Source organism: Muscardinus avellanarius (genome assembly GCF_963383645.1).
Source record: "Muscardinus avellanarius genome assembly, chromosome: 13".
Taxonomy (NCBI): Eukaryota; Metazoa; Chordata; class Mammalia; order Rodentia; family Gliridae; genus Muscardinus; species Muscardinus avellanarius.
The window spans coordinates 98,971,557-99,113,526 of record NC_137799.1 but is presented as its reverse complement, the minus strand read 5'-3'; the positions used below and the strand labels follow the sequence as shown (position 1 = coordinate 99,113,526).

At 50.7% G+C, this 141,970-nt stretch overlaps 3 protein-coding genes across 5 annotated transcripts; 2 read left to right on the top strand and 1 right to left on the bottom strand.

The window, feature by feature from the left end:
• Positions 1–32,357: 32,357 nt before the first annotated feature.
• Positions 32,358–37,514, top strand: CKS2 (CDC28 protein kinase regulatory subunit 2; the record flags this gene model as incomplete). Its single annotated transcript, XM_080708671.1, has 3 exons — positions 32,358–32,416; positions 36,362–36,489; positions 37,462–37,514. The coding sequence occupies 3 exons, from the start codon at positions 32,358–32,360 to the stop codon at positions 37,512–37,514; spliced, it is 240 nt and encodes a 79-aa protein (XP_080564797.1).
• Positions 37,515–39,521: 2,007 nt separating this feature from the next.
• Positions 39,522–69,469, top strand: SECISBP2 (SECIS binding protein 2; the record flags this gene model as incomplete). The annotated part of the gene is made up of 17 exons (XM_080709032.1): positions 39,522–39,557; positions 41,370–41,518; positions 43,450–43,699; positions 43,951–44,092; positions 45,654–45,859; positions 51,921–51,999; positions 54,098–54,303; positions 57,576–57,698; positions 59,414–59,503; positions 61,282–61,420; positions 64,023–64,189; positions 64,750–64,888; positions 66,567–66,717; positions 67,281–67,501; positions 68,470–68,624; positions 68,902–69,049; positions 69,366–69,469. 17 exons carry the CDS (start codon positions 39,522–39,524, stop codon positions 69,467–69,469), a joined length of 2,505 nt encoding a protein of 834 aa, XP_080565158.1.
• A 3,155-nt stretch (positions 69,470–72,624) lies between these two features.
• On the bottom strand, positions 72,625–112,532 carry SEMA4D (semaphorin 4D; the record flags this gene model as incomplete). Of its 3 annotated transcripts, XM_080708547.1 has the most annotated exons (18): positions 72,625–72,651; positions 73,289–73,383; positions 75,939–76,145; positions 85,544–85,753; positions 87,797–88,126; positions 89,872–89,915; positions 89,985–90,157; positions 91,880–91,995; positions 92,978–93,200; positions 94,518–94,674; positions 94,748–94,923; positions 96,843–96,985; positions 98,496–98,609; positions 99,514–99,607; positions 103,544–103,642; positions 105,530–105,592; positions 109,779–109,924; positions 112,433–112,532. In XM_080708547.1, 18 exons carry the CDS (start codon positions 112,530–112,532, stop codon positions 72,625–72,627), a joined length of 2,517 nt encoding a protein of 838 aa, XP_080564673.1. The 3 variants fall into 3 exon arrangements, with proteins under 3 accessions (XP_080564673.1, XP_080564674.1, XP_080564672.1); XM_080708548.1 differs by lacking the exon at positions 87,797–88,126; XM_080708546.1 differs by lacking the exons at positions 72,625–72,651; positions 73,289–73,383; positions 75,939–76,145; positions 85,544–85,753 and having other exon boundaries at positions 87,201–88,126.
• Positions 112,533–141,970: the final 29,438 nt, after the last annotated feature.

Below are 141,970 nucleotides of genomic sequence, written 5' to 3'. Positions count from 1 at the left end.
CACACTCTAGTTGTGACAGCGGGGTCCTGTCCAAGGTGAATTCTGAGCAAAGCAGCAGCAAAGGCCGCACATAATGCAGAGATGGCCAGTGTGCTGTGGCAAGTCTAGGTAGGACAGCTCTAACTACACAGGTAACCGGCCTTCTCAAGAATGGGAGTGTGCACATTTGGGCATGAGTCCATTAGAGCAACCTGATTATTCTGTTGTATGTTCCTAGTGTCTTTAATAAATTTGTATTATTTAATTTTGGTTTTTTGTCTTTTATCTTATTTTTATGTTTACAGGTTGGCTCATCCTAAACATCTAGGAATGGCCGGGCGTGGTGGCGCACGCTTGTAATCCCCGCGCTTGGGAGGCTGAGACAGGAGGATCGCACAGGTTCAAAGCCAGCCTCAGCTGCCTAGTGAGGCTCTCAGCGACTTAGTGAGACCCTGTTTCCAAATAAAATATAAAATGGGTCTGGGAGTATAGCCCGGAGGTAGAAAGCCTCTGGGTTCCAACCCAGTACCACCAAAAAAATAAATAAAAAATAAACATCTAGGAATGAAAACTAGCTTCTTACGACATATAATTTCTATAACACCTATGCAAATTCCTCTAAGAGCACAGCCTGAATTTTCCACGTGACACAGAAGAGGCTCTGCATTACAGCAAACTACAAAAGCAGTAAGAGCTTTTTATAAAAAACGGTCCAAACGACAAGTGAGGCAGAGAAAACGTGAGCTTCCCTGGGCCAGCCAAGCTTACAGATGGACTTCCGGAGGACACAGGAATAAAGGTCCAATTTCCCTCTCTTTTAGTATTCAGGGTAGAATCCAGGGACATTCTACCTCTGAACTCCATTCTCCATTCACAGCCCAATCTTATTTTTGTTTCCCCAGCTCTGAGGACGGAACCCAGGGGCATTCTACCTCAGAGCTACACCCCCAGCCCTAGTTTTTTATTCTTTCTTTTTAAACAGGGTCTCCATAAGCTGTGGAGGGAGGGCCTCACTAAGTAGCTGAGGTTAGCTGCAAATCAAGGATCCTCCTGTCTCAGCCTCCCAAGTACTGGGATTACAAGTGTGCACCACCACACCTGGCTCCAAAAAAGATTTCTTAAAATGCAATAGATACTGAGAGAATTTATAAGAAATTTAAGAGTGTTTTGATGAATTAGTCATTTTAGGATAAGCTCAGCAGGAAAATTAACTAGATCAGCCACATGGAATGTTTACTCGCTGTTTTGTAGTTTAGTTTTGTTTTTAACTCTAAACGTTCAAAAGATGGGTCACAATTTTTTTTTATCTCCAGATTTCTTGGTTGTGGTTTAGGCAAAATCACACAGTGGCCTAGAAAGATGTTGGACATAGGCACTCAGGTCAGGGGAGGTAGCAGCTGGAGTCTCTGAACTCCTGTATCGGGAGAACTCCAAGACTCAGTGTACTGTGCCTCGGGGGCAGAGTTCTGAGTTATGGCTGAATTCTCCTCAAACTGTGTCCTGCTGCTGTGATACCTACAAGCCTCGCAGGTGTCTACTCACGTGTTAGGGTCGCTTGTGTGCTGAGGGCCGCTATGCCCCTGATGTTCAGGAAGAACAGTCTGCAGGGCCTGGGTGCCGGGGAGACAGACTTGCTTCACTAGGGCCATAACTGCTGTGACTATACATACAAACGCTGGGAGACCCTTACTGTTCACAGCCCCGTAAGTCAGTCTCAGGCTGGATCATTTGGACTCTGTGTGAAAGTAATACTTCGCTTTGAACTCTAGGTGTTTAAAATTCCCATGTAGTCTCAGAAAGATAACCTTAGAAAACTGGAACTTCATGAGATACTCTAGTGTTGAACATGCCCTTCATACATAAAATTGGATTAAAGCAGTTCATAATGTTGAAAACAGTTTACATTGGAATCTCTAGATACAAATGTATTGCTAACTGCAGTGAAATTGAAGAAAGTTGTATAAAGGAGAATAAGAACAGATTTCTATTACTATGCATGAGTGATACTGAGAAAGTGATAAGGAAAAGATTAACTACAAGGAAAGCATCTAATCAACGTGTCTGGCAGACATTCGGCTTTGATTTTATGAAGACAGAGTAAGGGAAATTCTACTTCATTTATAATAATTCCATGCAAAACATACCAACCAATACACTATTTTTTCAAAAATCTGAAATGGGCTTGATAAATGGAAAAAGAGCTGAGTTGGAATTTGAACTCTTAATGACAGATAAGTACTCAGGACCTTTACAGGACATTAAAAATACATTTTTAAATTTTATTTTTTGGCTGGTCTGAGGATGGAACCCAGGGGCATTCGACCTCCAAGCTACACGCCCTGCCCTGTTTTTTATTCTTTATTTTGAAACAGGGTCTCACTGAGTTGCAAAAGGCCTCATTAAGTAGCTGAGGTTGGCTGCGAACTGTGATCCTCCTGTCTCAGCCTCCAAAATGCTGGGATCACAAGCGTGCGCCACCACGCCCGGCTTCAACTCTTTTTTTTTTTTTTGGTGGTACTGGGGTTCCTGAAAGCCCTTCTACCTCCAGGCTACACTCCCAGACCTATTTTTTATTTTTGGAAACAGGGTCTCTTAAGCCACTGTGGCTGGCTTCGAACCTACGCAATCCTCCTGTCTCTGCCTCCCAAGCGCGGGGATCACAAGCGTGTGCCACCATGCCCGGCTTCAACTCTTATTTTAAATTGTTCATCATACACCCATTTTCTCAAATAATAGGGATAAATAATCTAGGGATAAAATATGAGATACATCTTCATGAGGACAAACTGCATCAAAATAAAAGTCTTTAGGGACCTGGGCGTGGTGGCGAATGACTATAATCTCAGCATTTGGGAGGCTGAGATGGGAGGATCACGGTTCATGGACAACCTCAGCTACTACTTAGTGAGGCCCTTTGCAACTCTGTGAGACCCTGTTTCAAAATAAAGAATAAAAATAGAGACCCCTGGGAATAATTTCCCGAAAACTCCTCAAAGAAACAACAACAAAAAAAATAAAAAGAAAGAGAAAAAGATAGAAAAACAGAAAAAGAGGAAAAAGATAGAAATACAGGAGATAGTTACAGCCCCATGCCAAAATGGCATGGGGGGGTGGCCCGGGCCAATTCACCACCCCTCAAGATACAACAGGTGGACTGGACTTTTTATACCCATGACCATGATCTTGTTTATGTAATTCTGACATAGTGAATGCCCCTGTAAGGTACCTCCCCCAGCAAGGTGTGGCAAGGTGTCTCCTTTCATGAAGGTTGACCCTCCTCCCTCCTAGCTAGCTTATCTAATCATGTAGATCTGTCTTTAGATAAAGGCTTAGTTCTCCTCTCCTATTGACTTTGTAATTACATTTAGCTCAGTCTACCTAAGTTTCAATAGCTGTTTGCTTCCTGACCAAAGCCAAGCCTTTCTCCCTCTCCAGGTCTGCGGCCATTTTGACACAATCATTTTTTAAATATATTAATAATCAGAGCTTTCTCAAATCTTCCTAGGCCATTCCCAACACTGGTACACTTAGTGAGACCTGTTTCCAAATAAAGTATGAAGTAGGTCTGGGAGTGCAGCCTGGAGGTAGAAAGACCCCTGCGTTCCACCCCCAGTACCACAAAAATAAATAAAATCAAAAGTTATAAAAATAAATAAAACTAACAAGTTAAACTTAAAAGTCTTCAACTTAGGAAAAAGGAGATATGACAATGTCTTAATGTTATAGTGTGTCTTTATATTCATGAGTGCAGTGTTGTGTGCCGTTTTAATAAGAGTTGATAATCAATGACAGATAATTTAGTTAATAACTAAGTAAGTTTTTAATGTCATATATGGATTGGTGCTTGTAAGTTTTATTTTAAAATTGACAGGCAAGCCAGACATGGTGGTACATGCTTGTAATCCCCATGCTTGGGAGGCTGAGACAGGAGGATCGCACAGGTTCAAAGCCAGCCTCAGCTACTTAGTGAGGCTCTCAGCAACTTAGTAGTGAGACCCTGTTTCCAAATAAAATATAAAATGGGTCTGGGAGTATAGCCCGGAGGTAGAAAGCCTCTGGGTTCCACCCCCAGTGCTACCAAAAAAAAAAAAAAAATTGACCGGCAGAGAGCAGCTGCCCAGGCCTAGCCCACCTATGTCTTAGATAAGAAACCCTGGCTTATGCCTTATTTGAAGTTAGATGCTTTAGGAGTTGGTTTAAGTTTTATAAGTTTACTGTGACTAAAAATAAGATTAGTAATTGTGACAATATTATTATTATTGTATGAGATAATAATTAATAGAATTGTGATCAGTAGTATTGTGCACCAATAGTTCAATAGTATTGGGTGGTAATTATAAGCCTATAGTTATAAATTTAATAGTAGAAGTTTGTAATAGCTAATAATAAAAATAAGATAATAGGTGATTAGAAAATATTTTTAATTGTATAGAAGTTTCATAAGTTGTAAACTCAAGTGGCCAATATTAACGGGCAAATTCCTAGAAAAGCTAAAAGTGTAGAGTATCTGCCCTGACTAAGAGCATCTGCCCCTACCAGGGCTGTAAACCTAGATAAGAGACCCTCTGCCCCTACCCCTGTTATGAGAATGTAAAGCGGGAAATTTAAAAAACGTCATCAATGATGTAAAATTGACTTGCAATTTGATGTAAAACTATAAATTTGACCCCCAAACGGAGCTCTGGGCCCATGCCATTTCTGCTGTGCCAGAGGTGCTTGGGTCTAGGTTCGAACCTGTAATAAAGTGTGGCTTGACAGACTAATAAATAATTGGCTGTGGACAGTTATGCTCACTACAGCATTAAAGCATTTACTATTCACGTGAAGTGGACCCTTCTTGTATCATACCACAAAAATAACAACCTAGAGAAACTTTAAAGTAAATTTTTTTCCTTGGTGGTACTGGGGATGAAACCCTGGCTACACTTCCAGACCTATTTTATATTTTTTATTTGGAAACGGGCTCTTAAGCCAGGGAGGCTGGCTTGGAACCTGGGCAATCCTCCTGTCTCAGCCTCCCAAGCATGGGGATAACAAGCATGCGTGACCACGCCCAGCTAAAGTAAATTTTTTAAAGCCCTAAATACCAGGGCGTGGTGGTACACACTTGTAATCCCTGCATTTGGGAGCCTGAAATAGGAGGATGGCAGGTTTGGGGCCAGCCTCAGCTACTTAGTGAGGCCCTCTGCAACGTAATGAGACCCTGCGTCAAAATAAAGAATAAAAAATCAGGCTAGGGGTGTATCTCAGAGGTAGACTGTGCCTGGGTTCCATCCCCAGTACCAACAACAAAAAAATTTTTTAATGAAAAAAACCTAAATTATCACAACTCAAGTTTCTGATGCTTCTCAGGGTCCTAGAAGCCACAGGGATTTGCATTATTCATTGGGACTTCCAAACCATTACACCCCTTAAAAGAAACCAAGTGCAAAATAGACATATCTGTGCCGAGGCCCAAGTCCCTGAGCTAAGTGCCATAAACAGGACGCATCAGGAATATGTGAAAACAGATGCGAAAGCATTCCATACAAAGACCTTCACAAACCTTGGGGTGAGAAGCAGCATTTCTGCCTCTGGGCACTGGCCTTCCGCAAGGCTTCTCTCTCGAGCACACAGGGTTGCCAGCACCCTCTTGCACTAGTGATTTTAGTGAGGCCCTTCACAACTCAGTGAAACCCTGCTTCAAAAAAAGAATAAAAAATAGGGCTGGGGGTGTGGCATGGAGGTCAAATACCCCCGGATTCCATCCCCAGTGTGGGGGGGGCAGACTCTATGAGCCAGGCATGGTAGCACAGGCTTGTAATCCCAACATTTTGGAGGCTGAAACAGGAGGATCACAGTTTGTGGCCAGCATCAGCTATTACTTAATGAGGCCCTTTGCAACTCAGTGGGATCCTGTTTAAAAATAAAGAATTGCTGGGCATGGTAGCTCATGCTTGTAATCCCCACGCTTGGGAGGCTGAAACAGGAGGATCACACAGATTTGAAGGTAGCCTCAGCTACTGAGGCTCTTAGAAACTTAATGAGACCCTGTTTTCAAATAAAGTATAAAATAGGTCTGGGAGTATACCCCAAAGGTAGAAAAGCCCCTGGGCTCCACTCCCAGTACCACAGAAAAATAAAAATGAAAGGAAAAAAGAATAAGCCGGGAGTAGTGGTGCATGCTTGTAATCCCAGCATTTGGGAGGCTGGGACAGAAGGATTGTGGTTCAAGGCCAGCCTCAGCTACTTAGAGGCCCATTGCAACTCAGTGAAACCGTTTCAAAATAAAGAATAAAAAAAGGGCTGAGGTTGTAGCTTGGAAGTAGACTGCCCCAGGGTTACATCCCAAGCACCATGAATAAATAAATAATAAAAACTACTATGCCGGGCGTGGTGGCGCACACTTGTAATCCCCATGCTTGGGAGGCTGAGACAGGAGGATTAGCAACTTAGTGAGACCCTGTTTCCGAATAAAATATAAAAAAGGTCTGGGAGTATAGCCCGGAAGTAGAAAGCCTCTGGGTTCCACCCCCAGTACCACCAAAATAATAATAATAAATAATAATAATAGTAATAATAATAATAATAAAAAGTATGAAAATAGGGCTGGGGATGTACCTTGGAGGTAGAATGCCCCTGAGTTCCATCCCCAGTAACCCAAAAAGAACTATAAAAAGGAATAAAATGCAGCATGAGGAGATGGAAAGCCTATCTTCTAATAAATCATGTCGATCTATTCTATTATGCTGGGTCATGATCCAAATAATTTCCAGCAAACTTAAAGAAAACATGTCCCCTTTAATTTTAATAACAACTAAGCCCACTTTCCTCATGACAAGAACACGCAGAAGGCACAGATGTGAGTTCAAGCCCCCGTTGGCGTCTGTGACCCAGACATGGGGCCCGAGGGTGTGGGTGCGTGTGTGTGGAGGAAGGGGGCCTGAGGACGCGTGGTGAGTGGGTATGGGGGCCGGGGGATCCTGACACTGCAGCATCTTGTCTAAGGAGGGGTGGGGAGCTGGGGCAGGGAGGGTGGGCTCACAGCAGTGTGCACAGCACGGCGTGTTTCTGATTCACTTGCCCACTGGGTGTAAGTGAGTCCTGGTATGGCGCTGCGCAGAGGGGAGGGGATTTTACCAATGAACCAGAGTGATGGTCCCCATCTGCAATTTAGGGTGCACTCATGTTTCAGTGTTCCACAAAGAACTTAAGATTTGCTTGTGCTATTCTTATAAAGAACAAGCATTACAAGAATAATTCAAAGGTGTGGTGGCGCAAGCTTGTAATCCCAGCATTTGGAGGCTGAGACAGGAGGATGGCAGAGACCCCTCAGCAACTCAGTGAGACCCTGCTTCAAATTAATGTAAAAAAAAAATAGGTGGGAGCCTAGCTGGGAGGTAGAATGCCCCGGGTTCCATCCACAGCACCACAAAAAAAAAAAAAAGAATAACTCACACAACCCAATGTTCTATACACCAAATCTTAACACATTGCACATCTGCAGTGCAGAACTCTTAGTTAGCTTGACTTCCTGGAGGGCTGGGAGTGGAATGGAGGCCAACACCAGTGTGGTCAAGGCCTGAGCACTGGGCCCAAAGAGCACAGTCCCCCAGTCTTGGCTCTGAGGAAAGTGGGGCCGATATTGCAGTCTGAGCTCTCTCTTGCTAATTAGAAACCAATCTGGCTGGGCATGGCGGTGCAGGCCTGCTACAGAGGATAAGGCAGGGGAGAGCAAGCCTGAGGACGGCTTGGGCCACTAACCCACTTACTTAGCCTCAAAACAAACTTTGTAAAGGGGGCTGGGGGTGCAGCTCAGTGATTGCACACTTCCTGGGCACATGGGAGGCCCTGGGTTCTAATCCCCAGTGCTATAAAAACCCAAAACCTGGAATCCCAGGAGCTCATTAGGGCACACAAAGAAAGAAGCCAACCTACGGCCACCCACAGCCACTTTCTCTTAGTTCCTGGGTGGTGGATAACGCTGTGCCCCTCAGGACTGGTTCCTGTTCATGTCGCCGGCTCCCTAGGAGTCCAGCTGCCAAGCCTCCGCAGCCTGGGCTGGCCCCGCTCACACACTGTGACTGCCCTTGCTGAGATGGACTCCTGTGAACACTCTGGGCTATGTTTGCAGACGATGGATCGCTCAACACACATCTATAGGGATGTGACGCTGGGCCAGGTGAGGCCACCCATCAGGACAGCGAGTGCTCACACCACACGGGCATCAGTGAAGAAGGGCTTTTGTCACTAGGCCCAGCAGTATAAGCAGCACCCTCTACATGCTGTGTGTGTGTGTGTGTGTGTGTGTGTGTGTGTGTGTGTGTGTGTACTGGGGGCAGAACCCAGGGCATTCTAACTCAGAGCTGAACTCCCGTTTCTGTCTCTCTCAGTTAGGCCAGCAGGGACAGTGGCTGCCCCAGATCCTGGCAATTCCAGCTGGCTGACGCATGTAGCTGCAGGTAAACACCAGTTTCCTGATGTGTGTTACCCGGTTCTCGATACAAGTGGCACACAGTTCCAAGTACTTCAACACAAACCACTGCTTAAGAAATAACCACCTACCTGCCCGGAAAGCCCCCAACTCCCCACTCTCCCCCACCCCCAAAAAACAGACCTATAAAAAGTTCCAACCTGCCGCCTCCAGGCGCGCTTCCCTGGCCGCCTCTGGACCTCAGTGCAGAATAAAGCACCTCTGCTTTCCACTTGGCCGCTGCCCATTCCCTGCGTCATGCCTTCACACTCTTTCTTCCTTTTGTGGTATCCAAGACTAAACTCGGCAATTCTACTTCTGAGCTACATGCCCAATCTTATTTTACAGTCTTTATTTTGAAGCAGGGTCTGTCTAGGTTGCTAAGAGCCTTCCTAAATTGCTGGTGCTGTTTCAAACCTGTGACCCTCTATCTAAGCCTCCCAAGTACTAGGATTACTGACAGGAGCCACCATACCCAGCTTCTCCTGAACAGTTTTGGGGGGAAATGTCAATGTGGTCCTCAGACCTTCCCTGGAGAGAGAAATGGGAATAGAAATCACACAATATTAATATTAAACCACACCTGTTTAAGGATGTGGGAAAGAAATCCCCTGCAGACACTGGGATTTTCTGAGTAACTTGTGTCCTTCAGGCTACAATCCTAAAACTCAGAGGAAGACACTGGAGGATTACAGGTTCAAGGCCAGTGCAGTAACCCTGCAAGGCCCTGTTTCAAAAATAAAAAAGCTGGGTGTGGTGACACATGCTTGTAATCCCAGCTTTTGGGAGGCTGAGACAGGAGGATCTGGTCCAAGGCCAGCCTCAACTACTTAGTGAGGCCCTTTGCAACACAGTGAGACCCTGTTTCAAAATAAAGAATAAACCCGGCGTGGAGGCTCATGCTTGAAATCCTAGCATTTAGCAGGCTGAGACAGGAGGATCACTGTTAAAGGACAGCCTAAGCTGCTACTTAGTGAGGACCTTTGCAACTCAGTGAGATGCTGTTTCAAAATAAATAAAAGAATAGGGCAGGGGGTGTAGCTCAGAGGTAGAATACCCCTGGGTTCCAAGCCCAGCACTGGAAAAATATAATAAAATAAAATAAAGAGTATAAAATAGGGCTGAGGGTGTAGCTTTGAGGTCAAATATCCCTGGTTTCATCCCCAGTACTGCTAAAAAAAAAAAATAGCTTTGCTAAGTTACTGACAGACTCACTACTGCTGAGGCTGGTCTTGAACCTGTGGTCCTCCTATCTCAAGCTTCCAACTATCCACTACATTTCTTTATTATCATTTGTAGCCAGTAACTGACTATGATCCTTTGCAGTTTTTTGTCCTCAGTAGTGAGTCAGTACAGATTATAAATTTGAGCATGAACTTTTTTAAAAATACAGGTAAGAATCCCACCAGCGACTCCTCCATGCTCCCTGCTCTGATCCCTGTGCTCCGGCCATCGGGCAGCAAAGGCAGGCAGGGCCTGGAGGGCAGTGCCCATGGGCAGGAGCCCTCTGCAGGCATCACAGGGGAGCGGACCGCCTGCAAGGCCAAGGTCTAAGCATTTAAGACGCTTTCTCCCCACCCCTACAGCACACAGCCCTCAGTTGAGCAAAGAGTTCACTCGACTGCCAGCCTACAGCCACAGCCCAGCAAGCTGTTTTGTTAAGTGGTCATTTCAGTTCGCATCTAAAAGTGGTTCCCACAGAAACCAGTTCAAACCGGAGGGACTTCATGTTCAGGTGTTGCTGTTTTTATCAAGCTCCCACAACTCCACAACATCCCTGAGTGTACTGAATAGGTTAGAGGTCACAGTAATCTTCAGAGCAGTGACTACAGAAACCCTCCCTTCCCAAGGCTCAGCCCAAGGACACAGCCTCCAGGATGGTTTTCTTTTGGGGGGGGGCAGGGAGAACTGGGGATGGAAGCCCGCTGGAATTGGACCTCTAAACTACACCCCAGCCCTGGTTTTTCTTGTTTGTTTAGCTGAGGCTAGCCATGCCGCAAACCAAAGCTCCTCCTGTCTCAGCCTCCCAAATACTGCGATTACAAGCGTGCGCCACCAAGCCGGGCTTATTTTTTGAAACAAAGTGCAAATAAATTGCAGAATACTTCACTAAGTAGCTGAGGAGGACCGCAAACCTATGACCTTCCTGTCTCAACCTCCCAACTAATGGGATCACAGCCAGGTGCCACCATGCAAGGCTTAAACACCATTTCAAAATAAAAAATGTAAAGGGCTGGAGGAGAGCCGTGTGGTGGTGCACACTCGTAATCCCAGTGCTGGGGGGAGGGGGGAGCTGGCAGGAGGATCACAGGTTCCAGGGCAGCCTCAAAAAATAGTGAGAATCTAAGCTACTTAGCAAGACTCTATTTCAAAACAAAAACTAAAATTGAGCTCAGGTGTAGCTCGAAGGTAGAATGCCCCTGACTTCAATCTCCAGTAACACAAAAAAAAAAACTAGTAAGTAAATAGATAAATAAATAAGAAAAAAGGAGGCTCCTTCATACCTCTAAACAAGAATATATTCACCAGAAATAGTATCTTTTTTTTTTCTCTTGTTTTTTGTTACCGACTAGCTCAGTTCTTGTGGGGGGGGCAAGTCCACTCGCGACCGGGAGCCTCAGAAAGATGGGGCAAAAGGCAGGTGATGTCCTGCAGAAACCTATCTGCAGCAATTCCTTCCCCTCTATGAATTCCCTAAGTTTTTGGGTACGACGTTTGGGAAGGAATTTGAGGTGGACAAAGGCTTCTTGAACCAATGACACTTTATTACAAAAACTCCAAGAAATTTATACCCTTCACCAGTAAAGTTAATAATAAGAGAAAAGGGGGGTGAAAGCAATCACTGTGAAATAATAATGAATGACATGTAAACAAAGGTAATAAAACTAGTCCTTCAGCTGGCTGTTGATCTTCGAGAGATTAACTCCCTCTGGATTCTTTCTCAGGTTTTGCAGATAAGCAGTTCCAAACAGGCATGCCCAAGGCTTGGAGGTTTCTCGGGGAATCTTCTTTAGCTTTCCTGGAACTTTCCATCTTTTGGGCTCAGTTCATATAGCAAGTGTGGGGAGATGTGGTGATTCAGGTGGATGTGATAGAGTTTTTCCAGGTGTTGGCATCTTCTAAATCTGAAAGCTTAAGCAAACTCACAACACAGTTTGGCAGACAAAATATCGCAAACAACACCACAAAGTTCTTGGCTTTAATTGTCAGATGTATTTCCTTGACTGCTGAACACTCTTCTCTAGACAATAAGCCTATTAAAGGTCTATCCATCTTTAATAATCCATTTCCCTGTCACAAACCCTCTGCAACCTGCTTTTAACCTTCTAATTCCTTCCTTTCCCAGTTGGGACTTTCTTATGATAAGCTCTTCTTCATGCAAAAATGCTTTTCTTACTCTTACGGTATTTCCTTTCCTTCATACATATATACTTAAAACGTCTGTCCTTTATTTAGTCATATTTATTTCTAACCCTGCGGTCAGTCTCTGTCTCCAGGAATATTTACACTGGGCGTAAAAGTCACCAATCTTTTTCCTTGAGTCTATTGTATTTGGGCAACTAAGTTGTTTATCAACTAAATTGCTTTAAGGTCACACACAAGGTTTTTATCTTCTCTGTCTCTAGGCAGGACCTTAAGGGTAAACAGAGTTACCTTGAACTGAGTTAATGGCTTAACCTAGTGATTGCTGCATCTGGAATGTTTATTACAGCATCTGAGTTCTGGCCAGTTTTTTCATTACTTTTGAGCAAAGCCAAGGACGTTTTAGACAAATTATTAGAGATTTTATTTCCACGGACTCAATTTCTGATCTCACATCATCAGAGCAATTCGTGTAGAGAGTTAAAAGAATACCAAGAGAATAATAGTTATGAAGGATATCTAAAAGTGGGGGATATTTTTTGCCAGAGACGATACCTCTTTCTCGGGGCGTTCTTGCCAGATTACCTATGTGGAGTGGGGTCTCAACACATAGATGCCGAGGCAGCAGGATGTCTTGGCAGTTTTTGGTACTGGAGATTGAACCCAGAGGCATTCTACCTCTGAGCTATACCCCCAACACTATTTTTTTTTCTTTGCAGGTCGGGGGATGGAACCCAGGGGTATTTGACCTCTGAGCTACAGCCCCTGCCCTGTATTTTATTCTTTATTTTGAAACCGGGTCTCACTGAGCTGGCAAAGGGTCTCACTAAGTAGCTGAGGCTGTCAGCAAACCGCGATCCTTCCGTCTCAGCCTCCCGAATGCTGGGATTACACACGTGCGCCACCATGCCCAGCTTCTATTATATTTTTAATTCAGAAACAGGGTCTCACAGGGTCCTGAGAGTCCCACTACTTACTGAGGCCGTCCTCTAAAATGAGACCCTCTAGTCTCTTGCTCCAAGTAGTAGGATTCTAGGTACTTTGCCTCCAGGGCCAGCTGTAAGAGACAAGGTATCTGGCACTGAAGGCCACTATGAAAAAATTCCTTGTCCAATCTACGGACTGGTGTACAACAGGCCCAGTGCCCTAGAGCAGACCTCAGGGCCACAGCGGGGTCTACTAACACTCTGAGACCCACATCGATCCAACAAGTTCACACCCAAACTTACCTGAAATCCACCATGGTGTGCTGTATGTCTCAAGGAATACACTTTCCAAAGAGCAATAGGGCCAGAGGAACCTGGAAGCAGCAGCACCAAGAAGCCTCTCCCTCATGCCTGGAGGGCAGAAAGCCATGTCCTGCCCTAGGGCAGGGCTGCAGGAGCACAGGTTTTCAGACCCAAGGAAACTCAGCAGGGGCAGGTCTCCACAGCTGAGGTCAGGTCCCCAGAGGCACAGGAGGAAAAGGGAAGGTGTCTGGTGAAGTAGCAGATGCAGGGCCTGCAGAGCCCTCCTGCAGTAGCCCAGCTCCCTGCTCCCTGCAAAAAGGAAGAGGGCGTGCTCCATGGGGCTTAAATGCTTAAGGCTGCTGGGGGCGTGAGTGGAGGGCAGGGAAGGGGCTGCTCGAGCTAGCCTCCACCCTCAGAGGTGGGGCCTCAGCCCAGTGCTTCCCCCAGGCTTCTAACACTAGGAAGTGGGCCTGCTTCGTAATGGTGACATGTTAGTGTCTTTTAAGCTCCATCATCCTGACCAGCTCAGTGACCAACTAGACTTCTGCTTACCAATTACATTCTGCTTGACCTTTGGGGCAGAAGAAATACAACAATACAGAATACTCAGCACACTTCAGGTGTCTTGCATTAAAAGAAACCAAGTCAAAAGCATTACTTAAGCTTCTCAAGAGTTTCAAGAAGATTTTCTGCACCTACTATGACATTAAATGTATACCTAAGCGACCACTTGGGCTGCCTCACTCCAGGTGTTACTGCAGCCCACAGGATGGTGTCTAGCAAGGAAAGAGGTCACCTGAAGGGAACCGAGGAGCCCCACAGCTGGCCAGGATCAATACCAGGGCACCCTTTGCTGGGAGGTGAGTCTCAGCATTCTGTCCTCATCAATTCCAAAGCCTCGTCCACATCAACAGGGAAATCTGAACACCACAGAATAGTTCACAGAAGTGAAGTTGTTTTCTTTTACCAGGTTCACCAGAACTGCAGCCATTCTGCTGCCGTGTGGTATCGGCAGGACAGAGTGAGCCGGTCATTCTCATAAAGCAGGAGCAGAAAACAAGTTGACTGCAGTCTTCCCATTTTCCAGATGTAATCACAACCATCTTGGATACAACTTAACGTAAAGATTTCCTACCAACCATGAGCACAGCAATTTGCTTGGGCTTCCTAGGTAATTAGGTATAATAGTAATAATAAAGCTAGGTCCTTCAGATATTCTGGTTTACCAAGTGAAGTGGTACTCTCTTACAGTCCCAGTACTTGGGAGGCTGAGACAGGAGGATCACAGGTTTTAGCCTCAGCAATTTGGTGAGGCCATCTGCAATTTAGTGAAACTGTTTCAAAATAACAGAAGCCGGGAATGGTGGTGGAGGCTTGTAACCCCAGCATTTGGGAGGCTGAGACAGGAGGACTGCAGGTTGCAGACAGCCTGGGCTGCTTAGTGAGGTCCTTTGCAACTCAGTGAGACCCTGTTTCCAAATAAAGAATAAAAATTAGGGCTGGGGGTGTAGCATGGAGGTAGATGCCCCTGAGTTCAATCCCCAGTACCACCAAAAAAATTTTTTAATCCACCTTGATTTTTAAAATTTAATTCTTAGTAAAATAGACTTTAAACTGTGTATGAGAATAAGGATTCACTGGTCCTGAAAACAAGAAGAGGAAGCCAGATTGCTTTGGCTGATACTCTACCCCACCTCCCACCCCCAGGCCTAGAGGCCTGAAGAGAGCTAACTTAGTGGAGAACAAAGTCACTGCCTCTGACCCTGAAATAGAAGCTCCTTTGCATTCCCTCCTTTTGGAACAGGGTGTTGCTGATTGCCTAGAACCTACTCTACTCAAGTTTCAGCCCCTGGAGTAATGGTCACACCCAGCACTTTTTATCTTAAAGATCTTAGAGAATGAATAAAACTATTTCCTCACTTTTGAGTCTCCTATTTACTGTTTGCTTGTTTGTTTGTGTGGTACTGGTGATTAAACCCAAGCATTCTACCTCAAAGCTAAACCCCAGCCCTATTTTATATTTTATTTTGAAACAGGGTCTCAATAAGTTGCAAAGGGGCTCACACATTGCTGAGGCTGGCTGTGAACCTATCCTCCTGTCTCAGCCCCCCAAGTACTGGTTTACAGGCATGTGCCACCACACCTGGCTTATTCTGGTTTTAATGCATCTTTTTTTCCTGTGGGTCTGGGGATGGAAGCCAGGGGCATTTAATCTCTGAGCTACACCTCCTGCCCTACTTTTTACTCTTTAGCTTGAAACAGGGTCTCACTAAGTTGCGGAGGGCCTCACTAAGAAGCTGAGGCTGTCTGCAAACCGTGATCCTCTGGTCTCAGCCTCCCAAATGCTAGGATTAAAAGTGTATGCCACCAGGCCCAGCTTACCTTAATGATAATAAAATCGTTAATGCGTAATAACGCAAAAATATATAAATAATTTAGGATAGGGTGTGTAGCTCAGAGGTGAAATGCCACTGAGAACCATAACCACTACCACCAACAAAATTAATTAAAATGCACCTTAGCTGCCTACATCAAGAATGAAGTCCAGTTCAGCATTAAAGAGAGGCCCAGAGAGCCGTTTGCCTGGATGGCATCCCATACTTTGCCCTTTGAGAAGGTTCTCTGCCCGCTCCACCAACTGGCACTCCATTCTGCATCTCATCAATGCCCATGGCTTCGCTGCCCATGTAGCTTGGAGCGGCCCCTCCCTTAGCGAGCTCTGCCAGTGGCCACGTGTCATGGCCCTTGGGTCTGCAAACCAGCCTCCTCTTTTATCAAATTAGGGTGCCTGGGGCCAGGACCACCTGCTCTGCTCCCCTGAGAGCCACAGTGGGCAGAAATGGAGGACCTCCAGAGCTCCCGAGGAAGGGATTCACCTCAGTTTCAGGGTGGGGAGAAGCAGTGCTCTTTGACATATTTACTGTTTTCATACCACTGCTGACTCCGGAGAGCCTCCCAGACTAGGTAGCCTGTTAATTCCAATTTTCTCTGGCCTCATTGGACTGGGGAAATGGGTGTGCACAGAGGGGGGAGAAAGCAAGCCTTGAGTGGAGAAAGATGAACAATTCAAAAGGACGTGCAGAAGCCAAACCTGGTGGCGCACCATGATTCCCAGTGGCGCAGAGATCCTGTGCACATGGAAGAGCCTGAAAAGTTCTGTGTTTTGAGCTTATGGAGGACCTGGCCTGCCACTACCGCAGAGGAAGCTCTGTCAAACCAATTGCTAGCTCTAGCTGTCCAGTACCATGGCTCTGCACGTGTTGGGCTCATGGGAATCTGGGGGAAATGAGACTTGTGTGGGGAAAGATGGACAATTCAAAAGGACAAGCAGAAGCCAAGCCTGGTGGCGAACCATGATCTCTGCTCCACCAGAGATCCCGTGCAGGTGCAAGAGCCTGAGAAGGTCTGAGAGGGTTGCTGTGGACAGATGCTCCTGGTGGGCCTGGCCAACAACTACTCAGAGGCGGCACCGTAGAATCTGTCCCAAGCTCCGCTTTTCAGCACAACCGCTCTGCGTGCGTCAGTATCTTCAGTCACTACTGCCTTTGCTCTCCTGCCAGTAGGAAGTTAAAACACTACATCAGCAGCAGCCGCCACCGCCAGGTAGCTCTACCGCTTCTACTTGGAGGACAGAAGGTAGCTTATATAGCCTGACAACTCTCCTGATTGGTCCTTAGATCTAGACTCTGATTGGTCCTTAGTTCTGGGCTCTGATTGGTCCTTAGAGCTGGCCCGGATTGGCCCATTTTCAATCTCTTTTTGGAATCCCTAGTCTTGTTCTAGAGGTCAGGGGAGTTGCGACCCCAAACTGACTCCTTCTCCGGCCACCCTTCAACCTTTATCAGCAACTCCCAGATTGTACTGGTATTCCTAATTGCCCATAGGGAACAGAGGCAATGGCTGCTCCAGCTGCTTCCTTCTGAGAAGGGTCAATGAGGGGGAAGGATACCTAGGGTTCAGTAGACAGGCAGTCAGGACTCAGATTCTGGAGAGCTGGGAGACTTCTCCTGGGCCATCCCTGTGGCTCTGTCTGGCGGATTATTTATAATTTAATTGCCTCTACATGGGAAGACATAAGCCTGACGATCATGTTAAGCAAATATAAAGCACAGCTGGGCATGTGGCACACACTTGTTATCCTAGTATTTCAGAGGCTGAAACAGGAGGATTGGTGTTTGCAGACACCCTAAGCTACATAGTGAAGCCTTTTGCAACTCAGTGAGACCCTGTTTCTAAATAAAGAATAAAGAATTGGGCTGAGGGTGTGGTGCAGAAGTAGTATGCCCCTGGGGTTCATACCCAGTAGAGCAAAAATAAATAAATAAAGGAATAAATAAATGAGAATAGGGGCTGTAGCTTGGAGCAAGAATGCCACTGGGATTCATCCCCAGTCCCCAAAACAAAATTAACTGTTATGAGTATAACGGACACACATCCTAGACATATGTCCACAAGATGAAACAGCTGAGAAAACAAGATGACGGTTGAAGCAATGAGCCTACATAAGTAGTGACATCAATTTAGGATACAGAAGACCTAGCAAATGGCCAGATCGGTGGTCCTGACCCAATTGTCTAAGTGGCTGAAACTTAGCCCGGCCAGAAGGAAACATTCCTCTGGCAGCTGCTGGACAATTATTCTAAATGACAGTTGTGCTCATCGCCGTCTGACTCCCTGGACATGGAGCATCTGCACCTCGACCATCGATGATGGCTGTGACAGCGATCCTGAACCTCGATTACCCGCAGAGACCCATGTTGCCTCAGGTAACCAATGCTATCTGGCCAGTGGCTTACTTAGAGGATAGGAGTGTAATGAGCATTATAAAATAAACCAAGTATTCCTGAAAGACATTCTGTGTGACCCGTTATTCTTGCCAGTGTGTCAGTAAGACTCATAGCATTAACTAATTAATCAATTAAAATGCACTTTAGCTGCCTCTTTACACATCCAGAATGAAGTCCACTCTGGAATGAAAGCCCTGAGAGCTGTTGCCTGAATAGTATCCCGTATTTAGCCACTCTTTTGTGTGTGGTACTTGGGGTTAAACCCAGGTGCTTTTCTCGCTCCAGCCCATACTCTGAGACCTATTTCATATTTTATTTGGAAACAGAGTCTAAATTCGCTCCGCCGCTCCTTTGCCTGGCTGCTTCTTCTTGGAGGGCAGAAGGCTGGCTTATATAGCCTGACAATTCTCCTGTTTGGTTCTTGGATCTGGACTCTGATTGGTCCTTAGTTCTGGGCTCTGATTGGTCCTTACAGCTGGGCCCTGATTGGTCCATTTCAATCTCTTTTTGGAACCCCTAATCTTGTCCTAGAAGCAGGGGAGCCAGGCCCAGCCTGACTCCTGCTGCAGCAACCGTTCATTTTTTATCAGCTGCCACCAAATTGTACTGGTATTCCTAATTGTCCGTAGGTTACAGGAGCAACAGCTGCTGCAGGTGCTTCCTTCTGAGAAGGGTTGACGGGGGAAAGATAGCTAGGGTTCAGTATCTGTGAAAGACATGTGTGACCCGTCCTTCTCGCCAGTGTATCAGTAAGACCCATAGCATTAACTAATTAACCAATTAAAATTCACTTTAGCTGCCTCTTTACATCCAGAATGAAGTCCAGTGTGAAATGAAAGCCCTGAGAGCTGTTGCCTGAATGGCATCCCGTAAATTGCCCCACTTTGTCTGTGGTACTGGGGTGGAACCCAGGTGCTTTTCTACCCCCAGGCCATACTCTGAGACCTATTTCATTTTTTATTTGAAAATAGATTCTATGTTCCCCAGGGCCCTCGGCCACGCGACTCTGCCGCTCCGCCCTTCCGCCTCTCTGCCGCTCCACCGCTCAGTCCCTCGGCGCCTCAGCCCTGGGCTACTCGGCCACTCCGCCGATCCTTTGCTCAGCCCTACAGACCCTCAGCTCCACGGACCCTCGGCTGACACACCCCTCAGCCCCTTGACTGCTCTGCTGCTCAGTTGCTTTGCTGCTACTACTTGGAGGGCAGAAGGCTGCCTTATATAGCCTGACAACTCTTCTGTTTGGGCCTTAGTTCTGGACTCTGATTGGTCCTTAGAGCTGGGCTCTGATTGGTCCATAGAACGGGGCCCTGATTGGTCCATTTTCAATCTCTTTTTGGGATCCCTAGTCTTCTCCTAGTAGTCAGGGGATCCCCGGCCCAGCCTGACTCCTGCTCCACCACCGTTCATCCTTTATCAGCTGCCCCCAAATTGTACTGGTATTGCTATTTGCCCGTAGGGTCCAGGAGCAACAGCTGCTCCACATGCTTCCTTCCAAGGGTTGACGGGGGAAAGCAGCTAGGGTTCAGTATTTGTGAAAGACATTCTGTGTGAACCGTCCTTCTCGCCAGTGTATCAGTAAGACTCATAGCATTAATTAACCAACTAAAATTCACTTTAGCTGCCTCTTTAGATGCAGAATGAAGTCCAGTGTGGAATGAAAGACCTGAGAGCTGTCGCCTGAATGGCATCCCTTATTTTGCTCTGCTTTGTGCGTGATGCTTGGGGTGAAACCCAGGTGCTTTTCTACCTCCAGGCCACACTCCAAGACCTATTTCATATTTTATTTGGAAATGGATTCTATGTCCCCTCGGCTCCACAGCTCGCTGCTCTGCCGCTCTGCCCCTTGGCCGCTCCGTGCTCCGACGCTCTGCCCCTTGGCCGCTCCACGCTCCACCATTCCACAGCTTGGCCCCTCCGCTGCTCTGCTACTTCGATGCTCGGACCCACGAACCCTTGGCCGACAGAACCGTCAGCACCTTGACTGCTCAGTTGCTCTGCTGCTACTACTTGGAGGGCAGAAGGCTGGCTTATATAGCCTGACAACTCTCCTGTTTGGGCCTTAGTTCTGGATTCTGATTGGTCCTTAGAGCTGGGCCCTGATTGGCCCATTTTCAATCTCTTTTTGGAATCCCTAGTCTTTTCCTAATAGACAGGGGAGCCCCGGCCCAGCCTGACTCCTGCTGCAGCCACCCTTCATCCTTCATCAGCTGCCACCAAATTGTACTGATATTCCAATTGCCCGTAGGGTCCAGGAGCAATGGCTGCTCCAGGTGCTTCCTTCTGAGAAGGTTTGATAGGGAAAGGATAGGTAGGTTCAGTATTCGTGAAACACATTACGTGTGACCCGTCCTTCTCACCAGTGTATCAGTAATACTCATAGCATTAACTAGTTAACCAATTAAAATTCACTTTAGCTGCCTCTTTACATCTAGAATGAAGTCCATTGTGGAGTGAAAGCCTGAGAGCTGTTGCCTGAATGGCCTCCCATATTTTGCCCCGCTCTTTGTGTGGTGCTTGGGGTGGAACCCAGGTGCTTTTCTACCCACAGGCCATACTCTAAGACCTATTTCATATTTTATTTGGAAAAAGAGCCTAAGTTTGCTCCGCCGCTCCTCTGCGTGCCTACTTCTACTTGGAGGGCAGAAGGCTGGCTTATATAGCCTGACAAATCTCCTGTTTGGTCCTTGAATCTGGACTCTGATTGGTCCTTAGAGCTGGGCCCTGATTGGTCCATAGAACTGGGCCCTGATTGGTCCATTTTCAGTCTCCCTCTGGAATCCCAAGTCTTGTCCTAGTAGTCAGGGGAGCCCCAGCCCAGCCTGACTCCTACTGCAGCCACCGTTCATCCTTTATCAGCTGCCCCCAAATTGTACTGGTATTGCTATTTGCCCGTAGGGTCCAGGAGCAATGGCTGCTCCACGTGCTTCTTCTGAGAAGGGTTGACGGGGAAGGCAGCTAGGGTTCAGTATTTGTGAGACATTATGTGCCACCTGTCCTTCTCACCAGTGTATCAGTAAGACTCATAGCATTAATTAACCAATAAAATTCATGTTAGCTAGCCAGGCGTGGTGGCGCACGCTTGTAATCCCCGCGCTTGGGAGGCGGAGACAGGAGGATCGCGCAGGTTCGAAGCCAGCCGCGCTGGCGTAAGAGACCGTTTCAAAAAAATATAAAAAAATAGGTCTGGGAGTGTAGCCCAGAGGTAGAAGGGCTTCCAGGAACCCCAGTACCACAAAAAAAAAAAAAAAAAAATCATGTTAGCTGCCTCTTTACATCCAGAATTAAGTCCAGTGTGGAATGAAAGACCTAAGAGCTATTGCCTGAATGGCATCCCTTATTTTGCCCCGCTCTTTGTGTGATGCTTGGGGTGGAACCCAGGTGCTTTTCAACCTCCAGGCCACACTCCAAGACCTTTTTCATATTTTATTTGGAAATGGATTCTATGTCCCCTCGGCTCCACAGCTCGCCGCTCTGCCCCTCGGCCGCTCAGCGCTCCGCTGCTCAGCCCCTTGGGCCCTCAACCACTCCGCGCCCCACCATTCTGCCACTTGGAGGCTCGGCCCCTCTGCCGCTTCCATGCTTGAACCCACGAACCCTTGGCCGACAGAACCGTCAGCACCTTGATGGCTCTGCTGCTCAGCTGCTCTGCCGCTACTACTTAGAGGGCAGAAGGCTGGCTTATATAGCCTGACAACTCTCCTGTTTGGGCCTTAGTTCTGGATTCTGATTGGTCCTTAGAGCTGGGCCCTGATTGGCCCATTTTCAATCTCTTTTTGGAATCCCTAGTCTTTTCCTAATAGACAGGGGAGCCCCGGCCCAGCCTGACTCCTGCTGCAGCCACCCTTCATCCTTTATCAGCTGCCACCAAATTGTACTGATATTCCAATTGCCCGTAGGGTCCAGGAGCAATGGCTGCTCCACGTGCTTCCTTCTGAGAAGGTTTGACGGGGGAAGGATAGGTAGGTTCAGTATTCGTGAAACACATTACGTGTGACCCGTCCTTCTCACCAGTGTATCAGTAATACTCATAGCATTAACTAGTTAACCAATTAAAATTCACTTTAGCTGCCTCTTTACATCCAGAATGAAGTCCATTGTGGAGTGAAAGCCTGAGAGCTGTTGCCTGAATGGCCTCCCGTATTTTACCCCACTCTTTGTGTGGTGCTTGGGGTGGAACCCAGGTGCTTTTCTACCCACAGGCCATACTCTAAGACCTATTTCATATTTTATTTGGAAACAGAGCCTAATTTGCTCTGCAGCTCCTATGCGTGGATACTTCTGCTTGGAGGGCAGAAGGCTGGTTTATATAGCCTGACAACTTTCCTGTTTGGTCCTTGGATCTGGACTCTGATTGGTCCTTAGTTCTGGGCTCTGATTGGTCTTTAGAGCTGGGCCCTGATTGGTCCATTTTCAATCTTTTTGGAATCCCTAGTCTTATCCTAGTAGTCAGGGGAGCCCCAGCCCAGCCTGACTCCTGCTGCAGCCACCATTCATCCTTTATCAGCTGCCCCCAAATTGTACTGGTATTGCTAATTGCCTGTAGGGTCCAGGAGCAATGGCTGCTCCACGTGCTTCCTTCTGAGAAGGGTTGATGGGGAAGGCAGCTAGGGTTCAGTATTTGTGAGACATTATGTGCCACCTGTCCTTCTCACCAGTGTATCAGTAAGACTCATAGCATTAATTAACCAATAAAATTCACTTTAGCTGCCTCTTTACATCCAGAATGAAGTCCAGTGTGGAATGAAGACCTGAGAGCTGTTGCCTGAATGGCATCCCTTATTTTGCCCCGCTCTTTGTGTGGTGCTTCGGGTGGAACCCAGGTGCTTTTCTACCTCCAGGCCATACTCTGAGACCTATTTCATATTTTATTTGGAAACTTATTCTATGTTCCCTCAGCCCCTCGGCCTCGCCGCTCCGCCGCTCGGTCCCTCGACCCTTGGTCCCTCCACCCCCCAGCCCCTCAGCTGCTCAGCCCCATGGACCCTTGGCCGATTGACCCTTCAGCCCCTTGATTGCTCTGCTGCTCAGCTGCTCCGCCACTACTACTTGGAGGGCAGGACGCTGTCTTATGTAGCCTGACAACTCTCCTGTTTGGTCTTACATCTGGACTCTGATTAGTCCTTAGTTCTGAGTTCTGATTGAGCCTTAGAGCTGGCCTCTGATTGGTCCTAAGAACTGGGCTGTGATTAGTCCTTAGAACTGGGTCCTGATTGGTCCATTTTCAATCTCTTTTTGGAATCCCTAGTCTTGTCCTAGAAGCAGGGGAGCCCCAGCCCACCCTGATTCCTGCTGCAGCCACCTTTCATCCTTTATCAGTTGCCACCAAATTGTACTGATATTCCAATTGTCTGTAGGGTACAGGAGCAACGGCTGCTCCAGGTGCTTCCTTCTGAGAAGGGTTGACGGGAGAAGGTAGCTAGGGTTCAGTATTTGTGAAACACATTACGTGTGACCCGTCCTTCTCGCCAGTGTATCAGTAAGACTCATAGCATTAACTAATTAACCAATTAAAATTCACTTTAGCTGCCTCTTTACATCCAGAATGAAGTCCAGTGTGGAATGAAAGCCTGAGAGCTGTTGCCTGAATGGCATCCTGTATTTTGCCCTTTTTTTGTGTGTGGTACTTGGGGTGGAACCCAGGTGCTTTTCTACCTCCAGGCCATACTCTAAGACCTACTTCATATTTTATTTGGAAACAGAGTCTAAGTCCTCGGCCGCCCCACCGCTCCCCGGCTCCGCCATTCTGCTGAAATAAATAAATAAAAATATCAACACAACCCCTAACAAACTCCCCCACCTTTCAGTCCATACCTCAAAAGCCCTATATAACCAGACTGATAAAGGGTCCCAGCTGCTGCTTTCTCATCTTATGCCAGTATTGGAAAATTGCTTTGATATTAATTTCAAAACTGTAAAATTAGTCAGGTCCTGAAGACTGTGCAGGCACTCAGGCAGGGAGGGGGCAGCAGCTATTATAATGCAGAGCCCCCCTCTCTTTTTAACCCTTCCTTCTAATGCTTTACATAAACTCTTAGAGACTATTAAATCCTTTAGCCCCCAAAAGTGTATAGAGGCCATCAGTGCCTCTGTTTGCCTCCTCTCCTCTGTGACCTGGCCTGGGTATAGCAAAGGTAAAGTCTGTGGGCTGCTTCAAAGCACCCATAGTTGATGACCAACCAATGCTGCCCAATATAATAGAGGCAAAGGCCAGGTAGATCCTTGACCCCTGCACTTAGTAAGTGCACTGTCCAGAGACAAAGAGGCACCACCTGCCTAAGGAATAAGACACTAGCCCATTGCCTTGGTAACACTGATGAGACACCAATACAAAATCTATATAAAAGCTGAGGTCCCAAAAAAGGGGCCAGAGTTCCACTTTCCGGCTCTCTCCAGCATGAGTGTCAGCATGCTGCTTTTTCCTTTTCTTGTCTATTTCCTACTAATTTTGTAATAAAGATTTGTTAAAGGTACACTAAGCTGCGTATTAGTTTTAATTTTTCTATTCAACAAACTTTAGTTGAATAAGAAAAAGAGTCCTCTGCATCATTTAAACCATAACAACCTGAAACAGCATTTTAGGGTCCTGACAATAAACTCTCTTTTTAGCTGAGTATGGTGGTGCACGCTTGTAATCCCAGTACTTAGGAAGCTGAGACAGGAGGATTCAGGTTTGCAGCCAGCCTCAGCTACTTAGTGAGTCCCTTTGCAACTCAGTGAGACCCTGTTTCAAAATAAAGAATAAAAATAGGGCTGGAGGTGTTGCTCAGAGGTATAATGTCCCTGGATTAAAAAAAAAAAAGAAGAAGAAACAATGTTGGGGGTATAGCTCAGAAGTCAAATGCCACTGAGTTCAAACCCTAGTACTGCAAAAAAAAAAAAAATTGTTTTAAAGCCGGGTGTGGTGGTGCACTCTTGTAAAGCCAGCATTTGGGAAGCCGAGACTATAGAATCAAGATTTGTGCAGACAGCCTCAGCCACATAGCAAGGCCCTCCACAACTTAGTGAAACCCTGTTTCAAAATAAAGAATAAAAAATAGGCAGGGGATGTAGCTCAGAGGTCAAATGCACTGGGTTCCATCCCCAGACATGAAAAAAAAATTGTTTTGAAGTAAATGTAAAGAAGGGAAGGGTGCTAGGGGTAAAGCCCAGGGGTTAAAGGGGTTGACTGCTAAATTTAAAAAAATAAAAATAAAAATATTTAAAAATTTATTAGACAGGCGTGGTAGTGCACACTTGTAATCCCAGCATTCAGGAGAGTGACACCAGAGGATCATGGTTAACAGACAGCCTCAGATACTTAATGATGCCCTCTGTAACTTAGTGAGACCCTGTTTCAAAATAAAGAATAAAAAATATGGCAGATGTGTGCTCAGATGTCGAATGCCCCTGGGTTCCTTTCTCAGGCCTGCAAAAATGAATACAGAACGAAATAAATAAATAAAATATAAACGTATGGAAGCATGGTGGAAGATCTGGGAACAGGAAATAAAAGACCATTTGTATCTCCTCTCTGTGAGGTTGGGGAAGGTAAGCAGAAAAGTGGAAGACTGTTGAGTCCCAAAAAATCAAGGCCCTGACAAGCCCTCAAGATAGCAATTCCAATTAATAATCATAATGGTACATAAGTCATTGGGTCCCCAAAACCCAATTCTGACCAATCATAAAAGAACAGATAGAAAAACTCAGGAGCCGGGCGTGGTGGCGCACACTTGTAATCCCCACGCTTGGGAGGCTGAGACGGGAGGATCTCGCAGGTTCAAAGCCAGCCTCAGCTACTTAGTGAGGCTCTCAGCAACTTAGTGAGACCCTGTTTCCAAATAAAGTATAAAATAGGTCTGGGAGTATAGCCCAGAGGTAGAAAGCCTCTGTGTTACACCCCTTCCCCCCCCAAAAAAAATAGAAAAGAAAACCTCAGGAAGGTTTAAAAGCCCACTTCCCAAGAGGTCTCACTTTCTAAGATGAACCCCCTTGTAGGGGGAGATACCCTTGTCTTCTATCTTTTCCCAACTTAAAATTAACTTCTAGCCAGGTGTGGTGGCTCAGGCTTGTAATCTCAGCATTCAGGAAGCTGAGACAGGAAGATTGCAGATTCGCAGCCAGCCTCAGTTACTTAGTGAGGCCCTCTACAACTTAGTGAGAGGTTGTGTCAAAATAAAATAAAAAATAGGACCGTGGGTGTAGCTCAGAGGTAGAGTGCTCTTGGATTCAATCCTCAGTACTACAATAAGCAAATGAGCTTCCACCCTAATGTACCCTTTGCTAGTCCTTGGACTTCATTCATCGAGATCCACTGGACAAAAACCCTGTAAAAGGAGACACCCTCGTTTCAGTGTCTTGAAGTAAAAATAGTTTTTAGTAAATGCATGATATTTACAAAAAAGGTACTGATTTGTGTTTTCACATGTTCTAATAATTTAACTCCTGAAGAAATTATATTTTAAATGGTTTTAGGCATCATACAGTATCAGTAGTCAGCATTTGTGTGTGTGTGTGTGTGTGTGTGTGTGTGTGTGTGTGTGCGTGCGTGTGTGTGTGGTACTGAGGGTGGAACCCAGGGGATTTTCTACCTCCAGGCTCTACTCCCAGACCTATTTTATATTTTATTTGGAAACAGGGTCTCACTAAGTTGCTGAGAGCTAAGTAGCTGAGACTGGCTTTGAACCTGTGTGATCCTCTGTCTCAGCCTCTGAAACACTAAGATTACAGACCTGTGCCACCGAGCCTGGCTCCCTGTACTTAGCATTTAAAATGTCAGTCCAGCAGGGCGTGGTGGCACATGCTTCTAATCCCAATACTTGGGAGGCTGAGACAGGAGGATTGCAGTCTCAGCTACTTATGAGGCCCTCTGCAACTTAGTGAGACCCTGTTTCCAAATAAAGAATAAGAAATAGGGATGACCGCACCTTGGGCTTGGTGGCCTTGGTACTTTTTTTTTTTTTTTTTTTTTCAGTACTGTCATTGGAACCAAGGGGCATTCTATATCCAAGCTACACCTAAAGCCCTATTTTTTGTTCTTTATTTTGAAACAGGGCCTCACTAAGTTGCAGAGAAGCCTCACTTGGTAGTAGCTGAGGCTGGCCACACATTTAATACGATCCTCCTGTCTCAGACTCCCAAGTACTGGCATTACAAGCATGTGCCACCACGTCTGGCTTCCCCAGACATTTTTATTTTTTTAGTTTGAGACTAAGTTTCCCAGGCTTGTCTTAAGCCTGCTATCTTCCTGGTTCAAACTCTCTACTAGATGGAATTGCAGGCATGTGTCACCACTACTTCTGAGGAGGACCTTGCTCACTTGAGGCTGGCTTTGAACCTACAATCATCCCTTTTTAGTCTCCAAATTGCTGGCACTTGGGAGACTGAAACAGGAGAATCACGTTTCATGGCCAGCCTATGCTGGTTACTGAGGCCCTTTGCAATTCAGTGAGACCCTGTTTCAAAATAAAAAATAGGGCTGGGGGTGTAGCGCGAAGGTAGAATGCCCCTAGGTTTCATCACCAGTAGTGCAGCAATAAATAAAGGAGTACATAAATAAATAATAAATTAGGATTGGGGGGTTATTTTTAATTTTTTTAATTCTGTGGTACTTGTAGTGGAACCCAGGGGCTTTTCTACTTCTGGGTTATACTCCCAGACCTGTTTTATATTTTAATTTGGAAACAGGATCTCACTAACTTGCTGAGAGCCTAAGTAGCTGAGGCTGGCTTTGAACTTGTGCAACCCTCCTGTCTCAGCCTCCAAACACTGGGATTACAAGCGTGCACCACCAACCCCGGCTTCAAGGATTGAGAGTTTAGCTCATATTTAGCATGCCACTGGGATCCATCCCCAGTACCACCAATAAAACTAATTAATCAATTTAAATGCACCTTAGCTACCTCTCCAAGTCCAGAATGAAGTCCAGTCCAGTATTAAAGAGAGACCCGGAAGTCCTTTGCCAGGATGGCATCCCGTATTTGACCTTTAAGCAGGTTCTCCCCTCTCTTCACCCACTGGCACTCCATTCTGCACCTTTTTGCTGCCCCTGCCATTGCTGCCCCTGTAGTGGCCCCTCCCTTAGCGAGCTCTGCCAGTGAGCATGGGTCATGGCCTCTGTGTCTGCAGAGCAGCCTCCTTTTGCCAAATTAGGGTTCCCTGCACCAAAGCCTCCTGCGCTGCCCCCCTGAGAGTCACAGTAGGCAGAGGTGGGGGCCTCCAGAGCTCTCGGGAAGGGAGTCCCCTCTCTGAGTTTCAGGGTGGGAAGAGGTGCTCTTTGACATAGCTATTGTTTTCATATAACTGCTGACTCTGGAGAGCCGCTCAGAAGCTAGGTGCCCTGTTGAGTCCAGGTTTCTCTGGCCTCATTGAACTGGGGACCGGGGGGGGGGGCTGTGCAGAGGGGGGAGTAAGCAAGCCTTGAGTGGAGAAAGATGGACAATTCAAAACAACATGCAGAAGCCGGACGTGGTGGCGCACGCTTTTAGTCTCCACGCTTGGGAGTTGGAGACAGGAGGATCACGCAGGTTCGAAGCCAGCCGCGCTGGCTTAAGAGACCCTGCTTCCAAATAAAAATATAAAAATGGGTCTGGGAGTGTAGCCCAGAGGTAGAAGGTTTTCCAGGACCCCCAGTACCACCAAAAACAAAACAAAACAAAACCATTCAGAAGCTGAGCCTGGTGGTGCACCATCATGATCCCTGGTGGCTCAGGGTTCTCGTGCACAAGAAAGAGCCTGAGAAGGTCTGAGAGGGTCGCTGCGCTGTGGTGCTCATGGAAGGCCTGGGCCACTACTGCAGAGGAGGCCCTGTAGAATCTGTTGCTAGCTCTGATTTTGGGTGTAATGGTAGTAAGGCCCTGTGCAATTCAGTGAGACCCTGTTTCCAAATAAAATTTAAAAATAGGGCTGGGGTATAGCGCGGAGGTAGTATTCCACTGGATTCCATCCCCAGTAGCTCAGAAATAAATAAATTAATTAATTAATTAATAAGGATCAGGGGTGTAGCTCAGAGGTAGCATGCCACTGGGATCCCTTCCCAGTACCAACAAAATTAACCAATACATTAAAATGTATCTTAGCTGCCTCTCTTGATCCAGAATGAAGTCCAGTCCAGCATTAAAGAGAGGCTCTGAGAGCCGTTGCCTGTATGGCATATCGTATTTTGCCCTCTGAGAAGGTTCTCTTCCTGGCACTCCATTCTGAACCTTGTTGCTGCCCGTGGTTTCACTGCCCCTGTAGCCCGGAACGGCGCCTCCCTCAGCAAGCTCTGCCAGTGGCCACACGTCATGGCTTCTGTGCCTGCAGAGTAGCCTCCAGTTTGCCAATGCAAGGTGTCCCGGGACAGGGCCTCCTGTTCTGCCCCCTGAAAGCCACAGTGGCACAGGTGAGGGAACTCCAGACCTTTCTGAAAAGGGAGTCTCCTGTCTTTCAGAATGGGGAGCAGCAGTGCTCTTTGACCTATTTATTGTTTTCATACAAATGCTGACTCAGGAGAGCCTCCCAGACTAGGTGCCCTGTTGAGTCCAGGTTTCTCTGGCCTCATGGGCTGGCAGGGGTGGGGGTAAGAAAGCAAGCATTGAGTGGAGAAAGATGGATAATTCAGAAGGAAATTGCAGAAGCCGAGCCTAGTGGCCCACCACGATCCTCAGTGGTGCAGGCACCCCGTGTACAAGGAAGAGCTGGCGAGGGTCGTGGAGCTCAAGGAGGCCGGGGCTGTCACTTCTGCAGAGGAGGCACTGTTGAATGTGTTACTAGCTCTGCTTTCAGGTGCCATGGCTCTGCACATGTAGGTATCTTCACCCACCACTGCCTTTCCTCTCCCACCAGTAGGTAGTCACGGCTCTGCTTCAGTCCTCCTGTGTGCTGTTGCTCAACTTCTCTCCTGCTTCCACTTGGCAGGCAGAAGGCTGTCTTACATAGCCTGGCAACTCTCCTGATTGGTCCTTAGACCTGGGCTCTGATTGGTTCTTAGATCTGGGCACTGATTGGTCCACTTTCCATCTCTTTTTAGAATCTGTTTAGTCTTGACCTAGAAGTCAGGGGGAGCTGCTGCCCTAGCCTTACTCCTGCTCCCAGCTACCCTTCAACCTTTATCAGCACCCCCTAAATTGTACTGGTACCCCTAACTGCCCTTAAGGAACAAGAGCAATGCCTGCTCTGCCTGCTTCCTTTTGAGAAGGACCAATGAGGGGGAAGGACAGCTAGTGTCTACTAGACAGGTTCTCAGGGTTCACAAGATCAAGGGGGCTAGGGTAGCTTTTTCTGGCACTGTCACCTGTGGCTTTGTTTGATGCCTCATTTAAAATTTAATCGCCTCTAATCGAAAAGACATAAGCCTAACAATCATGTGCAAGAGTCTCTGTGAGGCCTGTAGTGGCAAACAAAACAAACATGCCCTTATAGTGGATGCATAAGGAGTATATTACAGTGCAGACGGGGACAAACAATACCTACGTGAACCTGCAGTTACAAAATGTAAGTAAGTGGTGAGCAAAAAACTTAGGTGGTTCCATCAATAGAAAGCAAGGAGAAAGCCGGGCGTTGTGGTGAACGCTTGTAATTCCAGCATTTGGGAGGCTGAGACAGGGGGATGGCAGTCGCAGACAGCCTCAGCTACTCAGTGAGACCCTGTTTCAAAATCAAGAATAAAAAATAGGGCTGGAGGTGCAGCTGGGAGGGAGAATGCCCCCTGGGTTCCATCACCAGTACTGTAAAAGAAAGGAAGAAAGAAAGAAAGAAATACTTATTCTGGAGAATAAGGGCCACCTTTCAAAAGAGAGCATCCTTAAATTCAGATCTGAAGTTTTCTATTATAGGCTATTTACGTCCTCATATACATATATTAAAACCCTCAGGCAACTTCCCATCCCATGTAATGGCATTAGGAGGCAGGATTACATGATCATGCACCTACTTAGTGCCCAGGAATGCTTTTCTCTATGTAGGAAGACAGAGAAGCCTGCTTTGTGCACCCCGCACCAACCTTCCGCAGGACAGTGCTGGCACCTCCTCACCTTCCTGCCTCCAGCACCACGGAACACCAACTTGCTCACTAGCTCCCCCGCCAGGGACACTTTACTACTACTGCCCTGCGGACCAATTACACGTGGGCGGGGACAGCGTGGGCTGGAATATGTCCCACATAACCAAAACACCAAAATGCTATTCTCACTGCAGAGAACATAAAAGATTGCTTGAAAGTCACGTTTAATTGTGGCACACCAACAAAACAAAACACTGTTCACATCTTGGTATACTTTATTTCAAATGTAAATGTGTTTTTAAGTTATGATTGAAACCAGGAGTGGTGGGGCACGTTGGTAAACCCAATACTTGGGAGGCTGAGAGCAGGTCTGCCACAAGCTTCAGCTGCTTAGGCCCTCCACAACTTAGTAAGATCTTGTTTCAAAATGAATAAATAAAAAATGCGGCTCAGAGGCAGAATGTCCGTGGGTTCAATGTCCAATACGGAGGGTGTGTGTGTGTGGAAATAAGGGACAGAAGAAGAGTTGTTTTGGTACTGGGGACTGAACCCAGGGGCATTCTACCTCTGAGCTACACTCCCTGCCCTATTTTTTTTTTTTTCTTTTTTTGGTGGTACTAGGGGTGGAACCCAGGAGCTTTCTACCTCTGGGCTATACTCCCAGACCTATTTTATATTTTATTTGGAAACAGGGCCTCACTAAGTAGCTGAGGCTGGGTTCGAATCTGTGCGACCCTACTGTCTCAGCCTCCCAAGTGCAGGGATTACAAGCGTGCGCCACCACGCCCGGTGGTATTCTTTGCTTCTTTGAAACTGTCTCATTAAGTCGCAGAGGCCTCACTAAGTAGCTGAGGCTGGCTGCGAACCTACGATTCTCCCGCCTCAGTCTTATAATCAGTGATTACCAGCGTGCGCATCACACGCCCAGCTCCATCCCCGTTTGTGGCCGAGACCGAGGGTCGCAGGTCGGCTGCACGGCCAGCATCAGCGACTCGGCGAGATCAGCTCTCCTGGGCCAGCTCGGAGTGGGCCGGCCTGGCTCCATCCTCGCGGCATGCACGGTCAACTCCCGGCGCTGGCCGGCCCCCGCCCGCCCCGCCGGCTCCAGGCCCCAGAACCCCGGCGGCGGCCGCACACTTCCGCCCGCCAAGCCCCGCGATACCACGCCAGCGTCAGGACACGTCCTGGAACTTTCCAAGGCGTCGCACGCTCCCAGCGGCCTTTAACGCCCAGCTCCGCCCTCGATGGCCACGCCCCTCATGTCCCTGACGTCAGACGCACCGCCACCCCGTGGCACGCAGCCTTCGATCTCCCTCCGACAACCCGGCAACAGGCCTCTGATTGGCTGACCGAAGAGCGAACACCACAAAGAGGGGCACGCCAATAGGCTGGCGCTTGCCCCGCCTCTCCGCGGCTTCCGCAGGCGGTGATTGGCCGGCTCCGTGGCCCAATGGGCGCTGGGCTGCCGGATTCAAATCGCGAGCGTTGGGCTGCGGGCGTTGGTCGCTGCAGTCGTTGCCCTGGCCCGTACGACGCGTGTCGCGCTGCGCCCGCTCCTCTCACTCTCCGCCCCGCTGCGCGCCGGCAGGATGGCCCACAAGCAGATTTACTACTCGGACAAGTACTTCGACGAACACTACGAGTACCGGTGAGTGCGCGGCGGCGGCTCCGGGCTGCGGGCGGGCTGGGCCGCGGCGGGCCCCGGGCTCGCCGTCGCTGGGTGCTGGTCCCGGGCACCGGGCGGACTCCGCTCGGGAACTTGCCCGTGGCCTCTGAGCCGAGGCCGGCCCGGCCCGCAGCCCGCTCTGCGCTCCGCGGCGGCGCCCGGGTCGCTGGGAAGCCGCCGCGGCGGGGCTGGCGGCGGGCCGCTCCCTGGAGGGGCCTCAGAGTGCTCTTGAGGAAGGGAGGATGGTGAAACGGAGGCCTTTCCCAACTCCTGTAGTGTCGCCGAAGCTTATCTTCTTGGGAAAATTAACGGAATTACTCTAGGTCATTTCGTGAATTAGCAATACGCTGTTTCATATTCCTGGCTAGAAAAACTGCTTTGGGTTGTACATTTTAGGTAGGTTATCCGCACACCGCACACTTCCAGTCCTGTCGTTCGTTGGCATAATGTTCGTTGGCGTCAATCATGAGCCCAGCAGGGTACAGCCAATGTTACCTTTCTGAACATTGGTAAAAAAAAAAAAACTAATTTTGAACCAAGTTCTTAAGGATTTATGGGCCTGTATAAGTTCTTTTCTGTTCATAATAAAATTAGACTAAAGCTTCTGTTAGTCTCCAGTTTTAATATATGCACATAAATATATGTAGGAGGCACTCCTAAGTTGTGTGTGGTAACATATAAAAGAAAGTCTGGGCAAGTCTGAAGTCATCATGGCGGTGTGAGTCTAGGGTGGTTTGTATAGAGTGGTGCTACATACATTGTAAATTTCTAAGTTTTTTGGGGGGTTGGTGAGGAATTACCTGTACTTTTTAACTTTTTGGGGGGTTGAACCCAGGGGCACTTGACCAATGAGCTACTTGCCCAACTCTTTTATTTATTTATATATATTTTTGGGTACTGGGAATTGAATTCAGGGCTCTTCTACACCCCCAGCCTGATTTTATATCTTACTTGGAATGTGCTAAGTTGCCGAAGCTGGCTTTGAACCTGCGATCCTCCTGTCTCAGTCTCCCAAGTACTGGGATTACAGGCGGTTGCCACCACTCCCAGCTCCCTTGGATTGGGAAATAATTTTTCTTATATGCAGCTGAATAGCTTGTAGTAAAATACAGGTAAAAGAATCCCTTTGTATGCCTATTTAAATTTTTTTCTGTTATAATCAAATCCTAATTGAGCGTCTGATTACATGATTTATAAAGGTGCTAACTTCAAACATCTAAATACGTGTGTGTGTGTGTGTGTGTGTGTGTGTTACTGGGGATTGACCCCAGGATCATTCTACCACTTAAAATCCCAGCTCCACTTTGTTTTTGGTTTTGAAACATGGTCTCACTAAATAGCAGAGCACCTCACTAAGGCTCTCTGAGGGTGGCCTGGCCACAAACCTGTATCCTGTCAGCCTCTCAAGTACAGGATTATGACACCAGGTTATTGGGGGGGGTACTGAAGGTGTAACCCAGGGGTTTTCTATCCCCGGGCTATACTCCCAGACCTATTATATATTTTTATTTGGAAACAGGGTCTCACTAAGTTCCTGAGAGCCTCACTAAGTAGCCGAGGTTGGCTTGGAACCTATGCGGTCCTCCTGTGTCATCCTCCCAAGGGGGTGGCGGGGGGAGGGTTACATGCCTGCACCACCACATCCCGGCTAAATACCTACGTTTATATAGCTACGCTGTTCATGAAAAGAATTACTCAAAAGTACCCCCCCCCAGGACTAACCAACAATATAGAAGATAAAAATAAAAAGAATTGTTGTAGAACCTTAAAAGTTAGCTGTTAAGTAATACATCAAGATTAAATGTAACCACAGGTGTATAATTAGAATTCCCATGTAGTTCATCAGAATTGATTAAGAGAAATTGATTTGAGATTTAGTTGTTTTGTCATAATCTAGCTATATAAAAATTGTTGAGGCTCACTTCTTTTTGCCTGCAAATAATACCAATTTGGTACTTAATTAACCAGCCACAGCCTAAAATTGAAGTAGATGATAGTTTGGAGTTTAAATATATAATGAATTCATTGTTTTCTATATGCTAGGAAGTAACCAAATCACATTTTTCACCTTGCAGCCAGCTGACTTAACAATAAGATGTCACAGAGCAAAAACAAGAGACTGATCCAAAAAGTTGGTTGTTAATGGCTGATTCTGATATTTCTTTTTAAGACCTTTTTTTTGGGGGGGGGTATTGGGAATTGAACTCAGGGGCATTCTCCATCCAAGCTACATCCTCACCCCCCCCCCCTTTTTGTACTTTTCAGACAGGGTCTTCCTAAGTGCCGAGAGTCTCTGTTTCTGAGACTGTCCTCAGACCTGTTCCTGTCTCAGCCTCCCAAGTACTAAGGTTACAGGTGTGTGCCTCCAGCCTCAGCTTATTTTTAAGAATTTTACAAAGCTGTCTGCCATGGGAGTGCATGCCTGTAATCCCAACTACTTGGGAGACTAAAGCAGGATCACAAGCTAGAGGCCTGTCTAGGCAACTTGGTGAGACTGTCTTAAAAAGGGGGGGGGGCCGGGTGTGGTGGCGCACACTTGTAATCCCCGCGCTTGGGAGGCTGAGACAGGAGGATCGCACAGGTTCAAAGCCAGCCTCAGCTACTGAGTGAGGCTCTCAGCAACTTAGTGAGACCCTGTTTCCAAATAAAGTATAAAATAGGTCTGGGAGTATAGCCTGGAGGTAGAAAGCCTCTGGGTTTCACCCCAGTACCACCAAAAAAAAAAAAAAAAAAAAGGACAGGGATATAGTTCATTGGTAGAACGTTCCTGTGCTCAATTCCAAGTACCGCCACCAATAAGAGAATTTCACAAACTGAACATACTCATACTTTCTTTTTTCTTTTAGTACTAGAGATGGAACCCCTCGGGGGTGTCAGTGTACCTCCCAAGGAGGAAAGTGTGGGGCATGTTTCCCTTTGAGGATATTTTTCATGAGTTGGATATTTCCTGTTTATAGCTTACTGGTCCGATTTTGGTTACATGAGCAAAGGTAGCTGCCAGAAAGGCTGGAATGTGTAACCATGTACCTGACTTAGATTTTGGTCTTGTGTTCCTGGAGAGGATTATGATTTGCTAGCAAACAATTCCTTGTTAAGGAAAAAAAATGGCCCTAAATAAAATGTCTTCTCCTTGGATAGCACACTCTTGGATTCCTAATTTGAATATAAGCCCTCAAATCAGAACTAAATTAGGTGGTAGAGTATACTCAAGATTTGGTATAGTACTTAAGCCCAGGTGTGGCGGTGCATGCTTGTAATCCCAGTACTTGGGAGGCTGAGACAGGAGGATCACCAAGTTTGAAGTCAGCCTCAGCTACTTAGGCCCTCCACAATTTAGTGAGAACTTGTTTCAAAATAAAGAAATTATAGGGCTGGGAATGTAGTTTTGGCAGTAGAGTGCCCCTTGCTTCAATCCCCCGTACTGCAAAAAAAAAAAAAAAAAAAAAAAAAAGGTAGTATTTTAAAGAATTTAGTATAGACAAATTTTAGGGTGATTATTTTTTTTGGTTTTTTGTTTTGATTTTTTTTTTTTTTTTTTTTTTTTGTGATACTGAGGATGGAACCCAGGGGCATTCTACCTCTGAGCTACAGCACCAGCCCCATTTTTTATTTTTTATTTTGAAATAGGGTCTCACTGAGTTGCAAAGGGCCCCGCTGAGTAGCTGAGGCTGGCTGTGAACTGCAATCCTCCTGTCTCTGCCTCCCAAATACTGAGTTTACAAGCATGTGCCACCATGGCCAGCTGAGTTTTTTTTGTTTTTTTTTTTCCTTCTTCCTAACTGGGGAATGAGCCTGGGGTCCTCCTTCATGCCAGGCACTCTACTGTTAAGCAATAACCCTATCCCCACATTTAGTATTTTTAAGATACATATATAATATGATGACAGTTGTAAGGAAGACACGCACTAAAACTTGGTTGTTTAACAGGCATGTCATGTTACCCAGAGAACTTTCCAAACAAGTACCCAAAACTCATCTGATGTCTGAAGAGGAGTGGAGAAGACTTGGTGTTCAACAGAGTCTAGGCTGGGTTCATTACATGATTCATGAGCCAGGTAAGTTTTTGCTATGACATGTTAGCTAAGCCAGGCATGCTTGTAATCCAGTACTTGGGAGGCTGAGACAGGAGGTTCACAGGTTTTTTGGCCAGCCCCAGCTACTTAGTTAACCTTCACAATTTAGTGAGGCAGTGTTTCAGAAAGGGCTGGGGGTGTAGCTTAGGCAAAATGCCCTTGGGTTCAATTCCCAGTAATACAAAGTGCAAAGTGTTAAATGAATTAAAATAGGGGTTGTGTCAATTTTCTCAGTACCATGAACATTCAGTGGTATCTGGAAGTAATTCTGATAAGTTCTAAATAACCGATTTCCTTAACTCTGAGGAATATTCCTATTCTAAAGGAGTTAAAATAGCACGTTATTCTACCTACAAGAATAAGAGCTATTTCTTTTTATTTTAAAATTTGTCAGTATGCTTTGTTTTAGGTAGAATTCCTAAATAGAATTTGGGTCCGTCCTTTTTAAAACTGAGGACTTATTACCACATAAAGATTAAATGAGATAGCAAGTGAACTCAAATATGCTACTTTTATTATTAACCACAAATTCTTCTGGGCAATACATAGTACACTAGAATAAAGCTTGTGGGGTTAAATCCTGTTTTTGGATTATCAGTAAATCTAACTTAAAGACATTCTGTAGAAGCAGAACTGGGTGGAACTAAAGTCTTATGTTAGAAAAAAAATCTTTAGAATTTAAACAACTCCTAATTTTCTTGGGATTGGGGCACATAATCATATTAGAGTTCGGAGGTCTTCCCCAGATAATAAAGTAACTGAGGAACTTAACTAGAGGTTCCTGGGGCTCCACCTATTGAATACCCTCAATATTTAAGTAAAAATATTTGGGAAATGTTTTCATTGTCAGCTAGTTTTAGACATCTCAAATAGGTTAATAGTTATTTTGTTTTAGTTCAGTTGAATTCTATTAACCATATTATATTAAAGTGATAAAACATTTTCTTTCCACAGAACCGCATATTCTTCTTTTTAGACGGCCTCTTCCAAAAGAGCAACAAAAATGAAGCATATCTGGGATCGTCAATTAAATCTTTTTCAAATTTAATGTATATGTGTATATAAGGTAGTATTCAGTGAATACTTGAAAAATGTACAAATCATTCATCCACACCTGTGCATGAGCTGTATTCTTCACAGCAACAGAGCTCAGTTAAATGCAACTGCAAGTAGGTTATTGTAGGGTGTTTAAAAGTTTGTAGTCAGTTTTTCTCATAAGTGCCTGTTTGACATTACCTGTTGTTTTTGTTAAATAAAGTTTGTATGTTGCATTTATTACTGTTTGAAGTTACTGTGGTATATTAGTTTGATTTCAATTTTATGATTTTAGCCCTGATGAAATAAACTCACTTGAAAAATATGAAAATGAGTTTAAAATAGCTTGATGTGATGGGAAGCTAATGCATTAGGAATAAACTAAGAACCAGGATGTGATTAAACTACAGCCAAATTAGGTTTTATAGTTCTGTCAGTCTAGTTTCTAGAGAATTAGGTAGAATCTGCAAGTGAACAGAAAGCCCAACTTCGTACTATTTGGGTAACCCTCTTTTCTCCAGTTGTGTCAGTGATTTTAAAAGTTCAGCAGCACTGTAAGCATCTTCATGCCATGTATCTTGGATTTGTTTAAGTTGCCACTTTAACTGCTAGGAACATAATTGAGTTCAGTGCAGACACGTCTTAACTATGCTAGAAAACATTTTAAGAAAGTGGCTAGTAAACTTACATACTTCTGCTTATTAGGGATCTTTACACTTAGTGAACATAATCCTAGCTGAGGGGGGTGACAGCTACCCTTCACTCTCAAGCACCGATTCCTGTCAGCCTAGGCTTGGGTGTGAATAGTAAAATACCAAAATGTTACAAGAAAAAAGTTTCTGATCATCTACATTCCTGTTAAAATTAGAGTTAGCCGGGCCCACTTGTAATCCCAGTACTTGGGAGGGGGAGACAGGAGGAGGATTATGGTTCTAGGCCAGTCTCAGGAACTTCAGTGCTGTGTTCATTTTACATAAACATGCTCCAAGCAAATCTGGTTTCCAACGTGAAATTATTGGTGGTGTCTCTTCCAAGCATAACTTTATTTTTACTTTTGTGGTACTGGGGATGGGAACCACCTACCTCCAAGCTGCACCCCCAGCCCTATTTTATTTAGTTTGAAACAGGGTCTCACCAAATTGCAAAGAGCCTCAAGTAGCTGAGGCTGTCTTTGAACCGCGATCTCCTGTCTCAGCCTCCCAAATGCTGGGATTACAAGTGTGCACCCCCACGCCCAGCTTGCCGTGTGTGTGTGTGTGTGTGTGTGTGTGTGTGTGTGTGTGTGTGTGTGTGCGCGCGCGCGCGCGCGCGCGCCCATGGTGCTGAGGATTGGAGCCAGGGGGCATTCTACCTCTGAGCTACACCCCCAGCCCTATTTTTTTTTTTTTTTTTTTTTTTTTGTGAAACAAGAGTCTCCCTAAGTCTCACTAACTTTAGGCAACCTTTTGTGTTACATAAATTTGCACTTCCCAAAGCCTCCAGAGTCTCTTGAAATCTGCAGGCTTCCTGAAAGCCTTCCTGTAATGCAGACCACCCAGACAGAGTGAAGCCTTTACCCTTCCTACAGACTTCACTTTGCATCTCTTTACCTTGTCCCAGCACATTTTTAATGTCCAACACTTGTTAAAATAGCAATTTTGAGTTCCTATTTGCTCGCAAACTAGAATTCTTTGGACACCGACCAACAGGTGACTTTCCGCGTCTGTAGGCTTCTTAGAAGGTACACACCCCTCCCCTTAGGCCGTCCGCCTCGAGGGATTCTTGGGAAATGCTGTCTGGGGTCGGAGGTCTTTGTAGGGCGCCCTGCCCAGGGAGCCCTCCCAGCGCCCCAGGGGCCGGCCGGGATCGGCCGGAAGCAGGGGCGGTTCCGGCGCGCCGAGATGACGCGCTTCCAGGAGCCCCCCCCCAGGGCGGAAGCGCCGCGTAGTAGGCAGGCCGCCTAGGGCCTCGCTGCGCGCCCGCGCCCCGAGCCGCCCGCCATGGCGTCGGAGGGGCGGCGGGAGCCGGAAGGCCGGGTGAGGGCGCCGGGGGCGGCGGGGAGGGCCTGCCGGCAGCCCCGCAAGACAGCGACGCCGGGAGGGCCGGGCTGGCGGGCGGTCCTGGGTTGCCCGGGCGGCGCAGACAGACCCCGGCCATGAAATTCTTGGTACTTGGGAGGCGGAGGTGGGAGGATCGCTGGTTCTAGGGCCTCCGTGACTTAGACGCTGTCTCGGAATAAAACAAAATAGCGCCCGGGGCATGGCTCGGAGGTAGAACGCCCTGGCTTCAGTCCCCAGTATCTCCCCCCAAAAAACTTAGTCTAAAAGTAAATATCCTAACACTTCAGAACAAAAGCTCTAGTTTACATTCCAAGGACTTGTGACAGTAGGATAATATTTGTAGCAAATAAAATCGTGCATTTATCTTTTAAATAAAGCATTGGGAAGAAATTGTTAGCCAAGGAATTCTTTATTATGCAGAAGTTTTTGTTGTTGTGTTTTGTGATACTGGGGGTTGAACTCCGGAGCGCTTTTTCATTGGGCTGTATCTTGAGCCCTTTTAAAAATTTTGAGACAGTCTTGGTAAGTTGCCCGGGCTGGCCTCAAACTTTCAGTTCTTCCTGCCTCAGCCTTGCAGAGTCACCGAAATTACAGGTGCACACCATGGCTCAGTCTTGTCAAAGTTTTTTGTTTTTGTTGTTTGTGATACCGGGGACTGAACCCAGGACATCTACATATGAGCCGCACCCCCCCACCCCCAGTCCATATGTATATACCCATCCATTTGTTTAGGTTTTCTTAGATTTCGGTCATCACTTTTATAGTTTTTGAATATATAGGTCTTGAGCTTATTTTGGCAAATAAATCCATTACTAAGTATGTAGTCGTTTTGGATACTATTTTATTCTCTGTACTATATATACATCTGTGTATATATATATAAGTATAAATGAACAATATGTGTATAAGTATACATACACATAAGTATACATACATGTGTACACACTTTTATTGGTGCATTGTAGACTCACATCACAATGTAGTTAAGAGTGATAAAGACATACTTGCACACAGCACATGGTGAGTGTCCCTGCTCCACCCCCACTCCACCCTTCCCCACACATAATATTGACATTGTCCAGCCCTTTTTATGTTTTGCTTTGAAACAGTCTCACTAGGTTGCCGAGTCTTGCTAAATTGCTGAGGGTGTGTGTGTGTGTGTGTGTGTGTGTGTGTGTGTGTGTTACTAGGGATTGAACCCAGGTGTATTGTACCTCTGAGCTACACCCCCAGCCCTTTTTTTTTAAGTGTGTGTGTGTGTGTGTGTTACTGGGGGTAGAACTCCGGGGCTTTCTACCTCCAGGCTATACTCCCAGACCTATTTTATACTTTATTTGGAAACAGGGTCGCAATAAGTTGCTCACTAAGTAGCTGAGGCTGGCTTCAAACTGTTTGAACCTCCTGACTCAGCCTCCCAAGTGCTGGGATTACAAGGGTGCAGCCATCACTCCCGGCTTTTATTATTGTTTTGAAATAGGGTTCACTATGTTGATGAAAGTCTCACTAGTTGCTGAGGCTGGCCGTGAACCTGCTATCCTCCTGTCTCAACCTCCCTAGTCCTGGAATTACAAATGTGCACCACCACACCCGCCTCCTGAACGTGGTCTTGAACCTGCAATCCTCCTTTCTCAGCCTCCCAAATGCTGGGATTATAGGCACGCACCACTGTGCCCTATGAGGCACACATTTTAAAACATTTAGCTTTGGGGTTGTTTTAGGGTGTGTATCAGTTCTAGTGCATTTTGGTTGATCCTAGATGTAGCCAATATCCCCCTTTTTTGTCTACAGGGTAACATCAAGTTATCAGCAGATGTCAAACCATTTGTCCCCAAGTTTGCTGGGCTCAATGTGGCTTGGTCTGAGTCCTCGGCTGCCTGTGCCTTCCCTAGCTGTTCAGCCACTTACTGTCCATTTGTGCAAGAACCACCGGTGACTGAGTATGTATTTTCTAAACATCTTGCTTATCTAGGGTTTGTTTTTCTTACTGAATGGTGATTCGACTTTCAAATGTGTCCATTTACCACATTAGAGTCCTGCAGGTGGCGAAGGAATGTGCTGCAGCCACGAAGGGTCTGCGCAGTAGCGTAGCTCAACTATACGCCGGGCCAGAAAGTGGAGCTTTAACTCTGCCTTTCTTCTTCCACGCTCAGTCTGTTGTTTAAGGCCAGGAAGGGTGGTGCTGACTGCACTGCACTTACGAACAAGCTCAGTCTCAGGGTTATTTGCTCTTACTCTAAAGCCTCTCACATGTCTGGGAGCGTCAGGTGTAGCTCGGTAGTAGAGTGCTTGCACAGCGCCCTGGGTTCAGTCACCCGCCCTGCCAAGGAAGAAAAACATCACAGATGTAATGGAAGATGCGATGGCAAGGATGGAGGCGAGGGAAGAGGCAAATAGGTGGCATGCTCTTCCTCCTAAAGGGTCAAAGTTTTCAAACCTTACTCAGTAAAGGAGTGAGGGTGAGCAGCCATAGCCACCTCTGTGTGAATCTTTTTTCCCTGTAACTTTTGGCTTTTGTTTTTAACCATTTTGCTTTGTATCCATCTTACAGAGATTGATTTTTACAAATTTGGGGTTTAAAATAAAATCCTTTCTATCAAGATTCATTCTCTTAATATTTACCAAATGTTTTCTACTTTAGAAAAATAAGTTATCTTTAACATAATTGTGTAGATTTATTTGTAGTTTTTTTTTTTTTTTTTTTTTTTGGTGCTGGGAATTGAACTTAGGGACGTTTTACCTTTGAGCTGCACTCCCAATCCTATTTTTTTATTCTTTAGTTTGAAACAGGGTCTCACTAAAGTTGCTGAGAGCCTCACTAAATAGCTGAGGCTGGCTTTGAACCTGTGCGATCCTCCTGTCTCAGCCTTCCAAGCGCGGGGATGACAAGCGTGCCCGCCGCGCCCGGCTTGTAGCTCTGTTTCTAAGGTGTGCATCAGCTCTACTGTTTTGTGCTCTTTATGGTTCACACCGCTTTCCTTTTTTTGTGTGTGTGCTTATGTAGAGATTGAAAAGCTCATACTGTACATGAATATAAATTCCAGGATTATATTTTATGTTTTCAAGAATGAATAAGAAAATCATTTGAGTTGTCTAAAGTATTTAGGAAGTATTGAAAGGTTTTTGACCAAAGTTAAAGTCCTACCTTGATGGTCTAGGATTGGTTTTTGGTGGTTGTGTTAGGGTTCTCCAGAGAGAGCAAGAGAATGAGCATTTCTGGCTCTGGCTGAGCGGTAGAACTGTTACTGCGTTGGCAGGAATTCATTGAGCATTTTCAGCGTCTTGCAATAGACTGGACATTGAGGAATCACCCTTGGTGTGTTTAAGTCCCAGCCATCCACTTAGTATAGGACTGACCCTGGCATAACAGTATGTAACAGCTGAGCTTTATGTTGTGTACATTCGAAGGCTAAGTACCGCAGCTGCAATATTTAGGCTGCTGTGTAGGAAGCGGGGAATGTTTGGTTGTGCTTTGAAAAGGCTCATTGTTAGAACTCTTGCATTCTAGTTAGGTTTTTGTTTATTTTTTGTGGTACTGGGGATTGAACCCAGGGGCATTCTACCTTCGAGCTACACCCCCAGCTATTTTTTAATCTGTTTTGAGACAAAGTCTCACTAAGTAATTGAGGGCTTCCCAAGTAGCCGAGGCTGGCCGCAAACCTGCAATCCTCTTGTCTCAGCCTCCCAAGAACTGGAATTATAAGCGAGCGCCACCACGCCTGGCTCTTATTTGGATTTTTTATTCGGGATATTCAGATACAAAAGTGAATGACCTCAAAGATCTTAAATATTGAAATGTTTAGTTTGTTACAACATCTTAAGCTCCTTGCTTTGTATTATAAGAATCTATAGCAGAAATTATACTTCTTAGACAGAAAACGTATGTCGAAGATACAGGCTTTGGAGCGTCACTGTGTCCACCCCAGTACCTGTCTCCTGAGAGAACTCTCCACTCGTATGCGTATTCTCCGCATACCCTGGAGTCTGCACAGCATGCGTGCTCAGCGCCTGCCTCACAGTATGACTGCCATCAGCCCGGTCGTTACCGACAGTTTCAGGCGGAGAAGTTCCAGAACGAGCATGCGTACACTCTCCCACGAGAGGTGAAAGCAGCGCCTAAGGTCAGGAAATGCCGCGGATGGTTTTATTTTTGAGTTGGTTGCTTTAGCGCCTGCACTGGAAAGACTTGGTATGTTTTTGCATGTTCTTTAAGCACTACTTGTCTCTTTTGTGTTATATTTAATTTGTAAAAAATGATCCAGTCTAACTTTTTAAAAATGATGGGATTATTAATACTTGCTAATTTGCTGTTTTAAACCTTTATTTTGTGGTGGTAGTTCTCTTATTTCATATTTTTTAATCTCTCCAGCAGAAAAAAACATACAATGAGAAAAAAGCACTTCAAGAGCAAAAGTTTAAGAGCAGAAGGGCTGACGGAGCTGCGCCGCCTGAGGTGGAGTCAGCCCAGGGGGCCTGCCAGCCGCCCTCGCATGTCGAGTGTGATGGGGGTCCAGGTAAGAGGAGCGGGCTCTCAAGCTGGGCGTGGCAGTGCACCCCAGGACTCGGGAGGCTGAGACGGAGGATCGCGTTCCCAGACAGCCTCAGCTACTTAGTGAGACCCTGTTGCAAAATAAAGAATAAAGAATAGGGCAGGGGTGGAGCTTAGAGGTAGAATGCCCCTGGGTTCCATCCCCAGTACCACAAAAAAAAAAAAAAAAAATTAGGAGCAAACTCTCTATTGCATTACCCTGCCCTTATCTACCCCAAGACAACATGGTTTCTTTGGGCTTTTCATTGTACTGCTCTGAGAAAGGAGACTGGAGCCAGACAGAGCTGAAGGCATTGACTTTCTATGTGGTTCTGGAAGTCTCTCTCAGAAAGGGTTTACAGTGTGGTGTGTGCACTGTGAACTCAGAAGGGGCCTGAACCTCTCAGGATCTTAGTTTACACATGGAGATGCTGTCTGAGATCACATGGCAAGAAGGTAGTGACCACATACTTCAAAAGGTGCCCTTAGTAAACACACATCAAAACCATCTCCTTTGTACTGTGTTTGACCATGTTCATTTCTGAAATAGCTTCTCTGGTATTCTGATGGGAGACTTTTAATAGGCAGGAGAGTTTTTGGTTGAAATCTGTCTTCAATATATTTTTATTTGTGCCACAAGTCACGTTTACTCTGGGCTTGCAAATTTCTGTTCCAGCCTGACAGTTGAGTGTGGTGGCACATGCCACTAATCCCAGCACTTGGGAGGCTGAGACAGCAGGTTCACAAGTTTAAGGACAGCCTCAGCAATATAGTGAAGCTTTCAGCAACCTAGCAAGATCCTGTTTGAAAATAAAAAATAAAGCCAGGCATAGTAGCATATGCCTGTAATCCTAGTACTTAGGAGGCCAAGACAGGATTCCCGGTTTGCAGCCAGCCTCAGAAACTTAGTGAGGCTCTCTGCAACTTAGTGGGACCCTGTTTCCAAATAAAATTGGGCAGAGAATGTACCTTGGAAGTAGAATGCCCTTGTGTCCCATCCCCAGTACCACACAAAAAATAAACTAAGATAAAAATTAAAAGGTCTGGGGTATAGTTTGGAGGTCGAATGTCCCTGGGTTCAATCCCCAGTACTATAGAAATTTTTTAAACTATTTTATTAGCTTTTCAATTATTTTCAGCTCTTTCATTAGCTTTTTCTGCATGATCACCCAACAAGAGTGGCCGATGCTTCTGATCCTTTGTGCTTTGTACCGCTACAGATATATTTGCACCAAGCTGGGTGTGGTTGTGCATGCCGGTACTCTTAGTACTTGAGAAGCTAAGGCAGGAAGATCGCAGGTTTGAAGCCAGTCTTGACAACCTAATGAGACCCAGTTTTCCTCCGTGTAGTCCCGAGGGGGAATGTCCCTGAGTTCAGTCCCAGCACCACAAAAGAAAATTTTTCCAACCCCAGCAGGGTTAGGATGTTTTGTCAACCACCCAGTGCATCGATGCCCGTAGACTTTCTACTCTGAAAGTGAAGCTTGGGCACGAGGCCTCAAACTGTGTCTGGATATTCACCCCCACTCTTTGTTCTGTAATTACAGATGGTTATCATAAACGAACAGACCGGAAACCCAGAGTCATCACAAAAAGTGCATCTACCTCCACTCCAGAATTTGAACTTAGCAGGTTGGATTTCCCTGAACTGCAGGGTTCACAAAACCGTGACATGTCAGAGATGCCAAAGCAGCTCAGGTGGGGACCGTTCCACTCTGCCTCTGCCAGTGCGTCTGTGGCATCGGTGTCAGAGGTGAGCTGAGCATGTCTGTCTGTCCATCTGCCCACTCCCACTCTGTCCTTCAGTGCGTACCTTTTCATTTCTGTCACTTCAGACACTGTGCGTTGGGTCCTGATGAGGGCGTGAAGTCTGGGTCACTGAGGGGAAGCCTTTCACTCTGCATTTAATTAACTTCCTCTGTTAGTGCAGTAAGGTTGTGACACCTTGCGTAGCGCCCTTGGAAAAAGTCACAGTGGGGCATGGCGTCACACGCCTATGATCCAAGTACTTGGGAGGCTGAGACAGGAGGATTGCAGGTTCAAGGGTAGCCTTAGCAGTTTAGTGAGGCCCTCAGCAACTTTAATTTTTTATTTGTTTTTATTTACTTTTTTTGTGTGGTACTGGGGGTGGAACCCAGAGGCTTTCTACTTCCGAGCTATACTCCCAGACCCATTTTATATTTTATTTGGAAACAGGGTCTCACTAAGTTGCTTAGAGCCTCACTAAGTAGCTGAGGCCGGCTTCAAACCTGTGCGATCCTCCTGTCTCAGCCTCCCAAGCGCGGGGTTTACAAGCATGCGCCACCACGCCTGGCAACTCACTCTCACACACACTCCCCCCCCCCTCTCTCTCTCTTTAATTATATATATTTTTTTATTTGGAAACAGGGTCTCTTAAACCAGCACATCTGGCTTCGAACCTGTGCGATCCTCCTGTCTCTGCCTCCCAAGCGCGGGGATTACAAGTGTGCGCCACCATGCCTGGCAACTTTAATTTTTTAATTTTTCAAAATAAAATAGGATTGGGAGTGTAGCCCAGTGGTAATACACCTGTAGGTTCAAGTCCCATTATTGCAAAAAAAAAAAAAATCTTACTAATACTTGTTTATATCTGGTGACTAAAAGGTATTACAGTGCCTCCAAAGGAAAAGATTCTGGCAAAGTCTATTATTTAGACCACCTCTAATATTGCAATCCAAAAGTATTTTCTCAGTATAGAAAAAAAGACTTAAAATAATGAAAGAGTAATATTTAAAGCTGGGTGTGGTGGCACATGCTTGTCATCCCAGCATTTGGGAAACTGAGACTGGAGGATCGCGGTTCGCCGACAGCCTCAGCTACTTAGTGAGGCCCTCTGCGACACAGTGAGACCTGGTTTCAAAATAAAGAATAAAAAATAGGGCAGGGGGTGTAGCTCGGAGGTCGAATGCCCCTGGGTTCCATCCCCAGACCCACACACACACAAAAAAAGAAAGAATAATATTTAAAACTTCATTCGGTGACTTCTGAAATTTCCAGTCTTTATAGCTACACTTCTGGGGTTTATGTGTTTTTGTGTGTTTATGGTACTGGTAATTGAACTCAGGAGCATTCTACTTCTGAACCACACTCCCAGTCCTATTTTATTTTTTAATTTTGAAACAGGGTTTCACTAAGTTACAGTGGGCCTAAGTTGCTGAGGCTGGTTGTGATTTTGTGATCTTCCTGTCTCGGCCTCCCAAGTACTGGGATTATAGTCGTGTCCCACTGCATTTGGCTCACTTCTGTCTTATATTTTGAAAGATAAAGCAGATTCAGCCAAAGTTATTATGATAGGTGCTTTCAGTTTGTTGCTTTATAATTTTAAATTACATTTGACCTTAGGTCTTAAGGTTTTAGTCTTCAAAACTCAGGCATTTTTCTCACATGGGTTGATTTTTGACTTCCAGGAGAAAATGGTATTGGGTTAGTGATCCCTCAGATGGCTCTGACAAGGTCTCACTGAAGGGAGAGATGGAGTACAAACCAGTCTAAAAAGAAGGAAGAAAGATAAAACAGCTCAAGCATTCGTGAATGAGGAAGGATTTGCATGTGTGCCCTCAACTTCTCCTGGGTACTGCCCCAAAGCCCAGGGTTCTATGGTGGTTTAGACCAGATCGCACGTGATCATGTCGCCTTTCCCCCACATGGACGCCTGTCCTGTTACAGCACCGCCTTCTTCTGCCAAACAAACAGGCAGATCACAGTTCACCCAGCAGAGGAGTGGCTGCCTGTGAGCGCCACGTGTGACAGTACCGGCGGTGTGGCAGGCACTCAAGAGTGCTGGGGATGTGATACACCCTCTCTGGGAGGATAAGCATTGCAGCAGACAGGGACGTTCATCGTTTATGGAAGACTTACATACTGATTGCCTTAATATACTGAATTAGGTGCATTTTTTTTTTCTTCTAAGAGAAATGTTTTTTCCTGATTATATCCGTAGTGTCAGTAAATGACTTAAACATATTAACAAAGAAAATATAATTGTCTCAAATTGTACAACCAAAAGAAAATCTATGCTTTGCACTTAGTGTGTGTGTGTGTGTGTGTGTCTGTCTGTCTGTCTGTCTCTCTCTCTCTGTCTCTCTCTCTCTCTCTCTCTCTCTCTTTTATTTATAGGAATATAGCGGAGATACAGTTCCTCTCATTTTGGGATTATGTGTATGGTCTTAATTTTAAAAACCTTTTAAAATGGCAGTTTTCCATTTTTATGAGAAAATCTCATTAAGTATTTTCTGAAATAACTCTTGCATGGGGTCAGTCCTGTTGAAAAGTTTAATTTACTTAACCTTTTTTGCATGATAAGCCATTTCTATCTTTTACTGGCCTTAGCACAAAGTTATATTTAGTAAAAGAGCAGCCATGTTTTCTGTTTTGTTTTCTTTTTGCAGCGCTAGGGATCAATCATAGACATTCTACCACTGACCTATAGCCCCAGCTCCATGCTGGCTTTCTAATAGTCTTACTTTTTATATTACCAGCTTTAAGAAGTGATGAAATGGCAAATGGGTACATCTGTGATGCATATGAACTGTAAAAATTATTTCGAGCTAGGCGTGTAGGCGCGAGCAGGATCCCAGGCTGTCCTCAGCATGCAAACATAAGCATATTCATTTCTCGGGTACTTGCTGAGATTTAAGTTTACCCACATACGCCGGGCGTGGGAGGCAGAGACAGGAGGATCGCGCTTGGGAGGCAGAGACAGGAGGATCGCGCAGGTTCGAAGTCAGCTGCGCTGGCTTAAGAGACCCTGTTTCCAAATAAAAATATAAACAGGTCTGGGAGTGTAGCCCGGAGGTTCAAGGGCTTCCAGGAACCCCAGTACCACCAAAAAAAATAAATAAATGAATGAATTTACCCACATACTTTTACCTCTGGTGCTGTGGGACACTTGTGGCATCTTTGAACATTTTCACACACGGCTGTACCCATGTGCTTGTACACGCTGTAGGCTTCGGTTTCTTGTGGATGTTTAGCTGGAATGTTTTGGACCAAACTGGGCTGATGGCTGATGTCTTTAACATTTAGAGGGGAGTACTCCAGCTTTAAGGACTGTGGAAGACTAGGCATGGTGGTACAGGCCTGCTCCAGTAAGTCCCAGCTACTAGCAATCCAGGAGGCACAAGGGTCACACGTTTGAGGCCAGCCTCAGCCAATTAATGAGAACCTGTCTCAAAAAATGGAAAGGGTGGGAATTACAGCTCAGTGGTAGAGTGCTTCCCTAGGTTCAATCACCAGTGCTGCGGGGGGGCGGGGGTAATGGAGGAAGATGTGTGTTGGCCTGGAAGTGTATTTCTATAGTATATTAAGTCTGCTTAAAAGTTGCACATTATTATGAGTAGCGTTATCCCATTTTGGGATCCATATAAAAAACGATAGATAAAGAAGTAGAGGAATTTTACCCAGGTTGTGGACAGTGGGTGGTTTTTCCTCTCTAGGAAGTGAGATGTGGTAGAAAGTAATGTAACTTTTCATATTAAGTACTTTTTTTTTTTTTTGTACTAAGGATTGAACCCAGGAGCATTCTGCCTCCAAGCTGTAACCAGGCCTTTTTTTTTTGTAATTTTTATTTTGAAGTAGGGTTTCACTGCCAGGCATGGGGATTGTTTAGCAAGGCCTTCCTCAACTTAGTGAAATCTTGTTTCAAAATAAAAAATAAAATAAGGCTGACAGTGTAGCTCAGAGGTGGAAGGCACCTGGATTCAATTCCTAGAACCAAAAAAGAAAAGGAGGGAGGGAGGGAGGGTGAGTCATGCTCAGTTGCTGAGGCTGGCATCAAACCTGTGATCCTTCTGTCTCGGCCTTCCAGATACTGGGATTGTGGTATATGTGCCACCACACCCAGCTTATACTTGGACTCTTTATTTTATTTTTTCGGAACTGAGGATTAAACCACGGCTGTCTTCCTCCGAGCTACACTCTCAGCCCAATTTTTTATTCTTTATTTGGAAACAGTCTCACTAAGTTGCAGAGGGCCTTACTCAGTAGCTGAGGCTGGCTGCAAACCTGTTACCCTCCTGTCTCAGCCTCCCAAGTACTGAGATTACAAGCATGCATCACCATGCCCAGCTACTTGGACAGTTTAATTCGCTTGTATTTGCAGATTTTAAGAATGGCAAGAGAAACTATATTTAAAAATTAAATTACTAATTTTAACTTTTTTAAGTTGGACAAATTTTTTTCTTTTTTTGTGGTAGTGGGGGTGGAGCTTGGACATTCTACCCCTGAGCTATACCCCCACCTCTATTATTTATTTATTTATTTTAATTATTTTTTTTTATTTTTTTTGCAGGTTTGGGGATGGAACCTAGGGACATTTGACCTCCGAGCTACACCCCCTGCCCTATTTTTTATTCTTTATTTGAAACAGGGTCTCACTAAATTGCAAAGGGCCTCACTAAGTAGCTGAGGCTGTCCGCGAACCGCGATCCTCCTGTCTCAGCCTCCCAAACGCTGGGATGACAAGCGTGCGCCATCACGCCCGGCTTCACCCCTATTATTCATTCTTTATTTTGAAACAGGGTCTCACTAAGTTCCAGATAGCCTCACCAAGTAGCTGAGGCTGGCTTGGAACCTGCAATTCTCCTGTCTCAGCCTCCCTAGTATTGGGATTACAGGTTTGTGCCACCATGCCCGACTATGGACAGTTTTTGAGTGCAGATTTAGGTTCATAGGAAAACCAAGAGGAAGGAATAGAGATATCTCACATGTCTCTTGCCCTCAACTTGCACCGTCCTCTGGTAATACCCCACCTGAGTAGTATGTTTGTTGTAATTGATGAACCTCGCTGAGCGTGGTGAGGCACACTTGTAATTCCAGCACTTGGGAGGCTGAGACGGGAGGATTGTAGGTTTGTGGCTAACCTCAGCTACTTCATGAGGCCCTCCTCAACTTAGTGAGACCCTATTTCAAAATAAAGAATAAAATGGGGCTGGAGGTGTAGCTCAGAGGTGAATATCCCTGCATTCCATTCTTAGTACCGCTCGCACACGCACACATGCGTGCGTGCACGCTCACACACACACACACACACACACACACACACACACACACACGGATGAACCTCTGTTCCCAGCTAGCATCCATCTGTTGTGTTAGGGCTCCTGCTCCATGTTGCATGTTCTGAGTCTAGACAAGTACGTAACGACATGTATCTCTCCTGGTATGCAGAGCAGTGCCAGCATTGCTGCCTTTAGCCTCAGCGCTCCTCTGTCAGCCACTCATCTTACTGTCTCCACACTTTCATCTTTCTACAATTTCCTGCAGTTGGGATCATACCACATCGCCTTTTCACATGGATTTTTGTGTGTGTGTATGTGTGTGTGGTACTGGGCATTGAACCTCACGGGCATTTCACCTCTGAGCTACACCCTAGCCCAATTTTATTCCTTTATTATTTTTTTTTAAACCAGGTCCCACTAAATTGCAGAGGGCCTCATAAATTGCTGAGGATGGCCTCCAACCTGCAGTCCTCCTGTCTCAGCCTCCCAAGTACTGAGATTACAAGTAGCGTGCCCACCATGCCCAGCCTCAGATGGGTTTTTTTCCCTTAGTAGTATGTACTTGGTGTTTCTTTTCTGTGTGTCCCTGGCCTGGACACTCGTTGGTTAGAAGTTGCCCAGTGGTCTTCCAGAGTAGCTGCATTCTCCATTCTTACCAGAGCGAAGAAGCGTTTCTGTTGTTCCACATCCTCACTGGAGGTTGCTATTATCACTGTTGTGCATTTTCGGTGTGAAGTTGTAGATCATTGATTTAACCTGCTTTTCCCTGATGGCACCTGATGTGTTTCATTTTAGGGTGAAATAGTGGTGAACAACGATAATCCAAAGGAATATGTAACTGGTAATGCTGCTACCAGTTCCTCTTGTACAAGAGGTGAGAGTGGCTATGTAATACTATTTTTATTTGTTTGTTTGGTGTTTTTTTTTTTTGCGGGTCTGGGGATGGAACCCAGGGGCATTCGACCTCCGAGCTGCACCCCCTGCCCTATTTTTTATTATTTATTTTGAAACCGGGTCTCACTGAGTTGCAGAGGGCCTCACTAAGAAGCTGAAGTGTGTGCCACCACGGCCGGCTTATAAAACTATTTTAAAAAATAAGCAAGCCGGGCGTGGTGGCGCACGCTTGTAATCCCCACACTTGGGAGGCGGAGACAGGAGGATTGCGCAGGTTCAAAGACAGCCGCACTGGCTTAAGAGACCCTGTTTCCGCAGGGCATGGTGGCGCACGCTTGTAATCCCCGTGCTTGGGAGGCAGAGACGGGAGGATCACGCAGGTTCAAAGCTAGTCGCTCTGGCTTAAGAAACCCTGTTTCAAAAAATATATAAAATAGGTCTGGGAGTGAAGCCCGGAGGTAGAAGGGCTTTCAGGAACCCCAGTACCACCACCAAAAAAAAAAACAAAAACAAAAAAACATATATTTTCCAAGCTCTTTTTGTTTTTGTTACCAGAAATTAACTCAGGGCCACTCTACCTCTGGCTACACCCCTAGCCCTTTTTATTTTTTGTTTTGAAACAGGGTCTTGCTACGTAGCTGAGGCGTGGTCTTGAACATGTGATCTTCCTATCTCAGCTTTTCAAATCCTGGGATTACAAAGCTGTGCCACCACATTTGGCTCCAATCTCAAATTTTTTTTTCCCCGGTGGTACTAGAGGTGGAACCCAGAGGCTTTCTACCTCCGGGCTATGCTCCCAGACCTATTTTCTATTTTATTTGGAAACAGGGTCTCACTAAGTTGCTGAGAGCCTCACTCAGTAGCTGAGGCTGGCTTCGAACCTGTGCGATCCTCCTGTCTCAGCCTCCCAAGCGCGGGGATTACAAGCGTGTGCCACCATGCCCGGCTTCCAATCTCATGTTTAATGTGGTTCAATTAGATGAGTATTTTTGAAAGCCCCCTTGAAGACAGCCAATGAGTTATTGACAAACTAATATTTGTGTTGGTTTAAAAAATAAAAGTGTGTAAATGAACTTCTACGTCCGTGCAGAAGAAGTTTATAAGAGACCAGAATTCTAGCCAGGTGTGGTAGTACCCTCCTGTAATCCCAATGACATTTCATCTCAGTAAAATAAAATGTCTTAAGGGTGTGGTTCCATGGTAGAGCACTTAATGCAATAAAAAAAGAGAGAGCTCAAAGTTCTAAATGAAATATTTCTCCAACTATGTGAGAATTTTATAAATTCAGAAATACTGCTTTCTTTAGTATTAACTATTTTTATGTTTTTGGTGTTAGGACCTAATTTAATTTTTTCTTTTTTGCGGGTCGGGGGATGGAACACAGGGGTATTCGACCTCCTAGCTACACCCCCGCCCTGTTTTTTCTTTATTTTGAAACAGAGTCTCACTAAGTTGTGGAGGGCCTCACTAAGTAGCTGAGGCTGTCCACAAACTGCTATCCTCTGGTCTCAGCCTCCTGAAAGCTGGGATTACAAGCGTTCGCCACCACGCCCGGCTCTCCTAATGATTTAAACATTGAGAACCCCAAAGAGCTTGTTTTTATTTGGGTGATATCAATATTTGCCAGGTTTGAAATTAAAACAAGGTTTAAAATACTGATTCATGCCGGGCGTGGTGGCGCACGCTTGTAATCCCTGTGCTTGGGAGACAGGAGGATCGCGCAGGTTCAAAGCCAGCCGCGCTGGTTTAAGAGACCCTGTTTCCAAATTTTAAAAAAGTATAAAATAGGTTTGAGAATGTAGCCTGGAGGTAGAAGGGCTTCCAGGAACCCTAGTACCACACACAGACAAAAATTTTCTAGGAAAGTCAATTAACTTTATAAGTTAAAGGGAAAAAATTCAGCGTGCATCCTCCCAGAAGCAAAACAGGCAGTGACTGCTGTGGTTTCTGGATGTTTTGGACAATAGCCCAATTTAGTTATGTGCTAGGCAGTTACCTTGTGTCATGCACGTCTGAGTAACTAAGGAATCTCTATCTACTGTTGGAGTCGCTCAATAATTGTGTTTATCTTTAATCAGAGTTATCCTGGACGCCCATGGGTTACATTGTTCGGCAGACCTTATCTTCAGAACCGTCTCCGGCTCCTCAAAACGTTACTTCTGTGATAAACCTCAAGACAGTTGCTTCATCAGCAGGTTTTAAAAATGTTAATATGTCATCTTCTGAAATTTTATCTTCGGATTCTTCCTACCACAGAGAGAAATATGTCTATCCTACTAAAAAGGTATGGATCGCTAGAGACAGAGGAAGGTGGTCGCGGGTATGGGGGGGGCAGTGTTTATTTTGTTTCCTAGAGGAAAAGGGCCCTGGAGGTGGAGGTGGTAGTGGTTGGATGTCCATAATGCACCTGAGATGTACACCTCAACGTGGCTAATATGGTAGCCTTTGTTACGGCTCCTGTACCACGGGAAAAAGCAAAACTAGGAGCAAAGAGGGCCATTTGTGACCTCGGCCTCCGTGGCCCTGAGTGTCCCACTCACCCGGTCTGACTGTGACAGTGCCTCGCTCTGGCCTGCACTCAGCAGCCTGAGCTTGTAGAGCTGGTGCCTCGAGGAAAGAATAGGGAAGCAAGGAGTAGGAGCGGTGCCTTTGAAGAGTGAGATCATACATTTAGGCCTGTGTTCTTCAAATCTCTGCACCGGTTTGAGCTTGGTTTTGTTTTTACCTTGCTATGCTGAGGATCAAACACCTGGTCCAGATATTCTAGAGTGTCACCGTGTGGGTGTTAGGCTGAGTTAGGGGGTTACTTGGTCAGTCAGTGTGCACACAGGTGCATTCGTCCTGAGTGTGAGGCGACTTTCCAATATCCAAAAATGGCTTTAGGTCATTTTGGACACCTGGTGGCCATGTGTTTACCATTCCTTGACCCAGAGAGTACGCAGCGGTAGCTGTCCCAGCGGAGGGAGGTGTTTGTGCGCTGTTTATCGCTACGCTGTGTGCAGACTTTCCCTTTTTGTGCCCAGAATTTGACTTTTTTTTTTTTTTTTTTTTGGTGGTACTAGGGGTGGAACCCAGAGGCTTTCTACCTCCGGGCTATACTCCCAGACCTATTTTCTGTTTTATTTGGAAACAGGGTCTCACTAAGTTGCTGAGAGCCTCACTAAGTAGCTGAGGCTGGCTTCGAACCTGTGCGATCCTCCTGTCTCAGCCTCCCAAGCGCGGGGATTACAAACGTGCGCCACCACGCCCGGCTCAGAATTTGGCTTTTGTGGAGCCTTCCTGCCTGTCTCTGGATTCAGCAACATAGTTCTTCATGGCAGCCTCCACCTGCCGGCTAGTTTTTCTAATATGTAGTTAGCATACCAAGAATGAACAGATTTGATTTATTGTCCCAGAATCTTATGTGGTACTGGGGGTGGAACCCAGGGGCTTTCCTACTCCCAGACCTATTTTTTTATACTTTATTTGGAAACAGCGTCTCACTAAGTTGCTGAGCGCCTCACTCAGTAGCTGAGGCTGGCTTCAAACCTGTGCGATCCTCCTGTCTCAGCCTCCTATGTGCTGGGATTACAAGCGTGCGCCACCACGCCTGGCTATTTTCCCAGAATCTTAAAAAATATTTTCTTCATTATGGGTATATAAGTTTATTTTAGGAAAGTTCTAAAGTAAAAAAAAGAAAATTAATATTTCCTGTAATCTTAGAACTCAGAAATGGCTTTGCATTTTACAGTTAGATTACTTGTCATGTGATTTTTTTTCCACCAAAACTTTCTGTGCTTTGAAATTTTATTACGCACATTATAAATGTAACACACTGCAAGGATCTAGTGATGGAAAAAGCCATATTTTCTATACTTCTTTAAATTAAAAAAATTTATTTATTTTGATATTGAGAGTTGAGCCCAGGGCCGTCTGCACTCTGAGCCTGGTCTGTTCTTCCATGGAGCTGCAGCCCCATCCCTTTTTTTTTTTTTTTTTTTTTTTTTTTTTTTTTTGGTGGTCCTGGGGATGGAACCCAGGGGCCTTCTACCTCTGGGCTACACTCCCAGACCTATTTTATATTTTTTATTTGGAAACAGGGTCTCTTAAGCCAGCACGGCTGGCTTCGAACCTGCGCGATCCTCCTGTCTCTGCCTCCCAAGCGCTGGAATTACAATCGTGCCCCATCCCTTTCTTTCCCTTGATTTCCACCTGCATATCCTGCCTCAGATGTAGAAGTTAATAAATAGGGAATTCTGTTGTTTTTCAAATTGCTTTTCTTTTTTTGTGGGTCTGGGGATGGAACCCAGGGGCATTTAACCTCCGAGCCACACCCCCCAGTCCTATTTTTTATTCTTTTATTTTGAAACCGGGTCTCACTGAGTTGCACAGGACCTCACTAAGTAGCTGAGGCTGTCCGCAAACCACGATCCTCCGGGCTCTGCCTCCCGAATGCTGCGTTTACAAGCCTGCCCACCACGCTCAGCTTCAAATTGCTTTTCTTTTACCTTATTTTTTCCTGGTGCTGGGAGTCAAACCTAGGGCTTCAGAAATGCTAGGCAGGCAGTCTTAACACTGAAGTATCCCCCATGTTTTTCTAAAAAATTTTCTTTAAATAAAATATATCACTATACATAGTACCTTTAAAATGTATCCTTTTCACTTGATAAAATTATGGCCAGTGCCTCTAGATCAGTGGAAAAAAGTTTGTTTTCTTTTTCTTGCACTGGAGATTGAACCTTAGCCACTCTTCACCAAGTTGTATCTCCAACTCTTCATTTTATTTTGACAAAATGTCTCACTAGTTGCCCAGGCTGGCCTTGAACTGGGGGTCTTTCTGCCCAAGTTGCTGGGCCCTTTACTCCTGAAGTGAATTCCACTCCGGGGTAAAACAGGCCCCGCAACATAAGAAGTGCCTGCCTTTTTAGACCCTGTGTTCTAATGGAGAGAGACACTTAACAGAAAGGTTAGTGCTCTTGAGGGAAACCAGGCGAGGTCAGAGGACAGAGGGAGGGCCTGGTGGGAGCAAGGTGAGCTGTTTGTGTTTAGTGGGGGGGGGGGCACATAGCCCTGTGGAATCAGGTGTGCCTGAGTGTTGAGCACAGAGCCTCTGAGGCAGAGCAGCTGCCTGATGGGGCAGGGGCAAGGGTTGTGGGCCTGTTGGAGTTCGCCGTGTGTGAGCTGGACGTGGCTTTTGTCCAGTGATGGCTTGAGAGCTGGTTTTGATGCATAGGCAGCTCAGCTTAGGAGCTGGCCGAGCTCACAGGATGCGGGAGCAGCTGCGGCGGTGTGAGCAAGGGCACTGGCCGCCCGACCTCACGGTGAAGAGCCGGTTGTGCCCAGATCCACCACCTCCAGAGGGATTGGCATTACAATCTTCTTGCCAGCTTCTGATTCCATCAGAACTGCTCTAGTGGAGGCTGGCTCTTTGGAAAATAGAGGCTTAGAATCCTAACTGAGTAAGATCGCTGTGGGCTTGTGCAGCTTGATCTCTTAAGTCTGTTCTTCTGCTCCATGGTATTAAAAGTTCTGTTAGATGCCCTAAAAACATGGGTTTTCCTTTGTTTTTTGTTCTAGTCCAGAGGAGCACAAGGTGGCGACCTCGAACAAAGTGAAGCCTCAAGGGAGAATAAGAGAAAGAAAGAAAAGTCTAAATTGAAATACGAAGCCCTGACAGTCCAAGCGCCACCAAGGATTGAAGTATACTATATTTATTACCTACCTTGGGATATAATAAAGGGGTCTTTCTCACTAGGCACATGGAGTCGTACTGGTTTCCTAAGTTAAAGTCTAATATTTTCTTTAACAACCCTTTTCCTGGTGCTGAGGAAAGTGGTAGCCACCATTGCTTGGCCTTTGCCTCTTGGCCTCCCAGCTCTCGTGGCAGGCACAGAATTAGCACTTGAGTGATGAATGGGCTAGAGACAAACTATGTGTAGCAGAATTCAGTAGTTGGTATGCTCTTACTAACATTTCCTCTCAATTCTCCCTGTGTTTTCCTTGCTTTAAAATGTTGGCTTTCGCAGGGCCTTCTCTCTTGTTGAAAGGGCTTTACTGTAGAAAGAGATTAAGAATATCACAGGTTTCTTGTGCTTGGTTCTCCCTGGTCAGGAGAATCGCTCAAACCCGCACATAATCGATACTGTTCATATACTCTGCGGAGCCAGCCTGGGCTCTACTCTGCTTTTCACAGGCCTCTTGCTTTCAAACCCTGCCAGACTCAGGCAACCTGACTGCTTGTGCAGGCACGAGGGTTCCCAGCATGCCACCTGAATCCCAGCTTAGGTTCAGGCCTGGGACACTCCCACACACTTGGAGGGTATGTCCCAAGTTCTCTGGGAACATCCATTCCAGAGTCACCATTACATGGCTGAAGATGTACTATGGCAGAACATTATAGTTGGCCCAACAAAGAGTTTATATTTCTGCCCCATATTTCCCACATCACTATTTCCAGGGCCACTAAAATGTTAACAAAATGACAGAATGACCTAGGTATTTTCAAATGATTTAAAAATATTATTTTAGCAAGTTTGGTGACCATTTCTACTAGCCTGATTCACATAAATTCCACAGTACTTAAATCTAGCCGGGTGCCAGGCGTGGTGGCTCACGCTTGTAATCCCAGTACTTGGGAGGCCGAGACGGGAGGGTCATGCAAGTTCGAAGCCAGCCTCAGCTACTTAGTGAGGCTCTCAGCAACTTAGTTAGACACCGTTCCCAAATAAAATATAAAATAGGTCTGGGAGTGTAACCCAGAAGTAGAAAGCTCCTGGGTTCCATCCCCAGTAACACTCACACACACACAAAAAAATATATAGCCGGGTATGGTGGCACACATTTGTAATCCCAGCATTCAGGAGGTGGGGATTGGAGGATGGCAGTTCGCAGACAGCCTCAGCTACTTAGCGAGGCCCTTCGCAACTCAGTGAGACCCTGTTTCAAAAAATAAAAAGACTAAAAAAAAAAATAAAATAAAACATTAGGCTAGAGGTGTAGCTCGTAGGTAAAATGCTCCTGGGTTCCATCCCCAGTACTGTAAAGAAAAATAATTAAAGTCATCGACCAAATCTAGATTTCATATTTCTGTAGTGAAAAATAGTCTTTTATTTTAAAAAACAGGCTTTTGGACATTCTCGTGTTGATGGTTCATGGTCAATTCTGTAGGCCCCTCAGGTGTACTCAGATTCTTGATGGTACTCCTTCCTCTTTTTGAGATGGGTGGTCTTTAAATTTTCTCTAAGAGTTAAGAAAAACAAAAGCTCTTGAATTAAGCATTTTAGGTCTGTTTTGAGTCACCTTGATAACTGCTGTGGGGTCTTAGTAAAGACAATATAGGCGAGGAAGAGACCGTGCTGGGCACATTTGAACTCTCCTGATGAGTGAAGAGCTAAAGGGGTGTGTGGTTTACTTAGGATGCCGAGGAGTTTCCCAACCTGGCAGTTGCATCTGAAAGAAGAGACAGAGTAGAATCACCGAAATTTCAATCTAAACAGCAGCCACAGGTAATTCTTAGATTGAAACCGCAGTTGCTTTCAGCCTAACTTTTCTTGCTAAACTAAACTCTTGAGAAAATCTGTTCCCCAAATGTCTTTGTGTACTGAAATGGGTGGTTTTGTTTTGATTCCTTCATTGGAGAACAGCGACCTTGTGTTGACACAGAATTGCTGGGATGCTGAAGGCATTTGGTCCCTTTTGTTATTTTGTTGATAACCATATTTGCCATGTCAGAAAGGAGGGGGAACAAACTGCCTTCAGGGAAAATAAGCCCACTCGGTTTAATCAAGAAACAGAAGAACAACTTTCTGAGCCGCTGACGTGTGGCAGAAGAAAAACAAGAGAAGCACTTCATTCTAAGCATTCAGAGGGAGCTGGTTCTCCTGTGCCTCAGTGCCTTGCCCTGGATATTTGGGGGATTGGGAGCCATTATTTAGACAGGGGACTTACTTTGAGGCATGTATTTTGTAGCACATTTACTATTGTTTTGCCTTTTTTTTTTTTTTGCAGGTCTGGAGATGGAACCCAGAGGCATTTTGATCTCTGAGCTGCACCCCCTGCCCAATTTTTTTATTCTTTATTTTGAAACAGGGTCTCACTGAGTTGCAGAGGGTCTCACTAAGTAGCTGAGGCTGTCTGCAAACCGTGATCCTCTGGTCTCAGCCTCCCGAATGCTGGGATTACAAGTGTGCGCCACCACGCTCGGCTTGTTTTGCCTTTTAAAGGAAGGAGATTGATTGTGTGGAAATATTTTCATATTTATAAAAAGTGAAATTCTAATCTCTTATGAAATTCTAAACCTGAATTGTAAATTCAGTTCACCTGTTCAAGTTTGCTCGCCCTCCCTCCCTGCAGCAGGTCGCCTTCCCCGTTTTTGCGGCATCGGGTGCTCTTCCCTGATGTCAGTCATCTCTGAGCCAGGAGAGTCAGGGACAGGGAGGAGGACCTTGGCAGAAGGCCCGGGGTGTGTACAGGAGCAGAGGGACCGATGCCTCTGCTCTTGATACAGAGGATGTATCATGGGGCTTTCTTGTATAGCCTTTTATGCTGTCTCAAAATCCATATCACAGCTGTTTGAAAACTACCATTTGCTTACAGTTTATTCATTGTTGGGCCTACATTTAATATTCAACTGCTGAGTGTGATTTGGACTTACGTAGACTTTTGGTCATATCCCTATAATTTCATGGCATTTTGTTAGTTCACTCAGATTGGTGTTAATGAGGTAATAATACTAACCAAGTAGCCTTACACTAAGACTTTTATAGCCAGAGACTTATATGAGCCTTGGTGACCATCTGTAGATGCACAGTGTTAACTCACAGTGGAGATGGAGACAGAAATGTAGGTTGCTTAAGTAACAAGTTGTCTAAAAGAAAGAGATACACAACCACAGTAGTGGTTGGCAATGTGCCATGGAGGTTTTTTTCTTTAATTACTTGTTCGGTTTTTTTGTTTGCCTTATAATTTTAAGACGTAGCTGGGTGTGGTGGCACATGCCTGTAATCCCAGTATGTGGGAAGGTGAAGCAAGAGGGAGGAGGATTGCAAGTTTAAGGCCAGCTTACGCAATTTAGCAAGAAACTGTTTCAAAATAAAAAGGATTGGTGGTATAGCTCAGTGGTAGAGCGCCCCTGGGTTCAATCAGCCAGGACCAACAAAAATAAAACAATTTTCAGTCCATAAGTTTGTTCATTTTACCTTTAATTATGTGATTTTTGTAAAATGAAAAGCTCGGTGTGTAAATAGAATATTATAAGTAACTTTATGATCTTTTAACTTTCTAGAATAATTTTAAAAATAGTGGAAAGAAGAGCCAGATTCCAGTGCAGCTGGACTTGGGAGGCATGCTGGCAGCCCTGGAGAAGCAGCAGCACACCCAGCCCCAGCACGCCAGACAGTCCTCTCGACCAGTTGTGTTCTCAGGTGGGTGTCCCCTCAGCAGCACTCGGGGGCCTTTTCCACAGTTATTTTGTAAACATTTTCTGTTGTAATCAGAAGCTATTTACATAAAATCACAACAGTGTGGGCTAGAATAAGCATAGACAGAGACCAATGGAGTAGAATTGAGAGTCCAGATTAAACCCCTTCACCTATGGCCAATTGGTTTATTATTTTTTTTAATTTTATTTTTGGTGGTACTAGAGGTGGAACCCAGAGGCTTTTCTACCTCCAGGCTACACACCCAGACCGATTTTATACTTTATTTGGAAACAGGGTCTCACTAAGTTGCTGAGAGCCTCACTCAGTAGCTGAGGCTGGCTTCGAACCTGTGCGATCCTCCTGTCTCAGCCTCCCAATCATGGGGATTACAGGCGTGTGCCACCATGCCAGGCTGGCCAGTTGATTTTTTTTTTTTTTTTTGACAAGGGTACAAGTCCATTAAAAGAACAAACAATCTCCTCAGAAATGATGTTGGGATAAAAGGGATTAAAGAATTCTAGGCCTTAAAGAATACAATCAAACCCGTATCTCATCTTGTAAATGAAAATGAACAAAAAGTAGCTCAGTGAGCTGCGTGTGAGGCCAGACTAAGACCCTTAGAGGACAGGAGATAACTCTCCAAGACCGAGGACTAGACAGTAAATTCTAGATACAGCCCTGAGGCGCAAGCAGCAAAAGCAAAAGTACGTTGAACTTCATCCAAAATTACACTCTGAGCGGGAAGCGCGGTAGTAGAGCTTCCCAGCATGCGTGGCCCTGGGTTCAGTCCCTAGCACACACCCCGCCCAGATGTACCTGTTGTGTACCACAGGACAAATAGTGAGAGATTGAAAAAGCAGGGTGTGCCACCACACCCGGCTTGTACTCCACTTCTGAGCGCCATGCCTGTGTTAGTTTGTGTTTGCAGCTGGGTCATTTTTCATAAACCTCCCTTTGTTGATGCGCGTGTGGCTGTTTCACCATTTGGTCGTTGTGAGTGACAGTGCTGTGACTATTCACGAACACCTGTATTTGTTCATCTGTTTTCACTTCTTTGGGAATGGACTTGCTGGGTGATTCAGCAGGTGTTTTACTTAGTTTGTAAAGCTGCTGGGTCTTCTCCACGCTCCGTGCACTGTGTTACACCACACTAAGAGTGGAAGGAGGCACTCTCCTCAAGAGTGGAAGGGCTCCACAGGCTCACCGTCACTGGTCTGTGGTATAGTTTGAAACCTAAATGCCCTTTTTCTCCAATGATTGTTATTTTTTAATGCACTGGAAATTTAATCAGAGGTATTCTACTTCTGAGCCTCCACCTTGGGAGAGTGTCAGCAGAGCAGGGAGAGGAGTGCCGGGCCTTGCCTGCCCCCGCCAGGCTGGGGTCTCTGGAGCAAGCGCTCATCAGGCTGCTCAAGTCTTTGGCTTCTTTCTAGAGGGCTGACCAGATTGCTTTCGGCAGTTTTGTCCAACTGTGGGGGAAAGGATGGCCAGAAGCCTCGCCCTAGGGGGCGGAGGCCCTCCTCAGCAGAGGATGGTGCAGTGGTGCATGGGCTGGCAGAGACAGAGCTCCTGGTGCAGGTCTGCTCGAGCCCAGGTGAGGGCTGAGCATGGTGGTGGCACTGGCACCCCAGGGGCCTAGCAGGCAGGAGGCGGGCCTGAGCCAGACACGTGTGTCAAACTGTGCCGGAGTGAGGCCACAAGAGGGAGAAGCAGCTTGGAGGCGGGAGAACCAGTTAGATAATTTGCACAGGGAGATTTAAAGACATAGCTGGTGGACAAAATGCTGTTTATTTACAGAAACTTTCTGAAATTAAAGGAGGGTGTTACAATACACTTGGGAGACACCGGTGGTAGTTGAGATGGGGTGACAGTACACTGTGGTGTGTTTGGGAATTTCCCTCATGACAGGAGGGCTGAGGGTGTGCCTCTGGCAGAGTGCTTGCCTCACATTCACCGGGCCCTGGGAGCCATCTCCAGTTTGACAAAGAAGAAAAAATGCAAAAAGGGGGAAAGTACATAGGAATTTACTATTTCCTTGAAACTGCCCTGCAGTGGGAAGTGGAGTGGAAAGGAGAGGAGGACGGAAGTGCTTGGCAGTTCTCACTGTAGTCACTGGCTGTGTCATGGGATTTGGGGGAGCTCGGAAGAATCAACTAGAAATGTGGATGGAATTTTTATAAGGCCTCCTAAGATAGAAAATATACACACAGAAGGATTCACCAGCTTCTGCGGAGGCAAGGCCGGCTGGCCAGGGGTGGAGAAGAACCAATGCCCGGCAGCAGTATACATGCAGACCACCTGGAAATGTGCCGAGCCAGAACACGCAGCCACATGTGGTTGGTGACTGAGAAACAGCAGGGTTAATTCTATAGTTAGAAGGTAGTTCTTCCCGAATTGATGGGTGCATTTTTGCATCCCATCCAAAAGATAATAAATTTTACTTAGCATCACTGCCAGTGATGAGAGCCTGTAAGAGACTGGTGGAGACGAGAAGGGCTGGGGTCAGGCTGGGGTGGCATGGCTGGCTCCTCTAGGCCCCTGGACCAACTCTGAGCCGGCAGGGCCGCTGGAGGTGACTATTGAGGCCTCTGCCCCTGTGTTGCAGTTGGAGCCGTACCCGTCCTTTCCAAAGAAGCTACCTCAGGGGAGAGAGGTCGGCGCTTTAATCAGGTGAAGACGCCACACAACCCCTTGGACTCCAGTGCCCCCCTGATGAAGAAAGGGAAGCAAAGGGAGGTCCCCAAGGCCAAGAAGCCCACCTCACTGAAGAAGGTGTGTGGTGCGTTTCCACGGAAACGGTTTCTCTGCCTATGATGCTCTTCCAACGCTGAGGTATTTGGATCTGGAGGTTCCTGTTCCTCTCAGCTGCATCTCCTGTGGGCATCTTGACGAGTGGCACCTCCATCCCCTGCCTGGAAGGAAAGCTTTCCCTCCTCTTCCCTCCCGCCCTCCTTTTTCACTTTCTCTTTGCAGGGGCATAGACAGAAATCCGGAGATGGGGGAGCTCATTTTCCTTCCTCACACCTCCTGCCCACACTTCCCCGGCTGGTCTGCTGGGCGCCACAGTCAGTGACTGTCGGATAGGAGTGTGTAGACCTTCATTGGTGTGGCCCTTCAGATGGCTGTGGTTGGGTGGCTTGAGGTGCCTTCAGAGCCCAGGGCTCCCCTGTGCTGTGTCCCCACGGGGAGTGTGCTGCCCCGCACTGGGGGCTGGGAGCGTGTCCGCACTGTAGATGCGTGACCGGGAATGTTCACCAAGCCGAGCTTGTATTTTGCAGAAGAGTTTATCTGTAGGTACAATTATTTACGCATCTTAGTCATTAATTTTAAAGATCATTTTGAAAGAGCGACAGGAGAGAAAGCAGCAACGACTCCAGGAAAATGCCACAAACCCAGCCGTCGCGAGCAGCGGTGTGCAAGACGTGGAGATTGGTACTGACGGCCAGGCCTCCGACCAGGCCCACCCCACAGGTGCGTTTCTGTGCAGATGGAGAGCCTGGAACGCTGAGCCGCGTGTAGCAGGCATCCAGAACTGCCACCTCCTCAGCCCTCAGGGCCCGGCGCAGGTCAGCCTTGAGCCTGAGTGGAGGTGGCCCAGCCCTTGCTAGGAGTGTCCGTGGGGATGCACACCAACTTCAGCACTGGCTCATAGAACGAAGTGTGGATAAGTTTGTTTATTTATTTATTTTTTTAGGTACTGGAGATAGAATCCAGGGGTGCACTGTACCTCCAAGCTACACCCCAGCCCTATTTCTTAGTCTTTTTTTTTATTTTTGAAACAGAGTCTCACTGAGTTGGGACAGGCCTTGCTAAGTAGCTGAGGCTGTCCGTAAACTGTGATCCTCCAGTCTCAGCCCCCTGGATGCTGGGATTACAAGCATGCGCCACCACGCCCAAGTGTGTATGATTTTTAAGTAAACTTTTATTCAAGTATTCATTCTGAAACGTATGCAGAGCCTAAGTGCACAGTTTCAGAAGTGGATAGCAAACAGAAGCCAGCAGCCCTCCACCCATGTGCAGGGGCCGCTGCCCCACAGCAGATTTCACAGGGCCCAGGGCTTGGGCTTGGCTAGCAGCCAGAGTGGCCCTCACCTGCCTCCCTTTTGCACTCATCTCCTCATCTCCGTTCTGAGGAGTGCGAGCGCCTTGGAGGACGGGCACCTGCTTCTGTAGGTGTCTCCCCATGAGTGCAGTTGCTCCAGGAGCTCCCTCCACGCAGGCTCTGCTTGTCCTCTGTTACACCCTCAGCGGGAGGTGTGGGGCTACTGAGACCTGGCCCATTGCTCGCCGCCCCAGTTGGTGTGGCATGTGTGCTTGAACTCCTTTGGTCGTCAGTGGAGGCAGCAAGCACTGGGCAGAGTGCTCTTGTGCCCTGGTAGGTGTTCTGTGCAGTTGGTTGTGGTGGGGAGGGAGCCCAGACTCAGCGTGCCCGGCAGATGCTCCACCACCGAGCTCTGTCCCTGGCCTGAAGTTCTCGTAGTTTAGATGTTCAGCTCTTTTGTTTTTTGGAACTAGGGATTGAACCCAGGGGCATTCCTTGGTTTTCAGCTGTTATTTAAGGATTGTTTGAAAAAGGAGTGGCCTCAGCATTTAAGCATAATAAACTCAGAACTCTCATCCTTATTTTTAAAACTTCCTGAGCCAGGTGTGGTGGCGCACACTTGTAATCTCAGCGCTTGGGAGGCTGAGACAGGAGGATCACACAGATTCGAAGCCAGCCTTAGCTACTTAGTGAGGCTCTCAGCAACTTAGTGAGACCCTGTTTCCAAATAAAGCATAAAATAGGTTTGGAAGTATAGCCTGGAGGTAGAAAGCCCTTGGGTTCCACCCCCAGTACCACAAAATAAATAAATAAATACCTTACAACTTACTGATACAAGATATTTCAGGTCAGATTCCAAGGTAAATTTGTCCACTGAACTGCATACTCAATGTTAAAATGGTATATTTTCTGTATCTTTTACCTCATTGAAAATGAATGAACACACTGGGGGTGGGAGCAAGCACACACACAGGAAGACCAGAAAGCTGCCCTGAGGTTTTCCCCAGCTCGTCCACCCTGCCGCTCACGTGTGTGGGCGCTGGTCAGTACATGGGCAGCCTGCACCACGGGCCCCACAGAGGGGTTACATTTACTTTCTCCTTGAAGGCCCAGAGAGTATGGAAGAGCCGGCCTCCAGCCCTGCCACGGAGAGCAGGTCAGATGAGCCACAGCTTGACATTGATACCGAGGCGGAGGCCCACCCACCTGTCCCCAGCCACGCCAGCGTCCCCAAGATCCACAGCCGCAGATTCCGAGAGTGAGCAGGCGGGCGGGTGCGGCCTGGGGCTGGGGCTGGGTGTTTGGGTTGGATTTGGCTCTGATCTCTCTCCTCCTTGTGCTCAGAACTCTTACGTCTCTGTAGTTGGGCTGTACTGCACTTTAGTTCTCAAGGTCGAAAGCAGCCAGGGACTATTAAGCGGGTGTTCGGGGCCACTCCTTCTGCTCCCTGCCCTGGTGCAGGCAATGGGTGGCAGGGGTCCCTTTGGCGGCCCAGGCTCCAGCGCTGGCTTGCCCTTCCTCCTCTGCCTCCTGCTGCTTTTCCAGGGTGGGCTCCCCTGGTGTTTGGTCGAGGACTGGGAGAGGTGAAGAGGTGGCTCAGCTGCAAGCTGTGGGCTGATGGCCAAGAGTTTTGCCCCTGGTAGTTGGGGAAGGGTGCCTTACTCTTCATCTTCTGTACAGCCCAGCAGTCACAGCCGCCATGCTCTGATGGCATCTTCCTCACTGCGCTCCTGACGCCATCATCCTCTCCTGCTGGGTGGACGGTCAGGGTGGCGCTGTCGCGGCCAGTGGCCAGGTCATGGTGTCCGATGTTCCTTTCAGTTACTGCAGCCAGATGCTCAGTAAAGAAGTGGACGCTTGTGTCACAGACCTGCTCAAGGAACTGGTCCGCTTCCAGGACCGGATGTACCAGAAGGATCCAGTCAAGGCCAAGGCCAAGCGCCGGCTGGTGCTGGGGCTGAGGGAAGTCCTCAAGCACCTGAAGCTCAGGAAGCTCAAGTGCATCATCATTTCTCCCAACTGCGAGAGGATCCAGTCGAAAGGTAAGAGCACTGCGCGCGGCACGCCAGCACCACCGCCAGCCTCACCGCCAGCCCCACCCTGCGGGCAAGGAGGCCAGACTGACTGACCTTGGTTTTCAGTTGAATGCCTGTTTTCCAAGGGCCTCCTGTGTACAGGCCCCCCAGTCAGCAGGAGGGACGCTCCTCTGTTGTGCTGTGGGAACTGGAGGACCCGCTGTCCATGTCTTGTACTCTTCAGATTACTAGAAGCAGTAGTGAGCTCAGAGCCCTCACCTAGCATGTGCGAGGCCCGGTCCAATCCCGCTGCTCCATGCCCAGCCCATGGCCAGGTGTGCGAGCCCAGGTGGAATCGGTGCTCTTCCACCTTTCCTGCCCACCGTGGCTTCACTGATGCCTCCCTCGGAAGAGGACAGGTAGCAGGATCAGGCCCTGGGCCTGAGCAGTGTGGGGCTGGGCGAGAAGCCTCACCTCTTCATGCTGGCTCGGGATCTGCCTTTCAGGACTTGAGGAAGGATACAGCATAGTATCTGTGAAGCAGTTGACCAGTTACCTGGGACAAAATAAGTATCCAGTAATAATGGTCAATACTGAGCCAGGCATGGCGGCACATGCCTGTAATCCCACTGCTGGGTAGGCTCAGATGGGAGGAGCACAGGTTTTGCCAGACTCAGCGCCTTAAGGCCTCGGCAATTTAGCAATACCCTGTTTCAGAATAAAAACCAAAACAGGGTTAGGGAATAGCTCAGTGGTAGTGTCCCTGAGTTGCCTCCCTAGTAACCTTCCCCCACATACACACACGCTAACTAGCTAGCAGCTTCTCTTCCCCGTGAGCGCAGTGCAGTTAGGTGTTGTCACAGGCGTCTTTGTGACAACTTGGTCCTCTATGGTGGAAACGCTGGCCTGAGTGTATGTGTACGCATGTGCGCACACACTTGGCTGTGGCTCCACCTCTAGTGGCACCGGCTGCACGTGACTTCTCACCTTGACAGGTGGGCTGGACGACACTCTGCACACCATTATTGACAGTGCCTGCGAGCAGAACATCCCCTTTGTGTTTGCACTCAACCGCAAGGCGCTGGGGCGAAGCTTGAACAAAGCCGTCCCTGTCAGCGTTGTGGGGATCTTCAGCTATGATGGCGCCCAGGTGAGGAGGGCCCAGCCCATCAGCCGTGGGAGGGAGCTGGGAAAATGGCCTGTGTCCCTGCCACAGGACAGACCCAGAATCCAGTGAGTTGGCACTGTGGGGAGATCCTGGGCTTGGCTCTGGCGCACTGCCCAGTGGAGGTGGCTCAGGCAGGCCTGTGCTTTCCTCAAGCAGCAGCCCAGCAGGCACAGGCACAGGGCCATCCTGGGGCTCGCCCTGCTTACCCCGGGGGTGCTGCCTCTGCGTGCAGGGGGCGTCACCTAAGTCCTCTCCTTAGGACCAGTTCCATAAGATGGTTGAGCTAACGAAGGCGGCACGCCAGGCATATAAGACGATGCTGGAGAACGCACAGCCAGAGCTGGCGGGAGAACCCAGGCCACAGACCCCGCCCAGCCCACCTGTGGCAGGCGAGGAGCCGCACTACAGTGAGTGCTCTGCTGGGAGGGGCTGCCGTGGGTCAGCTTTCATCAGATCCATGCTGCGGGCCCGGTGGGTCCAGGCACTACCTATGATGTACTTCTGCTGGACTTCAGAAGTTGCAAGAGCTTGCTAGTGACTGTATTGGACTTGGAGCCAGTGTGGGAGGCGGAGTGGAGTTACTCGCCAGGGCATGTGTGATCCAGGGTGTGATCCCAGCCGCTCTCCAGGGGAGAGCAGTGGAGCCTTTGCACACCAGCAGAGTGGGCCCCTCCCTAGGGGGTGTCCAGCTTACTCATCATTTGTGCTGCTTTTCTGTTTTAGTTGAAGTCTGGAGAAAACATCTGGAAACGTACAGTCGATGTGCCCTGGAGGTAGAAGACTCACTGGAGGCCTCAACCTCTCAGCTGATGAACCTGAGTTTATAAGAAGAGTTATTCCGTGTGTGTCTGTGTTTGGGGTGCAGAGGGGGAGGCCCAAAAAGACTTCTTGGCTCGTCGCTGATCGACCGAGTGTGTTTCTGTGACTAACTGGCAGGAGAGGGCCTGTGCTGCAGTGGCTCTAGGCTTTACAGCAGCGAGTCACAGTAAGTGGACAGGCATCCGCTGGGAGACCTGCACAGGCCTGGCGATGTAGCTCTGGGTTTCTGGGGATACTGGAAGACACAGTACTCGAGTATTCTGGCTCTAGGCGAGTGGCATGGCGTGGCTGAGCCAAGCAAGTGAGTTGGCCATGCTCTGGCGCTGTGCTCCTGCTCTGGTCAGGTTCCCGGAGGGAGGGAAGTGCCAGCCCTTCCAGACACTGACCTGGAGTAGGAGAGCGGTGGGCGGGAGTCCTTTCTCAGGTGTAGTTCTTCAACTTAAGATGTGGAAGCTTTGCTAAAATGAGCCTCAGGAGGGAGCCTGGTTTTCTAACCTGTGGCTTTCTTGATATGAGTTATTTTATTTAGTCTTTATTTTTCAAAGAAGCAGTGTATGTTGAAGTTCCTAGGTTTCAGTTTGATGATCTGCAACTCTTTTTTTAATGATCATATTCTGAACGTGGTTTTGTCCTAAAAGGCCAGGGACTCAGCTCACTTTCATACTTTTCCTGTTAGGAAGAGGGCTTATTTATTTTGAATAAAGAGTGGCTAATTTGGTTTCAGACTCCGGTGATCACAGGCTCATCAGTGGTCTAGATCTCACTGCTGGGTCCTACATCCTGATCCGTCCTTCTTAGACACTGGCCTCTGAACTGACAGGGCTGAGTAGGGAGCGGTCCCTGCGCCTGGCCTCCAGGTCTGGCAGTAGACTGTTGGGACCTCAGCCCCCTAACTGGTCCCTCACGTGCCTCCTGTGGCCAGCATCAGTGGCACAAACAGGTATTTTTTTCGCTTTCTGTTCATTGAAAGCAGCCTTGTCCAACACAGCACTTTTGAGAAGTAAACGGCCTGCGATGAGCAAGTAACTGGACCAGTGAGCAGAAACAGCCTGCTGTGGGCAGGGCTGGCGTGCGGCCAGAGGCTCAGGTGTGAGGTGTGCCCTCAATGGTGACCGGGGTGCCCACATGCCCCACCCCACTGTCGGATGTGGTTGTCGAGGTCAGCAGGACAAAAAACACTGCCCCATCGCCGCATCAGCAGGTGGTAGAGCCACCACAGAGTCTGACAAGAGACTACTTAAGAAAACCCACAAGTGAACTTATGGGGAAAAGTTGTAAGTTGCCTGTCAGCTGTTTAGACTTCAGTATGCATCTTGAACACCAAGACAGCTAAATTTTAAATAATTTGCTCAAAGTATTTTAAAATCCTCACTAGAGATGAAGACCACTGCTCAAAGCCCTGGCTGGCTGTCTCTGAGTCTGTGGTACTTGTTTTACTAACCTCAGCCCAAACGCAGCTTACGCAGAGTGTGTGGATAGGCCGTCCCCCTGCAGCTTTGGGGGTCCCTGGCGTGTATGTTGCCCCGCCTGCATGTTCATGTTCCAGCAGCAGAGGGCCCCTGCCGCAGCCTGTGCTCCGGTGACACCTAGCACCCACCAAGCTGAACTGCACCACACGCAACTCGACTTGTTTTAACTGCTAGGAATCCCAGGTTCTTTCTCATAACCACTTTTCCCCGCAGATGTTCATGTTCCCGTAAGCCTCAAGTGTGTCTCTGTACTGTTGAGTGTGGTGATGTTCTGACTAAATACAGGCTTCAGGAGAAGACAGAGAAAATGGCCCCAAGGGTCAGTCCAGTGCTGAAACAGTCAACCAGCAGTGTTGTTGTTGAAGCCATGCCCCAGACATGAACCACAGGCAAAGCCGTGGTGATTTTACAGAAAAGCTCTGTATTCTGAGTATGTGGTGGTATTTACAGGTTAGTGTGCAGCGGCCAGGCAGGTGGGCCTGCCTGGCCAGTACCTGGCCCTCACAGCAGTGCATGGAGGAGAGGGGACAGAGCTCAGGTGGGCAGTCAGGTGTCTCCCCATCTAAGCCAGGTCTGTGAAGTAGCCCTCTGGGAAGTGGGTGCCCGTCTCACAGGGAGGCCATTACCAGACTCATCAGTTCCAGAGAAGGGCACAGAGCAGACTGCTGTGCAGCCAAGGAGATGCCCGGTGTTTGCCAGGAATATAGCTTTATTTATTTATTTATTTATTTATTTACTTATTTTGTGGGTCTTAGGATGGAACCCAGGGGCAGTCGACCTCCAAGCTACACCTCCTGCCCTATTTTTTATTCTTTATTTTGAAACCGGGTCTCACTGAGTTGCAAGGGGCCTCACTAAGCAGCTGAGGCTGTGTGCAAACCGTGATCCTCCGGTCTCAGCCTCCCAAATGCTGGGATTACAAGCGTGCGCCACCACGCCCAGCTTAGCTTTATTTTTAACAGAGGCTTGGGTTTTATGATAGCTATGAAAACCATCGTTCTGCAGACAAGAATTAACATGTCTCTTAAGATGAGAGGCCAAGCCTTCACAAGCTCACACATACAGTGACAGTCTTCAGGCAGACAAAACACAATGCTGCTGCCACGCAGGGCACTGCAGAAGGAGCAGGGACAGCAACATTCACGCAGGAACTGCACCATGCCAGGAGACAGCCTGCGGTTGGTGGGGCGCAGAGGCAGAGCCACCTAGGCTGGCCTTGGCTCCAAGCTCAGAAGGTGCTGAGTTGTGCCTGCCCATCCCAAGCCTCACATCAAGAGGCGAGGTGTTTTAGGCGGGTCTAGTCGCGGGCTTGGCTTACAACCATAAAGCCAGCGACGGGATGTTAGGAGTCAGCGGTGCCTGCCCTGCAGGTTCATCTAAACCGGGGCAGGTGGGACAGGTCTGGAAGTGAAGTCCATGGGATCGTTTGGAGTGGTTGTGAGGGAAGGAGCCTTAGCACTGGCTGTTTTGACAGAACATGGGTTCTGTGTGTCCCTTGGCTGTACTGGTTGACTGTCCTATCCAGGCCCGCTTGGGCAGTGCTGCTCCTCTGCCCAGCCTCAGGGGGACCAGTTGGCCATTGCTTGGTGCACAGCCAGGCAGGCCAAGACAGCTCGCTGCTCTGGGTGCCAGGGCCTTCTTGACAGGCGACGTGGTTGGCATCAGCGGGGTCTGTGGTGGGAACTGCCTCGTGGCTAGAAGGTGTCCTGGCTACAGCTCTCCTGAAAGAACAAGGTGCTCCTTGAGTTCCTGGCAGAGCCTGTGACCTTCCCTGCTGGGGAGCCCTGGCTCTCCATGGGCCAGCTCACGTGTCAGGGCACTTGAGGTTGCCCACAGAGACAGGAAGCTAGACAAGTGCCCCGTTTGCTCCAACTCCTGCTGTTTCTTCAGCAGGCAGTGTTTATGGCTCAGCCCAGGTGTTCCCTGAAAGGGCTTGGGGAAAGGGAAGCTTCATCTGCTTCAGTCTGAATGGGCCAACTAAACGTTCGGCCTTGCTGGTGAGAGCTGGGAGCCTCGGCAGCCAGGTCACCCAGGTCACCCACAGCACAGAGGCCCTTGGCTGATCAGGACCACCCACTGGGGAGCCCTGCCCTACCAGGGAAGGCGGGCCGCCCTCCCTGCTCAGCAAAGGCAGCTCTGGGCCCATCTGCCAGTGCCTCTCTCCGCCTCTTTGCCCACCCTGCCCCGCTGTTACCGTGCAGGCCAGTGGGTGCTCCTCAGTCCCTCCCATCTCAGGGACAAGACAGGGTTTGCCCACAGAAGTAGGATTCAAAAAACATCTGCACCCATGGGCTGAGGACACAAGCAGGCCCAGACTGCACGGAGCCCAGCGGGACCCGTCAGCGGCCAGGTACGCACCCATGCCTTCCTCCAGCCCTGCATCAGCTGCTCGTGCTCCCCGGCCAGGGCCCTCCAGGTGGCGAGCTCCCTGCTCCACTTCTGCGGGGCTGACTCTGCAAGACAAGCAGGGTGCAGTCACTAGGCCCTGCAGTGCCACTGATGCCCACTATCCAGCCCGGCTGCGCTATGGGCCATGACAAAGCACAGGGCTCCCACGGGTTAGCCCTGTGGCCCGAGGGTTGCCGGGCCTGCTTTCCTCACCTGCAGTGTTCTGAAAGCTGAGCAGTCATGCCTCTGCCCGCCCCTTCTCCAGACTGCAGTGGCTGGTCCTCAATTTCTCCTGCCACTGCCTGCTGCTGTGTGGTGGGGCTTATTAACACATCCACACCACGCAGCACTAACCTGAATGGGTGGGGCCTGCAGCCTCTGATTCCCTTCTGCGAGAGCAGGCACAAGGCTCAGAATTTAGCCACATTCTCACTGAAACCTGAGGGGCCCGGGAAGCCAGCGCATGGATGTCCTAGGCATGTCATGCTCCTTGCCGTGTTCTCCGTGGCCTCCCACAGCTACTTTATGAAAACAGGTTACTTCCAGGGGTGCCATGATGACAGCCTGACAGCCAGGCGAGAATAAAGGCCACCATGCCCTTTTATGAAATAAAGCAGAGCAGAGCAAAGGGCTCCGGTGGCCCAGGTCTCTATAGGGTGCAGCAGGCCAGGAAACAAGCGCCCTGGCCTGCCTTCAGGCACGCTGATGCAAAGAAGCCTGGAGTGAGCAAGGCAGGTGGTCCCCCATCAATGACAGTCATTTCATCTTGTAAGCACACCCACTGTGGCACTGCCTGTAGTTTCAGAAACCATCTGGGTTAGGCAGGAAGAGGAACACACCAAGCCCTCTGAAACATGATGGTCTCTACCTGTTTGCCTTTTTTTTTTTTTTTTCAGTACTGGGGATGAAACTCAAGGGCATTCTACCTCTGAGCAACACCCCCAGCCCTATTTTTTATTCTATATTTTGAAACAAGGTCTCACTGAGTAGCTGAGGCTGGCTGCGAACCTGGATCCTCCTGTCTCAGCCTCCCGAATGCTGGGATTCCAAGCGTGGCCACCACAGGAACCAGAGCCACCCAGAGAGAAGCTCAAGCCCCACCCAGGAGGCCTGCCCCTGCCACCTCTGTTGAGTTTCAGCCACATGGGTGCGGTCAGGCAAGGCCATGCCTTCAGGAGAAAGGGCTGACTGGGGTGGGGGGGATCTTTGTACCCTCGATACAGATAATCAAGGGTCATAAGACCTCTGGAGGGACACAAAGATGGTTACAAGAAAGTACCATGGAGACACTGAGAAAAAAAACTACATATTCTCAGAATAAAGAGGATACTATGTCCATGAAAACTGTAGACAGAAACAAAAACAGAACACTGAGAAACAACTGTGATTGTAGAAATGAAAAGCGCATAAAGGTTTGGAAGTCAAGAAAATCTACGAAGAAGCAGATGACAAGGAAAGGAAAGAGGGCGATAGAGGAACAGCAGGTGGCTCCATGTCTTGGGAAAAAAAATTTCAGAGTGAACAAAAGATGAAATGATTAGTAAACAAACACGTAAAAAAAAAAAAAAGTCATCTGGCATGGCAGCACACATCTGTAATCCCCGTGCTTAAGAGCCGGAGACAGGAGGATCACAGGTTCCAGGCCAACCTCAGCAACGTAGCAAGACCCTGTTTCAAAATAAAAGGGATGCTGGGGGCAGTTCAGGGGCAGAATGCCCCTGGGTCCAATCCCCAGCACCGCACACACAGGAGAACATGCTGGAATTGAAGGTGAGGAGCTTCGACCTTTAACTGGTCCAGACAAGGCATGCAAACCAGCCAGGAAGATCATACAAGCTTCTAGAGAAGAACAGCAGGCCCCAGGAGAAGAAGCACCAAAGATAGGAACAGCATCTCAGACACCAAAAGGCCATGGCTTGCAGGCCAGTATGTGCCCCAACCATCACGTGACTGAAGATGGGTGTACATAGGCTCCCAAAGTATTTAATCCCAGCAGCCCCTTCTGAGGTGTGCTGGAAGACACCCCACACAGAATGGGGCAAGAAAGGAAGACCTGGGAAGAGGATACTTGGTCCAATAGGAGAGGATGATCTCTAGACTTGAGCTGAAGGGTGGCACCATGGCTCCCATGTAGCCATGTGCCTGACAGGGCCCGGCCAGAAGGTCCGAGGGAGGCTGATGGTGCCCACGTATCTGCACTCAGGAAGACATTTTCAGCTGCAAAACCTGATAATGAATTCATAACTAAGAACTAAGCAAATGGAAGCCACGGGGATGAACCACACAGGACACAGTGCCAGAGAAGAAATAAAAGCAGCCCTAGAGGGCTCAGTGATCCTAGTAACATAGTTTCCCACGTGGGAGAGAAAGAGGCTGGCGGTAAGCATGTACATGTGTGTGGGTGACATGGGAATGTGTAAGAGTGTACTGTGGTGCATGTGCATGAGCATACACATGTCCATGTGTTGTACTGGGAAAGCAGACAGCAGGAAGCCAAATCATTTTTCTGGGAGGAGAGCCAGCAGGCAATCCTAGAACTGAAATGCACGCGCGCTTTTGGAAACTATCGGGCAGTGAGGATGGCCCAGAGGGTCGCAGCGGGCGCGGGCGCACTCACCACGTCTCTGCACGGTGACCCGCACTCTCGACGTCTGCTGTCCCGCTGAGGAGAGGACGGAGCAGCGGTACTCTGTGCTCTCCTGGATGGCATCCCGTAGCCAGCTTAGGACATGTGCCCTGCCGTCGGGCAGGGCATGCATCTGCACCGGCACACACGTCTCCAGGGCTCGCCCGTTCTTCTCCCAGACGAAGCGGATGTCTGCCGGACCTGTGGGCACAGGGACCATCTCCACCTGCAGGCCCGGAATTCCCACTCAGCCTGTGGAGCTGCCCCAGCAGAGATGTAAGACTGACTGAGGTTGCCAGAGGAAGGGCCCTCTTATGCCCCAGCAAGCCCAGAAGTGATTCGGGTGGCCTCCAGCTTGTCCCTGGGCTTCCTCTGGAGGGAGGGCTTTTTCTCCAGCAGGACTGGAGGGCTGCAGTCGTCCCAGCCTCCCCTGCCCTGTGGACCTCTTGCTCCCTTGCTGCGGTGCTTTTGTTCAAAGCGCACCTGGATGGCCTGTGCTCCCAGGACATGAGTGGGGGCCGTGACCTGGCACCCCTAGCCTGTACTCCACACCCAGTGGCATCTGGAGGCCAGCTCCCGGCTGGCCATGGCAGAGAGCCAGGATGGGGGAGAGCTGGTGAGCAGGGTCAGATCACAGCGCACGCTGGGCTTCCTGCCTCAGCAGGCACAGTGCCTAGGAAGAGCTCACCAGATGCTGACCACGCAAGCGCCAGGCGCCCTTCCTCCTGGGATTTGTATCTTGTTACTCATTGCAGAAATAAAGGCCAGCACCGCCTATTCCCTGCTGGCCCTGTCAATCTAACCATCCCAGATGTGATTTGGCCAGCTTCGGCAATCTGCTAGGCAGTGACAGCCGCCCTGGCCCAGCCTCGCCTGCTCAGGCTGGCCTCTGACAGAGCCTTCAGAGCCAGCAGGCTGTCGGTGTGTGGGGTTGTGCAGCCTAAGTACAGGGGGGAGGCGGAGGCCTAGCCAGCCTTGACGGGCCACCCTTAGGTGCTGCTTTCATTCCGGGTCAGCCACGCTGGGGACTATGTGCCCACGTGGGAACCGTGAGCATAGTCCAGGCTCTGAGTCCCACTCCAGAGCCAACGGGGACCTCAGAGCCATGTCCCCTCCATGGCCACGTCCTTCCACTCTAAGGGCTCAGACTTTATCCTGGAGCCAAGCAGCTGGCCTTCCTGGGACAGGCCCCACCCCGTGCTCCTCGGAGGAGAGAGCAAGCTAGGGCGGCCCTGTTCCAAACTGGCTTACACACTGGCTGTCACCCAGGGCTGAGTGGACGCAGGGCTGAGGGAGCTGGCACCAGCCCAGGGGCCCAGTCCTGGCTCAGGTGCCCCAGGTGCCAGCAGAGCCCAGCAGGGATAGTAGGGAGGAGCCAGGACCCACCAGGCAGCCCCCTCCCACAGTCAGACGCCAGCTGGGAGCGGGCCTGCACTCAGGCCGCCCTCTCCCACAGTCAGGTGCCTGGACCAGGCTGGGTGGCCCAGCATCGTGGACAAGGCCGCCTCTTGCCAAGGCCCTGGCTTCCCAACGCCCGCACCTCCTCGAGGCCACACAGACCAGCAGGACTACATGGACCCCGAGGGCCACCCCAGACCTGTGCTTCCTGTGGCTCAGTCCCCACACACGACTCAGAGGTAGAATGGCCCTGGGTTCCATCCCAGTGTCACAAAATAATATTAATAAAAATAAATTATATATATAAAATTAAAACCCTGCTAATTTGAAAGATAGAAATGTGGCATAAGCCCTGAGGGAAGTTCTGAAAGGAGTCCCAGGAGTACTGTGTGCCACAGCCTACCTGGCCTTGGCTTAGTGGACAGGACCTTAGGGGTTTACTTGTTTTGTGTATGTGAATTCTTTTTATCCACTCTAATTTTTTCTACTTAAAGTGGTGTGTGTGTGGTTTGTGGTACTGAGAACTGAACCTAAGGGCTTTCTACCTCTGACCTACACCCCTATCCCATTTTATTTTGAAACAGAGTTTCACTAAATTACCATATGCTGGCCTTAAAATTGAGATCCTTCTAGCTCAGCCTCCTGAGTACTGGAATTAAAGGCATGTGCCACAGTGTCCAGCAACTCAGTGTTTTGAAATTGAACCACAGATAACTCTCTATAAATGTGTATGAATGTGTATCTATATTCACATATAAACACATATCTCTCTATACACATAGCTGTTCGTCAACTATGGGACACACACACACACTTCACAGTCTTCCCTTGATATCATCGGTGGGCACTGGTTCTCAGCTTCTCAAGGGTACTGAAATCCACAGATGCTCATCCCTCATAGAAAGTGGCGTCGTATTTGCATATAACCTGCACACATCCTCCTGCACACTTTCTGTCATCTCCAGGTTATTTATGAATGCTATGTAAGTAGCTACTATACTATACTATTTGGGGAATGATGACAGGAAAGAGCCCATATATGTTCAGTACAGGCATTTTTTCTGAGCACCTTTGGTTCACAGGTGGTTGAATCTACAGGGACCGAGCGTGTGGGCACAAGGCCCACTGAGCATCTCCCCCTTTTAACTGCTGGACGTTTTTCTCATATACCATGTTTTCCTTCACCATTTTCTAGCTTTTCTAAAATATAACTTTAAGCAACCGATTCTCTAGAGAGGCTTTATGATTAAGTGACAAGAATTTTTTTGAACATCGGCAAAGTCAATTCTAAAAGCTCAATCTCTCTCCTTGCCCACCAGCACCACCCGAGGGTAGGGACAGAGCCCCTGGAAGGTCCTCAGATGACAAACCCTTGGGCCCGAATTGGAGCCAGCCAACCTCTCCAGACCCCTTGGTCTGGAACCTTCAATCACGGAATCCCCAAAGGCCCCACGCTCCGGGTGTGCTCAGCAGGAGTGGGGCACACCAGCTCCGTGCCTGGCCATGGTGAGGATGTCCTGAAAATTCGTTAATATTATGACATGAGAGGTGCGGTAGGGTACTTACGTTCCGCTCATCCTTTTAAACTATCCAATTCGTTCTGAGTGCAGAGATTAAAGAGAGAGGAGAGTGAGAGTCAAGCCAGTCCACCCACCAGCACTGAGCCACAGCGGGGACCTGCCGTCCATACCATGGAAGCCTGCTCAGACACGTCCCCAGTGCCACTGGCTGCCCCTGAAAACACACTAGCTGTGCCGTGAGACCCCACCATCCAGCCCTGCCAACCCTCGAGGACAGCCTAGTTGAGGTGCTACCTACCTGCCCCTGCAGGCCTGAGCGGGGGCAGCAGGAGCCTGTGCTGAGGCAGCTACCGAGAGAGCCAGCAGCCGCCAGCCTGGACATACATCCGCTCTTCCAGCATCAAGCTAGCAGGGGCTGGTCCTTGCTGGACCATTAAGGGGGGAAGTGCCATGTCCAGAAAGGACCCAGGTGGAGACCCTGAGGTCAGACAATGGCACCGACCCGCCTATTCCCAACATGGCAAAAGCCAGGCTTATGGGCACCTTGGAAATCTCTAGTTGCCAGGGCACATGTTCGGCAAGTCCCCTGACCGTGGCTGTGTGCATCGCGTGCATCCTCCCAGGGCCCCCTCTGGGAGGATTCACACCTCGACGGCCCTCCTTCAGCCAAATGCTCCAGGCAGGGCTGCTCTGGACACCGGTGTGGCTGCTTCCTTACAGCGCCCACTGCCCACAGCTCACCCGACACCTGCTCCCCCAGCCCCTTCCTCAATAACCCGCTGCCTTTGGGCCTCTTCCTGTGGCAGCAGCTTCCTATCCCAGGTGTGGCTTGCTGCTCCTTCATCCCCCAGAATGCCCTGTAGGGACAAGTGGGGGCTGCCCCAAGGCCTGCCAGTCAGCCCTCCGTCCCCTGTTGAAGGTGTGGAGCAGCTGGGGAGGCAGCAGGGGTAAGGACACCTTCACATCCCACGAGCTCCCTCCTCCCTGTGCTCATCGGCCCTCCAGTCTCCTGGCTGATCTCCCTGTCTACAGCAGCCCAGGTAGCACAGGGCCACAGCATGGCTTATTTTTCTGAAATGCTTCCCTAATACGCAGCCTGAGACCTTGTGAGCTCCCTGGCAGCCTGGGCACGATGGCTCTGCCTCTGGGTCACACACAGCGTGTGCTGCTAGCTCACGTCACCTTGTTTTGTCCTTGGTAGGCCAGGGTTTGAGAGAATGGTGCGGAACTGAACCCCGCCTGGGGTTAAGGTCAGTTTGTTACCTCTGAAGGGGGCAGGCCGCTAGCCTCAGTCATGCTGGCCCTTCTCCGTGGCCCTGAAGACAGGCTGGTACTAACTCCATGCAGGCATGGACAGGCCACACCCAGTAGTCCTGGGCAGCAGTGACCAGTTGCCAATAATGGCTTCTTGCAAAGCCTGGCCCCATGTCAGAGGTCACCCAAGAGTGGCAGGCACTGGGAGGACTAGCCAGGCCCAGCCCTGGGTGGCCCAGCACATCCCTCAGGCGCCAATCTGAATTACGGCAGTGAGCTCACGTGCCAGGTGCTCTGGACACCAGCAGCTCCACATCGCACGACAGCCAGTGCCACGGGAGGCGCAGGCACAGGCTTCTGGCAACGGGCAAGCCATTGGGAGCAGCCAGATACTGGGACATCAGTCCATGCCCCCGGGTGTGGGGCTCTGGGATAAAGAATCCTGGAGGATGAGCCGGACGCCCCTGCCCTCCTTGAGGAAGGGCAAAGGGCACAAATGGCCAGGTGGGGCAGCAAGGAGCCCATGATGTGCCATCTGTGGTATGTGGTGTGACTGGTGTGTAGCGTGCACGGTGTATGAGGTACATGGTGTGTGTGTGATGTCTGTGGTGTGTGTGGTGTGGTTGTGTGGTGCCTGTAGTGTAGGGTGTGCTGTGTGTTCCTTCCAATCCACGGTAGCCAGTCACAAGTCACGGGACATTGGGGAGGCACCACGACTGCCCACTGTCCCAGTGGGTGCCAAGTCCTGCAGGGCAGCACCGGGCTCCTGTCCTCACGCGCCGGGCTGACTAATGGGGCCAGTGGTGTGGGAGCTACCCGGGGCTGCAGCTCGAGGGTCTCCAGACTCAGGCCCCACAGCCACCATGCCGGGTACCTTTGCCCCAGCATCTCACCTGGATGTTTGGAAGGGGCCATTGGAGCTGCGGGGCCTGCGTGGCCACATCCCACCCACCCAGCTCCCCGCCAGGCGTCACCCACACTCTGCAGGCATTCTTGGCCACCCCAGGGCCCTTCAGCGGGGCCTCACCCTCAGTGCCCTGGACGCCAAGTCCTCAGGGACACGGTTGGATCCTGGGCTGGAGCAGGAGGGATGCCTCGGGTGACCGCAGGTGGCAGTGCCCTGTAGGCTCTAGTCAGCCTCTCTTGTGGCCATACAAAGGACAGAAATGTCACCCAGAGGATGTGGGTGCCAGGAAGCGGTGGGAGTGGGAGGTCACATTCACTCTCTAAGTCTCTCATGTTCTAAAAACACTCTCCTGACTCTGTAATCAGACAGCCCAAACCACAGACCCTTACTATGCAAAAGCTGTTTTAGGAAGGAGAAACCCCCAGGTTAAGGTCGCCTGCCTGGCCTGCCCCGGAGCGGCAGGAGGAGCTGTGTGTGTGTGGGCTCCGTGAGGATTCTGGGACAGCTGTCTTCTCCTGCAGGGGCTGGTACCAAAGAGGTAGAACACAGCGCCTCCTCTCCCGGGATGTCTCAGGGGCTCGCGGCCACGCTCCAGGCTGCAGAGCCCCACAGCCCCATCTGGGTTCCCGGCCTGCAAGCCTGGCCTGGCCTTGGCCCACCCCTCAGGCCTCGGCCAGCCTCCCCTCCTGCCAAACAAGCATCCTTCCCAAGGAGTCCCCCGCAGATGCAGCCACAGTGGAAAGAAGGCCCAGGTAGGCCTAGGGCTCAGGAGAGCATCCTGCGCCTGGCAGGAGGGTGGAGGAGGGAGCGAAGGGCAGAGGGTGCAGGGGGCCTCAGCTTCCTGTCTGTCCAGACCATCTCTCCCCAGCGAGCTCCTTCCCCTTGGCCCCAGCCACGCTCGGGGTGCTTCTGACCACAGTGGCCTTAACCAGACCCCGGCCACCAGATGGCGTCAGGCCTGACCGTGGAAACTCCAACAGGAGACGGAGTCTGGAGAAAGAAACATCCTCCAACCAGCAAGCAGGTGCGGCGGGCCGGGGGCCGTGGGTCCCATGGCCCGGCCGGGGTGACGTGGCATGAGGGACTGCACGGTGCCACCATCTTCCTCCTGGTCACCCTGCATTGGCTTCCTGCAGTTCATGCTTTATTTGCAGGGAGGGGAAGAGGGGATGGAACTCGGGTACCCTACCCCTGAGCTACACCCAGAGCCCTATTTTATTTTTTATTTTGAAGCAAGGTTTTGTCAAATGGCAGAGGCTGGCCTTAAACCTGTGATCCTCCTGTCTCAGACTTCCTGGGGTTACAGGTATGTGCCACAATACCTGGCCAGTTCTTAGTTGTTGTTTTTGTTTGTTTGTTTGTTTGTTTTGTTTTTTGTTTTTTCAGTAGTAGGGATGGAACCCAGGGGCATTCTACATCCCCAGCCCTACTTTTTATTCTTTATTTTGAAACAGGGTCTTACTGAGTTGCAAAGGGCCTAAGTAGCTGAGGCTGGCTGCAGTCGCGATACTCCTGTTTCAGCCTCCCAAATGCTGGGATTACAAGTGTGCGCCACCACGCCCGGCTTAAGTGCTTAGTTTTTGAGTAAATGCACCTTCCCATTTTAACCAACTCCCCTGCATCAAATTCTCCATGTGAGATACCTAGAGCAGTTTCTGTCGATACAGTAGCGAGGCCTGGTTTCCCAGGGTCCCATCTCCCATTCTCTCCCCGGCTCAGGGACTTGCACAGGTGAACACCCGGCTGACAGGTAACCTGCACCTGAGACCCTCTGGTGTAAGATGTGATGGCTCAGCCAGGCACAGTGACACATGGCTGCTCTCCCAGGACTTCAGAACTTAATAACTGCTCAGTACCTGCCTCAGCAACTTCATAAGACTGTTTCAAAATAACAAATACAAAGTGCTGGTGGGGTATTTCTGTGGTAGAACATCCCTGGGTCCAATTCCCACTACCAAAAGAAAGAAAAAAGAAAAAGAAAGGGCACCTTGACATGCAGCCTGCCTGCACGTATCAGTGAGGGGCTGGGTCCTCTGCCTCATCCTAGGAACCTAACACAGGGCTTCCTCGCAGTGTTCCCATGATGGCCCTGCTGCAGGACCCACGTGAAACAAAGACTCTGCCATCTTGCCTGGTCAGGCTACAACACCTGACTTAGAGCATCATTCTGGTGTCTAGGTGTGGGGTTGGCCCACAGCACTGAGGAAGGTGCTCAGCCCACTGGACATGGCGTCTGGATATAATTCTGTGCACCTATAGTTTCAGGATCGCTTGAGCCCAGGAGTTCAGGGTGGCCAGCCTGGGCAATACAGGAAGATACTATCTCAACAAACAAAGGACATCAAGAGCCTGGGCCTCAGGGGCTGGTCCATCTCCACAACCTCCCACTCACAGGCAGCTGTCTCCACCTGTGGCCAGCAGGCACATGTGCTCACAGTGGACACAGGCTACCCAGAGGCTCCCAGAACTCAATAATTAGAAACAAATAGTCAAGCATGGTGGCGCACACTTGTCATCCCAGCATTCGGGAAGCTGAGACCAGAGGATCCTGGTTTGCAGACAGCCTCAGCTACTTAGTGAGGCCTTTTGCAACTCAGTGAGACCCTGTATCAAAATAAAGAATAAAAATAGGGCTGCGGGTACAGCTCAGAGGTAGAATGCCCCTGGGTTCCAACTCTAGTACTGCAAAAAAAAAAAAAAAAAAGAAAGAAAGAAAGAAAGAAACAAACAACCATTTGGCCCATTTTGATCTATATATTTTACATGTTTTTTGTGGTACTGAGGACTAAATGCAGGGCATTCTACCTCTGAGCTACACCTCCAGCCTTATTTTTGTTGTTTTGGAACAGTGTCTCACTGAGCTAAGGACCTTGGCTAAGTAACTAAGGCTGGTTTCAAACCTGTGATCCTTCTGCCTCAGTCTTCCAACTACTGAGATTGTAGGCATTTGCCATTACATGGGGCATAGTTTGATTAACTGGATTTTTTTTGTGTGTGTGGTACTGAGGGTGGAACCAAGGGACTTTTCTACCTCCGGGCTATATTCCCAGACCTATTTTATACTTTATTTGGAAACAGGGTCTCAATAAGTTATTGCGAGCCTCACTAAGTAGCTGAGGCTGGCTTTGAACCTGTGCGACCCTCCTGTCTCAGCCTCCCAAGCGCGGGGATTACAAGCACGCGCCTCCACCCTGGCTGGATTAACTGGACTTGCTTTCCTGTCTCAATGCTTGCTCTCCTCTCTGCAGAGACCACACCCACCAGTCAGACAAGACACCAGAGCCATGGGGCTCTGCTAAAGCCAAGGCTGCATCTGAGTCTCATTTTGCCCATAAGATCATCTTCTAGGATAAGTCCATGAGAATGTTCTCCAGAACAGAGGAAACCCCTCTGCCTGCAGGGAGGGTGCTAGACTCAGCGTTTTCTTTTAAATATCATGAAACAAATCATTAATATAACTCCCAATCCAAAGTCTATGATTTATTTATTATATATACATGCACAGTATTTTATTTTATTTATCCTGTATTTTGAAACAGGGTCTCACTGAGTTGCAAAGGGCCTCACTGAGTAGCTGAGGCTGTCCATGAACCATGATCCTCCTGTCTCAGCCTCCCGAATGCTGGGATTACAAGCATGTGCCACCACGCCATACACACACACACACACACACACACACACACACACACACCACACACACACCAGGAATCTAACCCAGGGGCATTCTTTCTCCAAGTTACATCCCAGCTCTCTCACTTACTTTGAAACAGGTTCTTGCTAAATTGCTGAGGATAGCCTCAAACCCGTGATCCTATCTCATCTCCCAAGTACTGGGATTACAGGCGTGCACTGCCTTGCCCAGCTTGTAAAGTTACTCAAAAAAACAAACCCGAACACCTCAAATGTCAAGCTCCAATTTACTAGAGAAATAGAAGCAACCTGCTATGCCACCAGATGGCAACCTGCGGCCCCCAGCCAATGTGACCCACTGCGAGTTTTTGTAAATAAGGTTTTATTGGCACACAGCTATTCCTTACATCTCATCCACAGCTACTTTTAGAGTGTAAGAGCACAATTGGATAATTTTAACAGAGGCTATATATGGCCTACAAATAGTTAATATATGACCCTTTATAGAAAAATGCTAGTTGACCCTTACTGCTTTTCTCCTATGGTACTGAGGCTGAGCCCAGAGATTCTATCTCTGACCTACACCTCCAGCCTATTTTTTTTTTAAATTTTGAAACAGACTTGCTGAGTTGCTGAGGTTTCCACTACATTGGCTTCAAACCTGAGATTCTCCCGTCTCAGCCTCCCAAGTCCTGGGATTACAGGTGTGCACCATCGTGCCGGGCTCCTACTGTGTATCGGGAATAGCTCCGTGCCGACTGTCTGCGGCTCATCCTGGAATCTACCCACCGTGGAAGCTTGAGAGAGCTGAGCTCAGGGGCACACAGCCAGGCAGGAAGTGTGGACGTGGCTGTCCTACCCACCTGCCTCCGGGGCGAGTCCCCACTCACCTGTAGCCTGGCAGAAGAGATGGAAAGTCCCCAGCATGTGCACCTGCTGAGCCTGGTCACTCAGGAGGGGCGGCAGCAAGGTGACTCGGGTGGGGCGGTCAGGGCCTGGGCCCAAGGCTGGCCAGGGGCTCCGGGTAGAGGAAGACACGTCGGGGCCCAGACAGGACAGGGAGGAGGAGCCAGGAGGAGGGAAGGGCTTAGGAGATGAGGCTGAAAGAGGACAGAAAGAGAAGGTGCTGAGGACGTCGTCAGGGACACGGCCCGCGTCGCGGGGTCGCACCGCATGAGGACGGCCCCCGGCCCCGCTCAGGAACACACTGTCCACACCAGTGAGAAGCTCCTTCTTTATTTGGGTTTTTTTTTTCTAATGTGTACAATTCAAAATAAAAAAAGGAAACTGTATAAAATACAGACGTTGACACCCGACAACCAAGCCATGTCGTGCTAGAAGTGAGACTGTCCACGCGGGCACACACCATCCAGGGTTTATTGCTCTTTGCCATGGAATGTCGTCTCCTTGTGGCGGGCAGGCTCAGAGCGGGAGATGGAGTGGAAGTAAACCAATGCTAAAATCGTACCACCATTCACAGCTGTAAAGACGGCGGCCAGAGACGGGCTGGACCGGCCGGGTGCGCTGGGGCCCATAGCTCGAGGCCCCGTACTCCACGTGTGTCCTGTCCAGGGCAGAGAGCTGTCAAGCCAGTGAGAGATCTGGCGGGCACAGGATGAGACAGACAGATGCTCAGAGAGCCCAAGGCGTCCCTTGGGAGGTTCCCTCCGCCTGGACGAGCCACCCGGTGGCCATGCGCGGGCTGTAACACGCCCCCTCCTTGCCTTGGGGCCAGCCGGTCACCACCCGGAGCACCTGCCCTGTGAGTGTGGGACAGCCCTCCTCTTCAAGAGAAAAAGAATAATGTAAAAAGGACAGAAAGAGAATTCTCTTCCCTCAGAGAATAAAGTTGAAAAAGAAAAAAAAAGGAGTGTGTTCAAGAGATAGTTTTAGGTCTACATTTCTAAAAGCAGAAAGAATGCATTTAGCAAAAGTACGTCTATCCCTGAGAATCTTGAGGAACGTAGGCCATATTTTATCCCAACATATAACAAAACCCGGGAGATGCACATCTTGTAAATATTAAAATATCTGCTTCAGTAATTGGAAAAAAAGTCCTAAGACATCAATATAATCAAAGCAAAAAATAAAAAACCTAAAAAATAATTAAACAGAAGAAAAGGTTCGTGCCAATCTGGACAACAGGCAATAAGTTACCAATCTGATAAACTAAAACGTCATTTCCAATCTGGAATTAAATTATCTTTTAGTGGCTGCTACGAGGAAGGGAAGTGAGAGTTCTCTCTCAGCTGATGGATCGCGTCTGGCCATCTCTCCCCCCTACACAAAGGCTCAGGTAAATCGGTGCCAACGCCCGCCCGCCTGCAGGGACATCTTAAAGCGCTCCAACCACTGCACTGGACACAATACTTGTTTTCCAAAAGGACAAAGAGGATCAGGCCACGGGCTCCAGCCCAAAGAAAGTAGAGGCCACCGCCTGAAGTCTGCTGCACGGAGCGGGACGAGACTCAGCTACGGACGAACCCACTAGACACAAAACTCTCCACACAGGGACTTGGCGATGCCGGTGGGGACACAAAGCCAGCCTCAGTCTCCGTCTGCGTCCGAGTCGGCAAACTTCAGGTCACACTTGACATCGAATGGCTTGTCCCTGGCGGACAGCTCATCGATCCTCTGTGAGTCCTCCCTGTCCGTGGGGACTTTGCTGGTAATGGTGTCCTGCTCCGTCTCGTAGCCTGTGTCCAGGGCGGGCTTGGGCTGCTCACCGTTCTGCTGGGAGAAGCTCCCGGGCTCCACCAACGTCTCCTTCACACTCTGCTCCAGGTCAGAAAACTCCGACTTGGGCTTCTTTTTCCCGAGTAGCAGGGCCGAGCGGAATTTTAAGCACTGCCCGGGAAGGTACCCCTTGTAACAGTTGTAGGAAAAGAGGCAGAGGAAGAGGATGAAGATGAAGAGGAAGAGGGACATGAGGAGGCGGTTGTCACTGGACTTGAGATACATCGTCTTCTCTGAGTGGAGTTGGGGGACAGTGTTGATGACAATCTTTGGTTCGCAAGACGTGCTGGTGGACGCAGGTTTGGGAGGTGGGGTGACAGCGCTTGGGAAGGTCGTCCGCACAGCTGGGGTCGGGGGAGAAGACTCCTGGGGGAACACTGCTGACATTTTAGGGGTGAGCCTACTACCTTCCGTCCGCATGGTAGACGAGGTGGGGGCCGCCAGGGTGCGTGGGATGACCTTGACCTCCAGGACGTGCCTAGCGAGCACACGGGAGACTGTCTTGTTCCTGACCCGCTCTTCAGACAGGCACTGGTACACCCCGCTGTCCCCTTCCGACAGGTTGAAGACGACCAGGTTCTTCCGGCCCATGAGGCCGTACTTGGGGCTCTCGGCCTTCAGCACGCTGTTCTGGAACTTCCACACCACCCGGGCCAGGTTGGACCTCTGGGAGCATTTCAGCTGTGCCGTGTCACCGTGTTTGAAAAAATGCTGCCGGTAGTTTTCTTTAGTTTTATCTGGAACATCAAAATAAATGTGCAACAGTGTCAACAAATGGGCTACAAACTGCTGCTTTGCAAACTAGGTTAGCACCCACAAGACGACATGAGACTTCACCCATGGCAGCGAGATGGAATCTTCCAGGGCCACTAAGGAAACAAAGAAAGGCGTGCACAACCAGAGAGTGAGGGTGGCCTGGGGTGGCGGGCCCAGGGACTAGGAGACGGGGACTCTGAGCAGCAGGAGCCCCATTTCTCAACCAACCCACGTCCCAAGAGGAAGTGCTGTCGCGCTGGGCAGAGCTCCTTGTGTTCTGAATGTTTTCACCAGTGGCTACAAGGAAGGTGTCAATCGGCACAACATGGCACCTCCTATTCACGATTTTTTTTTTTTTTTTTTTTGCGGGTCTGGGGATGGAACCCAGGGGCATTCGGCCTCTGAGCTATACCCTCTGCCCTATTTTTTATTCTTTATTTTGAAACCAGGTCTCACTGGGTTGCGGAGGGCCTTACTAAGTGGCTGAGGCTGTCCGTGAACCGCGATCCTCCTGTCTCAGCCTCCCGAATGCTGAGATTACAAGCGTGCACCACCACGCCTGGCTTCTATTCACAATTCTTTTTGGGGGTGGGGGTTCTGGGGATTGAATCCGGGGCATTCTACCTCTGATCTACACCCCAAGCCCTATTTATTTTTCATTTGAAATAGGGTCTCACTAAATCGTTGAGGCCGTCTTGAACCTGCGACCTTCCTGTTTCAACCTCCCAAGTACTGGGATTACAGGTGTGTGCCACCATGCATGATGTTTTAATCTGATAGTGGTTGCCTGGTCCGAGAGGGGCAGATGGCACAGAGTCCAGGGGTGCGCCTGGCCTTACATGCCAGTGGGTGCACCAAACACCGGCAGGCGGGAGGTCCCCAGGAGTGCCAGCCTGAACTCGTCACTGGCTGTGTGTTCCTTATTTGGAATTGAGACCTGAAGGTTTTTGGATTTCAGAAATTTTTAACTTTTTATTTATTTATTTATTTTTTCGGTACTGGGAATGGAACTGAGGGGCAGTCTACCTTCGAGCTACAACCCCAGCCCAATTTTTTTCTTCTTTATTTTGAAACAAGGTCTCACTGAGTTGCAGAGGGCCTCACTTAAGTAGCTGAGGCTGGCTGTGAACCATGATTCTCCTGTCTCAGCCTCCCGAATGTTGGGATTACAAGTGTGTGCCACCATGCCCAGCTCAAAATTTTTTTGATGTTGGAATACTTGCCTGGACATAATGAGATACCCTGGGGAGGGGACCCACGTCTAAAATCGAAACTCATTTATGTTTCATATGCACCTATACGCATGGCCCAAAGGTAAATTCATACACTATGTTAAGTAGCTTTTACAGGAAACAAAGTCCTACGGTGTAGCATTTCCACCTGAGGGGTCTCGCTCGACAAGCCCGTGCCATGGGTGCATGGCCATGGCTGTGTGGCCGCTTCTCAAGGGCCCTGGCTTCCCACGCTAAGGGCTTTGGGTTTTTGTTTCGGGAGCTTTGAGATAATCAGAACAGAGGACCATGTGAGAAGCAGCGTGCCCTCCAGTGACCACACAGCCCATGGTGGCTTCGAACTCTGCAACCAGAGGGACTGAGCGTGACAGGTGACCTCCATCCCGCACAAAGAAAGAAAACAGAATGCATACCAAGGCCACGGCACCGGGGCGCCCTGGGACAGGCACACGGCTGGCCGTCCCCAGGTAAAGGGACGATGAGGATCCACTCACCTGGGCACAAGGATGCATCTCCGCTCATGTCCTGAATCCAACCCCTGCAAGACAACCGCCACATGTTACCACCGCACAGGTGGGTGCGCAGGCCCGGGTGCCCCGTCTCCTACCTGCTGGGGCCCTCGGTGTGGTGCAGGGTGACGCAGGCGGCCGTGGACAGGCTCCAGGCGCAGTAGGGGTCCCGTGCCAGCACACAGTCCTCACAGCTGATGTGCTTCCCGCAGAAGGCCAGGGGCACCTGCACCACGCCTGAGTTGGAGCCGGCATAGACGAACCTCCTGCCCTGTGACGGAGACAGGGATGAGAGCAGGGATAAGGCAGCTGGTGTGGGCCACAGAGGCGCTCGGCTCTGCACCAGCCCGTGGGAGTAGGCTGAGCATCCCGGTGTCCTCTACGTGAATGAGCAAAGGCCTCCGCAGCACAGGCCTGGTGAGATCTAAGACAGAGAGCCGGGCGTGGTGGGGCACGCTTGTGATCCCAGCGCTTGGGAAGCTGAGACAGGAGGATCTCGGTTCACAGACAGCCTCAGCTACTTAGTGAGGTCCTTTGCAACTCAGTGAGACCCTGTTTCAAAGTAAAGAATAAAAAATAGGGCTGGGAGTATAGCTTGGAGGTAGAATGCCCCTGGGTTCCATCCCCAGTACCACACAAAAATAAATAAATAATAAAAAAATGAATGAAGGGGTGGTGGTGGCAGAAAACGGAGTGTTTGGAAGCCAGCCCCAGGCCTCATGCTTTGCGGACACAGATACAAGGAGGAGAAAGATCTCCCAGGGATCTGCAGGGAGCCTGTGTGGCCAGCTCTGCTTGTCCAGCTCGGCGTGCCACGGGTCTGACTGGGCCCGGTCCCCGCTGGGTAGACACAGGCACCAGCTCTGGGATGCAGCCCTCTGGCAGGCCGGGGTGAATGGCCATCCACCCCTCTGTTGCTCTGGGGAACTGAAAGTTAAACCAGAGATTTTCAGCACAAAGCCTGGCTTTGTCTGAGAGCCGAGCTGTGGATAGGAGGTCCAGGGCCAGCACCTGAAAGAAACTCGGCATGGCCCGATGCCACCTGCTCAGAGGGGAGGGCACCAGGAGAGGTGGGGAGCTGGCAGGGCCTCCCCGGCCCGGGGTGTGCAGTGTCTCATGGGGGCCAGGGGCCAGCTGGCTCCTAGGTCCTCCCAGATCCAGGGTGTGCGCCACCTTGGAATACCACAAGGCTCCGTGTCCTCACAGCCACCCAGCACAGAGGCACAAATCTCACTCCCACCATCTATGCAGGAAACTCAAGGCCAGCACACACTCCTGTCCTGTCCAGTCTCGGTTCCATCCCCAGCCCCGAAAAAAAAGACCAAAACCAAAACAAAAACAAAAAAAGGAATAGGATCTCACTAAGTTGCTGAGGCTGCCCCTGAACCCATGATCCTCCTGTCTCAGCCTCCTGAGTACTAGGATCATGAGCGTGTGTCACCACAGCCAACTGACCTATGATAACTTTAGGATGTCAGAGCCGTGCCCCCAGGCTGCTCCTGTCTCTTCTGTGCTAGTGACCACCGCTGAGCTGAGTGCCCGCAGCTGGGTTGCGGCCCCAAGCCTTGAGTATCCACCATCTGGCCCCTGATAGAAAGCCTCCGCCCCGAGGCGGGAGGAGACCTTGTGCACGTCACCTCCCGTCCCTCTTTGCAGGCCCCCACTTTGACGAGTCAGCCCCGCCACGGTCACATCCCACTGACGCAGTCTGAACTCTCACAAGCTCAAGACACAGGTGTGGGTCTTCACCGCCTGCCAGAGACCACCACACAGTGTGGTTCCTCTTCCCAGCTCTCCCTCCTGCCTTCCAAACCTCAGATCCCTCCACCACTCGGGGACTGACTCCCTGGGAGCCAGAAGGCGGGCTCCTCCCAGCTGGACAGACAGGGGCCGTGGCACTGGGGCACCTGCTCCTGCCCAGCTGATCTTGGATTGCAGAGACGTGATCCACAGGCGAGGCAGCCACTCAGCCTGCCTGCCCTGGCCGCTCTACCTTCTTTGAAGACAGCAGCAGAGTCTGAACGGGCTCAGCGTCCTGGAAAAGCTGGGTCTCCTCAATGATGTGCGCACCGTCCTCCAGGCTCACAGCTTTGTGCAGGGCTCCCCGGTCTGCGAGGTCAAAGCCACAGGTCACTGGGAAGCAAGGGCACTGACCCCACTGCGAGCTCTCCTCCCCTCCCTCCTGCAAGCTGGTCACACAGCGAGACCTGGGGACGGGAGGAGAGCTCTGCATCAGAAGTGAAGAAGAAAAGGCTTTCAGCCAAACACTTGGAGAGCCAAGTTAGGGGTTATTCCAGCGAGCCCCAGTTTTATAGCTGGTTCTTTTTTTTTTTTTTTTGCAGTATGGGCTGGAACCCAGGGGCATTCTACCTCTGAGCTACACCCCCAGCCCTATTTTTTGTTCTTTATTTTGAAACAGGGTCTCACTGAATTGCATAGCATCTCACTAAGTAGCTGAGGCTGTCCAAGAACCGCAATCCTCCTGTCTCAGTCTCCCGAATGTTGGGATGACAAGCGTGCGCCACCGCACCCGGCTCTGTAGCTGGTTCTAACAACCTTCACAAAGTTGAGATGACATTTGAAGCCAGAGCCCTGAGGCGGCTCTTACACTCCGGGGGCTCTCTGGGGAGGAGTGTCACCCTGGGGGTCCCCGAGGCAGGCAGATGGGGAAGGGGGACTTGTGGGAAGCCCCAGGAGTGACCGTGGCCCCCTGCCAGCTACCTGGCTCCCGGGCACCATCTCCATTAAGAAACACTCGCTCCAGAGTGCCGGGGTGGGGGTCCCGCAGCAGGCTGGGGCATAGCTCAGCCTGGCTCCTAGGGGGGCAGGGCGAGGGCAAATGCCAGGCTGGTGGCTCCTCCCAGGCTGGCGAGCAAAGCACAGAGCACCATGGTGTGGGGACGCCTCTGAGCAGCCATGCCTAGCAGAGGGTCAGGACTGGGGCATCTAATGGTCACAGAGACCTAGAGGCCGGCTGTGACTTCCCAGAAATCCCTAGACCCAGGACCTTCTTGTAAGGGCTGAAGTGGACTTATTTCTCAGTTCTCACACCCCGGTCAGGCGTGTGCCGGAGACCTCTCTCAGAACACACCTGTGCTCAGGAACAGGACGTGATGGACAGTCCCATCAAGGGCCCGTGTATGGTCCACCACGATCTGAGTGTAGTTTACATCTTTCTTAATCAGCCGGGGCCTGCTGTCCACGGGGATCACAGAGTCATCCATCAGCGGGTGGTCTTTGACGAACTGGAGAGTCTTATCTGGTAAGTTCAGAGAGCTGGTGTAGTTGGCTGCCCGCGCCTCCCTGTCGATGCACTGTGGGATAAAGTGACCTGGCATTAACAGAGTCACCCACAGCAGCCCTGCGGTCACGTTCTGTGACTCCAGAAACAGAGGAACCGGGGGCTTTCCTCAGGAGTCAGAGGCCAGCTTTAAAGACTATCCATAAGATAAAATTTATGCTACATAATCGGCGAAGGAATGATCTACTTGTAAGTGAAAAAAGTTACCACGCCTTTGGAATTAACTGGAAAACACATCATTTGATAGGGAAGAGAAGGCTGTAAACCCTGGCTAACAACCAGCCCAATTCTAAACGGCACAAGGGATCAAAGGCAAAAGGAATTTTTTGTTTCGTTCTGTCCTTGTCTCTTGATGTGTGGAAAGTGGAGTTCTGGAGGGTGGGTGGGTTCTGGGGATTGAACCCAGCGTCATTCTGCCTTTGAGCTACACCCCGGCTCTGTTATTTGTGATTTTTTATTTGAAGCAGGGTCTCACGAAGTTGCTGAGTGTGGCCTCAAACCTGTGATCCTCCTGCCTCAGAGTCCCAGGTCCTGGGATTACAGGCATGGACCAACGCGCCTGGCTCACAGATGGATGTTTCTGGGGATAGCATTCACACAAGGGATGACAACGGTGTGGTGGGGGGCCCCACAGAGGGAGCAGGTCCTGGGGGCACTCGGAGGACAGGTCACAGCCAACCAACACACACACACACACACACACACACACACACACACACACACGTGCGCGCGCGTGCTCCCAGGGGGATAACTCAGTGGGGAGCCAGAGGAACTTAGAATTTTGGATTTTTTAAAATTGACTACTTTAAAGCTGGGCGTGGGGGCGCTCGCTGTAATCCCAGCACTCAGGAAGCTGAGACTGGAGGATCACAGTTCGCAGACAGCCTCAGCTACTTGGTGAGGCCCTCTGCAACTCAGTGAGACCCTGTTTCCAAATAAAGACTAAAAAATAGGGCTGGGGGTGTAGCTCGGAGGTAGAATGCCCCTGGGTTCCATCCCCAGACCTGCAAAAAAAAAAAAAAAAATAGACCACCTTAGGAGGAACAAAACACACCCCTTATTGGTTAGAGGACAAGACAGCTTGCTTGTGGGCAGAGGTCTCTGTAGGACAAGGAACCTGGAGACGGACCCCAGCCCAAACCTGGGCGCGCTGGTGGAACTTCTCGTTCAGGGTCACTTGACACACAGCAGAGTAGGGCAGAGCAGAGGGATGGGCCTTCCAGGCCCAGCGGACACAGGCCTGGTGTGGACAGGGGCGGGGCCATGTGGCCACCTGCAGGGAGGCTCTGGGCCTCAAATCTAGAACAGCCCCGCCCTGGGGCCTGCTTACCGCTCCTGGCCGTGGCGTGGGCACCGGGCCGTTGTAGCGCACCCACTTGGTGTGGGAGTGCTCCACAGTGGTGCTCTGCATGTACTTTCCCCGGGAGAAGACAGCCTCCACTGTGGACAGGTTGTAGGCGCACACTGCCGACAGCCCCACGTTGTTCCTGCGAGAGGGGAGACGCGTGAGCCCAGGCCCGCGGCCAGCAGGGGGCGCCCCGCCCCGCAGGCACTACTCACAGCTGAGGCGTGAACAACGCGTAGAACACGGGCTCCCTGAGCCCCGGGGCGCGCAGCACGAAGACGTCCTGCAGCACGTTGAAGACCAGGCCGCTCTCGGGCCGCGAGCAGATCAGCCTGGCCTTCAAGAAGGAGGTCCACTTCTTCTGCAAGGTCCTCAGGCCGCCCTGGTCTCCCTGAAATCCCAAATTCAGGAGGTGGCTGGCGAGCCCACATCAGCCGGACTGGGCAGCCCACGTGGGCTGGCTCGCCTTGAATGCCCATCCAAGATGGTCCCGAGGCTCCACCGGCGGCCAGGAAGGCCGGCTGCAGACAACGGCTCACCCAGCGCCAGCACAGGCACCAGACAAGAGCCCTCTCGGAGAGCTCACCGAAGAACTAAAGCAACCACGTCCAGTCGCTCTCCAGCTCCCGAGCCACGGGAGAGTGTGCTGTGTGCCAGCGGGCCGCGTCCAGCCCTCAGCACGTCTTGGCAACAGCGGCCGTCCCCAGAGAGGCCGACCCTCTCCTTCCTCTCTACCTACCCAATCCTAGGGTGCTTTGGACCAGCTAGCTCATTAAATGCTCCTCAGTGGACTGACCGCCAAGAGCCGATTAGGAGGTCTTTCCATGCGGTCTGGAGAGAATACAGTTGCCCTCCCTCCTCCATGGGTTCATATACCCAGGCCCCCAAATGCTGATACTTGTTTGGACTCTATTGAGAGGAAACCCACATCTACACCATTTTATTATGGTGTATTGTTACAGATGTCTTGTTTATGGTCATTTAGGATTTTTTATCTCTCATTGTGCTTAATTTACAAGTTAAGCTTGATCAGAGGCATGTATGCTAATATTTAAGTTATAATTACTTTATGAGAAAAAAACTGTGTACAGGGTCCATTATGACCGAGGCTTCAGGCATCCACTGGGGGAAATAAAACATACTCCCTGTAGATAAGGGGGCAGCGCACTGAAACTAGGAAGCGCAAATGCAGAAGAGATCAAATGGAGGAACCCTTATTTATATTATCTTATTTTTTGGTACAAGGATTGAACCCAGAGGCATTCTACCACTGAGCTACCCTCACCCCAGCCCTTTTGATTTTTTTACTTTGAAACAGGGTCTCACCAAGTTACCACACTCTGGCCTCAAACCTGTGATCCTCCAGTCCCAGCCTCCCAAGTTTGGGGATACAGGGGTGCGCCAGCACTCCTGACTACAGCGCTTTACTTTAAAGATCTCTCGCTCCCCTGCTACGTACCTCAAGCTTTGAGTTCTGACATACATTTCTGAGCTGGCTCTCCCTCCTTAACCATGCTTGGGTCCTTTGGGCGCCAAATGGCGACATACTAATTCCAGATAAATTTGGTGAATATATTCCACAAAGCTGACTTTTTGTCAAGGTGCGGTGGCGTGCCTGGGATCTTAGTGCTTGGGAGGCTAAGACAGGGGGATCCCAGGTTCAAGGCTGGCTTCAGCAAATTAGCGAGACCCTTAGCAACTTAGTGGGACCCTGTTTCAAAATAAAAAAATAAGCTGGGTGTGGTGGTGCACACTTGTAATCCCAGCATTTGGGAGGCTGAGACAGGAGGATCGCAGTTCAGGGACAGCCTCAGGTACTTAGTGAGGCCCTTTGCCACTCAATGAGACCCTATTTCAAAATGAAGAATAAAAAATAGGGCTGGGGGTATAGCTCGGAGGTAGAATGCCCCTGGGTTCCATCCCCTAGTACCACAAAAAGAAAGAAAAATAAAGGGCAGAGGGTATAGTTCAGAAGTAGAATGCCCTTAGATTTAATTCATAGTAACCAAAATAATAAAAACAATTTTAAAAAAACCCGGACTTTTTATAGCCTCTTCGGGGAGGCGGGGTTTTCTGAGAAAGGTATCTCAGTACCCCAGATCTGAGAACACAGTCAATTGGTCACAGGTGGGCGGCCAGTACCACCTGGTCCCCACAGAAGCAGCAGAATTCCAGACCAACGAAGGCCTGGCACCTGACAGGCCCCGTAAGAGCCACCTCTGAGGGACGGCGGGGCAGGGTGGCAAAGAAAGTGGTCCTTCAGAGCACACTGGGCGGGCGCTGCCCAGGCAGGCGGAGGCGGAGGCTCACCTTGCACACCCTGGCGACACGAGGAATCATCACCTTCAAAACAAACTCGTACTCCACCGCCACCTCCGTGAAGAAGAAGTAGACCCTGTCGTCCTCACCCTCGGCACCCATCTGGACCACATCAGCAAAGATGAAGCTAGGTTCTGCGGAGAGACAACGGCACGGCATGCCTGTCCACGGAGCGGCCACCACCTGCCCTGGGGGCGCTGGCCCGGGCTCCCTGCCTCGCATGTGCCAGCACCCAGAAAACATTCTCCAGACATTCTATCCTGCCCTCCTAGGCCTTGGCAGGTCCAGGGTGGTGCCCCGCAGCACTAGCCCCAGGTCCACTGGGAGGACCCAGGGCCCTGACTTGAGGCGGCCTGCACAGAGCCAGAACCCTCGGGGGTTAAATGAGTACTGCAAATGTGCAAATCCAGCCACTGAGGCAGACACTGGAGCCTCGGTCCTGGGCGGCCCTGAGCCAGGGAGTCCCGCTACCCCTGCATCTGAGGCCACAGGATCCATTCCCCACACCCCAAGCAGAAGCAGGTTTCAAGAAAGCCCAATGGCATGATGATGCATGCCTGTAATTCCAATACTTGGGTGGCTGAGACAGGAGGATCACAGGTTCAAGGTCACCCTCAGCGATGTAGACAGGCCCTCAGCAACTTAGGGAAACCCTATTTTAAAAAATAAACAGGGGTCAGGCGTGGTGGTGCACGCTTGTAATCCCCGCGCTTGGAAGGCGGAGACAGGAGTATCGCGCAGGTTTGAAGCCAGCCGCGCTGGCTTAAGAGACCCTGTTTCCAAATAAAAATATAAAATAGGTCTGGGAGTGTAGCCCGGAGGTAGAAAGGCTTCCAGGAACCCCAGTACCACCAAAAATAAAATAAAATAAAATAAAATAAAATAAAATAAAATAAAATAAATAGGGGCCGGGCGTGGTGGCACATGCTTGTAATCCTAGCATTTGGGAGGCTGAGAAAGGAGGATCACAGGTTCATGGACAACCTCAGCTATTTAGTGAGGCCCTCTGCAACTTAGTGAGAGCCTGTTTCAAAATGAAGAACAAAAAATAGAGCTGGAGTGTAGTTCAGAGGTAGAATGCCCTGAGCTCCATCCCTAGTAGCACAAATAAATAAAAATAAACAGGCTAGGGGTGCATCTCAAAGGTACAATATCCCTGGGTTCAATCCCCAGTAATAGACACACACACACACACACACACACACACACACACACACACACACGCCCAGAGGCCCACTAGCTAGAACCCCCAAGAAAGGTCCCCACAAGCAGCCTCCTGCCAGCCTCCTGCTGCCATCAGGTCAGATATAAGCCCTGTGGTGGTGATAAGGCAGCCTGACTCCATCTGACCAGGCCCTGGAGGCTGGATGAAGGTTTCACCTTTAATACCACACTGGAAATTACACAGCATCCCAACCTGATCAGCCCAAATCCTCCATTTTCCACCACTATTCTATTTCATAAAACGCTCCCAAATCTGTCTTCAGGACAGGGTAAAAGCATTTAAATTAGTGTTCCATCACAGAGAACAAGGCGGGGGGCACCCTGGAGCCCGGCTCCCCAGGGGCAGGCGTGCCACCTGCCTGGCTTGGGGACCGCAAAAGGAGAAAGATGGAGCTGGGGCACCTTGGATACGCTTCTTACCGTTCAGCCAAGGGATGGCGTACTCCGTTCTCAGAGGACTGCGGGAGGAATTCCGCGAGACGATGGGTTCGCTTCCCAAGAAATTATAGGACGTCCCAGAATAAAGCTCTCCATCTGCAGTGGGCGGAGAGGACGGGGCTCAGCCTCCCTGCAAGTGTGGCCTGGGGCCTGGGGAGTGTCCTGCAACTTGCTTCTTCACAACACCATTAAGGCCCTGACAGGAAGGGAGAAGAAAGCCCCCGACTCCCGGGGCTCACACTTCGCACGTCCTCTGTGATTTTCCTTTCACCTGAATTTGCTGCCTTTTTTAATTTTTTTAAATTTTTTAAAAATTTTTTACAAGCTAAGGGGCAAAAGCTAAACATAAGCCAAGATCTCCCCACATCCGTATTCACAATAGCAAACACATGAACTCCTCCACAGATGAGAAGGCCACATCCTCACTGCCTCAACCTAAGTTGAAACTTCATGAGTCAAAAATGCACTTGTTGGCTGGGTGCGGCGGCACACACTGGAAATCCCAGGACTTGGGAGGCTGAGACAGGAGGATTGAAGGCTTAAGGCCAGCCTCAGAACTATGCAAGACCCTGTTCAAAAAAATTACAGGAGGACTGCAGTTCACAGCCAGCCTCGGCTACTTAGTGAGGCCCTTTGCAACTCAGTAAGACCCTGCTTCAAAATAATGAATAAAAAATAGGGTAGAGGGTGTAGCTCGGAGGTAGAATGCCCGTGGGTTCCATCTCAAGTACCACAAAAAAAATCTCCAAATGAAGGATCAGGCTCCTGGGCGGCTGACCTCCCTCACAGGAAGGCGTAGCATCTGCGGAACCCTGTACAACCACAGTGGATGGACGGCATGCAACGCACCGTGCTGAGTTCAAAAGAAGATGCGCAAACTCTCTAAGGGCCGCTGAAGTCATGGCGAAGCCGAGGAAGACCAGAGTGGCAGGGGGCAGTCCTGGTGGACACCTGACCCGCAGCCTCAGGCTTTGGGAATGGGGGGCTGCGTGGTACTCACCGACCATGACGGACGTGTAGCTGTGTGCCGGGTCAAAGGGACACCTGCCCTTGCCGTCTTCGTTTCTCCCCATAAACTTAAAGGACATTAAGTTCTAAAGCAGATGAAAAGAAACACGTATCTTAGAGTGTTGTGCTCTCCAGGGCAACGATGTGTCTTTGCAGCATGTAATTTTACAGATTTGTTATTCTTGGGAGACAGAGAGAATGGGTCCTGAGCCCTCTGGGTCCCGCTCAGATCTACACACACCAGCGTCTGGGCTCTGCAGGGACCCAGAACCTCTGTTTCCTCACCTGTGAAGTGGAGAAGGTGATGCTGGGGTCTAGAGCTGTAATGAGGACAGAGTGAGCCTAATACAGGGCACACTGGGCAAGTGAACAGAGCCCACAGGCAGATCCTAGTGTCAATAAAGACGGGAGCTAGGCACGGTGCACACGCCTGCAGGGCCAGCTCTCGGGAGGCTGAGACAGGGTCATACAACCACAGCATCTTACAGACTCTCAGCAACTTAGCAACACCCTGTTTCAAAATAAAAACTCTAATACAAGTTGGGCATGGTGGCGCACTCTTGTAATCTCAGCATCGGGAGGCTGAGACAGGAGGATCACGGTTCATGCCCAGCCTCAGCTATTTGTGAGGCTCTTTGCAACTCAAGTGAGACTCTGTTTCAAAATAAAGAATAAAAAATAGGGCTGGGGTGTGGTTCGGAGGTAGAATGCCCCTGAGTTCCATCCCCAATACAAAAAAAAAAAAAAAAAAAAAAATTTCTAACAGTACTGGGGGTAATGTCCCTGGGTTTAATTCCCAGTACTGATAAACATATAAAATAAAGAATCACATTATCCAATAACTGGGTTACAGAAAACACCAAAAAGTACAATCCCTACCTCCCTTCACCCAACAAAACACAAGTCTGAGGGACCTGTGATCTGAGCAGCAGAAGCAAAACCAAGCTGCGGGGAAGGGCGCGTTTTCATCTTGGGATCATCTCTCCTCCTCTGAGAACTTGCAGAAGGGAAATGGACAGACCCAACTACAGAAAGAGCAGGGAATTGCTCAGACGTGGAAAAACAAGACAGAATCAAATGACACATGGGGGAATGCCAGCGCGCTGACACATGGGGCGTGCCCGCTCCTGGACCATGGGACAGGAATGGACGTGTAGGAAAGCACACTCGGGAGGAAAACAGGCAAAACCGGCTGCAGGCAGGAGACCCAGGGGCAGCCAGAAACCCAGGAAGCACGGAGATGCAGTGGGACGCCCTGCGGCAGCGCCTGGGGGCTCCGGAGGGGCCGCCAGCAGCCTGGGACTCAAGTGCTCAGCGCCGCGCAGGAAGCTCAGCACAGGAAGCTGCAGCCAGGCTCAAACACATCCACAGGCCCACTTGGTACCAACGCGCACATCTTGAACTGCGGCTGGGGGCGACGGGGGAGCAGGGACAGGACTGGAGCCGATGAGACTCGGGTTAGGGTTAGGGTTAGAAATGTCTTTGTGTGTGGGGGGGAAGTATTACTGGGCATGGGATCCAGGGGTGTTCTACCTCCAAGCTGCACCCCTAGCCCTTTTTATTTTGAAAAAGGATCTAAGTTGCTGAGGGCCTAAGTTGATGAAGCTGGCTGCGAACCTGCGTTCCTTCTGTCTCAGCCTCATAAGGACTGGGATTACAGGCCACATCTGGCTGAATGTCATTATTATTATTATTTGTTTTTGCAATGCTGATGATGGAACCCAGGGGCATTCTACCTCTGAGCTACACCCCAGCCCTCATTTTTATTCTTTATTTTGAAATAGGGTCTCACTGGGTTGCAAAGGGCCTCACTAAGTAGCTGAGGCTGTCCGAGAACCATGATCCTCCTGTCTCAGCCTCCCAAATGCTGGGATTACAAGTGTGCACCACCATGGCCAGTCTACTTTTCTTTCTGGTACTGGGAATCAATCCCAGAGGCATTCTACCTCTGAGCTACATCCCAGCCCTATTTTTTTTTTTTTTTAATTTTAAAATAGGGTCTCACTAAGTTGCAGAGGGTCTCATAAGATTGCCGAGGCTGGCCTCAAACCTACAATCCTCCTGTCTCAGCTTCCCAAGTACTGGGATTACAGGTGTGTGCCACCATGCCTGGCTTAATGTCATGTTTTTTTGTTGCTGCTGTTGTTTGTTTTTGTGGTACTGGAGATGGAACCCAGGGGCATTGCACCTCCAAGCTAGACTCCAGTCCTAATTTTTAGTCCTTTTATTTTTTTGAAATGGGGTTTCACTGAGTTGTGAAGGGCCTTGCTAACTAGCTGAGGTTGTCTACGAACCACAATCCCCCAAGTCTCCACCTCCTGAGTCCTGGGATTACAAGCATGTGCCACCACGCCCAGCTAAATGTCTTTATTTATTTATTTATTTAGGTGGTACTGGGTGTGGAACCCAGAGGCTTTCTACCTCCGGGCTATACTCCCAGACCCATTTTATATTTTATTTGGAAGCAGGGTCTCACTAAGTTGCTGAGAGCCTCACTCAGTAGCTGAGGCCGGCTTCGAACCTGCACGATGCTCCTGTCTCAGCCTCCCAAGCGCGGGGATTACAAGCGTGCGCCACCACGCCCGGCTTTAAATGTCATTATTTTTAAGAGGGCTGGTGAAGGCAACTGGGAGTCCTCAGTCATACCTAGCAGGCACACAGGCCCCCACAGCCACGTGTGAATACAGCCACACATGTCCAAATAGGCACATGTGTTCCCAACCTGGCCACGTAGGTGGTCAGAATACACGGGAATGGCCAACTTTTCTGTAGGGCTGGAATTTTTTGTTAAAAGTATCAGGAAGAGCTATTGGTTTAGATTTTTTGGGGGGAGGGTACTGGCCCCAGGAGTCTATATCCGAACTATATCCCCAGGCATTTTTATTTGTTATTTTGAAACAGTGTTTCGCTTTTTGAACCCAGGGGCATACTACCTGGCAGTATGCCTCCAGCCTTTTTTAAGGTTTTCGTTTGTTTGGAAATGGTCTCTTTTGGTTGCTGAGAATCTCACAAAGTTTCTCAGGCTAGTCTCGAACCTGAGTTCCTCCATGCCCAACTAAGGTCTGGATTTAAAGCAGGCATACTACCCCTTCCCTCAGGCACTGACATCTGGGTGGAGTGTTAACAAACAGTACTTTCAGCTTCCAAATAGCCTGAATACTTAAATATCTAGACAGATACGGAATGACCCCTGAAGAGCTCATTTACTGATGTTCAAGGCTGATGTTCAAGGTCATGAGGGTTACAGTCTTATCAGTAGACAAATCCATTGTGATGGTGGTGCCCTAGGCAGGTAGCATGTGGTCTTGGGGACAGCCTATGATCCTGGATCTGATCCCTTGTGTGCTTTCTCTGCTTTCGGCCTCTGTGACGTGAGGAGCAGAGACGATGACTTCCTAAGACCCAGGGACCGGATGAGATGCGGAACCCAGGAAGAAACACAAGCTGTGAAGAGGAGGAGGTGTGGTCCTGGGCTCTCGGCACAGGGAGTGTGAATCTGTCAGAGTGCACGTCTGGGGTGGTGCTGGTACTAGGGACTGAACCCAGGGCATTCTGCCTCCAAGCTGTACCCTAGCCCTTTTCGTTTTTTGTTTTGAAACAGGGTCTCACTAGGGTCCTGAGAGCCTCACAAGGTTGCTGAGGCTAGCCTTGAACCTACGATCCTCCTGACTTAGACTCCCAGGGCCTAGGATTACAGGCGTTTGCCACAGTGCCTGGTTAGCAGAGCGCTTTCTAGATATCCCTGCATTGCACAGTCTGCATTCAAACCAAGGAGTACCAGGACCCCGTGCCCTGCCTCGAGTCACCAGCCAGCAGAGCCACGCGGTCATGTGCTCCTGACCACGGCCTGGAGAGGCTTTCTACAGAGGCCCTGAGCTGCACTTGGCCTCAGAGCCGATCGGAGAGAAGCCCACTGGCTCTCGGGACAGCGACCCCTGGACACCTGCCCAGGACCCGGTCGTGCTCTAACCGCTGAGCAGGCTGGCGCACGCATCTGACAGGTAACCAGTCCATGGCCTTACCAGGTGGTCGCAGGTGGGCTGGAACGCGTTGGTCCCGCAGACATACAGGGAGGTGGGGCTGAGCGGCTGCAGCACACGGATGTAGTTGAGACATTCTGTCTGCAGGAAAGAGAAACGCCGTCTACAGCCGTCCACTCCGCGAGCTGTGCTCCATCCCGTCCCACACAGCAGGGACTCACTGACACCCATCTGAGCTCTGGGCACACCCAGACCTCAGGATCCACAGGCTGCCCAAAGGCCAGGCAGAATTGAGGTCTGTCTTTAATGGATACTCAGCAGACCTCTAGCAACAAAACGGCTAGCCTCCAGCTGTACTGGGAAGCTGGCCATGGTAGTGGGTACCTGCAGTCTCAGGACCCGGGAGGCCGAGGCAGGAGGATCACAGGTTCCAGGCCAGCCGCAGCAGCTTGGTGAGGCCCTCAGCAACTCACCAAGACCATGTTTCAAAGTGTAAAAAGAGGGCCGGGGCGTAGGTTGGAGGTGGCACACCCCTGGGTTCAATCCCAAGTACAAAAAGAAATTGTACTGGGCTACCCGCTAGAATAAAATCTATATATTTTTTGGTGTTACTAAGGATTGAACCCAAAGACATTCTGCCTCTGAGCTATACCCCCAGCCCTAGTTTATGTTTTATTTGGAAACAGGGTCTTCATTGCTGAGGCTCGTCACGCACCTGTGATTCTCCTGTCTCAGCTTTCCCCAAATGTATCTGACTCTGGCCAAAGATGCACACTACTTGTCTTACTGCCAGTCCCGCCAAGTGTGCGTGGCTCTTCCTTCCTGGAGCCCACCCAATCTCTGTATCTCTAGGGGTCCCGGCCCCACCCACCGAGAAGCCTGAGGCTAGACCCAGAGGGTGCAGCCAGCGGCGCCTCATCAAAGCCCCTGTGGGCACAGAGGTGCCATTTAAGAATACATGTGCTATTTTAGGATGAAAAAGACTCGGATTATATGTGCTGCAGCCTGAAATTATCTCAAGGAAGTTTCTTTCTGATGACTGCTTTTAAACTGGTGGATATAACTCTCCATTGTTTCTCTGCCCCACCCCGGCTGGGAAGGGCCCTGCCTGCCTTTCAGCTCCAGAGGGCAGGGCACCTGCTCCTCTCAGCTCTAAGATGACGCCACAGCATCCGTGACTGTCACAAAGCCTGCTTCCCTCATTTCTAAGGTAACACTGAATTTATTTATTAAAAATTTTTTTGCACTGAGGATTGAACTTAGAAGCATTCAAGCTCCAAGCTCAGCCTGGTTTGTTTCTCATATGGAAACAGTGTCTCTCCAGGCTGCTGAGCTCTAAGTTACCGAGGCTGGCTGAACCGTGAGCCTCCTGTCTCAGCCTCCAAGCACTGGGATTACAAGTCTGTGCCATCACACTGGACTCCTAACACTAGATTGAGAGACACATGCTTTAGTCAGAGTCTTTAAATTTTGCTAAGAAAGTCTAGCAAACTTTCCTTGCTTTTTAAAAACATTTTGTGGTAAAATGCGCCAACAACTGCTGGAATCTGCCTGAACTCAGCATGGCCTCCGATCCGGGATGGCTGTGTGGACATCACGGTGCAACAGTGGCGAGGGGGAGCCGGAGCTCCCGAGGATACACACGCTGTTGTTCCCTGGGTGGGTCCAGGAAGTGCCAAGGGATGGGCATTTGCCAAGTCCCTAAATTCCAGCGACCTCTTCATGCCCAAGGCCACTGGGCTTACAGGAAGCACAGTGAGTCCTAGATTTGGTATAGGAAATAGTTTCTCTAGAGTCAAAATGTCAAGCCATTTGCATAAACCCAATTCATGCAACTAAAAACAGTGCTCAGCGCTTCCTGAGTGCCAGCTGAGGTGCCGGGACTGCGAGGGCGGCTTCAAGATGCGCAGCGACCAGGTGACGGAGCTGCCAGGCCCTGGCCCTGCACACGCCGGGCTGCAACCGAGGCCCGGGTCAGAGACCCAGAAGCTCCCGTGCGGCTCCTCTGTGGCCCGGGGAGGAGATTACCTGTTTTGACTTGCCCTTTTCTGTGCATCTTGCTTGTTTTTCTTCTGAGACCTTCCAGTATACCTGTTGGGGGAAAGAGAGGCCACTGGACTGCACATCCTTTCAAACAGGCTTCTGGAGCCGGGCGCGGCGGCGCACGCTTGTCATCCCTGCACTTGGGAGGCGGAGACAGGAGGATCGCGCAGGTTCGAAGCCAGCCGCTCTGGCTTAAAGAGACCCTGTTTCCAAATAAGAAGTATAAAATAGGTCTGGGAGTGTAGCCCGGAGGTAGAAGTCCCCTCGATTCCATCCCCAGTACCACCAAAAAAAAAAAAGAAAATTAAAAGTAAATAAATAAATAAAAATAAAAAAAATAAAAAGGCTTCTGGAGCTGGGCATGGTGCACGCATTTGGGAGGCGAAGACAGGAGGATCAAGATTTTGTCTGTGGTACTGGGATGTAACCCAGGGGCATTCTACCTCCAAGTCATCCCAGCCCTATTGTTTTTTTTTTTGGTGGTACTGGGGGTGGAACCCAGAGGCTTTCTACTTCCAGGCTATACTCCCAGACCCATTTTCTATTTTATTTGGGAACAGGGTCGCACTAAGTTGCTGAGAGCCTCACTAAGTAACTGAGGCTGGCTTTGAACCTGTGCGATCCTCCTGTCTCAGCCTCCCAAGCGCGGGGATTACAAGCGTGCGCCACCACGCCCGGCTTCTCAGTCCTATTTTTTATTTTTAGTTTTATTTGTTGTGGTAGTGAGGGTGGAACCCAGAGGGCTTTCTACCTCCAGGCTATACTCCCAGACCTATTTTATACTTTATTTAGGAACAGGGTCTCACTAAGTTGCTGAGAGCCTCACCCAGTAGCTGGGGCTGGCTTCGAACCTGTGCAATCCAAGAGGATCAAGGTTTGAGGACAGCCTCAGCTACTCAGTGAGGCCCTCTGCAACTCAGTGAGACCCTGCTTCCAAATAAAGAATAAAAGTAGGGCTGGGGGTGTAGCTCAGAGGTAGAATGCCCCTGGGTTCCATCCCTAGTAACACACACACACACACACACACACACACCACACACACACACCACACAGGGCCTGGAGGACTTCAGGTTACATGAAATAAGCCAGACTCAGAAAGACAAGCACTTCATGCTCTCTCACACACGGGAGAAGTCGACACTAAAAGCAGAAGAGTAAAGGCTGGCGGGTGGAGAAGGAGGCCCTGGTGTTGGGACTGGGCTTGTACCAGTGCAAGGTGCAGGCACGAATGGGACTATCGCATGGAACCCCATTAATGTGAACATTAAACATGTTCATTTAAAAAGTGACTTTAAGGTCAAGTTAAGAAAAGAACAGGAAGAAGAAGAGCTGGGCCTGGTGTACATGCCTGTAATCCTAGTAAGTGGGAGGATGGGACAGGAGGCTTACAGGTTTGAGGCAGTCTCAGCTACTGAGTGAGGCTCTATTTCCAAATAAAATATAAAATAGGTCTGGGAGTATAGCCCGAAGGTAGAAAAGCCCTGGGTTCCACCCCCAGTACCGCAAACAAAAAATAAAATAAAATAAAATATTTAAAAAATTTAAAAAGGGTTGCAAATATAGCTCAGAGGTAGAAGGCACCTGGGTTCAATCCCCAGTCCCAGAGAGAGAGAGAGAGAGAGAGAGAGAGAGAGAGAGAGAGAGAGAGAGAGAGCGCGTGTGTGTGTGTGTGTGTGTGTGTGTGTGTGCGTTACTAGGCATTGAGCCCAGAGGCATTCTACCTCTGAGCTACACTCCCAGCCTTATTTTATTTTTTTATTTTGAAACAGAGTCTCACTAAGCTGCTGAGGGGCTTGCTAAGTTATCAAGGTTGGCCTCAAATTCACGATCCTCCTGTTTCAGCCTCCCAAGTACTGGGATTATCCGTGTGGGTCACTGTGCCCAGCTCAGAACATAAACTTTAACCCCACCACCCCGATCATGTTGCCAGAGATTTCACCGGAGCTTGGCTGGAGTCCCCTTATTTTTTTAGATGCACATAAGCCTCTACCCTATCTATCCCTGGGACCACAAGGACGCCTTTCACCGAATCCTGGCAGGTGGGAGCACCAGGAGCCAGGGCTCAGAGGAAAGTTTACTAGACACCTGGAGAAGAAGAAAGGAGAGATGCCAGCACCCTTTCCCTCAAGTGATTTCTGCTGTAAACACTTTCTTTTCTTTTCTTTTTTTTTTTTTTTTTTGGTGGTACTAGGGATGGAACACAGGGGCATTCTACCTCTGAGCTACACCCCCAGGTGTATGTTTTGTTCTTTATTTTGAAACAGGGTCTCTCTGAGTTGCAAAGGGCCTCAGTAAGTAGCTGAGGCTGTCCTTGAACCACGAACCTCCTGTCTCAGCCTCCAGAGTGCTGGGATGACAAGCCTGCGCCACCATGCCCGGCTTGGCACTTCCCTTTTTCAGAGGACTCTGACTTCCGCTGACAGATGAGGAAGGGAAGACAGAACAGAACCTTCCCAGCCAGGCGTGGTGGCGCACTCCTGTGATCCCAGTGCTTGGGAGGCAGAGACAGGAGGCCGCAGGCTCAAGGACAGCCTCGGCAAGTAGCAAGACTCTCGGCGGCCTATAGTGAGACCCTGTTTCTTTTTTCTTTTCTTTCCAGTACTGGGATGGAACCCAACCCAGGGGCACTCTACCTCTGAGCTACACTCCCAGCCCTAATTTTTATTCTTCATTTTAAAACAGGGTCTCACTGAGTTTGCAAAGGGCCTTGCTAAGTAGCTGAGGTTGTCCGTGCACCACAATCCCGTCTTGGCTTCCCAAATGCTGGGATTACAAGTGTGTGCCCCAACGCCTGGCTCCTTGTTTCTAAATAAAAATAAAATAGGGCCTAGGGATAGCTCAGAGGTAGAATGCCCCTGGGTTCCATCCCTAGTGCTGAAAATATAAAAAAAAGAAAAACATCCCTTTGGCAAGGCATCGTAGTTTTGATGATTATGTCTGCGGTGGCTCGGGCTGGGGGACCCGCCTGCAGGAGGAGCCTCACCCCTGCCCCTTCTTGTGAGCTCAATCTCTGCACCAGACACCCCGTCAGAGCCTGGAAGGGCATGGAGGCCGGGTGGAGGCTGGGGCCTATGGGGCCTATGGCAGGCTGCGCTGGCTGGAAACTGAGGCCAGCCCCTGCATGGGAAGACTGATGGACGGGACAGCTGGCCCTGTGATGGGCTCGGACCAACTCATGCTTTACAGTAAACGCCTGCACAAACTGTCATTGCAAGCCGGGTGTGGTGCGCACGCTTGTAATCCCAGGACTCGGGAAGCTGAAACCATGGTGTGCGGCCAGCCGCAGCTACTTAGTGAGGCCCTCCTCAACTTAGTGATACCCTGTTTCCAAATAAAGAATAGAAAATAGGGCTGGGGGTGTAGCTCGGAAGTAGAATGCCCTGGGTTCCATCCCCAGACCCCCCCCCCACAAAATGTCTATCATTTGCAAGCAAGTTGGTGACATTTGAATGCTGGCTGAACAGCGGGTGGTATGAATTTTGGGGGTATCATTTTGGTTATTTGGACACAACAAAGTCTTTTCTCTTAAAAGCTACAAGTTGCCAGTGTAGTGGTGCACATTTTTAATCCCAGCATTTAGGAGGCTGAGAATGGAGGATTGCGGTTCGCAAACAGCCTCAGCTACTTAGCGAGGCTTTCTACAACTTAGTGAGACTCTGTTTCAAAATAAAAAATAAAAAGAGGTATGGGGTGTACCTCAAAAGGCAGAATGGCCCTGGGTTCCATTGCTGGTAAAAAAAAAGCTACAAGATGAAGGAGGGCAGCGGAGCCGGGTATGGTGGCATGTGCCTGTGTCTCAGTATTGGGAGGCTGAGACAGATGGATCACAAGTTCCAGGTCAGCCTAAGCAACATATAAAATAGGCTGGAGGGGGAACACCTCAGTACAAAACAAAAAAAAAGATGAAGAAGGTGCGGTTGGAATTTGCTTCGATGTCGCCACAGGTGGAGGCTGTGGTGGGCAGGGGGGAAGCCAGCCTTCCTGGGGACCGGGGCACAGGGATCACAGCACCACACCCTCCCCTCGGCCACAGTGGATGGACACAGTTCCATATAGGCAGTTCAAAGGAGAAGAAGAAGGTGGGCCCCGGGTTGCTGCCGGGCCACACCAGGGGGAGGGCTGTCACCCCACCAGGCCTCCGCACACCAGGGGGAGGGCTGTCACCCCACCAGGCCTCCGCACACCAGGGGGAGGGCTGTCACCCCACCAGGCCTCCGCACACCCCAGGACCTACCTCCTGCTCCTTCTTGGAAATATCTAGTGCGTTCACTGCGAACACGGCTTCCCGAGCGCCCACGTACAGCGTGTCTTGGTCCTCGCTCATCAGCAAGGCTGAGTAGTTGTAGATGCCTGGCTCGTGGAACTGCACCAGGCCCACCTCTGCAGGAAGCAGGGCACCATCAGAGGCCGGCGAGGGAGCCCGGGAGCCATCCCGCCCGGCTGAGCCCAGCTTACTGAGGGCCTCTGAGCACATGCGCAGGGCTTCAGCGACCCAAACTCCGTGGTGAGGGCCTCACGGCCAGAGCTTCCATTCCTGGCCCTTAGCACCTGCCAAGTTTCAAGCCTGCGGCCTCCCAGGAGACCACGGGCACAACTGCCCCCTTGCCCACCCCCTTTGTGTACACGTCTTTCATGATCCACAGATTAGTTTTAGAAAGAATGCAATATGTAAGATTTTCTTATTCAGGAAATAAAAATTTTGCTTCAAAGCCCTTTTAAAACCTCAATTTTGAGCTGGGGATGGTGGCACACACTTGTAATCCCAGTACTTAGGAGGCTGAAATAGGAGGATCGCAGGTTCAAAGCCAGCATGTGGTCACTTATGGAGACCGTTTCAAAATAAAAAATGAAAAGAACAGCCATGCACGGTGGCACACACCTGTAATCCTAGTATTTGGAAGGCAGAGAGAGGACAGCGGGTTTGAGGCCAGGCTCAAGAACTTAACATGACCCTCAGTAGAGGTTTTTATGTGAGACTGAGAGTAGAGTCCAGTTATAAGAGTGCTTGTTAGCATGAGGTTCTGGGTTTGATTCTCTGCACTGCAAAAAATAAAAAATAAGCTGGGCGTGGTGGCACACGCCTGTCATCCCAGCATTTGGGAGGCTGGGACAGGAGGATCGCGGTTCGCGGACAGCCTCAGCTACTACTTAGTGAGGCCCTCTGCAACTCAGTGAGACCCTGTTTCAAAATAAAGAATAAAAAATAGGGCAGGGGGTATCGCTCAGAAATAGAAAACCCCTGGGTTCCATCCCCGGTACCGCAAAAATATAAATAAATAAATAAATAAATAAATAAATAAACAAACAAATTAAAAAGGCCCTCAGAAGTTTAGCAGGGCTGGGGCTTTAGCTTGGAAGCAGAACGCCCTGGGCTTAACCCGTGTATGTGTATGTACATAACGTACGCGTCTGCATGCATGTGAGTACACATCACTTTTGAAGACTATGCTGCCCAGCCAGGCAGCTCCCGGGACCCACCATGAGCCTGCAGAGCAACAACACAAGGACCCACCCACTCACTAGGTAGCTGCACACAGAGCCGGGAGGAGCACAAGGAAGAGGCTACGTGGGAATCATAGAAGTATGTCACCGTTTTGTTTCAATACTGGGGATCGAGCCCAGGGGCCTTCTACCTTCAGAGGTACACCCCCAGCCCTTTTTATTTTCTTAATTTTGAAACAGGGTCTTGCTAAGGTGCTGACGGTCTCCCTAAGTTGCTGAGGCTGGCCTCAAATTTGCCATCCTCCTATCTTGGCCTCCCAAGCACTAGGAGGCTTCGGTGCTGCTTTTAGAGGGGTTTCTTGTTTTCCAATGTCCTGGTATCAAGCTGAGTGGCCTGGACCCCACGTTCTGGTTTCTTTACCAAGTGCCGCTTTCTGAAAGAGCTGGTGAGGGGAAAGGCGGCACTTTCTGTGGGTCCTCTCCTGACTCTGTGGCTCCCACCTGCTGCTCCTCGGCCCGCAGTGCCACCCTGGCCCGTGGGACCAGCCTGAAGTCCACCCGCAGGGCCTCCTCTTGAAGCTCTGCTGCTCTCCCATGCTTACGCCACGAGCCCATGGCAGCGTATGGCGGGGGGTGAGGCTCGAACCCAGGGCGTTCTACAGAGCCACGTCCTCAGCCCTCTTTTACTTTTATTTTGAAAACAGCGTCGTACTAACTTGCTGAGGGCTCACTAAGTCACTGAGGCTGGCCTCAAATCTACGATCCTCCTGTCTCAGCCTTGCAAGCACCAGAACTATAGGCGTGCACTAACAAGCCCAGCACATAATGGCACTTACTGAAGTCCCCAGCACCCACCACAGCGCTCAGCACAGAGCAGACGCCCCAAAAAATCAACATCAAAGTCAAAACAAACAACTCATGAGAGAGCCTGGGTGACGACTCTGACCTGAGCTTTCCACTTGGGAGGGAGGGCACGGGATGCTGAGCTGGCCTTGGCTGGTCTGAGACCTGTGACTGCAGGGGCTCTTGGCGGTGCCTCTGAGCAACTGTGCCCAGCACCCAGCACTTAAGCTTCTGAGCCACTGGGCCAGAAAGGATGGGGTCCCAACAACACACATCTCCCAGGAGAGGAAGAAACTAAAACCGAAACAGTGCAGGAAGCTCGGCCGCGCCTTGCGGAACTGTGCTCAGGGCCCAGCCTTCCCAGGTGCTGGGTCTACGCACTCTACCTCCGGCCAGAAGCTTCCCCATAGGCTTCCCTTCCGGACCCAGATTCAGATAGCGGGGCCCGAGTGAGCCGTGTGGAAATGTCCAGTATCCAAAGCGGCCCCTGAAGCAATGCGTGGGGCCAGCTATGGCGCAGGGAACCCAACAGACTGGACCGCGTGTGCCCCCGCTGTCCTCCCAGGTCCCCACTCTGGGGCACCCGCCCAAGCTCAGCCTCACCTCTGTGCTCCCAGGTGATCCGGGGCTCGGGCGCAAAGGCCAGCGTGGTCCCAGACACCAGCACCAGGGCTGCAAGCAGCCCCCCGACAGGGGCGTGCATCCTCGGGGGCCGTGGGCAGCAAGCAGTGGGCAGGAGGCAGTGGCCGCTACTCAGAGCCCGGGGGCTGGTGGCATGGCCCGGAGCCGGTGAGCGGCGAGGTCTGCGAGAGCCTGCATGGCCGCCGCTCCCAGCGTGGCCTCACCTCCGGAAGAGTACTGGAAGACAGAGAAGAGGAAGTGGTTATGGGCTGTCCCGAGACCACGCACTCGCTGCTCAGCGCCCCAATCCCCGCTCTCCCTGCTTCTAACCCCGGGTCTAGCTGTGAAGAAGTTCAAAGGCAGCCATGCTGCGGGAGGCTCCTGGGGCACAGCCTGTGCACCCGGAGGAGCCCCACGGGAGCCAGAAAGACCGGCGCTCCCACCCCTCGCCGGGCCTGGGTGCTGCTGGATGCAGCCAGAGACCAGAGGGAGTGGTGACCAGAGGGAGCAGAACCGGGGCCCCATTTCCCAAGCCCCTGGCTTCCCACTTCCTGCAGTGATGCTCACCGGGACAGCAAAGCAGGCCACGGAGATCTGGCAGGCACACACGTGTGCAAGAGCACACCTACCGGAACAGGCACACATGCACACACACACACCACGGATGCACATGCACACACATGTGGACCAAGCATACGCACATCAGCATACACGGGGCCTCTCCACACAGCGGCGGCTGAGCCGGAGGAGACAGGGCTGCCCCAGATGGGATCCGTTGACTCTTCAGCCTTGCTGAGAAGTTGGGTTTGCCACCACAGAAGTGCTGGTGATTGCAGCTCCGAGGGTGGCCAGCAAGGCCCAAGTGCCTGGCCTTGTGGCTCCTGGGACTCCACCTGCTTCTCCTATGGCTCAGGCCTTGCATGGACCGTTCCCTCTTCTGAAACATTCCTCCCCCAGGATCTCTGGTGCTTGGCTCCTCTGGAGTGAGCCTGGGCTCCGAGGCCGACTCTGGGTGCTTCCCGACCCACGGTCCTCCCTCCCTCCTTTCCTGACCTGGTGCTCTCTCTGTCATAGTCCCTTCTGTGGCAGGGCAGAACCAGGGACCCTGAACATCCAGGTAAAGGACTAAGACCAGAGCTGGAGGAAGATAAAGCAGGGCCTCCCCAGGGGCAGGAAGTCCCAGGAAACAAATTCCTCAGGATGAAGCAAGATTCAGATGAATCCTGGGCCAGCACTCAGGCCGGAACCTCTGGGAAAGATGGCGCTGTCCCCGCACTTGAGGCTAAGGACCACACCCCAGCTGCTGCTCTCAGTACCCTGAGGTCTGAGACAGCGACACAGATAGCAGGCAGCGCTGGTGTGCACTGTCACTCGCACTTGTGACAGGGAAAAGGAACCCCCCACCCCTTCTTCTTGTACTCGATTTTTTTAATGGTGTTGGGGATGAAACCCAGGGGCATTCTACCTCTGAGAGACATCCCCCCAATCCTATTTTTTTTAATTCTTTACTTTGGAACAGGGTCTCATTGAGTTGCAAAAGGCTTCACTAAATAGCGGAGTCTGTCCATGAACCACAATCCTCCTGTCTCAGCTTCCCAAATGCTGGGATTATAAGCGTGCACCAGCATGCCCAGCCCTATTTTATTTTATTTTATTATTTTTTGTGGTACTGGGGGTGGAACCCAGGGGCTTTCCTACCTTTGGGCTATACTCCTAGACCTATTTTATACTTTATTTGGAAACAGGGTCTCACTAAGTTGCTGAGAGCCTCACTCAGTAGCTGAGGCTGGCTTCGAACCTGTGCGATCCTCCTGTCTCAGCCTCCCAAGCGCGGGGATGACAAGCGTGCCCACCACGCCCGGCTACCAGTGCCTTTTTATACCTCATCTCGCCCACTACCTCCCTGCACCCCAAGAGAACTTCCTCGTGCCCAGGAAGCCAGGAACCATCATGCTGTGTGCAGTGGGGCAGTCACTGGAGAAGCCAAGGTAGAGAACCAGGGAGAGGGAGTCGGAACAGCGAAGGCACACCAAGGCAGACAGGCCCTCCAGGACGGGCGTGGAGCCTGAGCCTTCCCCAGGGACTGTGTGGCGACCTGGTCCTCAGCCACCCAGAGACACCCAGGGCCCCTGGAAGCATCCATGGATTCCCAGTTTTCATAAACTGGGAATATAGACCGTGGAATCAAATGACTTATCTTACCTTGCGCCTCTGACGATGTTCCAGACACTTCTAGAAAGGAGTCCTCAGATTGTCTCTGTTCTGAAAATAATGGGAAACAAGGACAGTCAGGTCCCGAAATTCTCCATTCTCAGGAACCCAGCATCAAACCACACAAATTCTTGCCACTTTATAAAGGACTGGGCCCCAGGACAGTGGCTTCCCACCAGGAGCAGTCGGCTCGGGCCCGTGGCGCACACTGCATCTGGCAGCCACCCCGGGACAAAGGGGAAGTGGGCCCTGCTGGCCTCACCTCGGGGCGGGACCCGGACCGCGACCACCTCTTTCAAAGTCAGCCATTGTGTATGTGACGCACAGCCAGTGGTGGGCCACCATCACAGTCACGAGTGTCCGTGAGCTCCACAGCTGTGACCGCTGTAACTCATCCCCACAGAGCAACCAGGGGAGACAGGAACTCGAAGCCCGTCTTCCTCTATGGTGCGCAGTCCTGGGGATCAACCCCTGGCTGCATGCCCACAAGGTACGTGCACTGCTGCTGGGCGGAACCCTGTCTTTATGGTACTTTTTTTTTGTTTTGTTTTGTTTTGCAGTACCAGGGATGGAGACTAGGGGCATTCTACCTCTGAGTGATACCCCCTGCCCTATTTTTTATTCTTGATTTTGAAACAGGGTCTCACTAAGTTGCAGAGGGCCTCACTAAGTAGCTGAGGGTGTTTGCAAACTGCGATCCTCTGGTCTCAGCCTCCCGAATGCTGAGATTACAAGCGTGCACCACCATGCCTGGCTTTATGGTATTTTTGTTTTGTTTTTGTGGTACCAGGAATTGAACCCATGGGAGTTCTACTTTAGTTCTACTTTAGTTACACCCTCAGACCTATTTTATTTATTTTTTATTTTGAAACGGGGTCTTGCTAAGTTATCAAGCACTGGGCTAGAACCTGTGATCCTCCTGTCTCAGCCTCTTAAGTACTGGGATTGCTTTGAAGTAGCGAATTCTCCTGTCACATAGGCAGTGGAGAGAGGGAAAAGGAGGAATCCATGCATAAAATTTAAAAAGGCTTAAGCCAGGTGCTATAATCCCAGAACTTGGGAGGCTAAGACAGGAGGATGGCAGGTTTGAGGCCCGCCTCAGCAATTTAGCAAGTCCCTCAGGAACTTAGTGAGAAGTTTTTAAATTTTTTTTCTCAAAATAAAAAATTAAAAGGGCTAGGGGTATGGCTTGAAGGTAGAGAACCCCTGGGTTCAATCCCCAGTGCCAAAAAAGAGTGAAAAAGAAAAAAAATAGTCTAGACAACTGATATGAATGTCACAAATTCTGAAACTACAAAACTTCTCTGTTCAAGACATTAAATATATCTTTGTCATTTTGATAAAGAAAGACCCGGAGCTGCTTGTGCTGTGGTTAGACAGTATACAGCCCCTCAGAGCGGGAGGGTAACTGACAGGGCCAGGGGAGCCTGGCTCTCCTGTGGAGCCAGGCCCCGCGCAGAGGTCCTGCGGTCCGTCCCCAGCACCGTGGAACGCCCCGCCCCACAAGCCTGGCAACCTTGTATTTCTAACTCTCTCTGTGCTCAGACGCCCAGCCTGGTGTTGGCACAGTCTCTTCTGGCCTCCCAGTTCAGGGCCCCATCTTGTCTTTGACATTTGACTTTCAGCCTGTTTCCCTTTCTTTCTCTCCTTCCTTCCCTTCCCTTTTCCTTTCCTTCCCTTCCCTTCCTTTCCTTTCCATTCCTTTCCGTCTGTTGTGGTATTGGAGATGGAACCCAGGGGCATTCTACCCCTGAGCTATACCCCCAGCCCTGTTTTTCAGTGTTTTTATTTTTGAAACAGGGTCTCACTGAGTTGCAGAGGGCCTCACTAAGTAGCTGAGGCTGTCCATGAACCAGGATCCTCCGGGCTCCGCCTCCCGAATGCTGGGATTACAAGCGTGTGCACTACACCTGGCTGAGGCTGTTTCTTTGTCCGCACACGAGCATGTTTATGTGTGTGTTGTTACTAGGAATTGAACTCTGGGGTGTTCTACCACCCCGGCCCTTTTTACTTATTTATTTTTATTTGAGACAGGTCCAGCTAAGCTTCTGAGGGCCACATGACTGCACGATGGCCTCTAACCTGCCATCCTCTGAGCTCAGATTCCCAAGTACTGGGATTACAGGCAGCATCAGGGCCCGGGCCTGCTCAGGGTTTCTGAGCAGCAGAGAACTTCCGGCCTCGGTGACCCGCGGGCTGGCCTCTGGCTTGCACTAACTCTGCTTCCTCATGTGCACCCCACAGGTTCTGATCTGTTATCACCCTGCGGAGGAAGGCAGCGCACATCCTCTGCGTGTTATTACCATGGGGTTCTTTTTCTTTCTTTGGTGGTACTGGGGTTCCTGAAAGCCGTTCTACCTCCAGGATACACTCCCACGGGCTACACTCCCAGACCTATTTTTAAACTTTTTTTTTATGTGGAAACAGGGTCTCTTAAGCCAGCACGGCTGGCTCCGAACCAGTGTGATCCTCCTGTCTCCGCCTCCCAAGCGCGGGGATTACAGCGTGCGCCACCACGCCCGGCTACCATGGGGTTCTAATCCTGCCTTTCTCTCTCGCACACACACACTCACATCCCACAGCTGCTCACAACATAAAAGGCTAGCACTCATCAGGAGAGCAGTATGCCATGCCCGGGCAGCCTATCCTGAGGCCCGAGGTTATTCTGTGTGAGAAGCTTACACCAGCACCTGGCACCCATGAGTCACTAACATGAGTGACCCTGGGGAACTCTGTGGCCAGTCACCCCACCCTGAGACGACTCAGCAAAGCAGGCTGCGGGCAGCAGGGTGCAGCATCAGCACACCTTCCCCCAGTGGCGTCCACACCCAGATAGCTGGGAGCCCGGAACACAGCTACCAGCTTGCGCATGGTGCCTGGGGCCCCTCACCTCAGTTTGGCCCAGAAACAGGAAGGGAGGTAACCCGAGCAGGGGGCCAGGGGCTCCTCCCCTGCAACTGGCAGGTGCCCAGCGTGGGGGACACATCAGTATAGACAAGACCAGCAACCGGTATCCAGACCCTCTGGCCTAGGGTACACCCCATGTGGGCCAGAGGCCTCAGATCGGGGCTCTCCATTGGAAGATTCCGGAGACAGCTGAAGTGGGCCAGTGTGTAAGAGAGACAGACTGTCCCAGCTCAAGATGGTTCGTGCAGCAACCTCCAACTTCAGGCTGCAGTAGCGGTGACCTGCACTCAGTAGAAGCTGCACTCAGACTTGTGGTCCTTTCCCAGGCCAGCGACGCGTGGAATAGCCTTCTCTGGAGATGCTCGGGGGCAGCACATTCCCAGCCGGCCCGTTGTCCACAAGAGGAGGGGCGCTGTAAAGAGTGCTGTGTGGCTAAGCTAGCCTGTTCAGTATAATTAACAAAAACGTATGTCTATTTATTAAATATGCATGTATATAGTACTGGGGATTGAACCCAGGGGCATTCTACCTCTGCGCTATACCCAAAAGCTTTTTTATTTTTAGTGTTTTGAAACAGAGTCTCCCTAGGTGGCTGAGTCTTGCTATGTTGCTGAGGTTGTCCTTGATCCTGCAATCTTCCAGTTTCAGCCTCCTACTGGGGTTACAGGCATGTGCCATCATACCTGGCTAAGTTAGATGTCTTAAGTGCATTATTAATTTACAATATTTTTAGCTTACAAAGGGTTTATTTGGACACAATCCCATCTTATGTCCCAAGGCATCTATGTGCATACATACATACATTTCTTTGTGTACAAATGTTGGGGCATAGACACAGGTTAGAACACTATTCAACTGTAAAAAGAATAAGGCAGCTATTGACATGAAAGGGTGCCTAGGTCTACTGTTCAGGAAAAGCAGTTCTCAGCTGTGCACAGCATGCTCCCATTTGTGACGTCATACGGCGGGTGAGCATTTCTATGAATGTATTTTAACCAAAAAGACAATCGTATTAGATCAAAACTTAGTGGAGGGCTTGCAGGTGTGGTACCTAGAAAGTGGGTCAGGCCTGAAGCAGAGACACAGCATCCTCCCCGTAAGTAAGGCGACACCCCCAAGTATATGACTTTCTAATGACAATATATATATATTTTGTCATACTGGGGGTGGAACCCAGGGGCTTTCTACCTCCAGGCTATACTCCGAGACCTATCTTATATTTTATTTGGAAACAAGTTCTCACTAAGTTGCTGAAACCTCACTAAGTAGCTGAGGCTGGCTTCAAACCTGTGTGATCCTCCGGTCTCAGCCTTCCCAGCGCGGGGATGACAAGCGTGCCCACCACGCCCAGCTTTCTAATGAGAATACTTTAACCTGATATTGATTTGGGGCGCTGGGCCCAGTCCTGCCCCAGCAGCAGTGAGTGCTCTCTGAATCCACATCCCAGGCAGAGGGAGTCAGGATGCCCTGGAGTTGGGAAGGTGCTGGCAAGGCAGGAAGGAGCGGGCTGTACCGGAACCCGTCCAGCTGCCACACAGAATTCAAAATGGATCACTCAGGGCCTGGAGGTAAGGACCAATCTGATGAGTTGGCAGGCTCTACGAGCTGGCCTCTGGGAGCCAGCAGGACAGAGAGAGAGAGGGCCAGAGCAGGGCAGGGCGCAGAGGTCGTGGCCACAGCAATGGCTCCTCAAGAGTGGCTGCTGCCACGGCAGGGCGACTGCTTCTGCAGAAGGCCAAGCATGAGCCCTTAGCAGAACTCTCCCTCCTGGTGCATAAGCCCTCTGCCGCCTTATTATTATTATTATTATTATTATTATTATTATTACGTGTGTGTGTGTGTGTGTGTGTGTGTGTGTGTGTGTGTGTGTCTGGGGATGGAACCCAGGGGCATTCGACCTCCGAGCTACACCCTCAGCCCTGTTTTGTATTTTTAGTCTGAAACAGGGTCTCACTGAGTTGCAAAGGGCCTCACTAAGTAGCTGAAGCTGTCCGCAAACGGCAGTCCTCCTGTCTCATCTTCCAAATGCTGAGATTACAAGCGTGCCCACCGCACCGGGCTCCCCGTCTCCTGTCAAATGCTGAGATTACAAGCGTGCGCACCGCGCCGGGCTCCCCGTCTCCTGTCAAATGCTGAGATTACAAGCGTGCGCACCGCGCCGGGCTCCCCGTCTCCTGTCAAATGCTGAGATTACAAGCGTGCCCACCGCGCCGGGCTCCCCCTCTCTTGTCAAATGCTGCACACTGATCTGTTTCCTGAGCTGAATTTTTTCACTCTTTTTTTGTGTGTGTGGTACTGGAGATGAATCCCAGGGGCATTTTATCTCCGAGCTACACCTTCAGCCATATCTTTTATTCTTTATTTTTTTAAACACTATGTCTCAGTGACTTGCAAAGGGCCTACCTAAGTATCTGAGGCTGTCTGCGAACCATGATCCTCCTGTCTCAGCCTCCCAAATGCTGGGATTACAAGGATGCGCCACCACACCTGGCTTTAAAATTCATTTTTAAATACTGATTTTAAGCATCTGTAAAGCAAGACTGTGGCAGCGTCAAGCCAGAAGCCCCTCAGCCTGACACGGATGAACACTATGTCCCTGGGGCATACACCCAACTGACCCTGATATCTGACATCTGAGCAAACTCAAACCCTCCCGGGCCTCAGACCTGCTGCCAACCATGGGGCCAGGAGTTGTGAAACCTCCACTGCGCAGCTGCCAACCCCGTGCCCAGCACACCCACACAATTCACTCCAGGACAGGTTTTATGGCACCGTGGCGAGGAGGAAAAACAGACTCATAAAAACGTAGCAATGGTCTGGAGCCACTGTGAGAGCCAACACTCCCTCCTGGTTCCCGTGGTGGCCCTGGCCTTCAGGTCCACCCTGGGCCCGGGAGATCCATTGTCCATGGGTCTAAGCAGCCTCCTGGGGGCCGGGGTCTGGGGAGGGGGTATGGTGCCACACCGCACAATGGGCCACAGGAGGCTACGGTGGACTCTGGTCTGCCTGACTGTGAGAGCCCCTCTCTCCTGCCAAGCTTTGAGTTGATGCCCTGGCCCCAAAGCCAGCAGCTCCCGCAGCCTCCTCCAAGGGGCCCGGGCAGATGGGTGCTTCACAAAAATGCCCTCCCTGCTCCACTTGCTTGGGGTGCCAGGGTCATGGATCCCACCAGAATGATGGCTTAGCCCAGGACTGGGGACCGCCTGGCTGGCACTCTGCACCCCAAGGGGCTCCTGGCCCTCCACCTGCCCACAGGAAATGCCACTTCACCAGGAGACCAGACCCCAGCCCAGCCCAGCTGCTCAGGCCAAGGAGCCGCCCCTCCAGGCACAGGCCCAGCAAGTGGGAATAGGCCCCGGCCAAGCAGGCCTTCGTTTAGTCTAAAACCACAAAATACCACTTTCTCCACTTTCGCCTTTAGATCCCTTAGGAGGCACAGCCAGACGACGCCAGGCTGCCTGGATGCCTGGACCACAGGCCACAACCAGGCCCGAGCAGGCAGGGCCCGAGCCAACCCTGCGGTCCCTTCCAGGGCTGCGGCCCAGCCACCAGGAGCACACGCCTGCCCCGGCTGGGCTCTGTGAAGGCCCAGGTGTGCTGCCTCCCGGCTGGAGGCTGAGAAGGCTGAGGTCCGGGCTGCCAGGTCCCCTTGCACTGCCGAATTTGAACCCAACTCTCACCATGCTGGGCTCCGTGCCCTCCTGCAACCATAGCAACCGCTTCTCAGTCCCTGGCGTCAGGTGAGCGACTTCAACACCACTCACCACTGTGAGACTCTGCTATTTTTATTTGGGGATGTGGTTCACCATGTCGCCCAGGCTGGCCTCGCACTCCTGGATCCCAGTCCTCCTCCTGCCTCAGCCTCCTGCGTAGCTGGTACTATGCCCAGGGGTGTGGGGCTGTGTGCAGTGCTCATCCTGATCCACCTTCGGATCAAGCTGACCACCTCGACAGCTCATGCCGTCGCTGTGGCCGCTGACACATCGGAGAAGTGTTACCAACGAGCGGGCATGACCCCAGGCCCGGCTGCGGCAAAGAGCCGTCGCTACCAGACCACGCAGGCCCCTCAGGGAGGTGTTGGGGCTCCCCCTCTGGCCCCCATAATTATTGTGCAATGGTTGCTATGTTTATGGCTAGGATTTCAATCAATTTCTAGTTTCCAAAGCCCCCAACATGCTGCAAACCCAATGCCGGGATTAAAGAATGATCCATCCCCTCTAATCCCACGAATTAAACCAATCCTCTGATCCAATTTGTGATTACCCGTCCCTCCAGGCAGTTCACAGGGGCTGCTATTTCTTCTAGACATGCTTTCCAGGGATCCACGGGGCGGGGGGCAGACTAAAATGGTAAGGTCACGGCTACGGCTAAGAGGGGCCCTCAAGTCAGCCTGTCCCCACACTGTGGGTATAAGAGTGACGAGGGAGGGCTGTAGCCCTGGGGAGGCAGCCCTGTCAGAAAAACACACAGCTGTGTCCCCGAAAGCCAACGAGGAAGTGCCCAATTCCAGGGATCTGCTCTGCAGCCCACACACACGGAAGGACCACCCACACTGTGCCTGCTAGCCAGACTCAGAACCCCCAGCTGGTGACACCTGGAATCTGAGGGTCTAAACTCAAAGGCCACTGCCTGAGCACTTGCGGTCTGGTGGCCACAACGGTGACTGCCTTCAGGGAGACCGAGGGCAAGGCACTCTACCCCGTCAACTTTAATCAGTAATTTAGAGGGGTCTTCCCGGTGCAGGTGAGGGTCTCCATGGCCCCCTGCCCAGGACAGTGACTGTCCTGCAGGGGATTAGAAGACGATTCACTATAATTCCCACTAACTTTAATCAGTAATTTACGGGGTTTCTCCCCATGCGCGTCAAGGTCTCCATGCCCCCTTCTCAAGACAGTGACTGTCCTTCAGGCGGGGCTACTCCCATGGAGGGTGAGGGTCTCCTTGTGGACACTGCCACGGCAGGTGAGGGTCTCCCTTCTGAGCTGTGACTCAGTGTGGCAGGAGGCAGCGCCTGAGGGGCCTGCGTCCATCCTCCCCCACCCCCAGGCTCGTCCTTCCTGAGCCTCGGGGCCAGCATGAGGGCTGTGGGTGCAGCCATCTCCTGTGCTGCCCCTTGCCCTGTGTGTGTGGGAAGGTGGTAGCTCAGAGGTTCAATCCTGGGCTCAATGTCCAGTACCAGGGGAAAAAAAAGAATAAGAGAAAGAAAGAAAGAAAGAAAAAGGAACTCAGGCTTGGAAACTTCTAGAAGCCACACCAATACTGAATGGCATCTGTGGGGTGGCGTCTGGCCCAGGACCTGCCCCCAGTACCACAGCAGGCCTGAAAAGCAGAAGCTCCCTGCTCTGACGTCAGAGATAGTCCTTGGGGCCCAACCTGTCATTAAACACACCCAGGCTGAACTGTGTTTCTTTAAGTCAGGTTTCTTTCTTAAAATTCAGATTTGCTCCCAGTGGGCGCTTTCTGAAGAACACGTTCCCGGGGCCATCTCTGAGCAGCAGTGGGGTCTCCAGGCTGTGGAGCCTGTGCCTGGTCTCTGGGAGATCTTCCTCAGCTAGGAAGTCCAGGAGGCAAGCCTTCCCAGGTAACGCACACTGTTCCTCTGGATCTGAAGGCACAGACGTTAGAGGAGAGGCCCTGGTTCAATCCCCAGCACCCCGCAAAAATAACTGTGTGCACTGGCATATTTTTTGCTCATTTTAAATATTAACCCATTTGCAACCTCAGAAAGATATGGCACTGGGTTTCTGTTCAGGGCCAAACTGGGGCAGAGGGCATGTCCTGAAAAATAAAATCACAAAGCCTTGAAGACCCTGTGGCCGTAAAACCTGTGCCCGGGCTTTGCTTTGCCCCAACCTGCACCTTGCAGGTGGATGTGGTCCCAAGCCCAGCTGAGAAGGAGAGGGCAGCACCATGCACTGGAAGCGTCTGCAGGGGCAGAAGCTTATGGAGACATTGGCACCAACAAGGGGCTGGGTTATTCACAGGTAAGGATGCACATCACACAGTTTCAGAACAGAAGAAGTTTCTAGCAGTACTCTCCCAACTAGCAGGATGGACACAGGCATGCTTGCCCCAGCTTGCCCGGCCCAGCCCACCTGCCCGCCGGCAGCAGCACTCCTCCGCTAAAAAGCTAAACGTATCTGCCCCGCACACACCTGCATGGAGGGCCATGCAGGCAACTTGGACCCCGTCCTCAGGGGGAGACGATTTACTGTGACAGCTGTCTGGGGTGGCGGGTAGGCCACATGTGCCCATGAGGAGGGCAAGATTCCTGGCTCACCAGAGAGGGCGGAAATGGGCCATACCACGTCTGCCCTGTTTACCTCCTGGGCCCGTGCAGTCCCACGAGCTCCAGAGCACACCAGCTCAGGGAAGCTTAGCTCCACAGCCCCTTTGCAGCAAAACAGCACCCAGTTTGCAGGCCCGGGAACAGGCTCCATAGATGGTAGCAGCACAGCAAGGATGCAGGCAGCTAAAGCAGGCAGGCTGAGGCTTCTTGGCAAGCACAGATGGGCACAGTATATCATTAAATGCCAGGAGGAGATGATAAACTAGTATTTAAGTGCAGGCTTATTCCTGTAAAAATGTCCCACAAGCCCAGGTGCAGGGCAGGGTGGGTGTGCCGTTCCACCCCAATTCCCGACTCCCGGGTAGTCCCGGCGGCTTCCACCTCCGCAGGGGGCACATGCCCCCCCAGGACGAGGGGCAGCAAGATGCCAGCAGTGCTCAGTTCTGAAGGGGGGGCTTAAGATTTCTTTCACCTTTCCTGTACCTTCCAGTTACTCTCCTGTTAGTATTCTCCAGGTTTGTTCTTACCAATTAGGTTATTCCCAAGCTAGAGCTAGACCCCATGGAGGCCCGGATTAGATTTGGTGCCCTGATACTAGTAATAATAAAATGTACTGCCAAGGGTCACTTCCTGAGCCTTCAGCTGTGCTGTGGAATCCTTCCAAATGTAGCATCTTAAAAACCAACTCAGCTGGGCGTGGTGGTGCACACCTATAATCCCAGTACTTAGGAAGCTGAGACAGGAGGATCGCAGGTTCACAGCCAGCCTCTGCAACTAAGGCCTTCCACAACTGGACTTCGGGGGTTTAATGGCCTTAGTTTCAATTCCCCAACACCACACACACAAAATAAAACAAATATAAAAAACAATTCTCCAAGCTGGACATTTGCTTTTTTTCTTTCTTTTCTTTTCTTTTTTTTTAATAAGGAGACAGTGTCTCATTCTGCTGCCAGGCTGGCCTGAACTCCTTCCTGGGCTGGAGTAGTGACCTTCTTGTCTCAAACTCTCACAGCTAGGACCACAGGCACACAGCACAGCACTGTGCTGGGCTGCACGGGCCTCCTCTCGGAGCTGAGGCCAGGTAAAGCTCCCGCCTGGCTCCGGCTCCCTCTCAGCAGTCCCTGTCTCACTCACACCCTACTTTCTTCCCATCCGTAAGTCCTCCCTACCCCGTGGCCCTTTGCAGCTCTCCTAATCGACCTGCCACCTGAATGTCCCTGCACAGTTGTGGCTGAAGCTCACCAGGCTCACGGTGGCAGCAGGACGGGGCACGCTCCTGTGCCAAGCGGAGCCCACACGCTGATGTATGCACCAACACCCCGATCTGGCCTCACGCCTGGCTACTCAGCTCTGCCTCACATATGGGAGACGCTCCATGTCTTAAGGGAGCTGCAGGTTTCCTAGGGCCACTGTAGAACGCAACACAAGTTGGACACAGCGATGCACACCAGTCAATCTGGTTACTCAGTAGGAGGCCAAGGCAAGAGGACCCCAGGTTCAAGGCCAGCCTCCACAACTTAGCCAGACCTGACTCAAATGAAATGAAATGAGCTGGGGAAATAGCTGGGAGCTGGAGAACATGCCCAGCAAGTGACGCCCTGGATTTCATCCCTACGACTGCCAGGTAAAGAGATGATAAGACAAACCGGTAAACAGGCAGCACATAGATGAAAAGGCAGATAAACAGTGGACAGGGACACAAGAGGCAGACAGGAACCACGACCTCAGAAGCTCGACACAACACAAACATGACCTTCCAGTTCTGGAGGTCAGCATAAGGCTGGATCCAGGAGTCGGCTCTGTTCCTCCTGGCCCTAGAGGAGAGCCATTTGCTTGCCTTCTGCCTTCTAAGAGAGGCCAGCATCCCGTGGCACCTGGCCACTCCTGCACAAACCCACACCCTGCTCCGCTCCATCCCTTATGTTACTCCCTCAACACTTTGCTCAAAGGGTATGAGCCCAGCTGGGCGTGGTGGCGCATGCTAGTAATCCCAGTACTTGGGAGGCTGGGACAAGAGGATCACAGCCTCAGGTACTTAGTGAGGCCCTCCACAACTTAGTGAGACTGTTTCAAAATAAAGAAAAAAAAATAGGGTTAGTGTATAGCTCAGAGGTAGAATGCCTTTGGGTTAAATCCCGGGTACCGCCAAAAAAAAAAAAAAATGCAAACATCAATCCCTCCCCCGGCATCCCATTCAAGATAAACCAGCCAATCCAATCGTGGGAATGTAAAACCACACTCCCCAAAGTGCAGATACCTGCAGTAGGGTGGCAGCGCCCTTTGTTGTTTGCAAAAACTTAAAATTGCCTTGCGAGCAATTTTTCAAACACGTGTCTTTTCTCATGACTCCATGAAAATTTATTTCTAACAAACTCTCAGCAACTTAGTGAAACCCTGTTTCCAAATAAGAAAAAAAAGGGTTGGGGGCATTGCTCCGAGGTAGAATGTCCTGCACCTCCAGCACCAAAAAGATAAATAAATTAAAATAAATACATTAAAGAAAAGAAGAAAAGAAAAAGAAAAAACCTGCCTCTCTAATAGCCTGTTAATTTAAGGGTTGATCCTAAAATAGTTTCTCCTCTCTCCCACCAGCACTGTGTGTGGCATCTTCTCGGCCTGCCTTCCTCTCTCTCAAGGGTTACATTTAGGAACCACCCGCATTACCCAGGGTAAAGACCCCCTCAAGGTCCTCAGCTTACCGTGTCTGCAACACTCCTTCAGGGGCTTCAGGGAAGAGGACAAGGGTGTGCTGTAGACCCCTGGCAGGGTCCTCATGAGCTCTTGAACCAAGACAGTGGGCCGGCCAGGGAAGAACGGGCGGCAGACCCCACCCCAGGCAACAGAGTCCTGTGTAAAGGGCACCTGTACTGCCAGCCAAGGGCATGTGGCCCTGTGTGGGCATGATTCCTGGATTTTTAGGTGATGTCTCATGCTGGAGAATGCTAATTCATATACAATTTTTTAACACCAGGAAGCCCACACAAAACCTGTCTGGAGGATTGGCGCCCACCTAGGTCCCCTGGGGAGTGGGGTCAGCCTAGCAAGGGACCCAAGGAGGAGGCTGCACTCCTTCCTTTGCTGCTCTGACAGAGGCCTTGCCACCCTTCAGAAAACTACTTGAGTAAAGATGCTAATAACCTCAGAGAACTGGGAAATTACAAGGAAACTCACACATTCCAAGCGAATCTGGAGTTGATGAGTCATTCAGATGCAAATTTTACCCCAATTTTGGAAGGATTAGGGCACCCCCATTCACAGCCCCATTCCTATGTAAATTCTGGTCGAGGCAATTCCCAGCCTTCTGGCTTTCTTTGCTCCTGGAAAAACAGGGACACCTACAACTATCATTGCTTTAGTATAGAAAAGAAAAACCCAAGGTATAAAATAATTCAAAGAATAAAGGAGCCGGGCTTGGTGGCACACACCTGTGATCCCACCAGTTGGGATGCTGAGACAGGAGGATCACAGGTTCGAGGTCAGCCTTGGCAACTTAGCAAGACCCTGTTTCAAAGTGAAAAATAAAAAGGGTGGGACAGTAGTTCAGAAGTAGACTGCCCTTGGGTTCAATCCCCTATACAAGGAAAAAAAAAAAAAGAAGGATGAAGCCGGGCATGGTGGCATAGGCTTGTAATCCCAGCATTTGGGAGGATCGCAGTTCGGGGACAGATTCACTACTTAGTGAGGCCCTTTGCAACTCAGTGAGACCCTGTTTCAAAAATAAAGAATAAAAAAATAAGGTTGAGGGTATTGCTTGGAGGTAGAATGCCCCAGGTTCCATTCCCAATACTGAAAAAAAAAATCAAAAATAGGGTTGGGGGTGTAGCTCGGAGATAGAATGCCCCTGGGTTTCCACCCCCAGTAACCAGTACCGGAAAAAAAAAAAAAAGAAAAGAAAAAAGAAAGAATGGGTATGAAAGAAAGAAAGAAAGAAAGAAAGAAAGAAAGAAAGAAAAGAAAGAAGGAAGGATGGGTATGAATGGAGCCAGCGGCTCAGCGTCCATACCGCGTCTGGTGTGTGGGAGCCCGGGGGACAGAAGCCAGGTCAGCCGATCGCTCTCAGCCTCTTGATGCTCACAGACCAGCTGAGCAAGGGCGGACTCCACAGACAGTGCAAGCGCACACAAGTGTCAAACTCACAGGCGAATCCTGGAAGGTCACCCAGCGCCCTTCCTTCCCCGCCCTCCACAAGGCCAGCAGGTCTCCCAGGGCTAGGAGGAAGCATTCCACCCAGCTCACTCCTACTCAACTCCAGAGCCCGTTGAGAAAACAAAAAGGCATGGTCACTTGCATGCATGGGGAAGAAAATGCCAACCCCAACCCACCTGGCTGGCCTGGTCTTCCCTCACACAAGACGTGTGGCCCCAGCCACGGGGAGGACAAGCGCTTTGCACCCCGCCAGCTTGGACTCTGCCCGCCGAGCACATGTGTCCCACCACAGGGCTCCAGGGCTCTGTTATTAGGTGGGGTGCAGTCTGGGATGGGGCACTGGGACGTGCCGCAGACAGCCGGGTCCCCAGCCACAACAAGGCTGCCTTCAGCAGCAGCACAAGGCCCTGTGGTGAGCGCGCTCTGCGGCCCTGAACAGGCCTGGCCCCATTCTCTTCCCTGTAAATAGCAGGGCTGTTTGCGATGTGGGACCAATTGTCTTCCTGTGTGCGCTGATTCATGGGTGTGTGGAGCCAGGGCGGCCCAGCCGAGGAAGGAGGAGAAAGGCTGTGTTAGACAGGGACGGGTCAGAGGCCAGGCCTGGGAAGAGGGGTGCTGCTGTCCACTAAGCAGAGGTGGGGCCCTCAAGGACCACCCCTTCTCCTGCCCGAGGATCAGCCGGCCTGGGCTCATGGAGCACCTTGGGGCTTCAGGGCAGGGAGGGCTGAGCTGCCCTATCTCTACCTCTCTTTCTGGCAGCCATGGGACCACGGGCCAAAGGGGCCATGCCAGGAGACAGAGTGTGCCAGCTCTCCTACAAGGTCCTGTGAGGCCCGTAGTCTGTCCCTCAACCCTTGTGAGCCCTGGCATCCCGCCCTGGGCATGGGGAGGGCCCAGACACGTAGATGCAGCGGCTGTGAGGGCACATTCTGTAGAGGCGTGCGCAGAGCGGCTGGCTCGGTGTACAGATGGTGGCCACTCGGCTGTGCAGAGTGACCATCAGCAGACCCCTGCAGCCCACACGCAATGGCCTCCCCACCGTGGGCTGCCGGCATGGCTGCTCCGCTCAGCAGTCGCCCACAAGGGCACAGAGGCCGGTGGGCATTGCATGGTGTGAGTGTGTCGGAGGAGGGGGCAGGGTGCTCCCTCTGCCCTGCACCCCCTGGGTTCCCGGTGTGGTACACACCTGTGATCCTGTGTACTCTGGAGGCTAAGGCAGAAGGATCACAGGTTCAAGGCTAGCCTCAGCAATTTAGCAAGACCTTCGGCAACTTAGACTCTGTTTCAAAATAAAAAATAAAATAGGGCTGGGAGGCGCAGTACAGAGATAGAATACTCCTGGGTTCACTCCCCAGTATCACCAAAAAAAGAAAAAGAAAAAAAAAGAAAAAAGAAAAGGCCACGCCGTGCCGAGCCCCACTCCTTCTTAGTGGGCTGAGGCGATGCCCTTCAGTACTCAGGAACCACAGCACAAACAAGCCGTGCTGCCAGGGGCAGGGGCACAGGCTCGGGCACCCTCTGTCGAGCGGTCACCATAGAGGGCCCGGGCAGGCACAGGTGCTGGCCACACAGGTAGGTCTCCAAACCTTGGCGGTATGTAAGGCCGACAGGTACAGCGTCGTGTGGGAAGCTGGTGCGTGGCCTGCACCTTGGCGAAGAGCCAGGACGGGTTTAAAATTCCTGAAGCTGAACAGCCCAGGGACAGATGTGTCCAACCTGCTGAGAGAAAGTGTGCCCGGAGGGTGGGGGGTGCCCAAGCTCCCTGCTCCTCTCACTGGAGGTCGGGAGTCTTTAAAAATCGCCAGGGTCACAGCCAAGCTCAGGGAGATGCGCTCTGGAGACACGGTGGCGGTGGAGAAGTTAGAGGTGGCCATGGGTGGAGGGGCAGCTGGGTGGCGGCCAGGGCCCAGCAGGGGCTCTCCAGACCCTCCCTTGTGGAACCACTGCCTTTCCCATCTCCTATGAAACGCAGCACCCTGATTCCAGGGTCTCCTGAGACGAGGTGAGCTATGGGCCGGGCTAGGGCCTCCTCACCCCGTCTCAGGGTCAGGACCTTAGATGAAATATTAACCCATCACGCTCCAAACCCATCACGCTCCAAGCAGAGAGCTGTGCCAGTCAAACCATGCCCGACATACCGTCTTCTGTCACTGGCGAGAGGCAATGAAGGGCTCCAGCTTTAAAGAGCCTTCAAGGCACCCATCAGTCAAAGGATTCTTTGTGGGACTGAGAACTGAATATAATTTACATACTTTAAGAACTTCTACAAATTGTACAATATACTTTACCATGTCAAGACTTTTTTTTCTTCAGTACTGGGGATGGAGCCCAGGGGCATTCTACCTCCACGCTATACCTCCAGCCCTATTTTTTATTCTTTATTTTGAAATAGGGTCTCACTGAGTTGCAAAGGGCCTCACTGAGGAGCTGAGGCTGTCTGCAAACCCGGATCCTCCTGTCTCAGCCTCCCGAGTGCTGGGATTACAAACATGTGCCACCACGCCTGTCTTCATGTCAAGACATTTTTATTGACGTGCTGTCTGGCTTTAAGAACAGGATTTCCTGGACTCCTCTTTACTTTTAAGTTTTGGGGGATGAGAGTTGAAACTATTCTGGTCTGTCAATTACCCAGGAGGATAATTAGCCCTGAGGCCAGTTTCCTCAAATCAACAGTAATGCTAAGGACAACACCTATCCATGGGACAAACATGTCTGCGATTAGGGGTTTCTACACCATGACGCTCAGTTAGCCGAAGACAGACAGTGCCGTCCGTCCCCATAAATACTGTGCTGCCAAACTAGGTCCTGTTTCCACCTAAAAAGTACTAGCTCAGCCACGCTGACATAGAAACTCTCATGCCAACCAAACCCCGGGCTCAGAGGTGGCTTCATTTAAAAGCCTGCTCACGGGCACAGAACGACCTGCAGCCAAGGACACCTGGCCACCCAGGACCAGCCTCGGCATTTTGGCATCCCTCTTAAGCATCCGCTGGCCATTTACCCTAACGCACACTGTGCCATAATTCTGGTACCTGCCCCCATCAGACTCACAAAGTGCACAACCCACTTGCGTGGGGGAGTGGCTGGGACCCTCAGAGGACAGCTGCTCTGGGGCTCACCAGGGAGAGTCTACCAGAGAAGAGGGGCATGATAGCAAGCAGCCCAGCCTCCCCTCTGACCCTGTTAGCAGCTCCATGCATACGTACCCAGAGCCATGTTGCCTCTCTAATCTGCAAGCCCTGGCAGGGAGCACTCCCTGTACCTGCTGGGCACGCAGGGACCATCCGCCCTCCCCTGACTCCTCACCAGCCCCTGCCCCTTCTCCCGCACCGGGCCTCCCAGTGGTTGCTGCTCAGGTGTCTCTAAACCTAGTCTGTCCCACCGTGTCTGCCGAGGCCCTGCATGCTGCTCTGTTTCTGGCGAATGTCTCAGTTCTTCCCCCCAAACCATGCAGGGGCTACCTGACGTGTTTGCTCCTGGTCCACGCCCTTTGCCCAGGCCCCATGCCCTCTGCTTGGCCCTCCAGAGAGCCAGGCACTTCTGGGTGAGAAAGAAGCAGCTTCCCCGTCTGCATCCCAGCACCTTGTGTCATACCTACTCCTCCCTCTGCGCCCCAGAGCAGAGCCCCTGTCCCTTGCTGAGCGCCACAGGCCAGACAGGGTAGACACGCCGTGAGACTTTCAGATAGTCCTGAGTAGGAAAACCTGGGGTGCCCGAGATATGCTGACCCAGTCGGAGTTCGAGACCCAACCTGGAAGGGTCTGAACCGCACCCCCCGCCCCGTGCTTCCAGCACACTGTGACTTAACTGCTCTAGCAAGAGCTCACCAAGCAGACAGCACAGGCCTTGCTGGGAGTTCCTGAGAGTCACCTTACCTGAATCCCAGCCTTCTAGGAACTCCCCACCTCCCTCAGCACAGCGCTAGGCGGGTCCCTGGGCTGCTGCTGCACCCCAATCATAGCCCCTCAGCCAAAGATGGGCCCTGCCCTGCCCCAGCCCGTCTCCACACTGAGATCCTCCTGAAGCAAAGCCACCTTACAGCCAGAGCCGCCTTCCCTCCCCAGCCTGCAGGGCTTCTCAGGCCAGCTCTCTCCCACGCAGGTGGGCAGCAGCTACGGCTCAGTTCAGGCTGCTGGTGCGCCAGGACGCCCTGGATCCTGAGGATGAACAGGAGGAGGGGAAGGGGACGCACCCCATTATCCTGCAGCTCCTCAGGCTCTGAGGTCCCAAGCACCTGCTTCCATCAGCACCACATGGGGGCTGCTGCTGCCCAGTCCCTCCACCATCACCAGGGCTGGCTCTGCTGACAGCTCACCTACCGGGGCCCCGACTAAGTCCCTACTACATTTCAGCCACAGAGCTAAGCAAGAGGGGAACCCAGGAGCCCAGCACTGCACACAGAGCCCCGGAGGCACACAGAGCCCAGGATGGGGCACAGCAGAAAGGCAGAAATGTGCGTGTACGGTGAAGCCGACAGCTCCCCCGGGGCTCCCACGGCTGTGCACTGCGAAGCAACTCTCTATTTTTATTTTTACCTTTTTGTTGTACTGGGGCTGGAACCCAGGGGCACTCTACCTCTGAGCTACACTCCCAGCCCTATTTTTTTATTCTTGATTTTGAAACAGGGTCTCACTGAGTTGCAAAGGGCCTCACTAAGTAGTAGCTGAGACTGTCCGCGAACTGCGATCCTCCTGTCTCAGCCTCTGGAATGCTGGGATTACAAGCCTGGTCGCCCGGCTGCAGCTCTCTTGCATGTCATTTAACCCACCCAATCCTGAATGGTGGGCGCGTGGCGTGAGGGCCAATGCTTGGCCAGTGCAGGCTCAGGGTGTTGCTGCCCCTTCCTGCTGTGGCCACGCCAAGCACTGGGGTTCCCTTCTGGTTACGCAGGGGCCCAGGCCATGTTCTCAGCAGGGGACATGTTGCTGCCTAGGTCAGCCATCTGAGCAGCAGGAGGGGCTTTGGGCTCTCACTCCAAGGGTTGGGGGCTGCTGGAGCCTGGCCCAGCCCTGTTGGTCCTCTTCTCAGAGATGAGCCCCCAAGCAGGCATGCAGCAGGTGTCCAAGGGTGCTCCTTGTCCCATGCAGACAGCTCCGCAGGGACAGAATGGACCTCAGTCCTGGAGCCACAAGCGCACGCAGAGAATTATGAGGAAAACAGGTGGAGAAGAATCTCAGAGCAGCTTGGAGGGGAGGGAGGAGAGGAGAGGACCACAAGTTCAAGGCCAGCCTCAGCAACTTAGGCCCTGTTTCAAAATAAACAAATAAAAGCAGGCATGGTGGCACACCCTTGTAATCCCAGTAATTGGGAGGCTGAGACAGGAAGATCGCACAGGTTCTAAGCCAGTCTCAGCTACTTAGTGAGGCTCTCAGCAACTTAAGGATAAAGTCTTACCAAATAAAATATGATATAGGTCTGGGAGTGTAGCCTGGAGGTAGGAAGTCTCTGGATTTCATTCCCAGTACCACATAATAATAATAAAAAAATAATAATTATAATAAAGAATGAAAAATAGGGCTGGAGGTGTAGCTTGGAGGTACACCCTGGGTTCCATCCCCAGTACTGCAAAATACATACATACATACATACATACATACATACATACATACATAGGGCTAGGGGTCTAGCTGGGTGATAAAATATCCCCGAGTTCAACCTCCCATATCTAAGTAAATAAACGGCAAATGTGGTTTACTTCTGCAAGCCCACCGGCTGCCTCTGTTGAGGCTCAGGATGCAAGTGTGGGAGGGGGCCACAGCCTGGGGGTCACTGTCAAGTCCAGCCCTGGGAAGGGGTCAGCAGCAAAGGGGCCTGCGATACAGCACCAGACCCAGCTACACACTCACCAGCACTCAACCTGGGCTGGCCCCGGAGGACCCTCACCCTCAGCCCATGACGGGCCAGGGCCTTCGCTGAGTACAGCTCTGTGGAATGCCCCCCCCCAGCAGGTGGGCACCACGCACCTGCATACCTCTGCCAAACCCAGACTCAGCAACCCCAGGGGGTAGTCAGTGCTCCCCAGGATATGACTGGGTCCACACCACCCGCCTGTGCAGAGACCCTGCCTGCCCCAGCAAGCCCTACAGGGACCGCCCCGCAGAGTCATGGTCAGCTCTTGGGGCTTGCTGGGAACACAGCCTCCCCTTGATCTCCAGGACCAGCCCGGCTCACGGGGCGCTGTGGAGAAGAAGGGGCGCCTGTGTTCCGCAGACAGTGCGGTGGCCTAAGTAAAGAACTTAGACAGGAACACCCCGGAGCCCACAGGCCTGGCCACTCCGTCCACCTTCCCTTCAGGCCCAGCACCCTCTCTACCTTCTTGCGGAGCTCAGAGCAGGCGCGTCCAGCCCAGTTGTTCCTGTGAGCTGCTGCCTAGAGGAGTTAAAAAAGATGCTGAGTCCTCTGGGTGCGTAGCAGCCAGGACCTCGCCCGCCCAAGCCGCTTGTGAAGCAGGCTGGGCCAGCAGCAGGTGCCAAAGGAGACCTGCCCAGAGTGTGTTGGGGAGGTCCTGGGCCAGCCCCACCCCACCCACGCCCTCCTACGTAAGGTCAGGAACCTGAAACTCTCTTCACACCTCGGGCGGGGCCAGGGTCACCTGGAGCAAATTCAGGCTTGCCTCACCTGCTCCAGGTGTGGGCAGGGCAGTACAGAAGGCTTCTGGAGACCAGAATGCACCAGGTGACAGAGCCCCTCCCATCCTGCAGTGCCTGGGGTCAGGCCTGGGGGCAACCAGGGCCCTTGCAAGCACCTGCAGCCGGTGGCGTGCACACGGCCATCTGGACATGGGCTCATGCTCATGCCCTGCAAGGTGCACCTGCACACGTCCCCACCGTGCAGAGGGTCAGCCCGCCACACCCGAAGCAAGCTGAGCTGGGCAGGTCCCCGTGCAAGCTGCTAGGCTGTCCCTGCTGCCCTATAGTGGACACTGGGCGTGGTTCTCCATTTACAACCAGGGGACGCTGGCTGTCATTTTGCTTGTTGAATCGTCTTACCCTAGAGCAGGTGGAATTCTGTGCGTGCCTCGGTTTCCCCTTTTCACCTGCTTCTCCCTTCCTGCCTCCATAGCCCCTCCCAGGCTGCCCTCCAGCTACCGTGTGGTCACCCCTACCCCCTGGACCCTGTAACAGAGGAAGCGCACCCCACTCCACGAGCATGCCCAGAACCCTCCTCCACCCACCACCCACCCACAGTGCTACATTGTGTTACTCACAAAGAGATTCCCTCCCCAGCGTCAGCCCCACTGGATGAGGCATAATAAGGGGACCCGGGGCCAGTGCAGACAGCCCAGGCAGACCCCATTTACACAAGAAGGCAGCGGAGCAGCTCAATTCACAGGTAACAGGCTAGTGCCAAGCACGCTGGGAGGGAGGAACACTGGACACCCCTCCCTCGTTGGCTTCCTTTGGTGTTTGTGCTGGGGATGGAACCCAGGGCCTCACCTACCACCGCGCCACACCCCACCCCTCACCCGGGCATTTTGATGCAGATTACGAGACAGTCTACTAGATGCGGGCAAGAGTTTCATGCAAACGTAGGGAACAAGAAAACTCCCGCCAGAAAACCAAGACACCCCTTGCGCTTTTAACAAGCACTTGCAAGCCTAAGAGAAAAGAGACACATTCAGGTATAAAGTGATTCCCATGGGACGGCAAAAGATCGTCAATAAAAGTCACTAGGAAGCGGGAGTGGCCTCTCAGGGTCTGTCACACGCACCTGCAGACCGCCGAGGAGAGATGAAAGTCCCCCCAGAAGCGGGATCAGAGAACACACCCAGGGACACCCAGGGAGCCACAGGCGCCCGCAGGCTGGGAGCAAGGACACGGCACTCTCCAGGACTCAAGGACAACAGGCATGGCTCTGCCTCCCCGGCTGACAGGAGACCCCCGAGAGGATGCGGGAGCAGGGCCTCTTGGAAGCTAATCTGGAAGCGAGACCTGTCAAAATAAAGAGCCGTACAACCTGTGACCCGGCAGCACTGCACCCTGAGATTGGAGCCCTCAGTCAGTGTGCAGACTGTGGCCGGGGTATTTAGGGAAGCACTGTTTATACTACCCTGTTGTTTGCTGTGATGGCTCTAGCCAATTACTGCACATGAGTTGGCTTAAAACACAGAAACGTATTCCCCGCAGATCTGGCAGCCAGAGGCCGGAACTTGGTTTCAGTGGCCAGTGACGGGACCACGTGTGCCCTAAGAGACCTCAGGAGAGTCCCTCCCGGCTGGTGGCCTTGCAGCAGTTCTTGGTCGAGCCAGGATCTCCAGAGAAAGAGAACCGACAGGCCTTGTCCAGTGAGAGGAAGTCTGGTGTCGTGGGGACTCCCTGGCATGATTGTGGAGGACCAGTTCAAGCCTGGAAGACTGGGCAGCTGGGCTCTTGGTACCCACAGTCTCTAGGAGAGTCCTCCCTCCTGTTCTGTGTGGGCCCTGGGTGGCCTGGAGAGACCACCCACACTGGGGGCTTCACTCAGTCCACTGATTCAAGCGCCAGGCTCGCCCTGAAACACTCACACACACTCACACCCAGAGTAACACCCGCCATGCCCCAGGCACCAGGGCAGCTGACTCACAACACCCATCCTCGCGCCTGTAACTCGCGTGTGCTCTCCAAGAAGCCCCCTGTCCAGTCCTTTCTCCCTCTGCCTCCCTCCTACAAGCAATGTGTGACTACGCAGGCCCACCTGGTCGTCCCTGAGACCCCCCATCTCAAGGCCCCTAACATACTTGTTGAAAGACCCAATCCAGGCACAGCCATACCCGCCAGTTCCCAGGAGGACCCGATCTCAGCCAGGTGCAGTGGGTGCTACAGTCCCAGTACTTGAGGAGTTACGGAGGCAGAGACAGGAGGATCTGGCCAGTCTCGGCAACAAGGGAGACTTTCAGCAACCTAGCAAGACCCTGTTTCTGGATAAAAAGTGGGCTGGGGGTGTAGCTCGGAGGTAGAATGTCTTTGGGCTCAACCCCCAGACACACACACACACACACACACACACACACACACACACACACACACACTCTGATCTCTTTGGGGCCATTATTCAGTGTAATATAAGGGGTCCAAAACAAAAAAGAGGCTAAGGCTGTGCCCCTGCCCCACACAACACAGCTAAAGAGAAAGCAAGGTGCAGCCTCGGCCCGACCTGCGCACACCTGGCCTCTCTGCTCGCAGATGCAGCAAGGCAAAGGGTCCTCAGCCCCTGGGCTCTGTGTCTGGCACAAACGAAGGGTTCCTAGGACTTGGTCGAAGGCGGGACCTCCTTCCCAGGCCTCCTGCACCCCCACCCCACCCCGCCCCATGCTCAGTCCTGAAGGGCCACTGTGGCTGGTGCAGGCGGCCTTCCTACCCACTCACCCACCCCAGTCCATCTCAGAGGAACTGCGGGGCCCAGTTTGGGGTGCCCCTGTAGGATAGCGCGGCACCCGTTGTGGCCATGAGATGTGGCCATGTCCCCTGCACCCTCCTGTCTCTGCCTGGCTCCACCTTTCCGTACATCCCTCTTAACTCCCACCCCTGGAGCATCTCCCCTGCATGCAGCCTGGCAGCCACTCCAAAACACGTCGCTCTCTACTCAGCACCTACATCCCTCCCTCTGCTGGGCTGACTCCAGTCTTCTGTGCCCAGTGACTCCCCACCTCGGAGAGAATGCCAAGCTGTGGTGTCCTGCGCCTGCAGCTCCGGGGGCCTCCTAAGAGCCCAGGCAGAGGACTGCAATGCCCCATCTTTCCAAGCCACACCCTTGGGGCATCCTGGCTCCAGAGACCTGGCCTAGACACAACCTGCCTCAGGTCCCCTCAGGCAATGAGCCCACCGCCCTGCTCTGTACCACCTCGGGCCTTGGGTCTTCACCCCTGGGCCTCCATCAGCTTCTCCTGCCCTCCATAGCCCACTGTCTCCCGGCACCTCTGAGCACCGGCGCTCACCAGCCTTAGCCGCCAGTCCCCAGAATAAGACATCATCTGGCTCACTCCCCCTGCCCAGAGCCTCTGCACCTGCTGGTCCAGTGCACAGGACCCCCACCCCCTCATTGCCATCAGTCAGCAAGGCTGCTGGGGCCCCTCCACTCCCGCGTGACCCAGTGAGCCCCGAGGTCCCAGTCACCCATACTCATCCTTTGCTGAGATTCCACTGCCGGGGCTTGACGGGCCACAGAGGACCTGCCCTGCCTGAATGAGGTGGACGGAAACAGCGTGGGTGGGGGGGGGGTGCCAGGCGTAAAGCCACGCAGTGGGGTTGGGCCGAGCACGGGGACACCACTCAATGCCAGGCTTTAACGGGCTGTGCTGCGTCCATGACGGCATCGCCACGTGTGCGCTCTCTGCAAAGAAAAAGCAGGCCCTTTGTGGGCTATAAATAACCCAGCCAGATGTGGGAGGGCCTGGGGGCCTTTTCCCAGGATGCTCTGGGTGCCCCACAGTGATGGGAGGGCGACCCCTCCGTCCAGCCCCAGAGCTGCCAAACCAAGTGCGTGCGGTGGTCGTGGGAGAGCACAAGGCCTGTCGCCAACGGGACATGGAGGTGCAGCAGGTACATCTGAGGACAAATGCGTTCTTGACACCCAGACAAACCGAGACAGAAGCCGGACAGAGGGACCGCGAAGGGTAAGGCAAGCTCCTCAAAGGCAGGGCAGGACTGGGAGCCCCTCAGGAGAAACCCCTCTCTCTGACTAGGCCTGGCAGCCTACTTCATGATGCTCTGCAGAGATGAAAGACACAGGAGAGGAACGCTGGCTGGCAGGCACTCAAAGCCAGCCAGGGTGGAAGGAGCTCACACCAGGCCCAAGCCCGCTCCAGACCTGCCCTGTGCAGCGTGCAGCAGAGTAGGGAACTGCGGCTAAAGGTCTTCCCGGAGTCACCTTAGGAGGGCAGATAGGTAACGTTCACTTTAGTAAAATATATCCTTTAACCCACTGCATGTGCAAAACGTGATCCTTCAACATGTAATTAGCACAGTTATGAAGGCGTGCCCTCTGCTGCTTCCGGGGTTGCTAGCTTTCCACTGTGGACTCAGCAGGTCCAGGCCCTGAGCCAGGTGTGGGGTCAGCTAGGGCCTGGGAGCCCCCAGAGGGAGCACAGAGGAGCAATCTGGGGACCCCGAGCTGCTGATGGGGGGATGGGTCTGGCTTGAGTGTGCCAAGGGGATGGAAGCTTCAGGTCACTATAAAAAGACTCTCGGCCATGGCCGGCTCAGGCTGCCCCTGCCTGTACCTGGGCAGCTGCGGGGTGCTAATCTTCCATACATCGGGCACGTCAGAGATGCAGTGTCATGCAGCTGGGTCTGCAGTGTCTGGCTGACCTAGTCCATGTTGTGGCATCAAACACAAGGCTACTGATGTGAAGTCTTTACAAGAGTGAATCTCAGCGCGTGCAGATCAGCACCCACAGGGTACCACAAGCCCTGGGGGAGGGCCCTGGGCATCTCTCCAGTGATAGCCTCGGGGACTCAGCCAGGAAACCAGAGACACTCCTGGCCCTTCCAAAGCAGGCAGAAATAACCACCTCCCATTCCACAACAGCCTCGCTCTCAGCTCTGTACTTTAGACATTTGCTAAATAGCCCGATCAGCCGGCCCGGCTCAGGGCAGGTGGCACTGCCTCAGACGGGGACAGTGAACTGCGGACCTGTGCGGTGTGCTGCTCAAGAACCTGCAGTTGGGACAGCATCGAACCACCACCAGTCAAAGCACTTCAAGTCCTGAACTCGGTGGCTTCTTCCGACCAGCATGTTCAGGATGAAGAGTCTGGGTGCTGCTGGCCGTGGTGGCGGTTTGCCACCACTACTGGGGAGGCGGAGACAGAAAGGAGGCTGGCAGGTTCTGGGCCAGCCTCAGCAACTTAGTGAGGCCCTGCTTCAAAATATAAAAAGTAATACAGGGCTGGGGTGGAGCTCAGAGGTAGAACGCCCAGGGTTCCATCCCGGTACTGCTCCTGGCTCCTGGTTTGCCAGGACAGCATCCCAGAGAAAAGCCCAAGGAAGGACCTGTCTGCTTGTCCCCACATCAGGACCACCAAGCACAGTGTCCTATGTGGCCACCCCACACAGGAAGGTCTCTGAAGAGTTGCTGTCACTCCATGGCAATAAAAGCGCTAGAACATACATTTCTGTCTTCTTAAGTATTTCCTTTAAGTGGCCTTTTTATATGCAGACTACAGCCATCCCCCCTTAACAAACGGTTCCAAGACCCTCAGCGGATGCCTGCAGCTGTGGATGGCACTGAAGGTTACATATACTATACTTGTTCTTTACATGGGTAACTAGATGAAGTTCAGTTCAGAACCAGGCACAGTAAAACATTAACAACAGCAATAAAACACGGCAACGGCTGTAATCACAGCCATGTGGCTTGGTCTCTCCTGTCTCAAATATCCCACTGTACTGTGCTGGCCTTCCCAGCCGACTGTGCTGACTAACCCAAACCGTGCAGAGGGAAACCACGACGGATGGGGCGGGTGGGCCCGATGTGCTCGTGACAACCTCAAGCCCGGGCGAGAAGGCGCAGGTGGGAGGGCTGGACCGCGCTGACAGCCTGCCAGCACACCCGGGCTTTCTGAACAGGACACAGGGACTTGGACGTCCTGTGTGTTTTGACAAAAGTCCCATCTGGAAACTCTTACTGCAAACATGCCTGCTAAGCCTTTACCCCATGCCTCTGGGACCACCCACAGACAGTCCAAGGTCTGGAAGGCTCAGCCTCCGGGACTAGACCTACCAGGGGCAGGCCTCGGGTGTCCCTGGTTCTGACCGCGTCTCACAGGAAGGCCGCTCCTCTCTGCCCTGCAGCCATCCAGCAGTGGACAAACCAGAGGCAGGGGACGCCCGCACGAGAGGCAGCACCACCAGGCTGCCGCAGATGCCCAGATACAGCTTTAGTGCCACTGAAACCCACGGCCAGGAGGCCAAGGTCAGAGGCCAGCTGTGGGAAGGACAGGGTCACCGGGCGATCTCATGCCGGCTGGCCACTGCCTTCTGCAGTCACAGGGAGCTGCCACCTGCGGGGTGTGCCACCGCTGGCCCCACAGCCCCCACAGGCCCGGAGGCCCCTCCGAGTTCACAGCCAAGGAGACTGCAGGGCTGACCAAGGCAGGGCTGTGTAGCAGAAGAGAAGCAGGTTCACCAACTCCTTGAGGGTAGGGAGATAAGCCATCCTCAAAGACCCAATGCAAGTCGGGCGTGGGGGGCACACGCTTGTGATCCCAGCACCTGGGAGGCTGAGACCAGAGGATCGCAGCTCATGGACAGCCTCAGCTACTTAGCAAGACCCTTCACAACTCAGTGAGCCCCTGTTTAAAAAATGAAGAGCCGGGCATGGTGGTGCATGCTTGTAATCCCAGTACTTGGGAGGCAGAGATAGGAGTATCTCAAGTTCAAAGCCAGCCTCAGCCAGCTTAGTGAGGCTATCAGCAACTTAGTGAGACCTTGTTTTCAAATAAAATATAAAAATAGGTCTGGAGGTAGAAGACCCCTGGGTTCCATACTCAGCACCACACACACACACACAAAAGAATAAAACATAGGGTTGGGGATGTCACTCAGATGTAGAATGTCCCTGGGTTCCATCCCCAGTACTGCAAAAGAAAAAAAAAGACCCAGTGCCACCTTCTGGACATGCAATGCCCATGGGACAGCAGGGAGTCCAGGCAGAGGAGCCTCGCAGGCAGCTCCTGACCCAGCCTTCTCCCATCTCCCGGGGCAGGTCAGCATAACCAGGTGCTGGGCTTGCCACCCCGAGTCTCCCCCAGCACCCCCCCCCCGGGCCCTGGCCACCCCCGCAGAGCCATCCACACCCTCCGCAAACACTCCACTGCACAACTAAGCCCTTGGAGCCCTCCTGGAGCAGACGTCCTGCTCAGCTCTCCTGTCACCCGCTGGGGTCGCCACACAGGAGACGTTACAGGACACGAAGGATGGGACCTTTTGGACAGCCGTGCACAGGTGGCTGTCACCCCTTACCTAGTGATTGGGGCCGGCAAACATTTCA